This window comes from Castor canadensis, chromosome 7 (assembly GCF_047511655.1).
Source record: "Castor canadensis chromosome 7, mCasCan1.hap1v2, whole genome shotgun sequence".
In the NCBI taxonomy this organism is placed as follows: Eukaryota; Metazoa; Chordata; class Mammalia; order Rodentia; family Castoridae; genus Castor; species Castor canadensis.
Genome location: NC_133392.1, coordinates 149,622,967 through 149,765,132, shown reverse-complemented (window position 1 = coordinate 149,765,132; position 142,166 = coordinate 149,622,967). Strand labels below are relative to the sequence as shown.

The 142,166-nt window shown below is 51.6% G+C and overlaps 1 protein-coding gene across 2 annotated transcripts; it reads left to right on the top strand.

The window, feature by feature from the left end:
• The first annotated feature begins 34,005 nt into the window (after positions 1–34,005).
• On the top strand, positions 34,006–127,588 carry Pax7 (paired box 7). Of its 2 annotated transcripts, none has more exons than XM_020163467.2 (9): positions 34,006–34,145; positions 36,657–36,892; positions 37,473–37,602; positions 38,477–38,605; positions 85,454–85,653; positions 90,357–90,522; positions 92,241–92,443; positions 120,641–120,887; positions 127,234–127,588. In XM_020163467.2, the coding sequence occupies exons 1-9, from the start codon at positions 34,061–34,063 to the stop codon at positions 127,347–127,349; spliced, it is 1,512 nt and encodes a 503-aa protein (XP_020019056.1). In that variant the 5' UTR covers positions 34,006–34,060; the 3' UTR covers positions 127,350–127,588. The 2 variants fall into 2 exon arrangements, with proteins under 2 accessions (XP_020019056.1, XP_073934081.1); XM_074077980.1 differs by having other exon boundaries at positions 38,471–38,605.
• The last annotated feature ends 14,578 nt before the right edge of the window (positions 127,589–142,166 follow it).

Below are 142,166 nucleotides of genomic sequence, written 5' to 3'. Positions count from 1 at the left end.
TCCTAGGAAGCCTTCTGGGCATCTTTGTTACTGGATGACACTAATCCACACCTTAACAGCCACACCTTCCTTGTCCTCACCTTTCAATAAGCTCCTTTTCTGGCCATACTGAGTGCTTTTCAAATTTTCTGCCTCCACCTTTCACTCTCAATTCCCATGGTAAACTTGGCTAAAAGCAGCCAGCAACGCCCATGTCACAGCCTGAGGGCCAGGCTGCCTTGAAATGTCCTCCACCAGATTAATTAGTCATCACCCTTAAACGCAGCCTCACACAAAGTCTCAGTGCATGGACAAAGTGGAGACATGATTTTTGCCTCCATGCAGGTTGCGTGGCCTCCTGTCCAATTCCCAGTGGAGTCCTCATTCCTGTCTGAAATCTCATGGGCACAGCAATCACCGTCCCCATTCCTACCAGCGTTCTGGGGTTCTAAACTCCTGCCAGAGCCACCCACTGAGCTCGGCTTACAGCACACCAGGCTTTCTCTAGTTTGTATCTCCAAACTTCCAAATCCCTCCTGCAAACCACTTCTGAAGGCTTAAGAACCATAAATTGTCTGTTAGTCAGACTTTTGTTGCTGTGGAAAAACCTGAGAGAACGACTTAAAAGAAGGGAAGTTTTCGTCTAGCTCACAGCTGCAGACGGTTCAGGCCATGGTCAGCTGGCTCCGTTCGTTGCTTTGAGCCTGCAGTGACGGAGAACATTGTGGCCACGGGAGCATATGGCAGAGGCCACTTAGCTCATGGTGGGGGCAGAGAGAGAGAGAGAGAGAGAGAGAGAAGAAGAAGAAGAAGAAGAAGGGGGAGGGGAGGAGGAGAGGAAGGGGAGAGGGAGAGGGAGACAGAAACAAGCTGTATGCCACAAAGACACATACCCCAGGGACCTACTCCTCCAACCAGGGTCCACCTCCAAAAATTTCCATCCCTTCCCAATAATATGGTCAAACTATGACTCTGTCAATGAATGCATCTTCAGATTAGCTCAGAACCTTCAGGATCCAACCAGCTCTTAAACGGCTCCACCAGCAAGGAGCCCAGCCTTCAACCCATGAGCCTTTTGGGGGACACTGTCTAACCAAACAAAAATCTTAGAGTGGCTAAAATGAAAAAGATTGACCACACCAGTGTCGGCGAGAATGTGGAGGCCCTGGGATGTTCACAGGCAGCTCGGGGGGAGAATGCAAAATGGGTACAACCACTGCAGAGAAGTCTGTCAGCTTCTTAAAAAGCTAAACTCACGCTGGGCGCCATGGCTCACACTGTAATCCTAGCTACTCAGGAGGATTGTGGTTCGAAGCCAGCCCAGACAAATAATTCATGAGACCCTATCTCAAAAAAAACCTATCACAAAAAAGGGATGCTGGAGTGGCTCAAGGTGTAGGACCTGAGTTCAAGGCCCAGTACCGAAAAAAAAAAAGTTAAACTTAACACCTGTCACATGATCCAGGCCGTCCATTCCTAAATACACCACCAAGGGAAGCTCAGTCAACCTTCTCGATTCACTTGCTCCTGTTTGATGTAAAAATCACTAATTTTGGAGGTCACTCCCACTAGCTTTGCTGTAGACAACACCTCTGCAGTGTGGTTATGATAACAGTTGCCTGCATTACTTTTCAGGGACCTGAAAGCTTTTGCTGAAAACATTGACTCTTCACTTGGGCTGCAGACGCCCCATGAGTGAGTGGACCAGGAGGAAGGTGGTCGACATCTGTCTTCACATTGTGGCATCTCCTTTTGGGTCAGAGTCTGCTCAGCTCTGCACGTGGACAGGGTGGTCAACCAAAAATGTTTTATCCAGAGCTATAATACAGGATTCACTTGACCTAGACTTGCCTAGTCTGTCTTCCCCCTTCAAGACTAAAGATGCCTACCAACAGCCACGACTGGAAATGAGTCATCACAAAAGGAGCAAGAAGAGTGGCACCTGAGTTCCAGGAAGATCTCTGCCTATTCCCAGAAGAGACACAACTACTCCTCCCGTTAGCCTGTGCTTTCCTCGCCCGGGGAGCAGGTCACCAATTTTGGACAGTGCATGTACTGATATGTATCGATACTGTGCAGGCATCAATGTTCCCCATCTCTACAAGCCTGACTGCACCCTTTTCCCACCTTAATGTCCCCAAAAGCAGCCCCTATACAGTCCTCACAGATGTTCTTGGAGACCTTGTCTCTCTCCTGTGTGCGTCCCTTCTCCTCTACAGCAAAAATCCTTCATAAAAGCCTCGTCTGGGAATTTCCTTCTGGCCTCTGGGATTTCCATCTTTAAGAGAGCTAAAGAGCCTAAGGTCTACAACAGATACTTACCCAAGTCAGTGAGAGCAAACATATACACACACACGTGCACCTACAGTCACCGAGCATGGTGGTGCACACCTGTAATCCCAGCTATGTGGGAGGCTATAAGTAGGAGGATTGCCATCTGAGGCTGACTCTGAGCAAAAACATAAGACCCTACTTAAAAAATAGCTAAAGCAAAGTGGACTGGAGGTGCAGCTCAGGCAGTACAGAGCCTGTGAGGCCCTGAGTTCAAATATGCAAGACAACATAGATGAATTTCAAAATAAATGTGACAAGGACAAAGTGAAACAAAATGAGCTTGTGCTGTAAGATTTATACAAAACTCTAGAAAATGTGAACCAATCTAGAGTGACAGAATGCAAATCAGCAGTTGCGGGAGGGGGCAGCTGGGAGGCAGAGGGGCGACAGGCACACAAGACACTTCCATGTGAACAAGTAACATTTTTAACCTGGATTTTGGTGGTGTTTCAACAAGGTGTGCAGGTATCAAAACTTGTCAAATGCTGAACTTTATTTATTTATTTTTGAGGTACTGGAGTTTGAACTCAGGACCTACGCCTTGAGCCACTCCACCAGCCCTCTTTTGTGATGGGTTTTTTTTGAGATAGGGTCTCATGAATTATTTGTTCGGGCTGGCTTTGAACCTCACTGCTGCTGATCTCTGCCTCCTGAGTAGCTAGGATTACAGGCGTGAGCCACTACTGCCTGGAGATAAATTTTAAATATGAGCAGTTTATTGTGTGCCAATTATATCAAATAAATCTATTTAAAGAATACCTAGCCTGGTATTAAGACACCCAGAGTGGCCTGGAGGTGGTTGGGGAGGCACCTAGACAGCCCGAGTGGCTCTCCAGGATCCACATAACACCACCATCCACCTCAAAGCCTGGGATTTCTGAAGGAGGCCTGGAGGCTAATTAGTCCGGCTCCTTGTGGTGTATGAGGGAAACTAAGGCCTCAGCAGCATGGCTGTTTCCAGGCTTGGCGGGGTACAAAGCATGTACTAGGGAGCTCCTGGCCTAGCCCGGCCACAGCCACGGTCATTACTGGAGACATGGTCCACATTCAGGTCCTCTCAACGTGCTTGGCAGGTGGCCAACACCCAGACGCAGACACTTGGAGCAGGCCTGGGTTCCAGCTCCCACCCATCTCTGCCATAGCCGGGGCTTCGGTCCTTCATCTGTGAATGGGTGAAGACACCAGATGCTCCCATGGGATGCTTTCTGGCCCAGGAACAGGAAACCCAGCTCTGTCTGGTTAAACACAGAGGAATCCATTGACTCCAGGGCCATCCAGCCCAGCGTTAGGTCTGGCAGGTGAGCAGCGCAGGGTGGCCCGTGAGAAACTGCTGTCTTTCCTTCTTCACTCTCTGCTTTGTGAAGTGAGCGGGGAGGGTGAGGCCCCCACCCTCAAGCTGGCAGCCCAGGCTCCCAAGATGGCTACCAGCTGTCCAGGGTCATAGGTGTTGCTCACACCCTGCACAAGTGGAATGGCCTCTATCCGGGCATCCCCAGAACATCTAGTTAATATGTTAGTACCCCCCAGTGGGCCTCCATCACCCAGCTAGGTGTGGACATGAGGCGTCAGAAGCTCATGGGGACTAAAGGTGGGGTCTGGGAATGGGGACAGGAGGGAAAGAGGTGAGGTAGGCCCAAGGAATGGAGAGAGAAACAAGACCAAGCAGGAACCATCATGGATCCTGGCCAGATCTGTGGTTAATCCAAGATGGCGCTTAGGAATGAAATGGTGATTCCCAGTCTGTGAAGAGGAGGGGCCAAGACAGAAAGCACTGCCAAGGTTTAGAATTGGGTTTTTTTTTTCCTTTTCAGTTCTAGGGTTTGAACTCAGGGCTTCACACTTGCTAGGCAGGTACTCTACCACTTGAGCCACTCCACCAGCCCTTTTTTTTGTGATGGGTTTTTTCTAGATAGGGTCTCACAACCTATTTGCCTGGGCTGGCCTCAAACTGCCAACATCCTGATCTCAGCCTCCTGGTAGCTAGGATTACAGTGTGAGCCACTGGCACCCAGCTAAGGTTTAGAATTTAAACTGTGTTGGAGAGGGTGTGTTCTAGCGTGGAGACTAGTGCATCCTTGGACAATTTTGTTTTCAATTTTATTTCATTTTAAGTTTTGAATAGCTAATATATTCACATACTTCAAAAACCAAAAGACAAGCTGGGAGTAGTGGTGCACACCTGTAATCCCAGCACTCAGGAGGCTGAGGCAGGAGATCCAGAGTTTGAGATCAGCCTGAGCTGCATGAGGACACCCTGTCTCAAAAACAACCAAAGAAAAAACAAAAACAAACAGACAAAAAAGACATAAAGGTACACGTGGTGACATTCTCCCTTGGCCTCTGTTATGACCGGGCTCCACCTTTTGGTGTTCTGGGAACTTGGTCCCTGGCTGGTGACACTATTTTGGGAGGTTCTAGGAACTTTGGGAGGTGGGACCTGGCTGGAAGAAGTAGGTCACTGTGGGTGTCTTGTTCCCAACCAATTCTCTCTCTCTCTCTCTCTCTCTCTCTCTCTCTCTCTCTCTCTCTCTCTCTCTCTCTCTCTCTCCCTCCTGTCCACCGTAGAAATCCTTCCTTCCTTAACTTTTCAGTCAAGTATTCAGTCACATCATCAAGAAAGCCTCTAATGCATCTGGCCTGCTTCTCATCACTGCCCCCTCGAGGTGACCACTGTTCACAGCTTATACATCTTTCAGGCATTTCTTCTACATATTCATGCAAATAAAAACAGAGTCTGCCAGGTGTGGTGGTTCACGCCTGTAATCCTAACTACTTGGGAGGCTGAGATCAAGGCCAAACCAGGCAAATAGTTCACAAGATCCCATCTCCAAAATATCCAGAGCAAAATGGACTGAAGGTGTGGCTCAAACAGTAGAGTGACCCTGAGTTTAAATCCCTGTCCCACTAAAAAAAAAAAAAAAAAAAGTTCTGGGTCATCCCCCTTTTGACTCAAAATGCCAGACAGAAAATGCCCCGTGTTTCTCTTTAATTTGTCCTCTTTACCATTTCAGGGATGGACTATAACTTATGTCACCAGTCCCATTTACTCTAGTAAACAATAACCTCGTATACACTTGTCATTTCATGCGTGCACGGGTATCTCTGGCGGGTAAGTTCCTGCAGGGCAATTGCCAGGACAAAGGGAACACACACTTGAAATACTGATGGATGTTGACGAGCTGCCCGCCACCGCACTGGTGCCCTGAGACATCGTCTCACCTGCAAAACAGGACAAAGAGAATTCCACAGGAGGTGTCGCCTGGAGTTGGGATTTTCGCCAGCCTGGTGAAGGACAATGACGGCTGCGCTTTTCCGTGGGTCTCGATCGCACGCTGAGCGATGGGGCTTCTTCCCGGGTCTGCGCCCTTGTACTGGTCGTGCGCTTTTCTGTTTGATTTTCTCATCAATCCTCAGGGCGTCCTTGGGAGGGAGATGACGCCTCCCCACCGTTCCCCAACTTGCCATTTGTTTTTTGACTTTGATTGCAATGGGATTTTTTTGTTCAGCACATGGAATATTTTTTTACTTTATAGAAGTATATTTATCAATCTTTTTAATGGGAGCTTCTAGATTTTGCATCACAAGTAGATAAACCTCTTCTAAAAAGCAGGAGTCCCCATGTGTCCTTCTGAGGCGTTTATGGTTTTATTCTCACACTTCCATCTTTGGTTCCTTTGAAATTTATTTCCGATATAGAATAAGAGTCCAGGGTTGTTCCCTTCTGACTGTTCTGTTGTCACAGCACCATGAGTTGAATAATTCAGTTGCTTGCACATCTGAACTTGGGTCTATCTCTGGGGGTTTTGTTTGTTTAATTTTGTTGTCCACTTGAAAATTCATGGCTCAAAATCACATTGGTGTTTATTTGTTTGCGGTGCTGGGGATGGAACCCAGGGCCTGGTGCTTGCTAGGCAAGAGCTCTGCCACTGAGCCACATGCCCAGCCACCAAACCACATGCTACTTGTTCCCTTCTTCCCCTCAGCGCTCTGTCCAGTGTTTTCTTTGCTATGCTTACTGATTAATTTTTCCTAGGAGCTTTGAACATAAATCATTCAATAAACACAATTGCTGTTTTTATCAGAATCAAAGTATATTTATCAATTAGCTTAGAGAGAATTAAGATTTCACGGGGTTGAAGCTCCTTTCCGGAATGCGATGTGCCTTTCCTCTTGCTCACATCTCTGTCTTCTGGTCGTTTTGTTAATTAAAATACTTATTGAAACAGAACATATCTACAGAAAAGTCCCCAGTCGTTAGGGTACAGCTGGATGAATGTTCCCAAAGTGCACACCCCATGAAACGGCCACCCACACCGAGAACGTGGGCACGAGCAGCAGCCGGAACCCAGAGGAGCCCACCTCCCACTCCCCCCATGTGAGCATGGTCTGGTTTTGAACGTTACCATGTAAATCAAGTGGACGTGCCCCTGGTGTGGGTGGATACTGCTCAAGTCCGGGTAGGACCCATGCGTCTGTTACAGTTACTGTTGGATGACTCCTTCAGCGTGTCTTTCTTCTGGTGGGTGCTTGGGCTATCAGGAGTGGTGTCACAGTATTGGGATGATGATAATACGCAACAGGAACGAGAATGATAAACAATACATAACAGTACTGGGAATAGAACATCCTGGTCCATGGCTTTTGGTACAGGTGTGTGCTCACGCCCTCCTGGCTGGGTCATAAGATTTGTGCTGTTACCAAATTGTTTTCTTCTTTTTCTTTTTCTCAGTCCTGGGGATCGAACCCAGGGCCTGGAGCATGCTAGGCAAATGCTCTACCATTTGAGCTATGGTAAATCGTCTTCTAAAGGACTGGTGTTCGTGGTCACTCACCCAGTTGTCTGCTCACATTTGCTGTTGCTGGGCACACGTGAGACTACATTTCCCAGAATCCCTTGCAGTTCGATGGGGCCAAGTGAGGCTTCGTCCTCAACAGTGGGCCATTAATGGAAGTCCAGGTGCCCCTTCCACCCTCCACAGTAGGTCCCTGGAACCAAGCAGCCCAGCATCAAACAAGGCGGGACCTGAGGGGAGGCTAGAGACACACAGATGGGACTCTTGTCTCCTGAAGACCTCTTTGAAACTAAGCAGTGGCTTCAAACTCTCTGCAGGTGACAGTGAGACTTCTGTTCATCGAGCCAGGCTGTTTTGGCATGCTTTTGATACAAGAGTTAGATTTTTTCATATGTTCTCCCTCATATGTGGACATTAGATCAAGGGCAAACACAACAATGCGATTGAACTTTGAGCACATGATAAAAGCGAGAGCACACAGGGAGGGGTGAGGATAGGTAAGACACCTAAAAAACTAGCTAGCATTTGTTGCCCTTAACGCAGAGAAACTAAAGCAGATACCTTAAAAGCAACTGAGGCCAATAGGAAAAGGGGAACAGGTACTAGAGAAAAGGTTAGATCAAAAAGAATTAACCTAGATGGTAACACACATGCACAGGAAATTAATGTGAGTCAATTCCCTGTATAGCTATCCTTATCTCAACCAGCAAAAACCCTTGTTCCTTCCTATTATTGCTTATACTCTCTCTACAACAAAATTAGAGATAAGGACAAAATAGTTTCTACTGGGTATTGAGGGTGTGGGGGGGAGAGAGAGGGGGCGGAGTGGGTGGTAAGGGAGGGGATGGGGGCAGGAGGGAGAAATGACTCAAGCCTTGTATGCACATATGAATAATAAAAGAAAAAAAAAAAGAGTTTAGATTTTTGAATCCTCAATAAGGCAGGAACTTCAGAGGTTTCTTCCTCCTGTAGAGGGCAGAGTGGAATGTGGCTTTCTAGCCCAATCTGAATTTTTTCTTTTTCCAGGCAAATTAAACCGTTTACATTACTGCCATTTCTATCGTCTATGTTCTTGGTATTTTTCACAATGTCTTCCTGTCGTAAGGGTTTTTAAAATGTCTTTTACTGTGTGATTTGTATTCTTTTTCTGTAATTCTGCTATGCAAATGTTTGGATCTTCAGTGTCACTGAAAGGTCCATGTGGCAAAGTCTTGGTCCTCACAGTGCTGTCATTGGGGCTGACTTTAAGAGGTGGGGGGTCTTTAGATCAGTGGGGGTGTGCCCTTGAAGGATCCCAGTCTCGTCCTCTCTCTTTCACTTCCCAGAGGCCTCACCACGGGCCCAAAACAACAGGCCAATTGTGGGTAGGAACCTCCAAAATAAACCTTTTTTCTTTATAAGCTGATTCTCTGGTCTTCTGTTACAAGTCACAGAAAGCTGACTAGCACACACTATGTAAGGAGTTTTATGGTTTTTATTATTTTAAAATGAAAGCATTATGGGGATGTTTTTCTTCTTGTCCATCCCCCTTGTTTTCCTCCAACACCCTGATGAGGCATTCAGTTCTCCTTTCTTAGTGAGTCCCTGTGTTCTGTTTTCTTTTGTTGTTGTTCTTTTGGTTTTTAAATGATGGAATCTTACTATGTTGCCCAGGCTGGCCTTGAACTCCTGGATTCAAGTGATCCTCTTGCCTCAGCCTCCTGAGTAAAGATGGGACCATGATATGTGTCGTATCTTTTTCTTGATTTGTCAGCATGGAGTGGAGCTCTCTAACTCCTAGCTTCTACAAACACTCTCTGCCTTCCTGATCTTTTCTCTCTCCTCCCATACCCACTTTTTTCAGTACTGGCAACTGAGCCCAGGGCTTGGCACCTACTAAGCAAGGGCTCTATCTCTCAGCTATGCTCTGAGACCTTTTTTTTGAAGCCAGGTCTCATTATGCAACCCATGCTGCCCTCGAACTCTAATCCTCCTGCCTCCACATCCTGGGTGCTGGGATTACAGGCATGCACCACCATGCCCTACTCACTGCATCTCTTGATTACATAAGAGGCCAGGATACGTGATGGACCTGTGTCATCTTGGCTTGTAGACACATTTCTCAGAAAACATCCCCATCCGTAAGCGGCACACGGCAGAATTCTCTTCCAATGACAGTACACAGAAGCCTTCACTACGGGGAGTGGAGTACGGTTTGTGTAGGGAGCACTGGAGACAATTCTCCAGTGCAGGAAGCCAGGGTCAGCCCTGGCTGCAGACAAGCCTGCAGGATGACCACTAGGTGGCAGCATTGCTCTACAGAGAGGGCAGCGCTGGCTTCAGCGAGCTGGGTGAATCCATGGCCCAAAAAGAAGGCACTTTCTTCCCAGGAAGACCCCAGCCTTTCTGGTCCCCTTCACCCTCACAGTGAGGACTGCAGTGACGAATATGGTGGTGACTCCAGGGGGGTCCAAGACAACACTGTTCACATGACCCTTTCAGCAAATTCCACAAAGCCCCAGTGGAACCTGCAGTCCATTTTACATGTGGAAACAGGGACCCTAAACCCTCCCTTCCCCCAGTGGCAGAGCCCAGGGCTTCTGTCTTATCTTTGTACCCTTTCCAGAATCAGAAACGGGCAGGGTGGCAGTGGGTGTGGAGGGCTGGGGAGGTCACCTGTCCCTGTGCCTGGATATGGGCCCAGGTGAGGAGTTCTCTGAAGACCATCAGGTCATAGAGGGTCACACGTCTTGGACTAGGATTCAGTGAACCTAGTTTCCACTCCATTCAGCTCCAAACTCACTGTGGCACTGGCTTCCACGGGGTGTCTGCATCTGGAGGAGTGTGGAGCAGCAGTCCCCAAAAAAGAATCCCCCATAATCTCATAACCCTCCTGACACACCCCCGGGCATGCTGGAAGAAAGCCCAAGCAGGGTACAAGAAGGGAACCGACCCTGGTTGGAGAGTATGGAACCCTTCTCTCCAGAGACTTATCTCTGACCTCACGTGTCAGGTTCACTGGCTATAATGTGGCCATGCCTGTCACCCACCACTGCGTGAGCTTCCTATACCCTGAAGGGTGGGTTCTGTGATGGCTCCCATTATACAGATGAGGAAACTGGACACAGTGGTTTCCTAACAGTGACTGAACTCAGAAGTAGCAAAGCCAGGAGTCAGGAGTAGGTAAATCTGCTGGGTGTACCCCAGCACCCTCCTGCTGTATCCAAGGACAAGGGCTGAACAGAGATGTGAAGAAACTCTCTCTCTCTCTCTCTCTCTCTTTCTCTCTCTCTCTCGCTCTCATTCTGGGGTCTGAACTCAGAGCTTTGCACTTGCTGCTAAGCAGGAACTCTACACTTGAGCCATGTCCCCAGCCCTTTTTGCTTTACTTATTTTTCAGGTTCTGTCTCTTGCTTTTTCCCTTGGCCAACCAGGACCGAGATCCTCCTACCTCTGCCTCCCAAGTAACTGGAACTAGGGGTGTGCACTACCATACCTGGCTTGGTTGCTCAATCTGTACCTTTTGCTTGCTTGTTCTGGTTAGTTGTTTTTGTTTAAGACAGGGTCTCCTTATGTAGCCCAAGATGACCTTAAACTCAAGATCCTCCCACCTCAGCCTCCCCAGTGCTGGGATTATGGTCAGCACTTTATCCACTAAACCTGGCTGCCCCCTGTGAGACATGCCCCAAGTCCAGTTCCCACCGTCCTTCAGGATTAGCAGATGGGGTGACAGGAGCCAAGTCTGTGTCTCTCCTTTCCCTACCTGAGCTGTGCTCGCCTGGAACCCTGGGCCCTGCCATGAACACACATTTGAGCAAAAACTTGGGAAACAAGGGTCTGGAGCTGGACTTGGTGGTAGAGCACTTACCTCACATGTGCAAGGTCATGGTCCCATCTCCAGCACAGCCAAAAAAAACTCCAAAAACCTTGGGAAAGGATTATTTCCCACAAAGTGCCAGAACCCAGCCTTAGCCCTGTGTAATGCACACCCAGCTCTTGGGATCCTCCAAGGAAGCCCCGTGTTGGGGCAGTCTGCAGCCCTTGGAATCCAGTAGGAGCCTGACCCTGTGACCTTGAGCAAGTCCTGTCGCCTGGGTCTCAGTTTCCACATCTGTGAAGTGGAAACAGTCCTGGCCCGGGATACTCTGAGAACACATACCAAGCCCCGCCTGAGGGCTCCTTGTGGGCTATCTAGTATGACCAGCCACCTCACGCCTCCTTGGTCATTGCCGTCCCTAGCATGTTGGTTTCAACCCCACAGGTCACACGACCCCAAGGTCCATGACCCTGTCTACTGTGCTCAGTGGCACATCCCCAGGGGGCCAGACAGGCCAGGCACACAGTAGGCGTTTGCATCTTGTCACGGAGAAGGTGGAGATAGCTCTATAAACCAGTGCTGTTATTGTCCTTTTACAGCTGAGGAAACTGAGGCTCAGAGAGATGGAGTCAGAGGCCCAAGTTCACATGGTGGGTATATTGAGCCCCGATAACCTGACGTTACCGTTAATGGGCTCAGCTTTGAGCCCATTAACTATGCCCGACCCCAAAACCAATCAAGGATAAAGGAATGCAGGAATAAGTGAACCCTCCCCTTTCTGTCTCTCACCCCGCTTCCCCGGGGCCTAGATTTCTACCATAGCAAAGGGCAAAGTGACCCTTACGAATCTGAGGATGAGCAGCAAACTCAAGACCTGGACCCTGGGCACCACTAATGGGGTCCACAGTATGCTGGTCATGCCAGCTGTCCCACAGGTCCCTGATGCTCTGCCCCACTCTGAGACCACCGCGTGTGTGGGGAACAGCCGCTGGGGTTCCATTCCGGGCTGGATCCTTTCTGGCTGGGTGACCTCAGGTGAGCCCCGTGCCTCTCTGTGTCACCCCATCATAAAAGGGGACCACTGCTACCCAGCACCCATGGCTCTTCTGGACTTTTGAGTGCTGAAATTGGGGACCAGGTCCCTGGAGAACAAGGCCGGGTTCAGTCAACACCTCCTCTTCTCCCTGCTCCTTGGCCAGTGCCACCCACAAGGTGAACTGGGACCGACAAACCTTGGATCCCACCTGGCAACTCTGCATCTCAATCTGAATCCCAGGGAAACAATCAAAGCTAATTCCTCAGGCTGGCACATCCATCCCCACCCCTCCTCCCCATAGGCAGGAGAAAGTTAATGGCAGTGTTGTCATGGAAAGGGCTTGGGGATCCTTAGAGAGAGAGCCTAGGCCAGGGACAGGGACTACTAAACGGGAGGTACGATGGCATTAGCACCTCTTATTCAGGGTGATTGCTCTGGCTCCCGGCAGCCAACTGCACACCACATCCTTCCAGCAATGCTTCTGCTTCCGCTTAAGGACCAGGCTGGGTGTCCTTGGCTCAGGCCTGAGTCCTTTCAGCTTGCTGTGTAGCTCTAGGAAACTCATGCCCCTCTCTAGGTACTTATCTCATTAAAGGAGCTCGCCCCACCCCACGTGGCCCTCCAGCTGTACCCAAAGGGGACACTCAGAGAGGAACCAAGGGTCCCAGCTCCAGCCCAGGTTCCCTCTCCACCCCTCATCTTAGCCTGTGTGCCCACTGAGGCCTTTGACACAGAGGCAAATGGCTATTAAAATCTTTGATAAGATCTGGCTCACTGCAGTTCCGAGAACCTTCTGCAGTCAATTAATCTATAAAGCAGCTACCACGATTCCCAACCCACGAGTGAGGAAAACGAGCAAAGCTTTTTGTGGGTACCTACTCCATGCCAGGCTCTGTTCTGAGCACCGCCTCACTCTCCCACCAGGGGACCACAGTGTTTGCACTTATTTTACAGGTGAAGAACTGAGGCCCAGGGGAAAGGATTTGCCAAGTTCTCTTAGCTGAACTGTGGCCACTCTGCTGTCTACAGCACCTCTGATTTCATCCTCTCTAGAACCCACCTTGCTCTCTTTGTTCAACTCTCCTTGCATCTGTGGCCAAGAATGTGTTTGTTTCAGTTTGCTCTGACTTCGCAGTCTTACCTGGTTCACCCTCTTTAATGCTGGGTCCCCCCCCACCCCCGCCACCATCCCCAGTGCCTGGAACAGGCACATAACCAGTGCTGGGGTTTGAACTCAGGGCCTCACACATGCTAGCCAGGTGCTCTACCACTTGAGCCATGCCTCCAGCCCTTTCTGCTTTAGCTATTATTCAGGTGGGGTCTTGCATTTTTGTCTCAGACCTCCATCCATCTACCTACAGCCTCTCACATGGCTAGAATAACAGGCTTGTGTCACCACCCCCAGCTTGTGTGTTAAGATGGAGTCTCACTAACTTTATGCCTGAGTTGACCTCTAACTGCTATCCTCCTGATCTCAGCCTTCAACGTTTACAAGTCAGGGTTGGAAGGAAGTGTTTCATGGACTACAGAGTCCTCCTCACAGGGTTGGGGACCCCACACTCTGCACCCTGAGATGGGACATGAGGCCAGGTCAGAGTGGAGGAAGAATCGGCAAAGGCATCAAGCCAGGCTTCATGCAACCCAAAGTCCAAAGCATACAATGTCTTGGCCTCGCCACCTACAACAATTGGCACCCAGTAGGAGAACTCCAGCCTTGGCTCTCAGGCAGCTGGGTGTCTCTGGGGTCCCTCTGGATTGCCAAGCCCATGCTGCCAGCCACTGGGCTGCCTGTCCCTCCCTGGGTGCTGCTGCCCACCTCCCTTCCCAGTGGGAACAGCACAAGCCTTCTGGATCCCTCTGTGGCCTCTGCCTCCATTCTTGGAGGCCTCAGCATCCTCCTCATTGCTGCCCGGACCCTACCTCTGCTCCCTACCCCTCCTTGCCCGCACATCTCCACGCTGCCTCCTCTGCCCATCTAAAGTTAATTCCTTGGAAACTTTCCTTGGGAACAATTTTCACTTCTTATTATGCCCGCTGCGCCAGCCCGGCTCAGTGCTATCTGGCTCCTTACAGCAGGGACGACAGTGTGACACTTGCCTGGAATAGCAGAGGTGACGAGGCGGAGGAGGAGGGTGGCTCCTGGGATTACGATAGGGGCTGGCAGGCCTCTTGGTATGCCAGCCCTGGCCCTTGCGCCTTCCCTTCCGTATTGGGGAGATAGGGGCAATTTTCCATGCTGGCCCCTATCTCCTATCGAGAGCAAACATTCAAATGCAGCTCTGCGTGTCCGACTCTGCACCACCCTGCAAGAGCCCACCCCTCCATAGGAAATGCAGCCTGACGATTTGAAAGGGGGAAAAAATTAATTGAAGTAGCCAGGTCATTCCCTCCCTATCGATTCCCGGATTTAATGAAAAACTGGAGTCCATTTTGAAGGTAGGTGTGCTTATGGGGTGCACTGAGAGGGGAACAGGGGTGGGGAGGTGCCAGAATGTGCTCAGTGGCCTGGAGGAGGCGCCCCGTGAGCTATCAGCAGAGACATGCACACAGGCACTGGTCTCAACCTCATGGATTGCTTTGACCTCAAAGTTGTAAAAGCCAAACAAGGCAGAGGGCCCTGACCCAAAAAGAGAGAGGCTCTGGGGTGGAAGGGGCAGGGGGGCCTGTGGGGGGAACAGGTGAGGGACTTCGCTTCCCATCACCTCAAAATTTTACCAAAGAAGAAGGAGGCTTCTGGATGGCGTGGCTTCTTTCGTTACTGTCGTTGCTCTTATTGTCTGAGGGTTTGGGGGTTCTTTCATGGGTTCGGAGACTGTCAGCAGAATATTTATTGTACTGTATGGTGCATTAGTGACAAAATTGTCTTCCCTCTCCACAGCCGACTGCAAACCCTGTCTATCTGGAAGGAGATGTAGTAAGTCAGAGGATTTCTTTTTGCAGGAGTCAGCAGCGATGGCAGAGACACCCAGAACTCCTCTGTCGTGGCATTGCCCAGAGACCTCGGGCAGGGAGCGGGACGGCTGGGCTTTTGGGCTCTGTGCCCTGACTGGGCCTGGCACTGCTACTCCTTGTTCCTCTATCTGCGATCCACCCTCACACCCCCTGCCTGGCACCTCCTGAACTCCACAATGGCCACCGTGAGCTCCCTGTGCAGGAGGAGGCTGGACATCTCCCCTCACCCCCACCCCCAGCAGGGGACCACACCCTATTACAATGGGCCTCCACCAGCCACAGATTACAGCCTAGACAACCAGGGATTACACTGGCCTGCAGGGAAGGGCTGGGGGACCAGGATGGGAGGCACTGCCCACCCCTCCTGCAGGAGAAAGGGGCCAGAGCAGAAAGGCCATGCCCAGCCCAGTCTAGCCCAGGCCCTGCCCACAGCAGCTTCCCATACAGGTTTGGCAGGTCTGCCCCGAGGCTGGGGCTGGAACCCTGGCCGCAAGCCATTCATTATAGATTGGTTCAGGGAGAAGGAGTTTCCACGCCCCCCCATCCTTGGGGCTCCCACAGCAGCAAGCACAGGGCTGAGTGGGCTTCAACTTCCGGGGATGGTATAGACCCCCTGCCCCTTTTCTGGGCCTGGCCTTCCCCACTCTGTCATCCAAGGAATGAGGTTAGATCATCTCTTCCTTCTGACAGTAACAATGGCGAAGTGAGAGCTGTCACACACATTGTCTTAGCAACAACACTGTGAGGTGAGTACTGTTATCCTCCCCGGGCAGACAAGAGGACAGGAGAAGGCGAAGCCAAGCGGGCTGGCCCTGGGGCTGGAGTAGGACTTGTCCTCTGGCAGGTGACCATGGTGGTCTGAGTCCTGCCTGACTCCAAATCCCTTCTCATGATCGCACGTGACAGTTCTGCAAGTCTAGGATTAGACACTTATCTTCCAACTTCTCCTCAACCTAAAATAAATAAAGACATGTGCCTAGAATCTTAAACCTGCTGTAGCAGTCCTTCCTACGCCCATGCAGATATCTGCCCAATTATGGGGAAACCCAGGCCCTGCCTTTATTCTGTCTAGGAGCTGAACAGGGAGTGGAGAAGGTTGCCAAGCCTAGCAAGGACTTTGGAGACACCATATGACTCTATTTTCTGTTGCTATAACAAAATATCAGATGCTGGGTGTTTTATGAAGAAAAGAGGTTTATTTGACTCACATTCTGGAGATTTAAGAGCCTGGCATGAGCATCTGTCAGCCTTGGTGAGGCCTCCTGGCATAAGGCAGGTGGTGTCATGGTGGGAGCCATGTGTGAGGGCGAGATTCCACGGTGAGAAAGGAAGCCAGAGAGATTCAGGGGCCCTGCTCATTCTTTTCTAACAACACACTCTTAGAGGAGCTACACAGTGTATGGATAAACATTAGTGTCTTTGAGGGTGGAGCCTCCAATGACCTGACCACTTTCCACAGCTCCACTTCTTAAAGGTCCCATCACCTCTCAAAGGCATGTGCCAAGAATCTTAAACCTGGTTTAAGGTGGCCATTTGGGGACCAAGCTTCCACACCCTATAATCAGATCCAAACCTTCTGCTCCCCAACTCTCCCTGGGGGGCTGTCCTGTCCAGTGTAGGGTGCTGAGTGGATTCCCTACCCTTTACTCACCAGGAGCCCACAGCATCCCACCCCCACTTGTGACAAATATGTCCAGGCTGTGCCAAGTGCTCTCTGAGAGCCACTGCCACAGGCAGTCCCTGATCCCCAGGCCCCCCTGCAGTTTAGTGTGGCTTTGGCAAGCTGCCAAACCTCTCTAAAACTCAGGCTCCTTGCCTGTCACCCTGGGGAGGGGTGTCATTGGGACACACAAGACATGCCCCAAGGGTCCATGGGATAAGCCAGCTGCACATGAGGTACTCAGTCCAGTACCTGACAACTGTGCCCAGTCAAAGCAAATGGCTGCAGAACGGCAGGAGCAAACAGCGTCACTCAGAGAAGACTGGCTCCAATGACAGAAGTCACCAGAGCTGGGTCTGATGTCTTCATGGGTAGGACTCAGTGTGGTTTGGAAACTCATCTGCATACTTTGACACCCTGACCCGTAAAGGCCCTGGTGGTCGTGTGCCCCATCTTTTATCAAAGACTCCTCGAAATCAAGGGCAGTAATCACCCACAGGGGACATTTGACAATGTCACAGCTGGGAGGGGAGTAAGGGAGTCACTTTAGTGTCTAATGGCTGCTAAACCACTCACATGACAGCTCCACAACCAGACTGTCCAGCCTAGCATGTCAACAGTGCCTTGGTTGAGAGATCCTGCATCAGAGTGATTCAGCCTCACTTTCTTTCCCCTTTTTGCCTTGACCACTAGGAAACTCGGGGCACAGTTTTAGACTCCACTGCCATAGCTTTTTATCAGCTTAGGTTTCCGATTCAAAGCTTTCTCTCTCCGACTTCCTTCTTTAATTATTCTATATGTTCTTCTTGTATTCTTTTGATAGGCCCTCAGGAGTTTTGTTTTGTTTTAATGATACTTTATTTGCCTGAGGGAGAAGATTACATAAACCCAAACTAACCCCTGCTATGTTTCTAAAGATGATACTTCCAGCTCCTTTTTTAAAAATATGGTTTGCAGTTTCTTTTGTATGTTATTTCATGCTCTCAATAGCCACATAAAGTAGACAGGTAAGGAATCTGAGACCCAGTCAGGTGATTTTGTGAGTAAATAATGAAGCAGGAGCTGGGCGCCGCTCACACCTGCAATCCTAGCTACTCAGGAGGCAAAGATAAGGAGGATGGTGGTTCAAGGCCAGCCCAGACAAATACTGCAAGACCCTATCTTGAAAAAACCTATCACAGAAAAGGGCTGGCAGAGTGGCTCATGTGGTAGAGCACCTGCCTAGCAAATGTGAGGCCCTGAGTTAAAACTCTAGGCCACCAAAAAAAAAAAAAAATGAAGCTAGGACCTACACATGGTTCAGATGAAAAGCCAGAGACTAAATGAACCCTATTGATCAGCAATAATAACATAGTATTAATTCCTAATGTATTCACCTAAATTAATCAGTTAATCCCCACAGTGACCTTTCACACTGATTCCTCTCCAGAGACAAGGAGGCCGGCACCCACCACTTATGTGAATGACCAAATTACATCACCTCATCCCAAACCCAACACCCCTAATTCTGTGGCCCACACAGGGTAAGACCCCAGATGGCTGACACATTTGATGCTGGATGGTCATTTTCAGCCAGCCTCGTGGCCACAGTGTCCCCTCTCATCTCACCCATCAGGCTGCCTGATGGACCCCCAACTCAGAAGGCAGAAGCAGCTGTAGCCATACGGTGGAATATTACTCAGCCATGAAAGAGAGCAAAATAGCCATTCATGCCACCACAGAAAACATGTTGAATGAAAGAAGCCAGTCACAAGGACACAGACGGCTCCTTTGTCTTGATAGGAAACATCCAGAACAAGCAAATCTGCAGGGGCAGAAAGTGAATCAGGGGACACCGAGGGCTAGGTCAGGAGGAGGAATGGAGAGTGACATATTCGGGGGTTTGTTGAAAGCGTGCCAGAAGAAGGTAGTGATGGTTTCCGAGCATTATGAACGTTCCAGATGCTCCGGCTGTGAGGCTCGGAGTGGCTAACATGGTAGAGTTACTGTTATGTGAATTTTACCACAAAAAAAACATAGAAAAGAAGGAGAAAAAGAAGAGGAAGAAGGAGGAGAGGAGGGAGAAGAGGAAAGAGGAGGAGGAGAAGAGGAAGGAGGAGGAGGAAGACTCTCTCTCACTCCTGGGGGCCAGGAGAAGTGAGCCTCATTTTCTGTCTTTTTGTTCCATCTCTGTAATAGTGGAATATTGTTTGCACAACAATCAAACCCAAACCAGCAAGATGGGGTGGTGGGTGGAAGGCACTGGAGCAGCTGAGGCCTGGCCAGCAAGATGGACAAGGGTCAGGTCACAAAGATTCTCCGAAGTCCTGTCCTAGGGACATTTTGTCTACGCGATGCTGCACAGCTGGTTCGAAGTTTGGGTTCTTGTTTTCTTTTCCCTCGCTCCAAATGGCTGCTTTAATTTGGTGGGTAAGCAATTTGAGAATGATTGGAGAAAAATATTTTTACTCCAGCCCAGTGTTCCAAATTGCCCAATTAATGGGAGAGGGGTGCGTCCCCTCAGGCATGCAGAGCCACAGAGAGTTTTGGTCCCACTCCAAACCATGGAGAAATGACACAACAGGAGGCCCAGGGGCTCTGCTCCTCCCAGGGGCCGGGGGCCGAGAGGGAGGGGTCTTACTTAACAGGTGTACAGGGGGCTCATTGTAGAAGTCTTGGCTGGGATGGCTGATGAAACCCCTTCATCCCTACAGCAGGACACCATGCAGCTATTACATATGCTGTCTGCAAAAAAAAGGAAAAGAAAAAAAACTTAAGGACACAAAGAAATATTTTCATACAGATCTGAGTTTAAAAAAATCCCTTGAACCTGAGGGAGATCGCAAACGCAGGTACAGGAGTTGGGGATGCTAGCGTATGGAAATTTGAGGGCTGCAGGTTGCAGGCAGCCTTTCTTTCATTCCTCGGCCTTTGCAAAGAGACAGTGTCGCTTTTTATAAACTGAAAGCATTTTCTCAACTCTTTCCAGGGAATGTCAAAGACCAGATTTCCCCTTGAAATAGCTTCCACTTGCAAATGGCCTAAACTCTCTCCTCTCTCTCTGCCTGTGACAGCAACCACAGTGGGGGAATTCAGAGGGACCGCAAGCTGCTCTGCACCTCCCAGTGAAACTGATTCTGTAGAAATTGGGCAAGAGAGACTCTGGGGGGTCATCCATCTATGTTAGCCAGTTGTCCTGATTTTTCTTGCAATACTGGGGATCAAACCCACAGCATCTGTGCATGCTGGGTCAGTGCTTTGCTCTTGGACCACCCCACAGCTTCCTACCACATGCCACCCACTCCTGTTCTGTCACTTAACTGGCTGTGTGTCCTTGGCAAGTCATCTGAGCCAGGGGGCAGTAGAAGAACCAGCCGTCCATTGAGGTTCCATTCCAAGTCCATAAGCCATCATTCAGGCTGCTGGCCTGACAGTGCACTTCCCTGGGTATGAGGCAGATGGTGGAGGAAACACAGGCTCAGGGAGTCCATGCCTCTAAATCATACAGCTGGGCAGGATTTGAACCCAGATCCCCAATCAAGGAGCTCAAGCTCTTTCAAACTGCTTCTCATTTTTGTGTCTGTACTGTCACGTGCTGCTACACGGCAGCTTGGGGATCCACACCATGTTCAGTTCAAGAAATATTTGTGAAGAGCCTATAACATAATAGTATTTATTATTTAACTACTAAGTCCAGCCACTGTATAAGTGCTTGTCACTCGTGACCCCCCCTTAATCCTTTCAGTGGTCCTTGAAGAAGGCATTGTGATTATCCTCAATTTATACACGAGCAGATGAAGACACAGAGAGGTAAACCGTTCACCCGATATCACACAGTCATTAGATCAGCGGGATCTGAACCCAAGGCTGTCGGATGTGTTGAAGATTAAGATGCATGGCTCTGTGGCTTCAGAGTGCAGTGCATCTCTAAGGGACTAGCATTCTAAACTGACTGTTTGCTCTGGATCATTTCAACCACAAGGGCCACTGAAACTTTGAGTCCTGACCCCTGCTGAGAGCTGGGTGGCCATGCTGAGCCCAGAATACCTAGCTTCTTTACGAGGTGGAGCGTGTGGGAGCCAGAGCGGTTCATGGTGGTGGGCTGGTGGATATGGTAGCTTGGCCACAAGAGGCAGGTGAGATGGTCTTTTTCCCACTGTCCATGGATGGATCCCACTGAGAAAGCCCAGGTGTCTTCTTCCCTACCTTCTACTCCTCCTGGCACACATAGAAACTCTGTCATTTGGGACAGACAAGATCCTGCATCCGGAGGCAGCTGGCTCAGCCACCACTCCATCACACACAAACACACACCCCTCCACCTCAGGTTCAAGGAATCCCAATCTTGGCACAGGGTGTGGGAGACTGGATATGGGAGCGTCCTCCCCATCCCACTTCTAGGACTTCCTCGGAGTGGCTTTTAGAGGCTCCCAGATTGAGAAAGCTCAAGTTCATGTGAATTTAGAATTTTTATCTCATGTCACTGGCGTCCATGGGTAGATGACAAAATGTTGACTTTCCCACGAATACATCTGAATTGCCCATATTTTGCAATTTGTAGCAACCCAGGATCGGTCAACACTTTTTGTTAATCTATCTTTCATAGCTTTCAAAGAAAGCTGGAATAGACTTTCTGTCTGTATCAACCCTTTCTTTCTATGGACTTGAACCCACATCAGCTTTTTAGGGCACACAGGTACACACATAAACACCCCACACTTACAAACAATCTCTTTACAACTCCCTCCCTGGCTTTCTTCCCTAGAATTGTCAATTTGTGAAGCATATGCTTCATAAATAGTTCAGAAAGTTAGCGGAATTTTTTTTTTTTTTGCAGTACTGGGGTTTGAACTCATGTCCTTCTGCTCGATAAGCAGGCGCTCTACCATGTGAGCCACGCCCCCCAGCCACCATGTTTCAAGTCATGGACAGCTGGCTTGGGGACTATCTGATGCCATTATTAACCAGAGGAGCGCACAGAAAGGAAATGACTTGCCCAAGGTCATTCCGTGAATCTACTGGTACCCAAGGGAGTACTGAGGCCAGCACTGCCCAGAAAGGCACAGAAATAGAGGACAATGTCTCAACTGCAAAGAGATAGACGACTTCTCTATCCCGGAGGAGAGCAAGGGGGAGAATCTTCGCAGACACAGAAAGTTTTCAAAGACTTTTTGGCGTAATATATGTACGGAAATCTTTGGAGAGTCCTTCTCATTAATCAGCTGTCAGCAGTGTTCAGGGGCGGGGGTTGGGAGAAGGCTAACTCATTTCCCAGAGCCCGTCTTCCAGATTTCAAAAATGAGTTTAGCAGAGCCAGCCACTTTGGGGGCATCTGAGAAAATGAGAAATGCCCATGTTATCCCCACATAGTCTAAACTTGCATGATGATCTGTCTGAGTTGGTGACTTGCACACACTAGCTTGCGTTAGAATCTCCGGAAAGCTTGTTAAAACACAGCTCGCTGCCCCCACCGCTCAGAGCATTGATTCAGAAGGTCTAGCATACGGCCTGGAAGATGCCTCTTTAAGCAGTTCCCAGGGGAAGTCCATGCTGCTGGTCCCTAGCCCACACTTTGAGAATCACCCTTGTAGGCTACTGAGGCCATCTGGATGGTTCAGACAAAAGAGAGAAAAAACAACTTTACTGACCTGAGAGCAGAGTATATCTCTAGAAGCCGCCTTTGTTGTTAGTGGAGACAGATCACTGCAGTGCCTCCAGCTTCCTAAGAGGAAAGGAACAGAGAGGTGGCACAGGGGTCTAAGAGGACACCTAGAGTGGCCTTTCTTACTTCTTTGCCTTGACATTGGGGTAGGGACAATTACGTGCTGACCCGTAAACATGGGCGTGAAATCATCACAATGATCTTCAAAACATGATGAGTGTTCTTATTTTGAAAAGAGATAATAATTCTCATTATAGAAAATTTAGAAAATGTTCAGAGCCAAAAAGAAGAAAATAAGTAAACCCCACAAGCTTATCCCTTCCTGGCACTTCCTCATCGGGAGAACACGTTCTTCCGGCACTATTTTTCTAGTGTCAAGCTGTTCAGAAAGTTGACTTCTTTCATTCCATGTTTCATAAATATTTTGCCAAGCCACTAAAACTCTGAGAGTTTGCAGAGTTTAGCTAAGAACTCAGACAGACCCTAATGACTGGAGTTGTAGCTCAGTGGGAGAGCACTTGCCTAGTTTATGCAAGGCCCTGGGTTCCATCCCTTGCACCAGAAAAAGAGAAAAAGAAACAAGAGCACAGACCCTGAAACCAGACTTCCTGAACTGATGATGGTCAAGAACTCAAACAAGGACGGCTACCGGTGGCTCACGCCTGTAATCCTAGCTGCTCAGGAGACAGAGATCAGGAGGATCAAGGTGCAAAGCCAGTCCGGGCAAATAGTTCAAGAGACCCAATCTCAAAAAACCCTTCACAAAAAAGGAACTCAGGCAAGCTACTTATCCTCTACTCAGTGCCTCTCCCTGCGCCAATGTGGTCAGAATAATAACATCAGTACTGACCTCAGCAGTTGTGAGGATGAAGCCAGCCAATCTGTGTAAAGCATCCAAGATGGCTGCTAGCCCCCAGAGGATCAGAAAGAACCTGACACAATTGCCCATCTTCTGTGTGTCCTCATGGTGTTCCAAGGTATCCATTATGTGCATGCTTCTTGACACATTTGTCCAAATAGAAATTAATGTTGCTGCAAATTTTTATTGTACCCAGTTTTCCTGATTATGGAAGTATTTCAATATACCTTTGCACATATGCATGACAGATTCCTAGACACAAAAAGTGATATGCCAAGGGTGGTTTTAAACAGCTCACAGCTTTCAAAACATACTTTGAAATTGCACTTCAGAAGGCTGGGACCAATTTACTCTGCCACAATCAGTATACCAGCATCGATGTTTCAGAACCCTCAGCCGTTCTGAGAGGATCCTTTCCCCTGTAACCGACACAGTGACGGGTAAGCATGACATCTCATTGTTTTAATGTGCTTTTCTCAGATGTTTGATATGACCAACAATTTCTCATATGTCTCTGTCCCTCAAGTGTGTCTTTTGTAAATTGCTCATCCATGTTCTTGGCTCAGAAGTTTCTCATGGACCATCCTTATTGATTTGCAAAAACTCTTTACATAGTAAGGATGTCAGCTGCTGTTTTATCTTGGGTAGGTTATTCCCCACCTCCAGCCCTGCCCCTCACCTCCGTGTGTCACTCTGTTCTTCTCAGATCTGCTTGGTAACCAGGCAGGGGAGCCCTCTCCCCCATCAGCAACTTCCCTGCCCAGCCCCACCACACTACCCTGGGGCAGTCTCTTTGATTTACTGCCCCTACAGAACGAAAAGTCCCAGATTGGGAAGTGGTCTGTTGGGTCTCTCTAGAAATCCAAAATGACCTACCACCACCCCCAATCCACTGGGCTCCTATCCCTGCTGACAGCTTCCTGTGTCACAGGTCACAGGTCATCATGCCCCAGTGATCCCCCAGAAGGGATGACTCCAGCCCCCTGGTGATGACAGTTGATGCTAGTCAACTGGTTTGGCTGCTTGCTTCTCTAAATTTTCCTGATAAGTGTGGGTGGAATGTGGGTTGTGGCCCAGGATGCAAGAGGAAAAGTTATATCCAATTGAAGCTAAGCAGAAGAGCCACTGCTTACAGACTGGGAAGGGCCGGTCACTGTTCATGTGTTACCTCTCCAGCAATCCCACAAGCTAAGTGCTACTGTGCTCACTTCTTAAAAGAGGAAATGGGAGTTCAGAAAGGTTAAGTAACTTGTCCCCTTGTCCCAAGGGGAGGGCTGAGAGCAGGGTATTGAAACCAAGCTTAAAATTCAGATGTCTGGGTTCAAAGCCTGGTTTTTCTCACTGAGCCCCCACTCATTGGGTTTAACCCTTGCCTTTGCCATGACTTACTCTATGACACCTGAGAACCACTGTGCCACTCCAACCCCCAGCTTTCCTTCCGTTGGGGCTGATTATAGAGACCTCCACACAACAGGATGTTGAGGCAAATATCAAGTTTTTAACAAATGGACAAAGAAAACTTAATAAACTGTTACATGTTTGATAACAGTGCAAACGACACCTTCTTGGGTGAATTCACAGTGCTCACCACCACCTTCCGCGTGTGCAAGTCCTGCAGAACCAGGTGGGTCCACCTGCCCCCCAGCCTCACACTCACTCGTTCATTCTCTCAACACATAGCACTGTATTCAAGTCCTAGGGGATACAGAACTGTGTCTGTGACCTCAAGGAACTCACACACTCATCACACCCATTGCACATGCACACACATTGTACACATGTGAACACAAAACACACATGCACACATTGTGTGCACACACACCGCACAACACACATCACATCCATAAATGCATCAAGTACACACATCCCACACATGCACAAAGGCTTGCGTCTCACACGCACACACATTCTCACCTCCACTTGGGTTTTCCTCTTGAGTATTTCTCTTCCCTGGCTTGAAGCCCCTTGGATTCCAAGGTCTCAGAGACACAGAATCCTGAGTTCATGTGAAACCAGGTCCCCAAGGAGCCCAGCCTTCCTGACACATAGCAAATCCATGCCACCCAAGTCCCTGAAGGCATGGCAAGTGGCTCTGCCCTTTCACAGCATGGTGGCCAGCACTGTCTCCTCATCAACCCCACAACGTTCTGCAGGGGCACGATCGATGCCATTTGAAACCCAACTTTATCTGCCTTTCTCTCTTTAAACCACCCTGCAGCTAAGATGAACCTTGAAAGCATTCTATTGAGAACAAGCAAGTTTCAGAAAGACACCTACAGAACACCATTGTCCACACTGTAAGCAATGTGTATGTCTTGTACACATGCAGCAAAGTGTGTCCGCTTCCCATGGCTGCTATAACAAGTCACCAATTTGGTGACTTAAGACACCAGGGCATATTTGCATACTGTTCTGGACATCTGAAGTCCTAAATTGCTACTGCTGGGCCAAAACCAAGGCAGAGGCTCCAGGGGAGAATCCTTCTCTCCCAACTCCTGGTGGCCACCAGTTCCTGGCTCTAGTCTCTGCCTCTGCCCTCTTTCCTCCTCTGATAAGGGCACTTCTGATGGCATTAAGGCCAGCCAGCTGACCTGGGACAACCCCCCTATCCTGACATCCACACTTTATCCCCCTCTGCAAAGGCCCCTTCTCATTATAAGGTGACAGCCTCAGGTTCCAGAGATTAAAACCTGGTATTTTGGGGGGCGTTATCGAGCCACACACATACACACACACACATACACAGAGAAATGATGGAGGCCACCTTAGCGATCACAGTGACTTCTGGGGAGAGAAGAAAGAGATCACTCCAGGGGGATGGTGTCCACCGTCTTAGTAGGTAGTTAATACATTTTTTAAATTATTGAAATAAATAACTTTCGGGGTACTGAGGATTAAACCCAGGGGCCTCACGCATACTCAGCACACACTGACCTCTGAGCTACATCCTCAGCCCTTACTTTTCTAAAGCCCTGTGGCCTCCCAGCTGCCCTCTCTGGGCAATTTATTTCCCAGGAAGAAATAAATGGTGCCTTTACCTCCTGGTGCCTATATTCGGAAGCTCTGCCTACTTGATGGGTCTGCTGGAAGATCAAACAAGGGAACATCCTAAAGTGCCTTGCTGTCACTCTGACCCACTGTTCCTATTGTTACTGTCCTTGTTGCCTTCTGCAAAGTGAGGAGCATTTTCTATGACACACCCGTGTGTGCCCACGTGCATGCATTGGTGCACACACACACACACACACACACACACACACAAAAGAGAGCTAAGTTTTCCACCCCAAGTCCTGGTTTCTGGTACTCAGCCACCATGGTGGGGGCGGGGTGCCAGGCAAACTGCCAGTGACAATGGTGGGGGGGCCCGCAAGGGTGCTTTTTGATCTGCTCCAAATGCCACTATAGAATTAGATGGAATTCATTCTTATGATGAAGGAATTAATGGGTTATGGAGAGAATCGGGTTCAGGTGGAAGACTTGAATCCAAAGAAGGGAATAAAGGCTTGAAATTCAAATGAAAAATTACTATATAAGCATAAAGGAAACCTATTTTACACCTGTAAGACTGAATGTATGAATATGAACCAACGGCTCCCTCTGGGAAACGGGGATTGTGCTTTTAATTCACCTAGACAAATATGCAGTGCCTTCTGCCTGCCACCTATACATTTCAATGAAGACTGGGCACTGCCAGGGCTCTCGAGTGCCCTGGATTGGCCACCTCCTTCTCTGGCTAGGCACCTGCTGACCAGGCAAAAGTCCTTTCTGGTGTCTTCAGAACCCTCAAAGAATAGGGAGGCTCCTTGGACAAGGTCATCTCAAAGACTTTCTCCCAGAATGAACATGCTCTAGTGCCAGATCACCCACCCACCCCCTAGTCCTCCCGAAGCAAGATAAAAAAATCCTACAGTCAGAATATTTCAGCTTCGTTCACTCACTCAACAGCACTTCAGAGCACCTACATTTTCCAGTCTCTGTGCTTGGTGTGGGGGATCAGAACCAAAAGGAAGAAAGAGAGCAGGCTTTGGACCTTGGGTCAGCCCGAGCCTCACTTCTTTTTCTGCAAAGCAGAAGCGCCAATGTCCACCATGCACCAGCTCTGAGTTAACAGGTTTGCTATGAAGTGCCCACTGCAGAGGGAGCATTCCAAAAGCTCCAAGGTCAGCCCAGCCGGGCAGGTGCTGGAGGCTCAAGCCTCCAGCTACTCAGGAGCCAGAGATCAGGAGGCTTGCAGTTCTAAGCCAGCCCAGGCAAATAGTTCACCAGACCATATCTTGAAAAACCCTTCACAAAAAAATGGCTGGTGGAGTGGCTCAAGGCATAGGTGCTGAGTTCAAGTCCCATTACCGAAAAAAAAAAAAACAAGAATATCATGATTGACGGGTGCTAGTGGCTCACACCTGTAATACTAGATACTGGAAGGCTGAGACTAGGAGAATTGAGGTTCAAAGCCAGCTGTAGCAAATAGTTCATGAGATCCACATCTCCAAAATAACCAGAGCAAAAAAAGGACTGAAGGAATGGCACAAATGATAGAGTACCTGCTTTGCAAGTGTGAATGAAGTCCTGAGTAGTTCAAACCCCAGTCTCACCAAAAAAGAAAGAAAGAAAAAATACCATAGGGCTTCAACTTAGCCCTTTATTGAGCATCCTTTGTTCTTCCAGTATATATACAAATGGACCCCAGAGGAAATGCGAAGCAAGGAAACCAGCACGCATTAAGTGCCACCTGCAGACCAGGCTCCAAGCTGGGTGTTTTCACTGAAGCCCATACTGATGGGCCAGGTTTTGAATTCTGTTTGAACAGAGTTCACCATGCATAGATGGCCATGTGCATTCCCGATATTCCATGAGGTTACTCTGTAGCATGGTCCTCAGAGGACACACAAAGGTTCAATGTCAACAGCCAATAGCTGGCTTCACAGATAGAAGCCTAAGTCTTCCAGCTTCTTCCCAGGTCCTGACATCTTCTTTATGCTAGATTGTTCATTAGCTCTCATTCATTCACCAGGAACTATTTATTTAACATCAGAAATGACACCTAGGCCTAGAAGACAGCAATGAATTCACAGAACAAGTCCCCTCCCCCTTGTGCTGTTTCCACAAGTTTCCACCAAGTCCTTTGTTTCTGCACCCAGGAAAGACCTCTCCTTACCGAGTGAACCATGATGGGAGTGGGGTCCCAAGAAGAGGAGGAAGCAGGAGCCCCCAGGACCTATCAGCTCCCCTTTAGCAAGGAGCCAATCTGACACAGAGAACAGGAAAAGGTTGATCTTTTTATCCTCATTCCCTCCTACCCCACACCCCAAAAAGCCTGGAGGCCTGAGGGAAAGTTCGTCTGGGCTTGTGGACTTCCCTGGAACTTGCTCACAGACCTGAGCTGCAGGCCAGCTGGGCGCTGTTCCCCACTTTTGATTTGTTTAATGAAAATGCTTTGCCTGTTCCATAGATGCTCAGCCATGATAAGGTAATTGTCCAAGGGCAAAGTCTAAACCCATTAACGCTGGACTCAGTGCAAGTTGAACTTGGAGAAGTGATCTAAGGGGCCTGAGAGCAGTGTGCGTTCTTTCTGACACTTGGTCCTTTGTTCAGGCTGCTGGGAGCCTGGGAGGAGGCCACTCTCCCTAGGCTTTCAAAAGGTGCCAAGAAAGAAATTCCCAGTGCACACATGCCACTTCCTATCTGCACACACACGTGCATATGGGCACACGTGTGCGTGCAAGGCACACTCACAGGCTCTCACTCACACACATACCCTCAGCCTCACACTTGTGAACATGACAGTTCTCATCCACACAGTTACCTCCTCTGTCCCACTCCATCCCCTTTAGGTCACTGGGATCAGATGGGAGCTCCTCCTAGTCCCAGGAAGGCCCTTTTCCCACTCCAGAAGTGGGGAGGAAGGAGAGATTACTAGGCACAGGCAGAGGGCAGGGAAGATATTGAGGATATCCTTAAAGACAGCCTTGACCAAATCTCTGACAGCCAGTGGAAAGGAGTTATGGGGAGAGGAAAAGCCAGATATGAGAAGGAAGAAGGGACCAGGAGAATCAATGTCAAGGTGAGACATTGAACCATCACCTCCTGCCCTCCTCAAGCTTCATCCTCTTTATTTCCAGAACCTCAAAAGGTAAAAGCTCCCAGGACAAGACTGAGAAGAAGGAAGATGAAGAAACAGAGGGGAAGAAAGAGAAGAAGATGGAGAGAAGAGGAGAAGAGGGGAAGGAGAAAACAAAAAAAGAGGAGGGAGAAGGAAGTAGAAAGAGGGCAAGAGAAGAGAGAAGGAGAGAGAAGAGGAGGAAGTAGAAGAGGAAGAAGTGGGGGGAGAGGAAAAGAAAGGAGGGGAGGCAAAGAAGGAGGACCAGGAAAAAGGACAGGAGGAGCCCTGAGATCCTACTCAGCAGTAGGCTGGGAGAAGTCTGGTTATTGTTGTTGTTCTGTACCTTGAACACTGGAATCTGATGCAAATCATTTCAGTTTTTTCCTGGGGAAAATAAAAATGTCAAGTAAGCAAACAATTCACTTTCTTGATTCTATTCAGGTTTAGGCAGGTGCTTGGGGTCACTCTTAGAAGAGCACTACTTCCTAAAAGAAAAATAAAATAATGGTAAAGATCTGGGGAACAGGCAAAGGTGGTCTTTTTCCAAAGGAGCCTCTTCAAATACAGCACCAGGAGTTCCACAGAGGAGCCTCGAAAGGTGGTCCTTTGTTTGCGGATACTCCATTCCTATCCCCAACCCACAGCCACCTGCCTCTCTCATTATCAAACATGTGAAGCATCCATTTTGCTAGTGTCTCCAGCCCCTCCCAGCAGTGCAGAGTCTGCTGGAGCCTCAGAAAATGCTAAGGCTGAAATCAAGTCCCCTGGTATCAAGGTAGCTTTATTACCCTCTAAGACTTATGAATAACCCTTTGCAAAAGAGCTCAGTGCTGAGGGTCTGAAATAAAGAGTGTCCTCTTGGGCAAGGGGGAGAGGCCAAGGCACTTGGGGACAAGGAGAAGGGAGCCCCAGTTTGGCTGCATGTCTCCCTCCCATCACTCTGTGTGGGCCAGATGCCACCTCCCCTCAGCTGCTCTCAACCTGAGCTCTTGCTGCTCTACCTTGGATCGGTTTCTTTCTCTTCCTTTGGATTTTGGAGGGCTCAATTTGGAAATTGGGGGGAAGAATTTCTATTAGCATTGTTGTTGCCCTTAAAAAAAAGGAGGTGGGGGGCCACTGGTGGAGTGGTTCAAGTTGAGAGAGAGAAGGTTTGTGTACAGAGATTTTAGACTAGGCAGGAAGAAGTGGGTGTAAGCAATAACTGTCCAAGCCAGAGAGCACCAAAAAGGGAGTGAGGGGTGGGGGGACTAGGTGGGGTCTGGAGGTTAGACCCAGAGGAGGAGAAAGGGGAAAGGAGGATGAGGGGTTGGGGGAGGCAGGGAAGAGAAGGAGGCAGAGGAGGAGAGGGCAAAGAGGACCCCTTCCCCAAGTGCTTCCCCCAATCCCATTTGGACTAAAGGATTGTCCCAAGGATTCAGGTCCGAGTTCCAGCCCAGAGAGCAGTGGAGGCCGCACATACCTCAGGAAACCATGGAAATGAGGGAGGAGGGTGGATGCATCACAGAGTAGAGAGAAAACCTGCTGGGAAGTCAAAAAGGCAAGGGAGGAAAGAAAGAGGAACCCTACACACACCAAATAAAAAGAAACCCAGAGGAGACCTAAGTCAGGTTGTGGGGAGCAAAGAGAGGCAAGACAGAAGAGTGTGTGGGAGTGAGACCAGTAGACAGAGAGGGAGGGAGGAAGAAAGAGGAGGAAGAGGCCGAGAGGCAGGATGGAAGCTAAAGGAAAATCTGACCAAGCAAGTCCAGTCCCACGCACACACTTGGGGCAGGAGCCCCTCAGAGCTTCACAGAGGTGAAATTTGGTCTTGGGAGTTGATTGATGACTGTAGGGGAGTGATTTTGGGCAAGGGGGCTAGTAAGGGGGGGATGAGCCAAGGGGGAGAGCTTCTCCCCCACCCCAGCTGCAGCCGCCCGGATCCCCAGGTGAACCCCCCTTTCCCCTGCTGGATGTGAAATCGCCATTTCACCCCGCCACACTTCTTAATTGTTGCAAAAATCATTTGTGAAATTGGTCTCCAACAGGCGAGCACGGCCACGCTCATTCCAACAGACAACCCCGCTTCCTCCCCCTGCGCCTGCCCTGCCGGGACCATGGAATCCCCAGCTGCTGAAATGCTGGCTTGACGCAGCCAGGGTGAGACTGCGGGAGCCTGCAGGTGACCCCCGACGGTAGAGGATAGGGGATCACCCCTTAGGGTGCATGGCCCCAGCAGGAGCATTACCAGGGTCCCAGAGGTTCCGGCCCTATTCCCCCTACACCACAGTGACCGTCTGTGTGCTTGCTCTACCCAGGAGAGTTTGGGGGGTGGGGGGGGTTGGGCACTACTGCAGAGACCCAGAGCCTTCCAGCCCTGCTCTGCAAAGGTCCTCTTTTGCTGGAGGTGCTGACCAAAGCACACCTTCCTGACCTCCCTTAGAGCCACACTAAGGCAGCATGGATATGCTAGAACATACACACAGACACTTTCTCCTAGATGTCCACAGACCCCAGCAGAAGGCATACTCATCCACAATACAGAGGAGAAGGGTCTAAAAACCTGCCACACCAGGGGTGGGGATAGGAGGATGGAAGGATGAATATACAATATGTATCATATATGTGTATTGTATCTGCATACAGATGCACACACACACACACACACATATAAACATGTCTACCTCTGGAGGTCAAGGCAAGCTAGGCCCCAGCAAGTTCCCATCTTCCCTGGCCCATCTCTTTTGTGAGGAGGGCATCTCTCAGGCAGCCTGACAGACAAGGCACCTGATATCCCCCTTTCTAATACTAAAAGACTTGGCCTGTCCCCATTCAATTCTGGGAGCTTGAGTTTAACAAACCTTTAGCAGGACTCTCATTCCCAGAAAGTCCCCCAAAAGTCTGATGAGCCCCAGGTGGTAGGAGAGAGGGTCTGTTACATACTAAAAGGGGCAAAGGTCACAGGTGAGGAGAAGCAGAGAGGAGGGGAGACGGTTGGGCTAGCCTGCAGAGAGCCCCCACAGGCCAAGGCAGCTCTGACCCCTCTGCCAGAAAAGGGTGGGCAGGGGGTGAGTTTGAAGCTGAGTTTATTTTATTGTATTTTGCCTCCAGCACTGTGCCAGAGATGCTCTTTCCTGGGGGAGACAAAAGGCCTGCAGTTGTGGTGTCCTGCCCTGCTGGGAGGGCGTTTCACCCCCAGGAATCCCGGTCCTGAGGCTGGATTCACTGGTTGGTCTGGTCTAGGAGACTGCAGAATTGTGGCACCGCTGATCGTCACCCCCTCCTGACCATCTAATTGGGGACGCCCCACAACCCACCAGTGGAGGAGTTCATTCAGAGTCAGTAGCAAGTTCTGACTGCTTTCTCCCACCTCTCTGGACCCCTAGATCCTCAGCCTTGCTGTACAGCACCAGACACCCAGCTACTTTCTGGAATGGGGTCTCAGTTGTGGAATGGTTGTGGTATGGAGAAACCTAAGGAGGAAAAAGAGGCTCACACTGGGTGGCTGAAGATGGGATAAGGGTAGGGGCAGGGAGAAGAGAAAGAGAAAAGTCCCTAACCCTTGGCAGACCCAACTTTGCAAGCACAAGACCCAGATACAGTCACTGGGCTCCTGAGCCCAGGGAAGACAGACAAGAACTGGACACAGGGCTCTGACATAATTTCACAGAGAAAGTCATAATCCCTTCCTAGGCTGTTTCCTAGTGAATCCTACTCAAGGAAATTTCAGAGTGTGTGAGTAAGAAGAGAGAGAGAGAAGACACTGAAATACAAGGGACTCTAGCCTGGGAGGCCCACGGGAAGCCCCCAACAGGAGGCAGGCATTCCATGAGCCAGGACTGCGGAAAGCAGCCGTGGGCGCCCAGGCTGGGGACCCGCGGATAAGTCCATTCATCAAAGGAAGACACTTGGACAAAGTTGCCCACCCCCCTTTCCATCCTCCCCCAGCCCCAGCTCCAGCTCCCGGGCCTCCGCTCCCTCTGTTCTCATGGGCAGTTCAAATTCTGCCCCCAAAACGGGGTCAACCCAGGAATTAGAAAAGAGGAAAAAAATATTTGTTGGTGATTTCTTGTCGTTATTGGTCCTCCTCTCCCTTTCGTCCTGGCCCCCTTCCCTTCTCATGAATAAAAGAAGAGTCCTAACCTATCAGATCTCGTAGGCTGCCGCCTCCTCCTCCTCCTCCTCCTTCTCCTCCTCCTCCTCCTCCCCCAGTTGAGCACTTTTGCACAACTTACCCAGCTGATCATTCGCGCCCCCTCGCTTTTCCTCTTCTCTTACCCAACCCCGTGATTCCCTGTCGCCTCCCCTCCAGCCCCGAAACCCGAGCAGGCGCGCGTCCCTCCGCAAGTCTTCTCGGGGCCGGGGCCGGGTGTGAGAGAGGGCTGGAGTGGAGAGCAGAAAGAGGCGTGGAGAGGAGGGAGGAGGAGGGAGTCCGACCGCGAGCGAGAGAATAAATATATAAATAAAGACCAAAAAGAAATCCACTCCTTAGCCTCTCAGCTCAGGAACTTTGGCCCCGAGCGCGACAGCCAGTGGCTAGCCAGTCGGCTCTGGGGGCCCGGATCCCGCCGCGTCCCAGCCCGGCCTGGTCGCCCAGTTCTGCTCGGCGCGTCATCCCGCACAACTTCTAGTCGAGCCCGGCCGGCGGAGGCGGACTTGGGGTTGGAGTGTTTGTTTGTTTGAACTTCCTTGTCGCCACCTTCCCTCCCCGCCAGCCTCCGCCCCCCACCTCACCCCCCTCCCTAGCTTCTGGACGGGAACCACTGCAGCCGGGTGGGGTGGGGTGGGGGGGTTAGGGAGTGTGCGTGGAGGGAGGGGGAAGAGGTTAAGGGGGGGAAAAAAAGAAGAAGGAAAGAAAGATCGCAGCAGGGGTAAAGGGAGCGGACGAGAAGCGATTTTTGCCGACTCTGGATTCGTCCCTGGCGTGCGCAAGAATGGCGGCCCTTCCCGGCGCGGTACCGAGAATGATGCGGCCGGCTCCGGGGCAGAACTATCCCCGCACGGGATTTCCTTTGGAAGGTAAGAGCGCCCAGGCTGGCCTCGCCTCACTCCTGCGCCCGGAGCTCCAGGTCTTTAGAAGTGGCCATCCCCTTCCAGGGGGTGGTGGTGGAGCCGCCAGGAGCCGTGGATTCCCTTCTCTTCGGGGTCCAATCTGGGCGTGGGACCCAGGAAGTTTTGGGGGCCGACACTTGTCCATTTCTGCGTGGGTTTCACTGACCCGCGGCCTCTGCTTCACAGGTCACAGGCAGCTGCCTTTACCCACAGGGTGGAAATCCTGGTAGATTTGGCTGCTAGGAAATTTCAGGTCCTTGAAAATTTCAGCTCTTTCCACTATTTTCTAACGCTTCTTTACTGCTAGTTTCCCTGATGGCCGGGCAACCAGCTTTCTGCTTTGGTTGCTTTGGTATTGAATTGTTCTTTCACCCACCCCAACCCGGATGGTCTTCAATCCCTTTTATTTCGAAATACCAACAGTGTGCGATACTTCATAAGCTAAAACGACTATCAGCTTGTTCTAAAGCAACTCTGAAACACTCCTGCTTGTCGGCGGGGGAACAAACTAGCAAACAAATAATACATAGTAATGATACTTTCTCCTTCAAAACTTTTCGCTGGGGCTTCCGAACTCTACAAATCTCCTGGGAGAGAACCTCGAGACAGCAAGAGAGTAGGGCAATGTCTACACCATGGGAAAGGGGTGGTTTTGTAACGTGTTCTTCCTGACTTTCCAGTGCCCAGGGAGAGCGGACGGTTCCCGGCTGGAGAAAGAGCTGGGAGCGCACGGCCGGCCGCGGCCCTCTGCTGCGTTTTTGTTCTCTCTTTAAACTCATGGAAGGCCGTCAGCCTGTCATTGAGGCATCATCGGGCTTCTGGGGATAGGTGTCCTAGAGATGGAGTTAGAAATGTGTGCGACGTTTAATTTTTTAGTTGCTCTTCTTGCAAATGCATGAGCCCCTTGTGCGTGTGGAAGGGGAGAGAAGGCGGGGAGGGGGTGGGTGGGCAGGCAGCCTGCGATCTGGGGAGGGGGGCCCCTCGGGCAGAGAGACGGCGTCGGGTCCCTGAATTAGACAGAGGCGAAGAGAGAGGCTCCGTGATCAAGTGCGCGCGAGTAACCACGCAGGCGGGAGAGCGCAGCAGCCGGGGGATTTGCGGGAGCCTCTCCTGTAGCGAATGCAAGTAAAACAGGCGGCCGAGGACGCGCGGCGGATTAGAACAATATTTGCCCAACATGACGCAGAATACTGAGGAGAGCCGAGTGCCGGTCGCTAAAGAGGCTCTTGAATATAAAGTTGGGTGCTCGAGAGCTCTCCAGCTCTAATGGCATATCCCGCCACGGAGACCGAGTGACTCTGACTTGGCGACGCACGATTTCTGATTAAATCCGAGGGTGGCTTCAGACACCTACTTTTACAAAGAGAGGTGGGGGAATCGGGAGAGCGAGGAGGGGGCGGTAGGAACAGTTCAGCAGCCAGAGCCACTTCTCGCCTCCTCCCTTCCAATTATACTGTCAGTTTCCTCCACTCGGGCGGCTGTGAAATCGTTCTAATCTTCCAGTTCTTTGCAGCCGCCAGTCCCCAAATTGGGGGGATGGAGGCTGGATTAGTGCACCGGGTGTCCCCCAACCTTCTGTGAGGAAATTGTGTAGATTTTGCATTAAGGCGTTCTAGCCAGCTCTCCTCCTCAGCACCCACCAGGGGTGCCTGTCTTCCTGGTTCCCAAAGTCACCCCCATCCTGGGATTCTGGCTCATCTGTGTTTGAGCAGAGGCTACAGAGATAATTCATGGATTGCTAAGACCAACTAGAGTATTTTGGAGCTTTCTGACAGAGCAGTGTGTCCCCAAATTGTCCCAAAACGAAATTAGAACTTTGAAAGTGGTTGGAAGCAGAGGGAGTCTCTGAGGGACAGCCAGGTGCTCCAGGAGAGAGCACCAAACTGTTGTCACAGGTCCTTGGGTTGTGCCTGGGTTGTTCAGCCCTGTTGAGCAAGCTGTGCTGCTCAAGCCATAGCTGTAAATAGGGGAGCCAGGCAGCCTTTTCTAGCTACCAATAAAAAGGATCGGTCATGACTGCCAGAGACGTGGAGCTCATCAGATGGCCATGTTGCACTGGTTAGTGGCTTGTGCCCCACGCTGCAGCCTGGAGGACAGAGAGCCACTGCTCCTGAAATCTCTAGGCAACAGTGGGCCCATCATTCCTTCCCTTCTGGGCCTCTCTCCCTCCCCTTCTCGGGGTCGTTCAATCTCCTCCAGGCTAGTCCTTATTCCCTGCAGGGTGGCAGGAACTGGGGGACACGGGAGGATCCTGAAATAATGACCCCTTTCTCCGTCCCTGCAAGACCTTCCTAGGGCCTCACAACAGTTGTTTTTCTGAATTGCCCAAGTTCCTCTAGCTCTTCCGAATGTGAGGACCTTGGAGATTTGCTATCAGGGGTCTTGGGGCTCAAACAACACAGAATCAGGGGGTGCAGTGTCTCCTCCCCATTCTCACCCTGTCCCTCTCCACTGTCTCATCTCTCCTCCCTTCTCCAGTGTCCACTCCACTTGGCCAAGGCCGGGTCAATCAGCTTGGCGGAGTCTTCATCAACGGGCGACCCCTGCCAAATCACATCCGCCACAAGATAGTGGAGATGGCCCACCATGGTATCAGGCCCTGTGTCATCTCCCGCCAGCTGCGTGTCTCCCATGGCTGTGTCTCCAAGATTCTCTGCCGCTACCAGGAGACCGGGTCCATCCGGCCTGGGGCCATTGGCGGCAGCAAGCCCAGAGTGAGTGTCTTTACCAAGGAGGCTGTCTGCAGGCCTTCCCTGGTCCAGGGGACCCTAGCTGCCACCCCTCTCACTACCCTGGGTCATCCAGTAGCACTGGGGTGTCCAGATGCTTCCTGTGGAAAGTACAGTGGGAGCGCATCCCCCACTCCCAGATATGCCCAGGTTATTTTTCCCGTGATTTGAAATTTTTTAGGGATGGGTAACTGAGGTCTAGGTTCCAAGACTTTGAAGCCAGTGAGCCATCTCTGCAATGTCCCCACATCTGCCCCAACCTGGTTCTGCAACTCCAGGCCAGGGGAAACCTCTCAGTCTTGCCTGAGATAATGAGGGCAGACTCTGATGGTCCTAATTAGGGTTGTTATCATTATTAATGTCTCTCCCTGTCTCTTCCCCTATCCCCTGTTGCCATCCTGGGAGACGGAAATGGATTTCTTGAAAGAATAGAGCCAATCTTGGAAAAGGGACATTGTGACCAGAGCCACCAGCCTAGGCTGGGGTTCTTGGGAAGTTGATATTGAAAGTATTTCCCTTCCCCATCCATCTTTCTGCTCCTGCTCTCCCACCTCCACCTCTGAAGCAGGTGGCGACCCCGGACGTGGAGAAAAAAATCGAGGAGTACAAGAGGGAGAACCCGGGTATGTTCAGCTGGGAGATCCGTGACCGCCTGCTGAAGGATGGCCACTGTGACCGCAGTACGGTACCCTCAGGTGAGAAGGCAGCTGAGCCAGTGGCCCGCTGGGAGGGGTGGGGAGGGTCCAGACTAGGTTCCCTCCATTGTGTAGGGATGAGGGGAAGAGAGAGATGGGGAGGTGGTGGTTGACAGGACCTTGGAGAAAAGTTGGGAAGAAAAGGGAGCAAAAGGCAAAGAGTTAGAGCAAAGGAGTGAATCAGGAGAGAAAGGAAGGTGGAAAGAGAGAGGACAGAAAGTTAGGGAAGGAGAGAGGAGAGAAGGAATAGAGCAAGGGAGGAGGAAGGGAAGGAGGAAAGCATGCAGGGAGGAATGAAGAGAGGTAAAAGTTAACGCCCCCCTCCATGGATGTGGGTGATGAGAAGAGCTCCCTGAAGCTTTCTGGGACAAGTGGCCTAGAGAAGGACCTGCCCTAGGAGGGTTGATGTCCCTGGACCAGCTTCTCTAAGCCATCTTTTCTATTTTGTTGCTACCACCAGCCCTCGGTGGGTCTCCAATCCCAATGCCCCAAGTCATGCTGCCTTTGAGATGTACACGTGCATTCAGGCACTTAGAGCCAGGACGACACACCTGAGTGTGGGCACTCCAAGGGTGCTCACTCCTGGGAGACCCTGGGGCAGTGGGCGTGTGAGTGCACCTAGGGTGTGTGATAGGGCACACGCGAGCGCAAGGGTATGTAAGGTGGAGTGCTTCTGCTGCAGTCTTACCCCACATCAATGCCCAGGTGTGAGCAAGCTTTCTCAAGTGCAAGTGATTAAATGTCTTCGCAGAAGAGGGGGTGAGTGGCGTGTAGGGGGTAAGGGGTTGACTTCCTCCCAGGTGCCCAGGCAGCCACGCTCCTTGGCTCCTACAACTTATACTCGCTCTTTTGCCTTTGAATTTCTGAGGTTTAGTGAGTTCGATTAGCCGCGTGCTAAGAATCAAGTTCGGGAAGAAAGAGGAGGACGACGAAGGGGACAAGAAGGAGGACGATGGCGAGAAGAAGGCCAAGCACAGCATCGACGGCATACTGGGCGACAAAGGTAGGGAACTGCCGCGCCCCCGCGATGCTCCAGTCCTCGTTTTCCCACGCTCCAAGTGCGGGCCTCTGGCTCGCGCCTGTCGCAGCCGCCACAACTCGAGCAGAAAAACTCGCAGGCCGCGGTCAGCCCGGAGTTCTCTGGGTTTGGCGCCCCGGACCAGGGCAGGGTGCGGAACCCGCGTCTCCATTGCGCAACGGGGCGGAGGCGCGGACGGCAGCTGTGTGCATTGGGAGCGGTTCTGCGGAGTAACGAGTCTTGGGCGATGCAGTTCCGACGCGCGTCTGGTCTACCCTGGTGTGTGTGTCCTTCGCCACTGGTGTTTTGGCTTCAAGTTCTCGGTGTCGATCAATTATTTATAGGAAACTTGGGCATGGGGGCGGGGAGGGGGCGAGGAAGGAGGAGCCGATCCGAGGCTCCCTAAATGAATTTGTTAACCAGACCCGCACACGCTCTCTAAACGGTCCCTTGAAACCCCGCCTGACAGTTGACTGACCTCTGCAATCAATAAAAATTAGCAAGGGCCGCGCCTGACTCAGCCCCACGTCGCCAGGGCGAAGTGGGAACACTGAAGGGTACTTTCCTCTTGGCGTTCGCCTGTGGGACTGGGGTCTGAGGCCAAGTTTCCAGATGCTGGGGGTCTGAGGATGGGAGAGGGAGAGATCCAGACCCAATAGCTTCTCCACAGTCTTAGCAAGGCTTCCGCGCGGGCTGGACTCCTCCCAGCGCCGACTTTTCCTCCTCCCGCTCTGCTAAGAAAGGCGGTTATTTTACGAGCGCCCCACGAACGCCCGGGAAGCGCATTGTGCTTTTGTTTTTGACGGAAGTTTCAGAGAAGGAAGGGAAAAGTCTTTCCTCCTTACCCGCCCCCCTCGAAGTTCTCTTTGAGACTTGGTAAGTGTGCCTGAAGCGGGATCCTGGGGAGAGGTGGAAATGCAAGGCCCAGAGCCTTGACCCGGGAGAAAAAGCGACCCAAGCACACGCACAGAGAGGCGGCCGCATAGGGAATCGGGAATCTGCAAAAACCGTGACTTTGGAAAACAGTGGGGAGACTTTTGGTGGAGTCTCGTCAGAGGTTCCCTTCTCCCCGCCCGCCAGCACTCCGCGTCCAGGTGTCTCCTCTGTTCTTCGTAGTTCCTCCCAACCTTGAAGATGAACTTCACAGACAAAAGCCCGCCTGGAAAGACAACTCCCAGAGATGGTGGCCCAGCCCCCACCGGCCTAGGCCTAGCCCCCAGCGAGAGCAGTCCGGTGACGGGGAGAGGCGGGCAATTGACATTCAGGGCCCCTAGTGGAGCCGCAGTCCCGGCCGGGACAAAAGGGCTGGGAAAGAAAGGGATCGAGCTGTGCCTGGCACCCTGCTGTGTCGGGCCTGCAAGTGGGGCCTCGGATCTGTAGGTTTGGCAAGTCCGCCCAGAGCCCAGAGACCCCTTCCTGGGGACCCAGTCCTTATTTAAGAGTCTATTGGAGACTAGTCAGACTTTTTCGTGTGAGTGACAGAGTGCCCTTTCACAGACAAATGTTACACACCAGATTCCTCTTCTGACGACTATCCCAAGGAGAAGTGGAAGAGGTTTGGAGTTATTTGGAGAGCCTTCAGGTGTAGGGATGTGTCTGGATTTGTCCAGTTCACGGTGTGACAAAGTGCAAATAGGTAAATTTCCCTTGAGAAAGGGAAAGGAGAGGGGAAAGAGGAATGGGAAAGACAAGTGGTTTGGGGATTCCTTTAACACAAGGGAATTTGGGGCTTCCAGAGCTGGTCTAGGCTTTAAAACCCAGCAAACAGGAGACTTCGCTGGAGAGAGGTTTTCCCGCTGGAGGACCAGGAAGCTCCCAAGTCTTCAGGGGTTTGAGGCAGGAGTCAGGCATTTCCAGAGGGGGGAGGCTGGGAACACAGGTGCTGAGTCTGCAGAGAGTCACAGAATGAAATGACCTCATGCATCGGGCCTGGTGTTCAGACAGCCCCTTAGGTTTTGAGTCATAGGGGGGGCATAGGTCATTATCATGAGGTCCTGGATTTCTCAGTGTGGCTATTCACCCGTGAGTCTTTGAATCCAAATGCTGCCGATCTTAAGTCTGTAGTCTTAAGAGGGCATTCTATGGTGGGTGTGCAATGGGGTGGTAGATGGGCGTGAATGGACCTAGGATGGCGCAGATGAGAAGGAGATGTCTATCCATCTGTGGACAAACTGTAGCCGTTTCCGATTTGAATGCTGGCCTGTCTTTGGGCATCCTGATGAACCCCTCCTCTTTCTCCCAGCCCCTAGACATCAGTTGCACGGCTAAGCTAAAGGTAGAAAGTCCTTGCAACCTCTACTCCAGTGGTGCAGGTCAGAAGAGGCAGCCATGCCCCCTGGGCAGAGCAGCGGGAGGGGTACACACCCACAACTTTGTTTTGGCTTCTTGCTCTTGACAAATGCTTTCTCCAGGGGTTGCCCCTCTCGTGGCGGGGAGCCGCCAAAGAAGGGGTTTAAGAGCTCTCTTCTTTAAGCACTAAAGAGAGATCCCTCCCTGAGTCCGTTTTCTCCTATCGTCCGCTTGGCATTTAATAATGTTAAGACTTATTAGAGCTGGTAATGAAAACTGGGGCTGCTGAATAGGAAACTGTGTTGGAGAGGGGTGTAATAGCTTCCAGGCATGGTAAGAAACTATTTATCCGCAATCAGTCCTCACTCTCAGAGTTTGAAGCACAACGTTAAGTTGAAGGGTTTTAAAGCAGATTAAATTGAGCTTTTATTTCTGTGCACTTTCATCTCTCAACAGCTCACTCCTGCTCCCCTTGGGCTGATATTCATGAGACTGTTCGTGGTTTTTCCCCCCCTGTTATCCTTGTTAAGACTGAGTTATTAGGATTGTTGGTTGTGAGAATTCTCAGACCACTGCCGATAGGGGCTCCGGCCAAGCTCTGCTCACCTGAAGAGGGGAAGTGGACAGTTCTGTGTCCCCATCCTTTAGGAGTCTCTCCTCTTCATCCCCTTCTCTAAGGATCAGGGGATAGAAGGGTCAAGGAGCCAACAGCAGGAGGATCTGAGACAGGAAAGAGAAAGGAAAATTCCCCTTCCCCCGAATCTGAGCCCAGAGACTCTTATGAGGAAATTGATAGGGGCTTTGCAAAGTGTCAAACCATTCCTCTGTAGGAAAGCAAAGAAATAAGCAGTAAGGTAAATACGAATGGCAACAGTAACAGCAGGCATCTAGCTGTGCTGCAGTTGAAGCCACAGCTGACCATGTCAGAGGTGGGGTTGGTAGCTAGGGTAGAAAGCTCAGTGGGGTTGCAATTAATGGGAAATACTGAAAAAAGTTATAAGAGGAGAAGGGGGAGGAGGAGCTATTGTCCCCTGTTCCAGGAAAACCTATGGGTCAGAGTGCAGCAGAATTTGCAGATTTTCTGGGTCCAAAAGATCATTGGCTGGGGGGGGGGCATGAGGCAGATTTAGTTATTTATTTTTTGCCGTTTAGGGACTCGAACCTAGAGCCTCACACGTGGTAGGCAAGCACTTCAACCACAGAGCTACACTCCTAGCCTAGGTTTGTTTTTCTTTGCATTTTTCCTAAATTTCTTTTTAAGGCAGTAAACTTACAGGTGTGGAGTGGGAAATGACCGGGAAGGATCGGAAAGGAGGGAGAGCACGAAGTGTCGGTTTTAGACACTTGTAAAAGGAGGTGGGAAACAATTTAATTTGGCAGCGGCGATGGCTGCTAATGCGGTTTTCGGTCGTTTGCTACACCGGAGGAAGCTGTTTTGATTGTGTGTACAAGGACCTGCCAAATTTAATTAGGCTCCGGGGGAGCGAATGAATAGGGGAAGGGGGGCAAGGCTCCCCTCTGCCCACACTGTTCCCCCCTTCACACCTGGAAGGGACATTGTTTATCCGATAGGTGAGAACAGGGGAAAGGGAGGGGCGGGGGGGGGGGGCTTGGAAAAGTGGATGAGGGAGGGGGATAAAGATGGTCCATTTATCAAAAAACAATCTGCATTGATTTAAACCAACAAGTTCCCTCGTCTGTAAATGTGTGTTTAGAGAAAGGTAATTGACACTCCACCAAATCAAAGGATTACCCCGGGTTGGCAATCCAATCAAACAGAGTCCAGGCGGGATTTGAGGCTGTTCAGAGTGGGCTCAGCTTCGCATAATGGGGGCTCGGAGGAAGATGGGAGGGTGTCAGGCAATTCCCTGGCTTTAGGCAGCGCTCGGCGGTGGATATTCAGAGAGACTAGAGGGAGAGAGGGAGGGGGCCCGAGAGGCTTCGCGGGCCTCTGGTGGGGGATGGGACGGGCGGAGGGGGTGTGGAGCTGGGAAGATCCCAGAGGAGGGGGCTCCCGGCGAGGGGGCGAGCGCACACTGGGCTGACAAGACTCCCCCCTTTTCCCGCCATCCTCCCAACCCGAGAGGAGAAGAGGAGGGGGAGCGGAGACTAAGAAAGAACGACAATAAGGAGATAACTATTACAAAGGCAGACACTGGCGCTCGCGCGCGCGCAGCCCCAGAACCCGCGGTAAATAAACAAAGTCGGCAAACTGTTTGCCAGATAAACTCGTGCCTAAATCGAGTGTGACGGGCCAGGACAGAAGAGACAGAAGGAGATAAGGTTGGAGGGAGAATGAACGAGCATAATCTAATAGAAGACATTTAGAAAACAAACTTTAAACAAGGAAAAACAGGCGAGCGAGGCGTAATTATCCGCCCCGGAAAGCGGGGCAAGCCGTCGGAGGCCTGCGCGGGGTGTGTGGGGGGGTGCCGTGGGTTCCATGGAGAGCCAGGAGAGGGTCCCGGGGCGCTCAAAGGAAAGGACTGGGCTCTGGGATTGAGGTTCTGGCGCGGCCCCAGCCTCGGGACCTCAGGCTGGTCGAGAGCTAGTGGGATCCCCCGCTGCGAGGGCGCGCGGGATTGTGTTCACCTCGGGGCACGCACCGCCACGCACCGGCTGTTTCAAGGCGTTTGTACCTAAAAGACTCGTGTGCACGGCGCAGCAGTTAAAGGAATTAGATATTTACCAGTTTGAAATAAGCCTGGCTAAGAAGAAGGGAGAAGAGCGAGAGGGGGACATTGAAAAGATGGGGCTGGGGGAGACTTCAAACGAATTCATCATTTGGAATGGTGGAGGGGAGATTTACCAGGCAGTATTGGGAAGTTATGTAGATATTAATAACACATTTTCCTGAGGCGCGACCACGCCAGCCATCTGCGCTGCTCTCAAGCTATTTGGCTGGGTAAAATATGGGCGTCTCAAATGTTGGGAAGAGATAAGGCAATCAGGCCAACCCTGGTCCTGAGACTGCATCACAGCGTTAAACCCGGATTAACCTCCCCCACCCTGCGCCCCCTCCCCTTTCACAGCTTTCCAAATTTTCAGTGGAATTTACATGGAAGGATTTAAAAGCACATATAACAGTAGCCTTAAAGCAGTAAGGTGATTGTTTTTAAGGAACGTCTTTTTGAGAATGATAGCTGTCACACACTACATTATATATAAATAATATTACGTAAAGCATTATATTTTTATAGAGAAGGGGCTGAGCAAATGAGATTTCCTTCCATGTTACCTTTTTGGAGTTCCTATTTTCCATTATTTTATCACCATGAGGAGACTTCATTCTGGTAAGGACCCCTAATGACACACACGTGATATGTACAAGGTCCTGGTCCAAAGCCAGACAGAACTTACTCCCCAGAAAAGACAGTGCCTGGCCGGGAGGGTTTCTGTACAGAGAGACCCCAAAGGGAAGTTTCTCCAGAGGCTCTAGGGCCTTGAAGGCCAAGACTAAGGGAACACATTCCGGGAATTCCAGAAAAATAACTCTTCTTCCCGTCCCACTGCAGACTAATGGGGTAATTAGGAAACCCAGTGGAGGACGGGGATAAGAGGGGATTGGAAGTCTGGGTTGACCCCCTAAGTTTTTGCTGTCCAGCTTCTTCTCTCTTTTTTCCCCCTCCCCCCTACTCTGGCTGAAAGAGGAAAAGGTGGAAACGGGGTCAGCGCTTTTTGACCTGCTCTGGAAGGATTGGCCCCACTGGGGTCGGCTAGGGGGAGGGAGGCAGCTCGCCTTCCCAAATCGAATCAAGGCAGAACGGTGACCTAAGGGGGAAACTGCGCCATTAGTAGATAGCTCTCTCCAAACTTCAAACAAAGTGGGGTGGGGGCAAAGCGAAGCCGGGAAGGAGTCCGGAGAGAGAGCAGGGGGGACCCCTAGCCTGCGAAGGGGAGGGGCCTGAAGGAGGAAAAGAAAGGGTCGAGGGCAAAGGGGAGGCGGGGGCCAAAGGCAGGGGTGTGGGGAAAGGGATGAAAAGGCGGGGTCACTGCAGATGGAACTTATGTCCCTGGGGAGAAGAAAAGTGCCAATAGCCCCCGGGAAGGGCAAGGGGAATTTGTGTGCGCCCCAAGTCCAGCTCGGAAGCGCCCTGGGGACATTCCAGGGCACTCGAGTGCGTGTGCCCGGTCCACAGTGCGGCAGCTGAGCTGCGTGAGGGTTTATTGTAAGGGGTCGGGAGGCCGCCGCAGGCTCTGCAAGACTGCTGTCAGTGGGTCAGCTAAGGGACGGCTCTATTGCTAGGTCGCCCTGGCCCTGGCCCTGGCCCTGGCCCTGGCCCTGGCCCTGGCCCTGAAAGTGCGCTAGGCTTGAGTCCGGGTGCAGACCACAGGAGGGGTGGGAAGAGGCGGAGGACTCAGTGACCACCACAGAGGTGGGATGTGAAAGTCAGGAGAGCATCAGCAGAAAGCGCGCAAGCGAATTCCAAGCGAGAAGCGCGAGGCGCGGGAGAAGAGAGCGTGCGTGGAGTTTGAGGTCTCTGAGAAGCGCGAAGAGGCGAGGGAGGCGCAGAGCAGCAGGAAGGAAAACAAAGACACGCAGTCAGCGAAAGGCTGGCCCAGAGATGGGCAGATCCGGAGAGGCAGCGGGACTGGGAGCAGAGCCCACAGGAGAGCGCAAAGCCGGGCGGCGGCGGAGAGGGCGGGAGGTTGGCGAGCCACCGCCGCCCTTTTGATCCTCGCGGCTTCCCCTTATCAGAAGCGCTTTCGGTGACACTGGCACAAAGGCAGTTCATCACATTACAGCGCGGCCCGGCGGCTCGCTGCGATCCCGCCGTTTAATTAGAGGCGAGCGAGCCGAGCCGGCGGAGCGGGCGGGACGCGGGGGCCCAGGCCCTGCGCGCCGGGCCGGGCGGAGGCGGGCGTTGGAGAGAGGGGGCGTCCCTAAGTAAACACCCCGGCCGGGATTTACCGGGACAGCGGGGCTCGCGCCTTCCGCGGTCGCAGCCGCACTTCTAAATTGTGGGCTTTGAGAAGCGATGACGCTCAGGCCACCTCCCCACTCCTGGGTTTCGGGCGCAGCAGTCTGGAGGGCGAGTAAGGGTGAGGCTACGCCCGGGAGCGAGCTGAAGGCTTCGCGCTGCTGCATGTCCAGTTCCACCCACAGGTTCCCGCGGCTGAGTTCCATGCCCTCCTTCAGCCGCCTGCACTCCCGATCCGCTGCTGCTCCCGAGGGCCAGGCTGGAGATGCCGGGAGGGGCAAATGCATTGTGGTGAGGACTCCAGTGTCCTCCCGCTCCCAACTCACTAGACATACAATCTGGGGGAAACAACCACTGGGCCTGCCTGGCGCTCAGGTCTTCCCAAGAAGAGAGAATTAGACTAAGGCCAGAGTTCCATCTTTGGGGAGGGGTCCTGGACTCATTTGAGACTCAGGTAAAAACCTAAAAACAAAACAACAACAATAAACCTGGCCCCTCACACAAGTCCACACAGGCAGAATTTTGCATACAGTATAAAGGGGTCCCTGGGCTCCTTAAGGCCACGCCCTTTCAGAACCCCACCTCTGCATTTCTTGCTGTCTCTAGTATTCTCCAGGGGCTTCAAGTCCCAGAAGCTGAAGACCAGGATGAAGGGATGGGGTGGGGGCTCAGAAGCTGCTGAGGCCCTTTGCTGCTTTCCTCTTTCCCAAAGAGGCAGTGCTCTCCCCCCGCCCCCGTCCCGTCCCCCCTACTCCTGGTTGGAAGTGGCCTTTCTTAGTCATTTATAGGCACTCATAACACTAGATTCCGCTTCTGCCAGCACTACAAAAAAATGTTTCCTCTGGCGGGTAAATATGTGTGAATTTCTTCTTTCCTTCTATAAAAATTGTTGAGTGGTATTAGGCTCTAGGCGTGGTGTTGGGTGCCCAAGAACACCTGAGATGCCAAGAGGGACCCTTCCTGCTCTCATGAAATTGTAAACCAGGTGGCTGAGGTAGAAAATAAGCCCAAATAAGCAGACGCGTCTCAGGGAGTGTATTTGATGTGTTTATGTGCATGTCGGTGTGTGTTTGCCTCCTTTGAGGCTGTGTGTGTTTGTGTGTCTAGATGTTTATGAATAATGTGTGTATGTGTTCAGGTTCAGGTCGTGTGTGAGCACACAACAGGGTGTGTTTGGGGCTGGGGTTGAATTTGGTAAGGAGCCCCTAAGCTGACCTCTGGAGTGGCAGGGCAGCAGGCCAGGCCTCCCTGCGCTGCAGGTTCGAGGCGGAGGGAGGAGCCGCTGGCCGCAGGGCCCGGAGCCTCTCGCCTTCACTGCGCTCTTTGTCTGACGCCACGAAAAGACCGGAGATCAAAGAGGCCCCGGCTGGGACAGAAAAAGGGGTGGGGCGGCGGGAGCAAGAAGTAGCTAGAAAAAGTCCCTGAACTTTTCTGGAGTCCTTTCGGTGGGAGCCAAACCCCAAGGAGCCCCAGGCGAGTGGGCATCCACCTTTCTGTCAGGCCCTCTCCAACGTCCCAAACTCCAGCGCTGGTGGCAGGTGGAGAGCGACCGCTCTGGTTGCGAGTTCGAATTCAGACCACAGGGTCTTTAGGTGTCTGGTGAAGGTGGGGAAAGCACAGCATTCAGGAGACGTGGTGCGGGGTTTGTGTGTGTTTGGGTGTGGAGACTTTCGTGTGGAGCTTGTGGGAGCTTGCTCCCCGGAAACTTGCCTTTTAAAAAAAGTCCCACATCGAATTTATCTGGCTCGAATAAAGACAGAAATCATATATAAGCTCAAGTTCTTTACTTCCTAGGAGACAGTTTTTGTAGGGGCCAGGACAAGTCTTGAGGAGGCTTCTAGAACCCTCTAGTTCCCAGTGGAAGCTTTTAGAAGCATCTCCTGTGCTCTCTGTGACCACAGGCGGATCTCTCCCCCTCCTCCCCCTGCGCTCCCCCACCCCCCCCAACCTGGCATTAAGGCTCCCTCTGTGCTCCTCATCCTTGCAGCTTGCCTCCTCGCCTGGACTTCCTGAGCTCGGATTTAACCTTGCAAGGGTCCAAAAATCCGATAGAAAAAATAAATTCCAATGGGGGTGGGGTGGCAGGCGGGAGGAAGGGGCGCAGCTGGAAGAAACCTTTTTCTTCTGCTTTTGGACCTCTCCCCACCCCCACCGTTCCGTGCCTCTTCCTGAAATTCTCCCTTCTAGCTACCCCCAAATGACCAAATTCAAACTGACTCCCCTCTTGCTTTGGTGAAGGGAGTAGATTGTGAATTGTTGCAGAATCAGGGCATGTGTGGAATTTGTTAGAGGTGCTTGGAGAGAACCCTAAGAGAAGAGACTGTGGAACTATTTTTTTTCCTTTTTTCTTTTTGGTGGTACTGGAATTTGAACTCAGGGCCTCACCTTGCTAGGCAGGCACTCTACTACTTGAGCCACTCCTTCAGCTAGAACTTTCTTTTTTAAATGGGGCAGGAACTTCCCTTACTGAAAGTCTCTGTTTGCCTTCCAGTTGGATTCCATGACCCATTTAGAGGACACCGAGAGGTCCACAGGGCCCCAAATGGCCTTTCGAGTCTTCCCCAATGACCCCCTTTTTTTTTTCCTCCCTTTGGAGGGTGGGTTTGAATCCGGGAGCTTCATCCCCTAGCGCAGAAGCCTTTGGTAGTAATCAAGCCTCAGTTTCCCTAGCTGATCCGTGGGGATGGAGGCCCTCTGGCCCGGGGCAGGCGGACAGGAGGGCCGGGAAGGCGGCTTGGAGCCGGGTCTGCGGGGCCCGGGCGAGGCGAGGAGGCCCCGGAGCGGGCGCAGGCAGTCCCCGCTCGCGCCTCAATGGCCACTTTAGAAATACAAACAACTTTAGAAATAAAGTAACCAAGCCCCCGAAAGGGGCTTTGAAGGGCGAATGCCTGGTGGCGCCTTACTATGGTGTGGGCCTGGCCCCGGCCTAATCCCGCTTTCATTTCCCCCGACGGCCGCGGGGGAAGCGCTCCCGGCCTCCCGGCCCCTCAGGACGCTGATTAGGCCACAAAGAGCCCCCATTATCCCGAGAAGAAAACCGGGGGGCGGCGCGGGGGGAGCGGCCCGCCCGCGCCCGGCTATTGACTTAGTGGATGAAGTCAAGAGCCCGCACGCCGGGGGCGGCCGAGGGGCGGGCGCCGGGACAAAACGGACGCACAAAACCCACCACAAGCCCCGCTCCGAGCCAGGGGCGCCGGCCGGGTGGAGGGCTCCCTCCTCGCTCCTCGAGCTGAGCTGGCCGCAGAGGGAGGGGCAGGGAGCTGGCCAGCAGCCCCGCTGCCCTTTGCTGGGGGACAACGAGGGGCGGGGGGTAGTGGCTTGGACACGGCGCTGCCTCTCTGGCTTTCCTTCCCTCCCTCTTTTGTGAGCCCAGGAAGTTGGTTACAGAGGTCACCCCAGCTGTGGCCTCCGTGGATCTGTGATCAGTGATGTCTGGCTGGGTAGAGGCCACTCTGAATGCTGTAGAGAAGCAGCCTGGAATGGGGAGAGGGACGGGGAGGGAGGAGGACGAGGAGGAGGACGAGGAGGAGGAGGAGGACCACGCTGGAACCCGCGAAGAGCTGGTAACCTTGATTGAAGTTCTGAGACTTTCAATGTCCCCTTCTGCAGAATGGGCCCGTGGATGACCAGCTCAAATTTTTCTAGAAAAGTGAAGGATGTAGTTACACAGAGCTCAGGGAAACTGAGGGAGGGGCTGGATAAATGTTACTCCCCAGTCAGTCCCCTCCTTTTCCTCCAAGGCCTCTTTTGAGGTAGAGGGCTCCAGTGACCTTGAAACACAGGGCTGTATATCTGTAAGCTGCCAGGTGAGGTGGGTGGGGCGGGGTCCTCAACCATTGCTCTGGCAAGTGCAGGTGAATAGCACCCCCCCTACACACACACCCCCAACCCAAAGAGGGCCAAGGGAGGAACCAGAGACACATACAGCCAGTCCTTGGGGCCCGGCAGACCTTCCTCTCCAGGTAGCTATGTCCCCTCCTAGATAGAGGCTGAACTAGGTAGAGGCCAGCAGAGTGGGAAGGTGTAGTGATCACGATTTGGTGCTCAAAAACAGTGAAAGTACCCTCAGGTGTAAAAGAGGCAGGCAGGGCTCTGTGACCTAGACCCCCCAGACCACCTGACTGCCCCCACCATCATCTCATCTCCTCCCAACCCCAGCAGCCCCCTCACCCCAGCCATCCCACTTAAGATGGGGTAGGTGCAGCTCCACCAGAATGACTGGCAAGTGTTCTGCAGGTACCTGGCTCTCTGCCCACTCCCCCATACTGCTGTGCAGTCCTCCTTCAGGTGGGCTGTGCTGGGGAGGAGTCCCAGGAACCAAGTTGTAGGCTTATCAAAGGCAGAGCTAAGGGCTTAGGACTCATTCCTGGGGCAGTGGGGGGCCACAGAGGGATTTCAGAAAAGAATGCTCTGGAAGGTGTGCAGGTTGGTGCTGTGACCAGGGAGAGGTACAGAGGATGAGTGAAGACATGTAGGAGGGACCACCTTCACTTTCACACTCCTCTCTGCATGGGATGCCCAGGGATGCAGAGTCCATGACCAGCTGTTGGGACCATTTGAGGAACCTCGGCACCCCTCTGGAATCCTAGAAAATACAGTCAGAAGACTTAAACAGACCTTAGAACTCATCTGGCCATTTTACAGATGGAAAAGCTGAGGTCTAGAGAAAGTGGCCAGGGAGGAAGGCATGAGGTGAAATAAAGTTGGCTTTGTTTTTAATGTGGTACATGCTTTAAGGTTCCACTTCACAGAGGGGGAAACAGGCACAGGAGGCAGTTAGCCCAAGCAAGTAAAAGGGGGAGAATTCTCTCCTGAAAGGGTCTCTAGACCCCGATAACTTTACCCTACCGAGGCCTAAAAAGGGGACCAGCCCCTCTCCTCTGCTTGCTGGTCTGGATATTTGCAACCCAGCACCTCCCCAGCTCTTAGTAAACCCTGGATTCTCAGTTCCAGGGGAGACTATGGCTCCAGCTAGCACCCCAACTACCAACCACATGCAAGCACCCACAAACACCTTATGGGATACTGGATCTGATAGACACCTCAAATTTGACCCTCCAAAGGATCCATTCATCACTCTGGGAAAAGTCCTTGTAACAGCAAGTAGAAATGAAGCCCAGAGAAAATAGTCCCAGAGTGTGGCCAGAGGTGGAATTCAGACCCTTCTGTCCATAGCCCATGCAGGACCCCAGGCCTTAACACCCACCTGCTGTGTCATTCTGCATGAGTCTCTTCTCTCTCTGGTCTTTGGTCCCTTTGTCTGAACAGTGACCGGCAGGATTGCAACTGTGTTGAGTGGAGACCTGCCATTCTGAGCAGAAGCTTCAGGGCAAGTAGTCCTCAGAGCTCTGATGCTCTGAGCAGGGATGCATTAAAGGGGAAGAAGTACGAGCCAGCCTATCTCCCCATGGACAGAGGAAACTCCAGTGAGGCTGGGAGCTGTCCCGGGGAGGGACAACAAGGACAGCTGCTATTCAAGGCGACTCTGAAGGAGAGTGAGGGGCAGCTCTGTTTACATGGAGTCAAGCCTGGGGCTGTGGTTATTGGTCTTCAGAGATAAGGTGATATTGCTTATCTGTGAAAAGTGATTCCACTTTGCCTCCTAGTCCCCTGATTAGGGAACTTTCTCTCCTGACTGGGAACTCTCTTTGGAAGAACAGGGAGGGCTGGTCTCCAGGCACAGACCTGGCCTCTGAGTCTCTGCCCAGCTAGCTGTGTGACAGTGGGAGAAGGAGAGGGGCTGCCCTCTCTGTGCTTCACTGTGGGCCTGGTAGTATGGCTGGAGTGTAATGCTATCCTTGGATGGTGCTAGAAGGAGGATTCAACGCAGAATGTGAGAAACAGAAAGACCTGTGGGCCAGCAGGGCAAAGGGGTGTGCCCCGGATTTGCTGTAGCAAAACTCAAACCCCCAGCCACTTTCTGGATTGGGGACATCTGAGAATGGTGACATTTGGGTAATGTGCCCAGGTCACTTGAGGGCCACTCCTGTTGAGAGTGCTGGTCTAGTGCAACACCCTGTTTTGCAGAAGAAGAAACTGAGGACAACAGAAGAGAAATAATTTGTTGGTTGTTGCACAGCAAGTCCTAAGCAGTCAGAACAGGGATTCAGCCATCAGGCACCTTGAATAGAAAGTTCTTCCAAAGTCACTAGGTATCTTGCTCTTCTTTACTGTCAACTGACTCTTTTGAGGGTCTGATCTTCCAGGGGACCATGCTTAGAATGATAGGAGTGACAAGGCCAGACCTCTGAGCTGGCCTGCTGTCCCCAACTCTTGCCTGTAGCACAGGTGGTCTCCAGGCCCTCTCCTGCTCAAGCACCTCCCCTCCCTCTACCTCAGTTTCCCAACCCAGTCAATGGAGATATAGCTCACAAACGCAGCAAGTGAGCTACAACACAGAAAGGCGTCTGACATGTAGGAAGCACATGGTTAAAAGACCAGAGAACGACTTGTGTGGAGTGGATGGCCACAAAGGTTTACGAGGTGAGAATTTCCTAAGGAAACACACATTCCTTCACAAGGCTCTCTGAGATGCAGAAGCACAAATTTGTTCCTGTGCTTTTGAAAGGTCTGTTGCAAAAGTAATAAGTACTTGTAAAATTTCAAATAATTAAGTATATAAACTAGAATGTAGGGAACCATCTCTATCCTCAGCAATAACCTTATGGGCTCGAGTATAGCTGTCTAGGTGTGTATATCTTTATCTACTTCTGGGTTTATATGTGTCTGTCTGTCCATCTAGAACTGGATGCGTATCACATCAACTACCCTGGGATTATAGGGGCTTCAAGGGGTGGCCATGAACCCCAGAGCTGAATTCTCAGTCATGGTATTGTATGTGTGTGCTCCCTTAAGAGGGCCTTGCTTTCTTAGCTTTTTTTTTTTTTTCTTTCAGTGCTAGGGGTGGAACCAGGGCCTGGTGCATGCTAGGCAAGTGCTCTACCTCTGAGTGCCATTCTTAACTTTTACTGAGTCTCCCAGAGCTCAGGGTCCCCAGAAGGTTAAGCATCCCAAGTCAGATGATTTGCAGGTGTTTGTCCTCTCTGAGCCCCCTCACCCGCCCCCGACTCCATGCACCTGCCTGGGCTTCCGGCATCCTCTGCTTCAAAGCAGCAGGTTGGGCTTTACCTGCCCGCCCAGAGAAAAGCAGCCTGGTTTGAAAGGGGAAGTGGCACTTCAGGCACTTAATTAGACCCAGGACAAGAATGGAGGCTGGCTCTCAGGTCAGGCCCTGGGGAATTGTTTGGGATTAACACCCAGGTAAACCCATCAAGGCTCACCGGGCCTCCTGGCAGGCAGCCTGGCTGCCAGAAAATCCCAGGCAGTAGCAGAAAGGCTGGGCCTACTGGGCCAGCAGCCTCCAGCCACATTCCGGAGGGGTCTAAGGGGTGTGTGCTAGGAGGGCAGAGAGAAGGAGGAGAGGGCACCCCCCACCCCAATGGCCACCTCCACCTGTAACCTCAGTGGTCCCCCCTCCCCCACCCTGTTGACATAGAAAGGTAGAATTAGAACCATCATTTTATTTCTCCAGCAAATGTGTTAAGCACTTACCTTGTGTCCCCATCCAGGGCTGAGGGCATAGGTGTGAACAGGTGCAGCCCTGGCTGCATGGGCTGACACACTGGGGGAGACAGACAGAGAACCAGACCTCAGATAAGGAGAGACTGTCAGATGGAAGACAAGGGGCTCAAGAATATGAAGCAGAATCATGATTGGAAGTGATGAATGGGGGAGCCGTGTTTCTCAGGGAGGCCTGCCCGGAGGAGGTGGTATTTGACCTGAGACCTGGAAGTCAGGAAGGAGACAGCTACTTATTGAAAGCTTCTTGGGACAATAAGCATTTGAGAGCTGAGTGCAAGCTCAGCAGGAATAAATTCACCAAACCCTCTCGAGAATACCTTGAGGAGGGATTATTAAGTAACCCATTTAGACATACATAAACTGAGGCACAGAGAAGGCACAGTTTGGCAGAACCATCTCAATGGATATCCTTGCTCAACCTGATCCACGCCCCCTCACCACGACCTCCAGGTGACTAGTCTCACATAACTCCTCCCTTTGCAAATGAAAGTAGAGCTCAGAGATGTTCACACAGTTGCCTGGAGTCACAAAGCCAGCAACTCCAGATCCTCCTCTTCCTCCTCCTCCTTCTTCTTCTCTCTCTTTTGTGGTACTGGGGATTGAACCCAGGGCCCTGTCCTTGCTGGGCACTCAGGTGCTCTACCATTTGAGCCATGCACCTCTCCCCACCCCAGCCCTTTTGTTTTCATTTTGTTGTGGGGATTAGATCTCACCAACTTTGCCGGGACTGGCCTCAAACTCCAGATCCTCCTGCCCACTGGGACTGCAGGTGTGCCCTCCACGCTCAGTCTGTGTACACCTGTTTACTGCTGGGCCATAATTGGGGAGCCAGGAAGCAGGCATAGTTGGTTCCTGGTCAGACTGGGGACAGGAGTAGTCTGGTTGTTGGGTGTGTATGTGGTGTGTCCTTGTGACATGAAGTGTGCCGGAAAGAGAGAATGTAATGTGTTCAGGGGTGTTGGGTGTTGATGTGTGAGGGGCGAGTCTGGGTGTGTCACTGCAGAAGAAGGGATGTGTGCTGTACTCACATGATTGTGATTCCACTCAGTCCACGTGGGAATCACCTGAGGGTTTGAACATGGCTTTGAGAGTGCCTGCTCCCGTTTCACAGAGAATGAAGGCTTACAGCTGAGAGATATGTAGCTAGCTCCGAGCCAGGGAAACCTAGGCCGCCTTCGGAGTGCAGCAGCTTTTGCTGCTCCCCAGGGAAGGTTTAAGTGACAACAAAAGGTTTAAATGCCAGTGTGTGGTGCCGCCACTGTCCCACTGTCCTCACAGGGGCCTGGCGGACGTGTGCGATCATATGCACGCCCCCTCCTCATTCTGGCATCTCAGCCCTGCCCATTCCTGGGCCCCTGGCCCAGCCCTGTCACACGAGGGCCTTTCTTTCTCAGGATTGCAAACACGCCAAAGATTAACTCCGGCAGCTGGCTGCAGCCCCAAACAATGGCGAGACCTAGGAAGTGAAGAACTCACCAGAGAGGCACAGAACCCTGTCCAGAGAGGCGGGTCACAGTCTGCCTGCTTGACTCCCAGTGACCCGCCCTCCACCCCACACTCCGACCCCATGCTCCCTGCTGGAAGGATAAATAGTCTGTACTGAAATTCTCACTAGAAAGAACTCTAGAACTCTACCTAAGCACCGCCTTAGACTAGAGATTAGGGGAGAGTTAGTAAATAATTGTATGTGGGGGGAGGGATGGAGGGCTGGAATCCCAGCTGGGTGCTATGACCCGGCCTGGGGTGTGACAGCTCCAACTGTGTCCTCCACAAGGGAGGACAAAACATGACATAATTCCACCCTTGGGATGCTGAGGCAGGAGGACCCATACAGTGTTATTCTCCTTCCTATCTCTCACCCCCTTCCTTCTGTGAGGGCTACAGTGGCAGGTACCACCTGAGAGTGTCACCAGCCAGTAGAAGAAAGAAACCAAAGTAGAGATGGGCCGGAAGGCCACCTGTACTAATTTGTAAGGTTATAACAATGAGAGACAGGAGGTAGAGCACTTGCCTGGGATGCTCAATCCCCAGCACAAGAGCAGAGAGAGAGAGAGAGAGAGAGAGAGAGAGGGAGAGGGAGGTCCTCACTTCCAGCTCGGATCCATCCAGTCTCCATCCAAGGCAAAGTTGGCCTTGTACAGGTTTGCTGTGTGCCAGCCCCAATCCTGTCGCTCGTCACAGCCCTGCAAAGACGAGGTTTTACTGATCCCATCTTGCAGATGCAGGAACTGAGGCTCAGGAAATTAGTCACTTGGCCAAGATCACAGGGCGAGGAAGAGGTAGAAGAGGCAAAGGAACCTGGGCCTCCCAGCTTTGGAGAGGTCGCCCCTAGATGGCTCAGGACTGACCAACTGGGAGGAGAACTAATCTTACCTGGTGCCTGCCTACGTTGGCACAGTGATGTTAGCTCCTGGGCCAGTGCCACATCCATCTTTGTTTAATGTGTGTCTAATTATTAGTCATTTTAGCTCTGCTATTTCATCTGCAAACTCCTTCCCTGTTCCTCTCAGCACTCATGGCAAAAAATAAATAAATAAGACTGCTGTTCTGGTGGAAGATGACACACCACCCTTCTAGCAGCCAGATGCTGGTCTCCCCGGATTCCACTTTCCACGGTCCAGAAACAAGGGCTGTGACTGCAGAGCTTAGAAATGCAGGTGGCGAGTCCCCTCCGCAGATGAAGACACTTAATTACCACGCAATCAATATGCAAACAAGTGCCAAACTGGGTTTGAATCAAATTTCTCATTGGGGACTCAGTGGGGGAGGAGAGTCTGGCAGAAGGGGGGGTGTGGGCACCAGGGGTGGGCTGCAAGGAGGAGGCTGTGGGATGAAGAGAAGGCTTCAGCCAGGACCCAGGCACCTGAGGGCTGCTCCAGGCCTCTGGAGTCCCCAGTGTCTGGCATGGGGCCTGGCTCCCATTGAGGGGAGCCAGGGTCTGCGGCTCCAGGCCACAGTTGGCAGGGGTTTCCAGGCCTGTCAGCTGAAGTCTGGCGGCCTCCACTAATTCATTTGACTCGGAAAACTCAACTTGACCAGGTTCCCCCTCCCCTCTTTAAAACAAACTCATTAAACTTGTCAACACTCATTAGGCCTGTAAAACATTGAACGAGAGCCACTGGGGAGACTTGGAGAGGGTGTGTGTGCGCGTATGTGTGTGTCTGGAGCGCACACTCCAAAGCTGAATCAGGCCCTGGGAGACCTATCTCAGGTTTGGCAGGGCCAGAAGTCACATCCGTTTGTCCATCTACTTCTTTCCTTCTTAAGTCTGCCTTTTATCCAAGGCTGAACGATGTCAGGGGTGAGGCACCAGCTCCTGGCTGTTGGATGCTGCCCTCCTTATTCTTCTCTGGGTCTCAGTTGCCCTTTCTGTAATATGGGTATTATAATAACAGGGCCATATCACTAGGCAGGTGGAAAATAGTGGAAAGAAAACAGTTATAACAAATGCCTGGTACATTTTAAGAGCGTGCTACTGGAAGCTGTCATTACTGTTGTTGGGAGGGGTCGTTTAAAATGCAGCATAGTTTAGAACTTTGACGTTCAAATTTGCTAGAGCTAGAGTTTGAACTTCAGCCTCCTGCTAGGAGCCACTGGATCAGAGCCTATTTCTCTGGGTCTCAGTTTCCTCAAGTTCAATGAATAAAATAAAATGTGAGTTAAAAAGTAAGTTTGTGGCTGGGTGCCAGTGGCTTACGCCTGTAATCCTAGCTACTCAAGAGGCAGAGATTTCAAAGCCAGCCTGGGCAAATAGTTTGAGAGACCCTATCTTGGAAAAAAACCCATCACAAACAAAGAAAGAAAAAAGAGCTCACAGAATGGCAAGAAAAAAGAGCTAACAGAATGGCTCAAACTGGAGGCCCTGAGTTCAAACCCCAGTACTGAAAAAAAAAAAAAGTAAGTTTGTGTAGAGAAAAGTAAGTTTGTTGAGTTAATGCAGGGCTGGCTAGCCCAGTGTGGCATGTGATACTTTAGGAATATCCTTTCTTCTTTGTCCTTCCCCATTCAGTGCCCCCCCCACACATCCCTGGCCACTTTTCCATGTAGCATGGAATTCAGGAAGGGGGGTCAGGTCTAGATCCATTGCTTTGATAAGGAGCAGGGGTTGTTGGAGGGGACACCTTACAATCCCCGGCAAAGCTAGGGAGGGTGGAGGCTTCTAGGAGAGGGGTTAGGCATTGAGAGCCCACCACATTCTAAGAGTGGAGGGCCAGGGGTGGGGGGGTGTCCGCAAGTAGAAGCTCATTTAGAAAAGGGAAAACTGGGCTGGAGTATAGCTCAGCATTAGAGCTGTTGCCTGCCATGGCATGAGGTCTTAAGTTTGATCCCCATTACCCAAAAACAAAACAAAACAAATCCCTAGAAAAGGGGAAGTGCTTAGGAGAAAACAGACCACCCCCGCCCCCAGATGCCTTCAGTTTTTAAACCCTGCCTGATGCAGGGAAAAACCAAGGGACCCCAGATCTCCAAAGAGAAGCTGGAAGAAGGAAGGGCCTGCCTGCCTTGCTCTCTGGGCCTCACGTCCCTTCTCAGCATCTCCAGGGCCCAGGGACAAGTAAATGGAGGCAGAATCGAGCAGCTGATGAATAGCGGTTTTGTCTGGGTTCCCTTTTAGGATTTGTGGTGTGTTCTTTCTCCCTTTAAAGTGGGGTGTCTACAGGCTCTGGCTCTCTCTCTCTCCTCTCTTCCCTTCCCCCTCTTATTGAGAATGCCCCCTTAAAAAATAAAAAGGCGCCAGCCTTCTGCTATTTTTCTCCTCTCTCTGAAAATGAGAACATCAGGCACTGAAGTGGATTGATGAACTCTTCCCAAAAGTTTATTAAGCAAAGGTTAGACAAAGGCCCCAGGGCCCGCAGGCAACTGAGCAGTCAGTCTATATACTGGGCCCTTTTGTCCCCCCAGGGCCGATGCATGAATACCTCTCAATGGCCCTCTTCAGAATGACAAGATCAAGCCAGACAACGCTTGTTAAAAAGAACTGCGGCCGTTTCTCTTTCTCTAGTCCAAAGCTGCGTCCCCACTTTTTCTGCATTAATGTACATCTGCAGGCACAGGAATAATCGGCTGGAATTCTGTGGGTTTTTCTTTTTTCTTAAATACACCCTCCTCTTTCTCCTCCTCCTTTTCCTCTTCCCTGCCCCCACCTGCCTCTCCGCCCCCTGCCCTCCCCTCCCCCCACAACAGTTCTGGGGCCATATGTTGCTGAGTGCCCAGCATAGCCAGTCTTGGAGGGACCTGGGCTAGATATTTCTAGAGATGGAGACCTGTTCCTTCTGGTCTGTCCTCATGGTAATCTAGTCATCCCTGTTTCTGGAACTGTGTTCCAGGGGCAGGAGTAATCTTTGACATCAAGGTAGGGATCATGGGTCCCCAAGTTATGGATGGAAATTGAGGCAGAAGGCAGGAGTACCTTTTCCAGGAACCATCTGGATGGGCCCAGGGCTGTCCAGTTCCAGTCTTACTTTGCTTTTCAGCTGCTGCGTTCAGAACCAATGGAGATGAAGCCCCAGTGTTATGGTGGACTTCCATGGGGCTAGCAAGAGCTGATTAGGCAAAGAGGCTCGATTCTGCGGGACACCTGACCCCCCAGGACAATGATGGGCAAGGTTGTGGGGGCCCTGACCAGGGCTGATGTGAAGGGACGTGAAGTTGCCTACAGAGGAGAATCCTTTTTAATTATCAATACTAAGGGAGAAGGCAGGCGTTGTGGTGCAGGCAAGCCCAGTAAGGGAGGAATCCCAAACTCCTCTAGATGGAGCAGGGGAGTGTGTGTACGCGTTCGTGTGTGCATGCATGCATGTACATATGTGCATGTGTGCACACGTGCGTATGTGTGCATGTGTGTGTGTGTGTACTGCGGACTCAGTTGTAGTGGGTTTGGTTTGTGTTTCCATCTTTGAAGGCAAGGACACAGTTAACTGCATTTTATTCTGTTTTGATCCACCTTGTTTCAGCTCCGATACAATGTTAATGTGGAATGTAGAGGCTCAGAAAATGTTGCCTAGGCCCAAACCCATGAGTGGTGCAGGGGAGAGGGGCAGCCTCTCCTTCCATGTCTCTTCCTCCTTCTCTCTCTATCCCACCCACATCTGTGTGACTTCCAGTATGGTGGGGGGCGGGGGTGAAAAGAGAGCATCCCTAATGACCATAGACTGGAGAACTCATCCTGTGACAATGACCAATGATCTTCATCTTCTGAACGGCCCCTCCTGGTGATGCTAGGGAAGGTGGCTGCACTCATTTGGCAGTGGTGGTGGGGGTTCCTTCCTTCTAAGGAAAGGGAAAGGAAGGGGCCTTGCACATGCCTGAGACAGGACCCCTGCCTCTGACTCCTGGTACCCTTCTTGGTGGTTGACCCACTGCCCCTTGGTGCATGGCTTTCCTGGTTTCAGCATGAGAGTCCCATGTCCCAGAAAAGCCCTCATTTCTGTCAAGTGGAACTCCCTGGGGTTTGTAGCCGGGTACTCACGGCCTATGGAAGGGAGGTGTTGCTGCTCACATCCAACCACCCAGAACAAAGCAGGCCTCCAACTAACATCTTGTTCCCTGCCTTGTCTCTATTGTCACTCCAGACCCCTTCCTATTTTCTGTTTTAAGGAGGGAATTAGGAGGGAAGAAAATGGAAAATCCATATGCTGCATCCAGAGACCAAGGGGGAGATGAGGAAGCAGGTGTGGGGGCCAGGGAAAGGAGGTGATAGAACCTTCTCAATTTAAGACCCCTCCCCAGATAAGAGTTACTATTTCATGGATGATTCAAGCCAAACTTCCTAGAGGAAGGGCTGTGACCCCTGACCCCTGTAACCTGTATTTAGCACGTTCAAAAGCCCCTCCTAGCCCCAAGAGCTGACCTGAGCAGAGCCCAAGGCAACAGGGCTATAAACAAACCCAGCAACTTGGGCTCAGGAATCCTGAGCGAAAAAACAGAAGGGAGCTAGGAAGTGGACCCATCCTAGCCTGTGAGCAGGTGGCCAAAGCAGGGGATGGGTGGAGGAGGGGTTGAGAATGGGGCTCCTAGAAGAAAAACAGGAGGTAGACTTAAGGTAGCTGAGCCCCACATAAGAAGGTATTTCCTCTCCTTGACCTTTAGTTTGCTCATCTGTAAAATGAAGCCAAAATTCTCTCCTTGTAGGTATTTGTAATCAGTGAGTAATGTGATGAAGGAACCCCCATGGGTTGGGCTAGTAGTCAGGACTCAACAGAGCTAGAGAGCAAAGGTGAACAGAAAGTGTGTCCCCGGACAGAGGCAGAGAGGTTGTGGTCAAGCACTAACAATGGCAGACACAGAGTGAATTAGACATCAGTGCGGGCTCCTCCCTGCCCTCAGAGGGCCCCTCTTTTGGTGGCCACAAACAACAGGTAAACACACTCCCCCTACACAGGGTGATAGTCTGCCATGGAAGGTGAGGGGCAGAGTCAGGTTTTGGAGTCTCTGAGGTAGAACGAGTGTGTATTGATTTTTCTCAAATGTCATCTCCTGTGCACCTTTCCTGACTTCCTGATCTCTTTTCCTTCACCTCTGCCCCACCGTCCTGCTTCTAAAGGGCCACAGCTCTTGGATTGGATGTCAATTCTGTGGGAATGCAGAGGCTGAGAGAGGGTGATGGCCTGTCCCTGCTTTCCCTAAGCTCTGTCCGAAGCCTATAGCGGGCCAGGTTCCTGTCCCAACTCAGTCCTTTTTCTTGCTCTGCAACCACAGGCAAGAAACCACCTCTGTGACTGTCATCTACAACAGGGCTAAGGACAGCCACCTCCCAGTGGGGGTGGGTAATGGGAGGAATACGTGTGCCTGGTTCTGTGCCAGGTGCACAGTGGGTCCTCAGAGTGTGGCTGCTGGTGCTGGAGGAGGCCTGGGGCCCACGCCAGCCTTCTGGTTGCAAGAGCTGGGGCTCCCGCGGCCAGGCCAGCCTTTGAAGCTCTTAGTGCAGTCCCTTATTACCGCAATTAATTACGGGGACAATGGCACATGGCTCTGCCCTCTGCATGTGCAGTCAAGTGGCAGGGGCGGGCGGAGGCACCGGGAGGGGAGGTTAAACGGCTGCCTGTTTGTTTATGGGTGCAGGAAGCTTTATTGACTTTACACTCCAGCCTGTTTTGAAATCAAAGACCATTTCCATGGGTGTGGGGGGGAAGCCAGCAGCATGGAGCTGGGAGGACAGCTTTGTTTATTTTTGGGCCCCTGCCTGCACCAGTGTCCTTGGAGGTCTGCTCTGGGGCTGGGTGACAGCAGTGGGTACTTGGCTGGGGTAGGGTGCACTTTCAGGGACCAAGGAAGCCACCTCTCTTGGCAGACTGGAAAGGACAGAGAGCTTTGTCCCCCAGCTTGAGTCAAGCACTTCTAAAGTGTGTGATCTGAGCCGGACAGAGTCTCTCATTCTCTTTATGCTTTGGGAATCTTGTGTTTAACAGAGGCCTAAAATGACCCCTGTCCCAAGAATGCAATAGGGGACACTCAACTGGTGAAATCCCATTAGGAGTCTTTGAGAAGTTTTGGAGTTTGAAGTTGTGCCTTCCTTCTTTAGTTCATTCATCATCCATCCATCCATCATTCATTTGTTCATCATTCATCCATCCATCCGTCATTCATTCCTTCATCATTTGCTCTCTTACCCTGTGAAAGAGACTGTAATCTCAGGTCAGACTTCTTCTTGGAATTAAAAAAAAAAAAAAAAAAACCCACAGGGCTGGCGAGGGGCTCAAATGGTAGAGTGCCTCCTCCTTGAGTTCAAACCCCAAGACTGCCAAAAGAAAAAGAAAAAGAGAGAGAGAAAGAAAGAAATATGGTTTCTAAGACCCCAAAACATTTGATTAGTTCTTGCTATTGAAAGAGTTAGATGCTTATTATGGAAAAAATACAAACAGTCAAAGCAGACAGAAAGTACAGCTTGTCATCCCCTGTTCCTATACCCCCAGAATTAAAAGATAGCGAATACTGTGGGATCTGATCTTCTAGATGTTCCTCTACAGGGAAGTAAGTGTGCACAGGGTAGATGAGCCAATAGACTCTGTTCTAGCCTTAATCAGGTGCTCATGTATCCAGGATGCCATTTTCTGGAGGCTGGGACAAGGGGTTTCTTCCTGGACATTTGTCCAGTGCTGTGTTTTATCAGTTCTTTTAATGGCTGTTAGTCTGAGAGGTGAGACTTCTCATTTTTGCCTTTTAGTCAGTGAGCGCTTACTGTTCCTGTTTTATAGATGGTAAAACAGAGGGCCCAAGAAATAGCATGACTTCTTCAGTTCTCCCACTAGAAAGCACTGGAATTGAATAAGAACTTTCTGACTCCAAGTCCTCTGAAATATTCTGGTGGCAGGGGTAAGGATATTTGACCCCCTGCTGAATTCAGAGGAAGGACTCAGACCTGAGGATAGCACAGTATGGCTCTCTGGTGGGAGATCCCAGGCACTGGCCCTCCCCAGCAGACAGAGGTAGTTACATGACCTTAACCTGGGCTTGAAGGTCAGTCCAGCTGCCACCAGCCCAGAGAATATGGTTCCTGAAGGTCACAGTCTTCCTTTGCCCTGGAACAAGAGCAGTGAGAAATGAAGGAGGCCTGAAGAGCCTACTCCACCCGCTAGCATTAACAAAGTGGGCTCTCAGGCTGCAGGTTCCCTTCCCGCCTCAGCGTCTTAAACCTTACAGGCTCTACCACCCCCACCCTGGCCCGAGGGCTGGGGTCAGCCCTTCTCAGATGTCTGCTCTGGAAGCCTCCACAGATGGAGGGATCCTTTAGAGACCCCAGAAGGGTTAAGGGACTTGCTCCAGGTTACACAGCTCACTAGCAGCAGGGACATCCTGTCCTGCTGGGGAACCTCCCTCCTGGCCCCTTCATGGCCCACAGTCACACCTGAGATTTTCCTTCCCAGCTGTTGAATGTCTCCCAAACCTGGGGGAGGCAGGACACATAATAAAGGGAGAGCCTGTGACCTGGAAAAGAGGGGACAGAGCCCAGGGTGGGGATGAAGGTGAGGCAGCCATCTTGGCTGTCCAGCTATAACACTAACCCAGCCCTCTATGTGGCCAGCACCACGCACAATTTGCAAAGCTGCCTCCCTCACAGCTCTCTGCGAAGTACCTTTGTCTCCCTCTTGTACAAACAGGGAAACTGAGGCTCCAAGAGTGATATCAGTTGCTTGGATCACCAAGTAAGTGATAAAACATCAGTCTTGGGTGGGCTGGGGGCTTTGGGGTCCTCCAGTCCTGTTCCCCCATTTTACAAATGAAGAAGATTAGGTCCTAAGGAACTTCCTGACCTCGGGCCCCTTCTAGACAGATGGTTAACCCCAGACCCCAAGGGGAAAGGGATAATGTGTCACTTTTCCCAGGGAACATGCCAGCCCAGTGGGAACACCACCCCTTGTTTCACAATTCCAAATGTGGCAGTGTAGTACCTTCTAGGCTCTGGAACTAATCTGGATCCGAGTTCCAACCCTGACTCTGCTGTGTGTCCTTAGGAAAATGACATCATCTCTCTTTGTGAGTTTCCTCACCATGCACTAAGAGTTCCATTATGGGCTGGTTGAGAAGGGTGGAGGATGGCTACCATACACGTGTGCACACACACGACTCAGCAGAGATCCCACGCACAGCAAGGGCTCAACTCGTACTAGTCACTTACTTTTATTATCAGGCTGACTGGGAGGAATTGGGCGCTCTCTGTTTCGGAACCCTGAAACACACCCAAGGCATAAATCCTTTACAGGTCTCTGGCATCCCACAGAAGGAAAGGACCAAGATGGGCTTGTGCCTGGGCTAGAGAGATAGGGCCTGTGTGAGCTTGGTGGGCTTCCACTGTGAAAATGGTGATGTTTTCCTGAGAAGAGTGAAGGCAAGGAGATGGCTTATCTGTACCTTCTTCCCCAGGACAGTATCCATTCAACTCATCCCATCTCAAAATAGTCACTCAGCCATTTAAAATAGGTCTGCAGTCCAGGGCAAAGGTCAAGGCCAACTTGGGTCTGTCCCTCAAAGCCTCCACATGGTATCCAGCTGTAGTCTACGGAGACCAAGAGAAATTTGGTCTCCGTAGAGACCAAATGGGGGGAGTGGATTATACTCTGCCCTGAGCCCCAGAAACGCCGGCACAGGTGGACACACCTGGAGTGCTGTTTTCTCCGTAATATCTGCCCAGCAATGCCTGTGGCTGCACAGGGACTTAGCATGCTGCCCACTGAGCCCTCAGTGTGAGTCAAGGCCATGCCAGCTGTGACCGTGGGAAGGCCTGGTGACTATAGAAGGCATTGGCCAGTCACAGAGTCCAGGCACCTGCCCCGCCCCTGGCACAGTCTTCGGGTTCAACCCTTCACCCAGGTGGTATGTGGCACAATGTCTCAGCAAAGACAGGCTTTGAAAGTCAATTATGTGAAACGGAGGCAGCAGAGGCCTTGCAGGCCTCTCAGCACTCTCAGAGCAAACAAACTTTTGGCGAGTGCAGAGAAAAGGAAAACAGGATTGAATTTCCCCTCCAGCCCACCTGGGGAAGATTCAGACTGCCTGGTGTGGAGGGGGTGTCAGGGAACTTGGCTCCAAGATAGGCTTAGGGGGTGGGGACCCTTTGGTGTCATTGAGAAAGGCCCCTGAAACATTCCCCAACTTCACCATGGCAGCTGGTTTAGGGCTTGGGACTACCAAGGTTGGGACTTCATTTCTTCCTGCTGCAAATCAAAAAGATGCTGGACCCTGGTTTAGCAGCTGATTGAGGATTTGGGTTCAAGCCCTGACCCTCCTATTGTGTGTGTGCTCAGACAGGCTGCTTTACCTCTCTGTGCCTTTCCCCTTCTGTAAAATAGGGAAGAAAGACAATGCCCACCTCAGAGATTCTTGGTCAAACAGGAAGGGAGGGTTGGTGAGAAGTTTGATGGGTGGCTGGGCTTCACCTGCAATCCTTCAGAGAGCCACAGGGGAAGGAAGGATGCTTTGGGCTGCACCCACCCCTGACTTTGCATTGGCCCCATGCAGAGTCCTTTCCTCCTGGAAGCCAGAAAAGCATAAGGTGCAAGAACTCCTGCAGATGAGCTCTGGAGCCCGACGCTGGGGACTGACATAGACACAGGAAGATGTGTACTGTTAGTCTCTACAAGTCCTGGTGGGGAGGACTAGTTTGGGGAGGTGGGCAGAGTTGAGGACCTTTGGAAAGAACTCTACAACAGTGGCAGAAGTGGGGGATGGTAGAAATGAGTGACTTCTCCAGGTGGCAGTCCCCAGGCACTCTGGCCCACCTGTCCTCTTGGTCTGGGACCCTTGCCCCAGAACCACCCAAGCAGCAATGGGGGCTGGGGAAGGTCCAGTCTTTGCTCTTCTCTCCCCAGTCCAGGGGGCACATGGTCTCCCCAGCTCTCTTCCCTCTGAACCCTCCTGGTCCTCTATTCCCACCCTAACCTGCTAACCCCACTGCTCAGAGCTGCCCAGGAGACAAGGGAATTCTGTGCAAAAGTTGGGAGCCCCAGAGCATTCATCCTCCATCCCGGCTGCCAGGACATTCACTCAAGGGAGTCTAACAATCCCAGTGCCTGAGCTGCCCCCAGAACAATGGGCTAAAAATGAGGCAGGGTTTTAAAGATTCCAGTTGATTCCAATAAGTAACCCTTGCTGGGAGTCAGGCTGTGGGTGTTCCAGCCACAGGATGCCCTAGGCACACCTCAGCATCAGCCTCCTCACCTGCAGAAAACTGGGTCCTCAGAGCCATGCCACAGAACCCTAGGGCAGATTAGAAGGGAGGCCACTGTGAGAAAGTGGCTGACACCTACTAAGTGCTCATTAAATGCTCACTAAAGTAATAATGACTCCCATGTTTGGTGCCAAGTACTTTGCCTACATTTGCATACTCCTCTCTGGACCAAGTCATTCCTGGGATTGACACACCTTCTTCTAAGAAGCTGCCTGTGTCCTGGTTTGGGGCACAGGAGCGTCTGGAAGCCCTGGAGAGGGACCCTGGCTGGTTCTTGTTTGGACATATCTTAGGTAATCTTCAGCAAACAGTGACTCAGCTGCCTGGCTGGAGATGAGTCCTTTCTCTGGCCAGGCCCCACTTCCTCAGGTTTCTTCCTACAGCATGTCAGGGCCCACAGTGATGTGGCAAGCACCTGTGTCGATTTTCCCTGGGGGCCCTTGCGAGGAATCAGGGGGCTGAGAGATGGGGTCTCTCTTTTCTCACTGCTTCCTCAGACCCCTACTCTGCCTGTGCACACATCTGCAACCTAGATACCAAGCCCAGAGAGGCTAAGTGACAGGCCAAGGGCACCAGGATTGGGCCTCCAAACCAAGCAGAGGCTACCCAGCCTGGCTGGACACCTCCCCATTCCTGGCATTGGCTTTCTCCATTTCCCTTTTCCCCACTTCTAGGTCCAGAGCACACTCAGGTGGAGGGTGGTGTGACTTTCAGGGAAAATCAGGAGAGATCTGAGGCATAGCTGGCATCCTGAATCCATGGCTTTAGGACTTGGCAAAAAGTGTCTACAGGAGTGGCACCTTTAGCAGATCCCTGTCTGGTGAGACTTCCTGTCCATCCCCCTCCCAAACATGTCTGGGGGTCTTTGAGAATGGACAGGGGGATTGGGACCAGTTATAGCACTGACCTGCTGTGTGACTTCTGACAAGTCACATCCCTCTCTGAGCTCAGTTTTTTGGGCCCAGTTTTCTGGGCTCAGTAAGACAATGAGTAAAGACTAAGTTGGCTCCCAGTTTGAATGGGTTGACTGTTGATAAGGAAAGAAGGTCTCAGACATGGAGACCAACTCCCTCTGGGAAAGCCACCCAGTGGGAAGCTGGGATCCTACCCTAGCTCCAAGCTCAGCCCCATGCTCCGCCATGAAGATACTTTGCAACCTGGAAAGTGGCTTAGCCTCTCTGAGCCTTCTTATCTGTAAATGCTGTGACAATAATTGACATTGTTGCAATGTTTAAATGAGCTAATCTACAACAAGTCCCCACTGTGCCTGGAACACAGGGACTGCCTCCTGCTCACCACACCAGTCCCTGGGGAAAGGGGAGTTTCAGCGCCCTGGTGTCTAACGTGGGGAAAATAGACCTGCCTGCTTTGTAGACTAAATGAGACCATAAGTGCCCATGACTTGGTGCCTGGCAAGTGGCCCAGTCATTGTAAAATCCGAGACTGCCCCATAGTGAGAGCAGGGCAGGGGAGACCAGGAGTGGGGAGTGGAGGTGTGGGGTGCTGTGGCTTTTGATGGCACTGCTCAGGTGTCCACACATCTGAGTGCCCAGGCCCTGGGACCTGTCTGCATGCTGCCTACCCCATTCCCTCAGCCCATGGCTGTGTCTGTATCAGCTCCTGCCTGGTCTGCCTCTCCAGCCAGCACCCTCCACCCTTTAGGGACAGAGTGCTGCAGGCTCCAGGGCATTTTACTGTCTGTCTACCCACCATATACACCCATCACATGGGACACATCACTGTTCTGCCTGCAGGGCCCGAGGGCCAGTACCAGCTGCAAGGGCTGTGGGCTGTACAGACAACAACCCAGGCCAATAGGACACCATCCGCCTGGCTCCTTGTCCCATCAGGCGCCACTTAAGAGGATGTGCCCTTAAATGTGGAGGGCTGAGGCTGGGCTGGGGATGTCTTCAGAAATGGAAATAGGACCCATTTGTTTATAATTTACTCCCTGACACTTAACGGGAACCCGATGGACCCAGTTCCTACCTCAAAAGTGCTGGAGCCAGTCCAGTTCTCTGGAGGCAAAAGCATCTCAAAGTAGAACCGCCCGCTGCGCTCCCCTCCCTGGGGCCGCCGGGTCTTTCCACGCTGGGGACAGGCAAGAAGACAGGGGGCTGTGCTTCCGAGGTAGAGAAAGGTCAAGAGGTGACTTGGGAAAGGGCTAGAATATTCTGGGCACAAGGGAGGCAGAGAGGGGGCCAGGGATGGAAGAGAAATCTAGTTTTCCATTTTCCTCGAGAGAAAAATGAGTACAGGAGAGACAGAATAATTTTCCAGTGTGCCAGCCATAAGTAAAACCTCCTTGAGATATTGTGAGTTATTAACAAGGAGGAAAGAAAAGAAATTGTAAAATCAGCTCGCCCTTAGCAGACTGGTACAATGCACTTCTTTTTCCAGGGGAGTCTAATTAGAGGGCAGGGGAAGGGGGCAGTAGCCAGACTGGGAAGGGATGGAGACCCGGAGTTTGGTCTGGAAGGCCCCAATGGGCTGGGTGGTGGAAGAGCAGTGTGGGGTGAAGGGGAAACTTGGAGCAACATTTTCCCTCTCAGCACCATGGAGGGCTCAGGGTTCTGGGTGCGAATCCTATAACTTGCTAGAAATATAGCACAGAAAATAAACATCCCCTGAATTGTCACACACACACACACACACACACAGTAGACCCATGGCTGCCAGTTCATGTGAGTCCTACATTGGTCCCACCAAGCCCAGGACCCAACATCTTCCCACCATATACCTCTGTGTCCCCAGATGCTGTATGCATTCCCATCAAATGCAGCCACAGGCCAGAGGGCACTCTTGTCTTTGAATCAGCTGTCACAGAGCTATCTGGAAAATAACACACTGTGACATTGCAGGGGGAGAGGGGGAGGAGGTAAGGAGAGGAGAGGTAGCAGTAATGACACACGCATGTTCTATGATTTCCAAGACTCTTCTACTCCAACTTCATTAGGGAGAGGAAGTGCAAAGGGGTGTAGGTTCGAGTCCTCACATGGCCATGTGTAGCTGTGTGACCTTGGGTAAGTCACTGCCCACCAGCTCTGAGTGCCTCAGGATGACCTGGTTACGCATGCAGACCTAAGGACATGACACGAGATGGGAGCATCACAGATTCCCGGTCTCACTGCTTTGTCTCCATGCAGATGACACAGCCCAGTCCTTAAATGAGACTATTTTGTCCGGTTCCAAATTTCTAGAAGCATAATTTTTGCCCTCTGAGAGCCAGTGTGTTTTCAGATGCTACCTCCTCCTGGCAATTTTAATGTAGCTATCCTATGACTGACCACATTTTGGGAAAATAACATTATTTATTCTATCAAGATTCAGCAAATAGAGCTCAGAGCAATAATTGCCACAGGGTGTGAGAAACAGATTTTATTTTTATTGATCAAAAATATTTTTTTATCAAAAACACATCAAACTAGAAAAGGCGTAAGCAGCAGGGGCAAATTGGATTTTAACTCCTTTAAAAAGCTGCTCCCTCCAGCAGCCCGTTTCCAGAGATGTCTGGCTCTGTAGTGAGGGGCTCAGCATCCCGGGGTGCACCAGGCTTCCCTGGGTAGAGGAGGCTCATTGGCAGCCATCACGAGGACACCACATTTGCATTTGGGGAGCCTCTGAGTGGATCAAACATCTGGATGCAGATGGGGGAATGCGATGAGTGTCTGCATGTTGGTTTACAGAGCGTCAGTCCTCCAGACCTCTTGTAACTGTTCAGCTGGCTAGCTGGGGCTTCCAGCGCTGGGCCAGGCGGCTGGCGTTGCATAAATACATCTCTAATGAGATTATTGTGCAAGATGATCCTACCAGACTCACCAACAATCACGTTGGCTTGAGGAGCAAACTGTCGTAGGCGTCTGCTGGTGCATGGCAAGTTATTGCCCAGATCTGTGTGCATAGAAGGGGGCAATTCATTCATTCGTTTGTCTGTCCATTCGTTCATTCACTCATTCATTCAGCAAATGTGGCTGAGCACTCACCATAGGCTAGATCCTCTTCTGAACATCGGAGACAAAGCAATGAACAAAACAGAAACAAAACAAAACAAAACCCTTGTCCTCCTTGAGTGGATGCATGGCTCTTCCAGAAAATTTAAGCTAGAGCTTGCATGGAGATGGCTTGGATCGGGTGTTGTCCTGATTTCAGCCTTTTAAAGGCCACCCTCTTGATACTGTGACAGCTCCTTCCCCTTGCAAATACCAGTGACCCACTTGATTGCTGGGCATAAAAGAAAAGGAGAGGGGACTTAGGTAAGAGCCCTGGAGGAGAGAAGGGGTGACAAGAGGGGAGTCCAGAGTCCAGGGCAGGCTGGAGGCAGACAGGCCTCTGGTCAGGACTGCAAGCCTGCTGGGCTGGGTGGGGTCTGTCAAGAATTATACAATGCAAGCCAGGTGCCTGTGGCTCACACCTGTAATCCTAGCTACTCAAGGGGCAGAGATCAGGAGGATCACGGTTCGAAGCCAGCCGGGGCAAATAGTTCATGAGACCCTGTCTTGAAAAACTCAACATAAATAAGGGCTGGTGGAGTGGCTCAAGTAGTAGAGTACCTGCTTAGGAAGCATGAAGCCCTGAGTTGAAACCCTAGTGCTGCCAAAAAAAAAAAATTCATAAAATGCAGCCATAGCTACTAGAGCATGTGGTAGGAGCAAACCAAGAGAAGGAAGTTCACCCTTCAAGCCGCCCCCTGGCTGTGCCTACCTGGGGCTGAGCATCTTCAGCCCAGCCCCCAGCGGGAGAAAGATCCAGGACTTTTTCCATCCTGGTAGTAGGTGAGAAGACTCTGTCTTTTCCTGGGCTCTTGGTCCCTTTCCACAGAGCAGGTGGCTTTGTACTGAATCACTGATTGTACTGATCAGTGGTTCTCAGAGTGCATTGCCCCCCACCCCAGCAGCAGAGGCAGCCTGGGAAGTTGTTGGAAACAAACCTTTTAATTTGTTTGTAGTACTGGGAGTTGAACTCAGAACATCACACTTGCTAGGCAGGCACTCTACCACTTGAACAATGCAACTTCTAAAGCTCCATCTGCTGAGTCAGAAACTCCCAGAGCTGGGGAAGCCATGTATGTTTCAACACGCCCAGCAGGTGACTTGAATGCCCCCAAGCTTGAGAGCTGTGGGTGTAGGAGATGCTGGAGAGCGGCTGGCTGTGTTCACAGTGCGGTCATTGACTTTGCTGCCCTGCTTGTTCACCTGCTTTGAATGAGATCTTGCTGCTTGGCACCTGCCCAGGGCTCCACACCTTTCTGTATGCTTCCCAAGAGTCGTGGTCCCATACGTAAGGTGACTGAGGATTCTGTGAAGCTACATAGTGCACGGTGAGTTCCTGGCGCATAGCAGACCCTCAATAATCTGCAACCCCCTTCCACCCATGGCTGTGTTACAGACAGATGCCAACCATGAAAAGCAGCTGAGTTTCACCAGACACATGCCCGGCACCTTTGGAAGACAATCCCCACAAACTTGGAGAGAACAGAGTGCAGCAATTTGTAATTAGCTACAAAAAAAAGACCCTTTTTTACAGGAAGAGATCGAGGCCCAGGGAGGTATAGGTGCAGGTGACAGTGTGCCACAGCCATCTCCTTTTTGACCACATGGTGCCTCCTTCCACCTTTGTTCTGCCTTTCAGGGTCTTTGCTGAGACTTGCAGCCAGGCAGCTCCAAGTGAGTCTGTAGCTGCCTTTTGCAAATAATTTTGAAGCTGGGTCTCTAGACCATCTCTCAGTGAGCTGAGAACCTGCCTGTTCACCTGTTTAGCACCAGTGTCTGGAGTGGGTAGATGAATGAATATGTTGAAGACATGGCCCCAAGTTCAAGTCTTTCCTTCACTTCCTCTCATGGTAGTTACCCAGGGGCAGGCACCTAGGCAGGGGCAGACCCTGCTCTGGGCAGGTGACAGCTCTCCCATGTCTTTCCCAGCTGCCCACCAGCAGGACCTGGCTCCAAGCCGGTGTCTGCTCAAGACCAAGTATTCCAGGGCAGGGGCGTCCTCGTGACATAACACGTAACTGTAATTAAGAAATAAGCCGCCCTGTCCATCTTCACAGCAATCATTTGGCTAAGTAACTACCATGGTCCAGTGCCTCAAAAATCACCATTAGAGTACGCTCCTTAAGGCCATAAAATTTCTCGTTTTCTGCCTTTCATCAGCCTCCCCTGCCATCTTCGCCTTGCTTTATTTATACATTCGTCCTCAAACAATGGCAATAAACTCTTTCCCAGAGTGTTGCAAATCAGAAATTTGTCCACGTTTTTCCACCACCTTCCACTGTGGACCTGCTCTGCCTGGGAACGGCCCAGCCAGGCCAGCTGGAGAGGGCTGGGCTTCCTAGATTGATGGGGCCACGACAGGATGGGGCTGCTGGGGAGAGAGTGGGAGGGAGGGGACAGTACAGGGGAATGTGCCATGAAAGGCCTCTGCTGCCCAGCCAGATGCAAGGAGCCTAGGACTGCCTGGGGGAGGGGAAGAAAGAAGAGAGGAGAGAAAGAGAAAGGAGGGAGGAGCCTTCCCTACTCATTCTTCCTAATGGAGGGACAAATCAAGTCTTCCCCCCCTCCCCCCAGGAATCAGATGATCTCAGGGTGTCCTGTAGCCCACACTGCACTCCAATTTTGAATCCTAGTTCTAGTGCCTCACAACCTCCACAATCAGTCCTTTCTGGAGCAACAGGTATTTACTGAAAGTCAGTGCTACCGTGTGCCAGGCACTGTCCTGCACCCTGGAGTGCAGTAACAAACAAATCCATGCAGGGCACCTTCTCAGGTTGATCTTAGAGATCCAGGAGGACCCCTTTTGGGGGGGGATGGAGAAAAGGGCTCCAGGAGGGTTTAGAGCTGCAAGTTGGAGAAAAAGTCAGGGACAGACCTCAGGGTTCCCATCTGGGTCCTGCTCGTCTTTCCATCCAGGCCACAGGCTCCTTGGGGACCCTCGTCTGAGTAAGACTGCAGTCCTTTTACCTTGCCAGGGTATGGTTTAGGGGCATTTCTGCAGTGACTTTGTGTAGTTTTAAAATCACATTGTAGTTTTTAATTGACACACAGTAATTGCGCATGTTTGAGGAGTACCATGTGACATCTCAGTACAGGTCCAGGACATGCAATGACTAGATCGGGTAATTCACCTGTCCATCACCTCACACATGTATCATTTCTTATGTTGGGAATATCTGAAATCCTCTGTACCCGCTATTTTGAAATACTCAACTATTTGTTGTCAGCCATAGTTACTCACTGTGCTCTGGTACATCAGGAGGTACTCCTCCTGTTCGCTACTGGCACCCCTGTACCACAGGCCACTTCTCTCCAACCTCCATCCAGCAAATAGTTGGCTATTTGCTGTTGAATCTACAGCTCCCATATGTGGCCATAGGTGCAGAATGACCCAAGTTCATGTCTTTGACGTTGGTGTGTCCAGAGGGTGAAATCACTTCCAGCAGGTGGATGTCCCAGGTGAAACTCTCAGTGGAAGGAAGGAAGGACGATAAAGAAGGAAGGGAGGACCAGAAGGGAAGAAGGACTGAAAGGAAGGAAGGAAGGACAGACAAGAGGGAAGGAAGGAAGGACTGGAAGAAAGGAAGGAAGGACCAGAAGGAAGGGAGGAAGGAAAGAAGGGAGGGAGGAATGAAGGCAAGGAAGGAGGGAGGAAGGAAGGACCAGCAGCCGTTTGCCCCAGCTATGATGCAGCCATCCTGCCGCATTCGCTCCTCCTCGCACTCTGGAATAAGTATGGCACAGTCACCTTGAAGTCTTTCCTTCTCTCTGAGAATGGCAGGAAGCTGAGACTCCTGGTTCCGGGTGGGGGATATTCCTACTTTGGCATTTGTCCATGTAGGTCTGTGAGGCACCCAGTAGGGGCTGAGTTAACACCTGCCAGGCCTGGGCTTCTCAGTGTACTTCCACAGGCAGCAGAAGTTGGGCCCAGGGTTTCCCTGGAGTCCAGGGGAAGCTGGTAGTGGGGACAGCTGGGAAGGGCAGCTAGAACGGAAGAATGGATAGAAGTGGGCAGCAAGTCCTGCAGGAGAAGCTGCGACAGGGAGGCTGGAGTCAGCCTATGTCTGTGATGACTAAAGTCCCTGGTTTCTTTATTTAGCTGATGGCTGCAGTAGGGACTGTTGTTAAGAACATTACAGAATGACAGGATCCACAGAACTGTTCCCAGTCATCCCACCTGGTGTGGGGCGATAATAGAAGAAACACCCTGGTGCTCCAGGAATCCCAGGCAGAAAGCAGTGTCTACTCTGGGGGTCCCAAGTTTGACAGGAAGACCCAGATTCACACTTAAAAAGTTCAAATAAACCTCTGAAAGCTTGGTTATGAAGTGTTTGGGCAAACCAAACACATCCATGAGCCACAGGGCTTCAGCAGGTCTCTGGTACAGCAGTCATGGAGAGCTCCAGGGAGGAGGCAGGCTTCAAGTCCAGGCTTGGAGGATGGGGGAGTTAAGCAGCAGGAAGTGACGTGAGAGCATCATCTGGGCCACAAGCCAGAACCAGAGCCCATTGGGTCCATGCAGGGAGGACCTGAAGTGTCCTTAATGGTTAAGGGGGACACTGTGCCAGCTACCTGGGCTTACCTGTCACTCTGTCACTGAGCTACATGAGCCCATTGAGCCTCAGTTTCTGCACCTGTAAAGTGGGGTACATAGCAATGGTAACCTCTTACGCTGTAGTGAGATCACTCGACTGGCTCCAGGCAGGGCAAAGGGTAAGGCCAGGCCATCTGACTTCAGCCATGCTCTCTGTGGCCTTCAGGCTCCGCCTGTAGGAGGCTGCTGTGACCGCAGTCGAGTCTGCAGGGCACAGCACCCTCAGGCTTCCTCATGGCTGAGTGGAGAGGCCGGATGAGACATCCAGGGTGGGCAAGGGCCCAGGATCCTAAAGCCAGTGTCCATGTCATTTCCTCAGCTGGCTCTCCAGGCATCTTCAGCCTCTGCCCCCAGAGCTGAGCACTGAGTGTGGGGACAGGGAGAGGGAGGCTGCGGGCAGACCTGACTCCCCAGCATATGATCCTTTCTCAGTGCATGTGGGGTGTGTGCAGGGGTCCTGGCTGGCTTTTCTGTGCCAGGTGGGGCAACCTCATCTGAAGAGGGCACCCCAGCTTTGACTTCCTAAGCGTCTGTCCCCCTCCTTAGCCCCCGCCCAGTGCCTGCACATTTGGGCTGTGACTGCATCACTTACCTGTGACCCCACCCCACCACGCTCTGTAGATGTCTCTTACATTCTGGAAGGTTCCCCTGTGGAAGGGATGAGATGTGGAGTCTGTGGGCTTGGCTGGATCTGTGCAAAGCCTCCACCATAGGAGAATAGGAAGGGAGAACAAAGAAGGGTCCATTCATTTGCTCATCCATTTATTCACACACTGCTCTGTGTTTTGTGCCAGGCACAGGCACTTGCCTCTGGAGGACACAGAGATAAATTAAGTTCTCACTGTCCAGAGCCACCAATGATAACAGTAGCCACCATTGGACATTTACCGTGTACAGAACCCTTGTCTTGCAGAAATTCCCTCCATCTGCAGGTAAGACAACTCCGTGAGGTTATTCTGAGAAAATATTATTTTCCTAACTTAAAAGATGAGGAAACAGGCCCCGAGGGATGAAGTCACTTTCCTAAATTCTCCTGGGGCCAGCTACCACTTTGTGTTCCTTCAGGGTCCCATCCTTGCCCACCCTAGCACCCTGGGAGGAGACACATCCATCCCAGGGGATGGATGAGGAAATGGAAGTTCCAAGAGTTCAAATGATGTTCTCCAGGTCACACAGTGGGTCAGAACCTGAGCGGAAGGTGCCAGCTCCCATCTGCCAGGCTTCTGTTCTGCATGGGAGGAGAGACTGGGTCTGGGGGTGGCAGCTGGCTGGGCAGGTCACTCACAGGTCTAGGAACTCAGCTTCCACTCACAGTTCTCCACTCTTCCCCTCCTCCCTTCTCGCTCCTATCACTGCCCCATTTTAGAAATGACACAGTCAGAATCTGTGACTGGTGGGAGGCTGATGTGTCTGAGCCTGCAGGTCCTGTGCTTGCCATCTCTCCTCCAGGGCTAGCCATGGCTGCCCTGGCTATCCCCTCTCAGACAGGACCAGGGAGATGGACAGGACCTTTAGGGGCCAGGGTAGTGGGCTCTGCTCTACCTGCATTGCTCACTGCTCTCTCTGTTTGCTGAGTGACTTAGGCGAGCAAGTGATTGAAATAACCCAAGGAAGGAGTGAAGGAAAATTGATGATTATTTTCAAGTTGGTATAAAAGGAGATTTTTGAGCTGATCTTCTTTCAGAGTGGGCTTGCTCCTGTCTCCAAGGTGCCTGATTAAAATATCTCACCTTCAGACCCAATTTACAGCTGTTGCCACATTCCCAAACTCCACGTTAGCCAAACAGGACATCAACAGGTTGAAGGGACTGAGCTTCTGGAAGAACCCCAGGACATCTCCAGCTTTGCCTTAAGTCATATGAACCTTAGTTTTGAATTTGTCTTCTCTGAATAAATGCCCTGGACACCCTGTCTCTTCTCTCCCATCTGTGACTTGTGCTTTGTTCATAGCTCAGTGCAAAAGAGAGAGCTGTGAATCCATCATAAGAAGATACAGCTCTGAATTCTAGCCACACAACTACACAATACCATTTCAAGCAGCACTACTTCCTTCTTCCTAGATCAGCCCTTTCCTGCCAGGAATGTATACACAGCACCCTCTAGTGCCTGGGGACAATGCTGTTAGCATATGGCCATGGTCAGGAAGCACTCTACATGGGTCCCACATTTTGTGTTACAAATTATCTACCCAGGGCTCAGAATTTTAAAATGCAGTCTGATGGAGTTGGGTGGGGGCTGCCTGGAGAAGGAAGGGGTTTGTTGAGTTTAGATGTGAACAAGGTGAGAGTTCCAACTCCAGCTTTCCTAAAGATGTTCCCTCCCACCTCTTCTTGGGTTGGGAGGGTGAAATACCATAGGGTCAGACGAAATGTACCTGGGCTCCCATCTGGCCAGTGCTCCCCATCTCTGAGGAGGCCTTTTGGGAAGCAAGGGCTTTGCCAGCCTGGGGACTGGTTATGGGTCCCTCAGGATCTTCAGGTGCAACATGAAGGGTCTCACCCTTTGCCAGCCAGAACCTCCTTGCTTCTTGAGAAGAAGCAAGAGGCGCCCCCTGCTGGAGGCGCATTGGTTCACCCTGCCCTCCCAGGTACGTAGGTGGGCAAAGTGAACTGGTAGGAAGCACCTGAATAAGGTAGAGCTGCAGCTGCAGAAACCCTGGAGTCGAGTCTGAGCTCTGCCACCTTCTGGATGGTGGCCCTGGGCACGTCCCTGGGACTCTGCACTTCAGTTTCAGACTCTGCAATGTAGCCTTGGTCCAGGGGCTGGAGATGATGGACTCCCCAGATGCCCTTGACTGCAAGCCATCCCAGGGCCTGTGTGGAGAGGACAGGGGCTTTGGGGCCCCAGAAAGCTGCAGGGCCTGGGAGTTGATGAAGATCCCATGTGCCATCTGTTAAGGATGGGTCTCCAGGGGCGGGGTAGACCCTCCTCCTAGTCCTTGCTCACTCCCTCACTCACTCCCTTGTCTCCCTGGCTCCCACCTTGCTGCTGGGGCTTCTGACTGAAGCAAGGGACCTGGCTGGGTCCCTGTCACAGGACAGAGGAGTGTGTTGTGCATGTGTGTGTGCGCACGCGCACACGTGTGCAGTCCAGTACAGCCAGAAATGAGAACTGAGCTACCTGGTCAGCACCTCGCCTCCTCTCTACTCCCAGAGCAGAACAGGGCTGAGCCCATTTTACCTTTGAACCCCCAGGCACCTGGTGCAGAGCACAAGCCCAGAATATATCTGAAACGAATCAGGTGTGGACAGTGCTGTTCTGTGTCAGCAATGCAAACACAGGGGTGGGCACTTCACATCCAGGAAAGGAAGGCGGGCTTCTGGGAAGACTTCCATGTCCCCAGCTCTGTTTTATGTGCTTGGAGATTTGAACCTATATCATCATTCATTCGTGCATGCGGCAGGTATTCGAGTGCGCTCTAGGTGCTGAGCGGCGGAGACTCAGCAGTGAACAAGGAGCCAGATGAACTCACAGTCCACAGGGCTTGCAGAGGTGGTGGTAGGGATACTGAGGACAGAAAAATAAGTGTTCAGCGTGCCTGATGGCGGTATGTGCTATGAAAAGGTGGGGTCCCTAGGGTGATCCCATCTTACACAGGTGGATTCCACAGAAGCCAGGCACACCAGTCAGGAGCCTGTGCCCCTCGGTGGTCTCCAACCTTGAAGCTGGCCACGGGGAGGGTGCTCCAACGGAAAGACCTGTAGCTGTAAGCTGGAGTCCAGGGAGAGGAGGAGAGGACAGACTCAGGCAGGGCCTGGGCTGGGGGTGTAGGCTGAGTTGTGAATCTCAGGCTCTGGTGCTGAGCTTGGTGTGTGTGAGGTGTGAAGGAAGAGGGAAGGGTTGTAACAAGCACAGCTGGGTGGCAGTGCCCAGCACCGAGATGGACACTCAAGAGGAGTGCAGGCAGAAGAGGTGGGTGTCCCCCGGGGGGATTAACTTGGAGCAGAGGCCTGCCTCTTTGTGGATCTCCCTCATCCTGCCTTTGCATGGGTCTGGCTCCCGCAGACATGACCCAGACCCATCGCTGGTTACAGCTGAGCAGTTCGCAAAGAGGGCGCCTGCCATGGCTGGGCTGGCGGCCCCCAGCTGAGCTGTAAATGACTTTTCCATTTTCCGAGGCCTGCGCCTAGGCCTGTTTGGTATTCAGGGACACCCAGCCCACACTCGCCAGCTCTTGGCTCTGCCCGAATTACTTGATTAAAACGCATATCAACTATTATGTGATTCGTTTCTCTGCCGCAGCTCCACGCCAGGGCCTATGTTAAACTGTAATAAAGCCTGGGTTGGGAGATAGCAGGAGGTGGGGGGGGGGTGCAGGGGCAGGGCAAGGAGGTTGTCTATGATAGGGGACAAAGAGGAAGACCCCAAATTCACACCTACTGCTGGCTTCCAGGGGCTTGGGGAGGTGAGGCATTTGAAGGTGGGCAGTGCCCTCCTGCCTCTGTGAGGTGGAGAGAGTCAGAAATTTCTACCATCTTATTTCAAGACTTTTCCTCCAGCAAAAGAGAAGGGAGGCAAAGGTTGGGGATGGAGGAGAAGCCTCCTTGGTTTTTGGGATCTGACATGGGATTTTCCATTATCCAGAGAACTGGCCATAGCAAAGTTGTCTCAAACCAATTGGGCACCAGGTGCTCATGCCTATAATCCTAGCTGTTTGGGAGGCTGAGATTGAGACTATTGAGGTTCAAGACCAGCCTGGGAAAATAGACCCCATCTCCAAAATAACCAGAGCAAAAGGGGCTGGTGGTGTGGTTCAAGTGGTAGAGCGCCTGTTTGCAAATGTGAAACCCTGAGTTCAAACCCTAGTCCCATCAAAAAAAAAAAATCGCCTTAAACCAGGGTGAAGGTCCTGGGTCCTTGCTTTTCTCCATGACCTCACTGCCCTGGGACTCCACGTAACCTCTGTAAAATGGGTCTAATGATGCCTGCTTGACATTTTTACTCGCCAAGGTAATTGGAGAGACTGTTGCAAACTGTAGAGTGCTGGGCTTAGTGCAGGGTGATGACTATTGTAGGATGTGAGAGTTCAAAAGTTTCCTTGGGATTATTCTGTCAGGCTGTGATCATTGAGGAAGCCTATACTGAGCACCTGCTGTATGCTGAGTACTGCCCTGGCTGTGCTCAGAGATCTCCCTGCCCTCAAGGCCAAAAGACCCACACCAGGCACATTCAGCATTTCCTGATGCATGAGCTCTGTGCACCCGAGGATGGTGCTGAGAGCCACCTGGATGGGCCAAGGATGCTGAGTGAACAGGGCTCTGCCATGCATAGGAAGCTTATGATCAAAGCTGCCAAGGTGGGAGGCAGCTGGCTCCTTGCTTAACAAAGTCTTGAGTTGAACAGGGACCATGTGTACAGAATGACCAAGTGAGTTTGCACGTGGTCCTGTTGATGGTCGCCAGGCCTGCTGGTGTCCAGGGTGGCGGCTGTAGAGTTGGGCCCCAAAGGAGGCAGAAGCTGGGGGTACGATGAGAGCCAACCTCTGCAACCTTCCTCTGACCACCGTCAACTGGGCCTGGGCTACACTGTACCTGGAGCAGAACCTGCCCTGCCCTCTCTGAGGGCAGTGACTCTGTCATCCTCCTGTCCCTCGTTCTGTCCTCAGACTGCTCTGTGGCTTCTGCAAGTCACACAGCTGTCTGGATGTTTGCTGCCTGTGTAGCTCTACTGCTCCTCTGATCGCAGTGCTTCCCCCACTGGACTGGGAAGTCCCCAGGACAGGAGAGATGCCTCCTTCCTCAGACTGGGAGCTTCCTAAAACAGATGCTGTCCCCCCACCCCCAACACACACACAAGACTGGGGAGCCCCAAGGGAGGGGCTGTGCTTTGTACTTGCTCAGCATGGGCCTCTCATCCCCCAGAGCAGAGACAGGATCCAGAGAGAGACTGTCCCTTCATCTTCAGACCAACCCCTGCCCCTTGGGAGTGGTGTGTCTCAGGTTGTTGGAGGGCAGAAGGACAGGAGCCAGGGCTGCCTGGGAAGCTGTGCCTCGCATCCTTTACAAATGTAAAAGCTGTGCCTTTACAAATGCATTCCCATGTCCCTTGACCCTACTGTCCCCACTACCCATTCAGGCTCCCAGGCTTCATCCAGACCCATTCCCTGTCAGGAGGACCCAGCCCCAGCCACAGGGCCTTCTTGTGGCCAATCCTACACAACCACATGGACTAACTTAACTCTGAGGCTAAAGGGCTCCTAGGGGCAGGAGGCGGAAGGGCACCCCAAGAGAGTGGGAGTACCAGAAACAGCATTAGGACTGCCATAGGGATCTCTGTGTCCCTTCTCTGGAAGCTTCAGCCCTGTTCCCCCTCACCCCTTAAGTCATTATCATCACCCTTATCAACAATAACAATCTTCATGCGTGTGGTGTCAAATTACCCCCAGACTCTTTGTCTCCCTCCACTCCCAAAGCCACGAGAGGAGCACGCAAGCAAATATTTTTAATCCTCGTTTCTCCAGATAAGAAAACTAAAGCCCAGAGAGAGGAAGTGACTTGTCCAAGGCCACATAGAAAAGAGAGCCCAGGGCTGGGTGCTAGTGGCTCACACCTGTAATCCTAGCTACTCAGGAGGCAGAGATAAAGGAGGGTTGGGGTTCGAAGCCAACCTGGGTAAATAGTTCATGACTATGAACTATCTCTAAAAAGCCCATCACCAAAAAGTGCTTGTGGAGTGGCTCAAGGTGTAGGCCCCAAGTTCAAACCCCAGTACTGCAAAAAAAAAAAAAAAAGAGAGAGAGAGCCCAGGACCTAGTTCTCAGGTTCCCCCCAGAGCAGGACTAGACCAGAGCTGTCAAACTGTCTTCCAGTCAGATCCTTCCTTAACTCCTCTCCATGAAGAAAGCAGGGGCTTATACACTGTGTGCCCTCCTTTAAGTGTCTGAGCCTCTCTGAGCCTTGTTTTCCTTATTTGTAAATAAGCCAGTAGTCCCAGCTTCACAGACCTGTCATGAGGCTATAGAGAAGGTTCTCTGGGTTGGCCAGGGATTACTGGAAAATTTTTCAAGTGGCTGAAGTCACAAACAGACTTTAGTACTGTTCTCTTAGGTCTCTCGGATCTCTGTGGGAAGCAGGGCAGACTTGCTGTCTTCCTTAGCATCCTGAGTGTTGTTATGGCAACACCTCCATCCAAGAGGATGCTTCCAGATCATTTCCAACAACAGAAACCTGAGGGCTCTGCTTCTCCTTCTTCAGTCTGGCCTTCTGTCTGACGTCTCTCTAGATCCACAGAGGTCCCCAGATCCCAACTGAGTAAGAGGTGGGAGGGACAGAGAGCCAGGAAGGAACCTAATTTAGTGCCAAATGAGTGTCAGTGGGAGATAAGTATCCTGTCCTGTAAATAAAAGAGCCCATAAAGACAAATAGCATGAAAACCAGCACTGGTGCTAAGACCTGCCTAGAGACTGTTGCCCACTGGGAGCTCTGAGCGCCAGGCCTGTCCTCTCTGTCAAGAAGGGAGAAAGGCCATGTTGAAGAACATCCAGAAGCCGGGCACCAGTGGCTCACGCCTGTAATCCTAGCTACTCAGGAGGCAGAAATCAGGAGGATCATGGTTCAAAGCCAGCCCAGACAAAATAGTTCACAAGAACCTATCTCGAAAAAAAACCCATCACAAAAAAGGGCAGGAGGAGTGAGTGGCTCAGGGTGTAGGCCCTGAGTTCAAACCCCAGTACCACAAAAGAAAAGAAAAGAACATCCAGAACTGTGCTGTCCATTGTGGTAACTACCCACTATGTATGGTCCTGCAAATTTGAGTTAAAATTAAGTAAACTGAAAATCTCAGTTTCTAAGTTCTTGATACCACACACGGTCAACAGGACCCTATTGGGCCACGTGAATGGAGGTCATCTCCATCATCCACGAGGCTCTGTCTGGCAGTTCTAGAGCTAAACTGAGACTCCATTAACGGAAGTGTTCCTCCAGGGAGGCTGAGCCTCTCCATCAGACTAGGGGCTCCTCCCCCTAACCTCAGAGCTCTGAGTATAGTCTCTACCCATGGATTTTTACTCCCTATAACCCTGGCCCCAACCCACTCAGTTCCTGTCTGAGCTCAAGGGTACAGTCCCTGCCTTCTTGCCCACACCCACTTCCTCCTCCTCAGGCCTCTGAGGGCTTGCTGTCCTCAGCCCCATCAGAAATCAGAAGACAGGTTCTGCAGCGAGATTTTTTAGGAACGGGATCTTGGAATTTGTTGCATTTGGCTCTGAGCCCCAGATGTACTGGGGAGGGGGTCCCAGATACCAGCTGTGCCTACCCTGCTCTGCTGTCATTGATGGGAAGGGGACTGGGAAAGGGAAGGGGAAAACTTGTATCTGACCCTTGTGGACGATGGGCGAGGAACAAGGGAGGTCTCCCTTGTCATCAGTACGCTGGATGGGGGTGCTCGGCACTACAGTTGGGGACCACAGTCTGGCAGTGGTCACTAAAATGCAGGAATGACTTCCCAGAGGACCAGATAAAAGGACAGAGGGAAGGGAAGTGGGGCAGGGATGACCTTCTAGGTGAATGACCCCCACACTTACCTGGCTCCCGATGGTAGATGCGGCTCACTGATGAAACGACCACTGTGCTCTTAGACAGCCCTGGCATTTGAGCGTGCTCTTTCCTCTGCTAGGTACACCTTTCTCCCATCTCCATGGGTCAGTTTTGTTTTCACTGTTTTCAGAGTAAGGATGGAGGTTGTTCCTTGTGGGAGGGGCCTAGACCTCCATGGTCCCAACACCTAAGGCCAAGAGGAAGACTTTGTTGGTGGATGGGTTAAGGGAAGGGGAGCAGCGTCTGAATGCTGGTATGGATGTCTGCTTAAAGACTTGGGCCACTTCAACCTACCTTTCGGTGATTCAGTTTTTCCCGTCTGTAGGGTGAGCATGTACACAGTCTCTGAGGCTCTCCCAGCTTGTCTCAGATGAGGGACTGAGTACTCTGAGTACAGGGGTCAGGTCCCACCTTGTCTACCACTTACTTGACCTCTTCAGGCACAAGTGCTCAGTAAATGGTCTGGACAATGAATGAATGACCAAAAAAACCCTAGAAGTGCTTCCAGGAATTCCAAAGATGGAGAAGAAAAGGGAGAGACAAATGAAGGCAAAGAGAAGAGAGGAAGCAGGAGGAGAGGAAGGGAGCCAGTCCCTGGCTGGCAGTCTTCACTTTCCCTCCCTCTCCTTTCTGCTCCCTGTCTGCTTAGTGCCTGTGCTGCAGGACTTCAGAGCCCTGTTAGAATTCCCCTACTGGATTGTGCCCTGTTGGGGAAGAGATGGGCAAGAGCTACAGCTGAAATGCTTGATCAGCCCTCTCTGAAGCCTCTCAGCCTGCAGCTGAGGCAGGAGCAGATTTCTGGCCTGACTGCCCCTTCCAGAGGTAGGAAGCAGCTCCTCCGGTGTCTTGGGCTTTCTGCACAGGAAGCAAGAGGCCTTCACCCAACCCCAGGCTCTAGGATAGAAATCAGGGGTGGGGAGATGAAGTGGGGGAATGGCCTCAACCAAGGTCACCCAGGTGAGGCTACCTCCTCCAGCCTAGGAGGTCACTTAGAGATCTGAGAACATTCCAGGAAGGGCCTGTCTGTGCAAGTCATATGATCAAAACCCTTCAGGTTGCAAATGAGGAAATGAAGCCCAAGGAGGGACGGAGGCTTTCCTAGGGTCCTGAGCATTTGTGATCAGAGTTATCCCTGGCTCAGTGGTAGAGTGCTTGTCTAGCATGTGTGTGTTTGGGGGGGTCTTGGGTTCCATCCCCAGTACCAAGAGCAGAGTCAGTCCTGGAGTCCAGCTTCCTGGATACCAGCTCTGGTACGCACACATGGCCCTCCCTCCCTTCCTCCCTCCCTTCCTCCCTCCCTCCCTCCCTCCCTTCCTCCCTCCCTTCCTCCCTCCCTCCCTCCCTCCCTTCCTCCCTCCCTTCCTCCCTCCCTCCCTTCCTCCCTCCCTCCCTCCCTTTTCCTCCCTCCCTCCCTCCCTCCCTTCCTCCCTTTTCCTCCCTCCCTTCCTCCCTCCCTTCCTCCCTTCCTTCCTTCCTTCCTCCCTTCCTCCCTTCCTCCCTTTTCCTCCCTCCCTCCCTTCCTTCCTTCCTTCCTCCCTTTTCCTCCCTCCCTCCCTCCCTTCCTTCTCTCCTTCCTTCTTCTTCCTCACTCCCTCCCTCCTTCCTTCCTTCCTTCTTCTCTTTCTGTTTGCAATAGTTCCACAAAATGCATTGCATTCTTCATTTAATGATCACCATTTAAAAATACTTAAATACAAGCAAATACACAGAGGAAAGCCTGGTGTTGGCGTTTGTAAATGCCCTAAGCTGTCGGCTCCATGTTCATTGTGTGCTTTCCCCAAACATGGAATTGCCATTTACACACTGACTTGTACCTTGGCTTTTTCTTAAAGTCAGGTTTCTTGAGGACTAATTAATACACATGATCCCCTTTTTGGAGAATGTGAATTTTGACAAATATGTTTTGCTTTGAAACCATCCCCAGTCTTACATCATTGGTATCCTTCCATGTCAGCAGAAGTAATCTAACTGCCCAACTACAAGGGGATTGCTTTTCTTTAAAAAAAAAAAAAAAGATGGAATGATTTTTACCAATGGTTTAACCAGTCCCCTAGGGCTGGGGATGGAGGTTGCTTCCCATCCTTCATTCTGATAAACATTGCTGTGCTGAGCATCCTTCTTCTTTGTGCTTGGGAGGAACCTGGTCCTCAGTGCAGTGTTCGAAGGTGGGCACAAGTGTGACTCTGTGTTATCCTACCAAACCGCACATCCCCTATTTCACTGAGCCTCAGCCCTCTTTTTCTCTCTTGCATGGCTGCAGGGAACCGACTGGACGAGGGCTCAGACGTGGAATCAGAGCCTGACCTCCCGCTGAAGCGCAAGCAGCGTCGCAGTCGGACCACGTTCACAGCTGAGCAGCTGGAGGAGCTGGAAAAGGCCTTCGAGAGGACCCACTACCCCGACATCTACACACGCGAGGAGTTGGCGCAGAGGACCAAGCTGACTGAGGCACGCGTCCAGGTGAGGAGACGCCTGGGGTGTTGGCTGGTATTCCAGAGAATAGGACTGAGCAGGTGGGGTGGGCAAGGTCCTAAGTTTACTGTTCATCCCATATGCAACAGGTGGGAAGGAGAAGATGAGATGGCCAAGAACCCACTGGGGTTCCAGGCTTGCTTGGGGAGAGGAAAGGGCCAATGGTCCCACCTCCCTGGGCTGAGCCCTCACAATCTGAGAGGCACAGTTGTTCTGCAGCTCAGAACACGTGGCAGACACATCTCAGGGCCTGCTGGAAAGGGGAGGCAGGGACAGCAGGACAGGTCATGATGCATGGCTCTCTTGAGAGCCTGTTCCTGGGCTGTCTTCTCCACAGACTGGGGAGGTAGGACTGTAAAGGGGCTACCCAAACTGCCTACCAGGGGCATTTCCACCGAAGGGGAGCTGACCTCCCTCAGCACCAACTTGCCATTAGCTACAGTGCTCGGGTGTCTCTCACCTGCTGGAAACTCTGACTTCCTCCTTGGATCAGTACAGACACTACCCCACCCCCAAGCCACAGGTGCAGAAACTGGGGCTCAGAGAAGCGACCTGCCTGGGGCACAGGGCTGGGCCTGGCTGAGCTGAAGTCCCTTCCATGCAGAAAGGAAGAAGCTGACTCAGAACCTGGAATTTGAAAGCAATAGGGAAAGTCCTAGAAGCAAACTGGTCTTAAGCCTTCCAGGAACCAGTGTGCCCTCCCACCCCCACTCTCAGACTGGGGGGCCCTTGGTTGCCTTTGAGGGAGACCCAAGGGGCAGGGAAGGAGGGCAGCAGCAGCAGCCAGCTCATGTCATTCCCGCCTCTCCTCTCCTTGCAAGGGTGACACCCGAGCCAACCCAGCCTACCCCTCCCCCCATCCCTGCAGCTGTTGTCCTGGGCACATTCTTCCCAGCTTTCTCATTCTCTCCCTGGCGGCCTGCTGCTTCCCACCACCTTGAAGCCTGGCCGCTCCTTGTAAAATTTCCTGGCTGTCAGGCCAGAGATTTTATTGGCCCAGGGGACCTGGGAACAGGTGTCACTCAAGGTCCAAGGAGGGAGGGGGTCTGGGAATGGAGGAGGCCAAGCCTAGATAAACCTACAGAGAGAGGCTTAGACCAACTCCTGTTCTGACTGACTCCTGTCATCCACACGGCTCCCCCAGGCACACACTGGGCCTCTGTCCTTGGACTGAGACACCCCACCCCGGGTAGAGCAGGGGCTCCTCCACTCCATCGCCTGAGAGCTTTCTTAGCAGAGGAGAGAGCCTAAATGTACACAGGTGAACATTATGTCCGAGGGGCGTAGAGAATCTATTAAGAGAATGTGGCCTGTTCCTGCCCTCTGACTCCTTCCTACCCTGCTCCCCACAGGATCAGAGCCTCCCCAAAGCCTGCTGGGTGTTACACAGTGCCGGCAATGCCCTACACAGCTAGCAGAAAGCCGGAACCCCGGGAAGGGCAGGACATAGGGTGTCTGGTAGGAGAACTATGGCTCCTTTGGAGCCAGCTGGTGGCCTGGCCCCAACCTTACTTACATCTTCCTTGAAAATGATCAGGACTAAGTGAATATTCAACTCCTTGTCCTGCTCATAGTGTTGGATGTTGAGAGTCAGATGAGAACGAATGATTGGGGTTGGGGGTGTAGCTCAGTGGCAGAGTACCTGCTCAATGGTACAAGGGCCTAGGTTCAATCCTCAGCACTGTATGCACACAGAATGTAATAATAAAACCTAGCCACTGGTTTCAAAGAGCTCAACCCTGACCAGGGATTCTGGGTGAGGTGTCAGGACTCTCACTGCCCCGTTGGAACTTCCATTTCCTGTCTGGAAATGGGCAGTTGCCCAGAGTGGGAAAGACCTTTCCATCTCAGCAGAATAACAGTTAAAGATGGCTTATGCTTTTCTAGCCCCTTGCCTGTGTTAACTCACCTGAGGTCCACCACTGCTTCAGAGGCCTCTTTTTCTCTGTTATTAGCAGACACCCACAGAGATAATGGGTTGTCCCTATCTGAGCTAGGAGTTAGAGGCAAGCTTTGAACCCAGGCTCTTGACCATCATGCTACACTCTGTGAGCAGGGAAGGGCTTGGAGGCGTGGAGGCACCCTTGGGGAACAGAACCAGGAAGGAAGAAGACGTGAGAGAGTTGGTAGCAGGGGCAGGTCTTCTCCTCCAGGCAGCCTTTCTGTGTTCTGAAGGGCGAGGTTGGAAGCTTCTCCTCTGGCCTCCTTATGGTGCCTTGCGTGTTGCCTATCTGAGCTCACTGCACTGAAAAGCAGCCATTCCTTGGTTTGTCTGTACTGTGCCAGGCAGAGGCCACAGGACCAGGGCTGGGCCTTGTACATGTCTCCTCTCCAAAGCATCTTGCTCTGCACAAAGCAAAGTCCCTGTGAAGATACGGGATGAGAAGGAGGGAAGTAAAGAAGGAAGGAGGCGTGGGAAAAGAAAAGGGAGGTCAGAGAAGGGAAGGGAAGGGGGAAGATGCTTTCATCTTTGTTTAGCACCCTGAGGAAAAGGTGAGCCATACAGAAGGAACAGGGGCTCTACATCACAAACTAGAGCAGCGAACCCAGCCGTAACCATTCTCCCGCCAGCTCCAAGACTTTTGCTGTGTTCCCCGTATGAGCTATAGTATTGAATGAAATCAACATAGCATCTATCACTCCCATAAAGGGAAGCAATTGCTAAAAAATATATATATATATATCACATAGAAATTAAAAACTCATATATCATATAGAAAGAAAAAGCAAAGCATGGCTAAATTCTTGCAGGGCAGTGTCACCTGCAAAGTGTCCCCCCTCCCTTGCCCCCAGTGTTCCACAGGGACATTAGTGAGTATTAGCACCAAATGAGGCCTGCCCTTCCGCAAGCCCAGAAGCCTGGAGGAGATGGGGTAGAGCACGTCTCATTGCTGGGCCAGGTTTGGGTTATATAATATCCTTGTTGCTCACCACCTGACATGTGAGCTCTCACCTGGAGCAGAGGTCCCAGGTCCACCCTTTGGGAAGCACAACTCTGCCAGGAGTCTGGGAGCCTAAAGCCGATGCCCATGTCTGTCAGGGTGCAGAGCGGCTCAGCCTGGTGGGTGGGTCCCTCCCAGCCCAGGATGCCACCAGGGATGCCCTGGGGAGGTGGGGAGAAGCTGGTGCTTTGATTTTATTTGGGAGCCAGTTGGTTTCACTCCTAATTTGGCTGCTTTATTCAACCAGCTTGGAAAGCTGATCTGCTCCCCGCCACCAAGGACCACAAAAGATCAACACTGGGGGCTCACAAGCACCCTTCACCCAGCTGTGACTGTCCTCCCAAGTGCAGCAGACGTAGCCCTGAGGTTTTGGGGTCTTAGGTGACCTGTGCTGGGGAAGGTTGGAATCTTTGCCCCATCGGGAGGGACTCCAGTGGAGCCTTGCGGCCCCAGCTTCAGCAAAGACACATAAAAGTTTCCCAGCCTTCCTGTTCCTTCATTCACTCATTCATTCACTCATCACTCCTTCCTTCATTCACTCATTCATTCACTCATCACTCATTCCTTCATTGCAGGGCAGTGTCACCTGCAAAGTGTCCCCCCTCCCTTGCCCCCAGTGTTCCACAGGGACATTAGTGAGTATTAGCACCAAATGAGGCCTGCCTCATGATCCCATGGGTCCCAGAGCATGAGAGGAGCCAGGAAGCAGATGAATGGAGTGCCGGCTCACGTGGGGGAAGCACCACGCAAGAGGTCTCCTGGGAGAAGGCAGGGAGCCCACCTGCACCATCTCAGATGCAACACTGAGGACCTCGGACTAGGAAGGGTCTTTCTGTTCAGGAGAGAAGGAATGTCATGTGCGAAGCCCAGAGGTGGAAGAGACGCCCCCTCAGTGCAGCCCGTTCCACACCCTCATTCTCCTCCAGCAGGTCCCAGGAAACTTGCACACCTGGATGAGCAGGCCCTAGAAAGACAGACTGACTTACTTTGAACCTCAGATCCACCACAGCTAGCTCTATAGCCTTGGGCAAGCCATTTGACCTCTGGATTTCCCCTTCTGTAGAGTGGGGATAGGGGAACATGTCTCAGGGGTGCCTGTGCATGCAGACATGAGAACACAAGCACAGAGCTTGGAGGAAGGAGAGACTTAAGGATGCTGTATTATTTTTCCTAATGTTTAATAATTCCCGCGTGTTTCCTCTTTCCATGGGGCTCAGGCTGTGTAAGCAAGGCAGGTCAAAGTACTAAACTGAAAAGCTGGTCCGGGAGGCCAGTTTCATTCAGGAGGTTCCAGATGTGAGACCTCCTGGGGGAGGGCTTCCTGGAGGAGGTGGGGAGAAAGTGGGTGGTAGCAAGGATGGTCAGGCAGGGTACTGGCAACCCTGGGGCTGGAGCTGTTGCAGTAGGAGGAGCACTGGATTTAGAGTCAAACAGATTTATGTGGGCCTTGACTCCTTGCCCTGTGGCCAAGTTGTCCACCTTCTCTGGGTCTCAGTTTCCCCATCTGTAAAATGGAGGTAGTGATGAGAACCCCTCCTGGGTGAAGGTGGGGACCGAGAGGATCGTGCATAGGAAATCACTCTGCAGACTGTCCTGGGCTGCACAAGGATGGGATCTCCTTCCATGGAGGAGGATTCTGACTGGCTGGGAGGTTGATGGCGAGGGCGCTGATTCTAGCTGTGTTTCAGCTCTTGGCCAGAAGCCAGGCCTAGGCCAGGGCTCTCCATTCTCCATTCTTCATCCCCCCAGGTATGGTTCAGTAACCGCCGTGCCCGTTGGCGTAAGCAAGCAGGAGCCAACCAGCTGGCTGCATTCAACCACCTTCTACCAGGAGGCTTTCCTCCCACTGGCATGCCCCCGCTGCCCCCGTACCAGCTGCCGGATTCCACCTACCCCACCACCACCATCTCCCAGGGTGAGTGTCCAGTCTGTCCCCCCGCTCCCACTCATCCCTTCCTTTCTTATGATTGTTTGCCCACTTTCCTGTGGGCAGACGGTTAAGATAAAGATACTGTCCTGTGCTCCTGACCTTGAAAGAGGCCACAGAGCACCCAGGTGGGGCAGGCACCTTCTGTGTACCAATTTAGAACCAAATTTTTCAAACTATAGAGAACACAGGACCTCCTAGGGGTCTTACTGCAATGGCAGGGTGGGGTGGGGCCAGGGGTGCTGCATTTCTGACAGTCTCCCTGGTGACAGCCAAACTGTTGGCCACACCGAACATCAAGGATCCAGTCATCCAAAGTCCAAGACTTTGGGACTAAGTATAGCTGTAGTCTTTGATTTTTGGAAAGTGTGTGTGTTGGGAGAATATTGGGATACTTTTTTTTTTTTTTTAAGATTTTATTGGCCTCCAAACTATGCCAAATAAGAATTTACAAAGGGTCTTAAATTATTTTCTGGGACCCCATTTTCTTCCACCTCTCTCAAAAAAAGGCATCTTTAGAGGTGGAGTAAAGTCAAGGTCCTCCTTTGAGGGCCTCTTGCTCAGGGAAAGAGTCAGGTTCCTCCTCTCCTCCTCCCGCCCCCCACCAGGCTGCACAGAGTGGAGTGCAGTACTAAATTGAACTAAATTGAAAAGCCGGTCTGGGAGGCCAGTCTCATTCAGGAGGTTCCAGATGTGAGACCTCCAGGGGGAGGGCTTCCTGGAGGTGGGGAGAAAAAGGGTGGTAGCAAGGATGGTCAGGCAGGGTACTGGCAACCCTGGGGCTCTCCCTGCCATCTCAGGGAAGGAGGCATCCCTGGGGCCAGGGCTCAGTTTCCCCTGTGGCTTCAAGTATAAGATTCCATGCATCCTTAGCAAGGGTGCAGAGGGAAGAGGATGGGAGGTCCAAGGGGCCTTGGGAGTGATCCCAGAAGATATGACCATGTAAGGGGAGAAGGTTTCCCTTCCCAGCCTTCTGGCCCCTGCCTTATTCTGCACATACCGGGAGTTCCACTCTGAGAGCTGCCTCATGGGGCTTGCTTTCCAACGACAGGAAGATTGGCGTTCTGGAGGCAAGGAGAGAGTCAGGGACTCCCACTCACGAGTCTCATTGAGAAATGAAGCAAATGTTAGGGAAGATGGGGTCCCAACCCTGGAAGGCCATGGAGAGTGGGCCTGACAGAGCAGATCAACAGCCTGGTAGCTAGGAACAGAAATGGCTCAAGTTAGGTCATTCAGGGCCTAGTCCTCACCACTCACTGGCCTCGCGTCTTGCAGGAGTACTCCATCTTCCTGAGCCTCAGTTTTTCCATCCATAAAATGCCCTTAGACAGCATTTGTAGCACCTGGTAAGTGATCGATGCTCACAAATTCTAACAGGATAAGTCTAGGTGTATTAGAGTTTCCAGTGAGCTGTGACTTTCAGTCCAGCTAACATTAATCGACCACCTGCTATATGCCTAGCACCAAGCAGCAAGACCCAGGTGCAGTTGTCTAAAGGTTGTCTGGATATCAGTTGGGTGTCAGCCAAGACCTGGACCAGCTTGTCCCATCCTGAGTCACCTGAAAAGGTGGTCCTTTCCCTCCCAGGGACAAGACCGGTGGAGGAGGCACATGGCTGCCTCCTGCCCCCAGAGGTTCTTTCCTACCATCTGAGGCCAGGCTGAAGCCTCTAGAGTGCTCAGGACCTTTCGTGGGTCTCTCCACAGATGGGGGCAGCACTGTGCACCGGCCACAGCCCCTTCCACCGTCCACCATGCACCAGGGTGGACTGGCTGCGGCTGCTGCAGCTGCCGACACCAGCTCTGCGTATGGAGCCCGTCACAGCTTCTCCAGCTACTCCGACAGCTTCATGAATCCGGGGGCTCCCTCCAACCACATGAACCCAGTCAGCAATGGCCTGTCTCCTCAGGTAGGTGGCCTCCTGGCTCTGCCCAGGGTCCTCTGGCCAGACACTTGCTGACCTAATCAGTGGGTTCTGGGTGTGACCCTAGGTTGGCTCTGTCATGGGGAAAACAGGTGCCACGTAGGATTTACTCGTCTCCATGAAGCCACTGCTGTTGAGGACCTTGAGAGGCTTAAGTGGGAACAGGGTGCTCCTGCCTTCACTTGTCAACGTGTCTGTGTTAGTGGCCCTGGGTTGAACTTCCTCAAGCTGCAGACCCAGAGATGGAGAATGGGTTTCCATTTTTTTGCTCACTCTTGGCCTGGAAGCCACCAGAGCTTAATAAGCTGATCCTATCCATCTCACAGTGCTTAGTTCGTGAACGTCAGGTGGGAGAAGCCTTGCACCATTTCCTGTGAGAGCCTGGCTGCTCTCGGGTTTCATTCTAGAACCAGGAGTCCTTCCTGTTCTGTCCTGTTCTCCATCTCCTGCCTTTCCTAGGAGAATCCCATGAGTCGGGGGCAGGACCCTGTCCTACTGCAGATGAGGTTCTAGACTAGGAACTCCACTCTGATTGGGTCTTGAGAACTCGGTCACTTGCATGTGATTGGTTGCTGGTTAAGTCATTCAGTGCCTGATGGTATTATTAGAAGTCATGGAAGGTTCTGGATGAACAGGTTTGGAAGATAATACTGGGCTTTTGATGATTATTGGTGGCTTTGGTGATGCTAGAAGTCCCAGTGAACTTGAAGAACTGATAAGTTCGTTTTTGTAGCAACAACAGCTCCCAAAACCCCCGGGGCGGGGGGTGGGGGTGGGGAGAGGAAGGGTCAAAGCTGAGGCTGGTTTTATCCCCTCTCCCACATGCTGAGCAACCCTTTCCTCATGTCTGAAAGGATCTGCTTGCCACTGGACGCAAATGGACCTGAGCAGCTGTGGTACAGTGGAAAAGGTCAGGTGGTTAAAGCCCCACTCTGTTTCTCAGGGTGATCTGGGGGCCAGTGTACATCTGTGAGCCTCGGGTTGTCCCCATTAACAGGGACAACCCCCTAGCACGGTGTGCTTGCTGCATTCAATATGCTAGCAGACCAAAAGTACTCAGCACGGAGCCTGGCACAAAATAGGGGCTGAGTAAATAGTTCTCTTGCCCTCCTATTGCCTGGAGGAATAGATAACACGGGAAACCTGTTATCTGTAGGGGAGGAAATGTCAAAAGGGCTCAGGAAACTCCATCCTATAGGCTACTCCATCCAGCTACCTGTTTGTGTCAGTAAAGATTTCTTGGCACACACCCTTGTCCATTGCTTTCCAGCTGCTAACAACACCAGAGTTTCAAAGACACCATAGGGCCTGCAAAGCCTACCACACTATCTGACCTGTACAGGAAAAAATGCGAAGCCCTGGTCTAAAACAGTCCCCCAAATGCTGATTTCCTCCTTGTCTGATCCTTTCTTGTTCTGATGGTTAATTGCAGCTTAGCTCTATGGTTTACCTACGTGGAAGACCTAAAGCAGGGTCCTTCCCCTCTCTGTGCCTCGATTTTCTCAGCCATGAAATGGGAATAGTGTTTGTCCCCACCCTCTGGGAAAGTTGAGGGTTGAATGAGATGACCTACTCACATAGCGTAGGGCTGGCACGGAGTCACCCCTGGGAAAATGAATGCAGCAGCCATAGACCGAGCTGCTGGTGGTGATGCCCTCTTGGGGTCCACACAGAGGGGTGATTCCTCTGATTGGCTGAACTTGTCAGCCCATCAGGCGCTGGTCCTGATGGGGCCTCTCCACTTTCTTATTTGTATTTGTATTGTATTGCAACACAGCCTGTGGACCACAGTGTTTCCCCAGTGGAGCTAACTGGGGCTGGCCAATTTGGGGTTCAAGGTCATGACCTCTGTCACATGAGTGCAAAGGCTAACTGGCCAGGCCAACCTTTCAGAGCTGGAGCAGAAGACAGACACAATGGGGTCCTAGAGCCTGCTGGTTGAGGATGCTGCAGACACCCCAGGTGTCCATACCCCATTATGGGATCCAGACCTGGGTCTGTGGTGCAAATCAAGTTTGGAGGGGCCTCCTGAAAGCTGAGAGGGGACGCTGAGGTTATGTGGAGCAGCTTCTGACTTCAAGATGGATGGCTGGGCAGGGCCGAGGGTCAAGGGCTGCCGAGTCCCTAATCACTGCTTTCCCAGAGCAGGACATTTGTCACACAGCAGAGGAGAGACTAGCAGATGAGCTGTCCCTGGCCTCTGGAGTAGGGTTCAGGGGTGGGGTTACAGGTGAGGAGGGAGGGAAGAGGGAGAAACCAGCAACTGGTGCGAATAGCCAGATCAGGGGGAACCTCTCCCCTTGCCATCAGAAGCCTTGGGAGCTGACTGTTGTGTTTTCTGCCTGGAAGTTCCTGACTTGAGCTCTCATCCCTCTGCCCAGTGAGAGACTCAACCTTAAAGCAGGAGAGCCTGGGAGGCTTCCCGTCTGCTGGGTCCATCCGTCCTTAAGGCTGAGAGGCTACAAGGGCGTGATGGATTGGGTGGACCTCCGGGGCCTGACGGCAGGTTCCCACCAAAGGTGTGAAGACAGATGAAGGGTCTGACAGGGGCAGAGGGGAGTAGGAGGTGAACAGCTGCAGGGGGGAGGGGCGGTACTCAGAGCAACTGCAGAGTGAGTGTGTGGACACGGGTTCTCCCAGCTCATCCTGACTAGGCATGTGAGGGGTGAACAGAGGTCTGATCTCGGACAAAAGGCCCAGCATTTCAAAGTCCCTGCTCTGGGAGCATTCCCTCCTGTCTGAACAGGCAGAGGTGACTTCTCCACCCATCTCTGGGGTTTCAGGAGGGATTGGGCTAGGTTTTCCCCCAGGTAGGGATCTGTGTGGGAAGATGTTGGCTCCCCACCAGGAGGGTCTTCTTAGCAGCTCACCTGGGCAAAGGAGGGCAGGGTGGGCTTGCCTCCTGTGCTGGAGGGTCCCATAGTGTCACTGTTGTTATTCAGGATTGCACATCTCGCCTTGTCACCCAGATAGCTTTGTCCTTTGAAACCATTCTTGGAGCCTCTGGTCAGGCTGGGCACAGGCTAGCTCATCACACTGGTGGCCTGCTGCTCCCTGGAGAGAAGACATGCCACTCCCATGTGTCACCCTGGGTCCCTAATCTCTACCTAGCCTGGGAAGTGTGTGCTGTGGAGCCCCAGAGATCTGGAGCTATTGCTCCTCTCAGTTCTGCACCTGTGCCTGACTCTGAAGGGAGTAACTGAGAGGGCAAAGGTTGATGAGTGCCAACTCTGCGCCAGGCACTGTTCCTGGCACTTGGGACAAATGGGTGAACACAGGGAGGAAGATCTTGCCCTGTGGAGTGGCTAATATAGCAGGATGACACTGACCGAGTAAAGATCAGGTCATGCAGAGACCAGGTGACCAGGACAGCTACTGTCTAGAGTGATGCTCAAACCCTGTTCAGACTTCAGATATATTTTAACCAAAGGCGAGGGGGAGTCAGAATTTGCACTCACAGCTCTAGAGCCTGGGATCTTAACCACTCATTCTGTGAGGAGATCTCTCAGAGATCCCCCAGCCTGCTCAGCTAGGTGGAGGGAAGGGCTCACAAAACCTAGCGATGTATAGGAAAACTGAGGGTGAGGACCTTGGGTTAGGGGGCAGGGGCAGATCTGAGTCAGGTGGACAGACACCTTCCCCAAGCATTAGGTGGCATTGATGCTTGGCTCCCTCATAGTCCCTGCCTCAAACCCCATCTTTATAGGATTAGGTACTAAGTACTTGGCCCAGGATGTCTCTGGGTTTGTGCCCCAGATCCTTCTGAAAAGGTGTAGAGAAAAGGAGCCCTGCCCATGGGACTTCATTCTGACAACTCATCTGGAGCCTCTCTTCCCCTCCCTGTGCTCCAGGCTGAGGGTCAGTTACTTGGAAAAAAAAATGACTCTTAAAAATCAACTTAGAAGACTGGACATGGTGGTGCATTCCTGTAATCCCAGCTGCCCCAGAGATCGGGAGGATGACAGTTTGAGGACAGCCTGGGCAAAAAGTTAGTGACATCCCATCTCCACAAACAAGACAGCCATGGTGGTTCACACCTGTAATCCCAGCTATGAGAAGGCATTGATAGGAGGATCATGTCCCAGGCAGGTTCTGGTCAAAAATGTAAAACCTTATCCAAAAAATAGGGCTACCATTCTCCTGCCTCACAAGCTTGAAGCCCTGAGTTCAGACTTCGGTACCACTAAAAAATAAACAACTCAGAGTAGTTTGAGAAAAAGATGCCTTTGCAACATGAATCCTTTGAGTCCTTCAATGCTGACCAATGGATGGCTTCACAGTGGCCCTGTCTAGGAATGGCAAGCAGGACACACAGAGACAGGAAAGAGAACACCAGGCCTGCCGGAGGGATCCCAGTCAGATGGCAGAGACTGGGCCCTTGTCCTCAGGTGTCCAGTTCAATGTGGAACACAGCCCTCTCTTGCAGAGGCCCAAGGCTGATGGGGGCAGCAGATGTCAGAAAGTCCCTTGGAGCTGTAGCTTTTCTTCATCTAGAGCCCAAGCAAAGCCTCGGAGATACGATTCTGCCATTTCGAGAGTCCTGAGGACTGGAGGCCACAGGCAGGGGCTCCTCGGAGGCTGTGGCTAAAGCCTCCTCCTCCCCAACACTTTTTAGATGTGTCAGAGTTGGAAGTGGAAGCTGAGGCCTGGACAGGGCCTCAAAGATATGGACAGATATGGACAGTTCACCATAATTTGTCCAAAGACACCCTGCTGGGCTCCAAACTCTCAGTCAGGGTCCCTGCCACTGCATCCCAAGAGGGCGCACTTCTGAGACTACCATCACTGCTGGTGCTCCTCATCACGCCCCACACCCATCATCATCTTCTTTGTCCCTCTCTGGAGCTTAAAATGAAGGAGCTATAAAGGGATATACATAGCCACAGTTTCCAGCCATACTGAACTAATGAAAACTTCTGTAAGTGCGCCTCTAATGGCGCTACCGTGATCTCAGTGAGCCAAGCCTTTCTTTCCCTCCTTTCTCTCCTGTGCACTTAATAGTTATGGTGACAGGGCAGGGCTGGGGTGTAGCTCAGAGGTAGAACATTTGCTTAGCATGCACGAAACCCCAGGTTCAATTCCCAACAATTCAAACACAGGTAAATAAATAAAAATAAGTAATTACATTGATCACCAATGGTGGAGTATGGCTGAGCCAGACATAGGGAGGGTATAGTCTGGGTAACTATCTTTTGGCCTCATCTTACCGATGAGGAAAGTACCTTGTCCAGGGTTTCCTCTCCATCCATCTATCCACACATGCATCCATCCATCTGTCCACCCATGCATCCATCCATCTGTCCATGCATCCATCCAACCATCCATCCATTCATCTGTCCACCCATCCATCCATCCATCTGTCCACCCATCCATCCATCTCTCCACCCATCCATCCATCTACCCACCCATCCATCCATCCATCTATCCACCCATCCAGTCTGTCTATCCATCCATCCAATGAATATTTATTAACTATGCACCAGGCTCTGTGGTAAGATCTAGGAGCGACAGAGCTCGGATTTGAGCAGTCTGGCTCCACTGGGCTGAATCTTCTCTGGGAGGTTGTTCTGATGGTCCATATAAAGAAACTCAGGCCCAAGGTCACAGGGGCAATTAATGTCAGAGCCACATTCACAGTCTGCACCCCAATGCCAAGCCTCCCTGAGTCTACTAGGAACAAATCTCCTTGCTGTACTGTGTTTGAATGGGGTTTCCTAAACTCTTCTCAGTAACAGACACCCACTGCTGTGCTCCAGCACCACCTGAGGTCCCCAGGGAACCCAACCCAGCAAGGACAGACATGCCACCAACAGAATACTGGGTGCCACAGCCCACATAAGCACTTGGCCCGTTCAGCAAATGACACTTAGGGAGACACCATCAGAGAGGTTAAGTAACTTGCCGAAGGCCACGGAGCTGCTGAGCAGTTGGAGGCAGGATTTGATCTGAGCTTCCTTGGCCTTTAGCAGAACAAGAGCAAGACAACCACTTGCCCTAGGGAACTGAGCTCTGCCCAGCCAGGGTGGGCACTAGAGACTTGCTTTGCCTCTTTCTCCTCTCACTTCCTCTTTGTTCCTCGCCACTTTATTGGTGACATTGTGTTTATAATAAGCATTTAAAATGAGTCTTGCTGGACCAGGGATGAGGAAGGAGGAGGGAGCGAGAGATTTGTAGTCAGGAAGATGGGGAGGGGGATTGTGGGGTGTTAAATAGCCCAGAATTTTTTAAAAACTGATGCAAATCACTGGTAGGGAAGAAAATTACGTGCAATTACGTCCTGATATTGGAAGGTTTTGCCTAGCCAAGGCAACAAGATCTCATTAACAAGCAGAAAATAAGATTGAAATGGTGTGTAAAAGAGCTGAAAAATGAATTTGAATGCTGCGTTTGTCCACAATTACCCCCTCCTTCACACATATTTTATTGCAATTTTTTTATTATTCTTAATCTCTCCACTCCTCAAAGCAGATCGGGGACATCCTGGCATTACCGGGGCATCAGGAGGAAGTGCCGAGGATTTCCTGCCCCCCTGAAAGGAGACCCTTCTCCAGAACATTTCCCAAGGTTGGGTTTTGGAGGGATCAGAATTCATTTCTCCAGCTTAGCAGGTTGTTGGAACATGGGGGGCTTTAACACCAGCATCTGATCCTCTGTGCCCCACCCAGCCCTTCCCTCACCTCTCTTCCTTCTCTTTGTATCCTCAGGGTCTCTTTGGTGCTTTTCTTTCCTCAGGGGGCCTCTCTCTCAGGCCCCATGGAGGGAAGGAAGCCTGGGGCAAAAGAAAAATGTGAGGCCTTTGTCAACAAGAAGCCCCAAGTTGGATTTCTGGTTCTATGGCTTATGAAATTGCTGTGTGACCCTGGGGCAGCTCACTTAACCTCCCTGGGCTTCATTTTCCTCACCTGAAAGCAGGGATGATAATTCCTACATCTCAAGGGGCGCTGTGGGGACTAAAGGAGAAATTTGAGTAATGTGTGTGGCACACAATAGATGCTTAATAAATGGGCATGCTCCTTGCCCCTCCCCCAACTGTGTCCTAGCCTCCGATTCTGCCCAGCCTCTACCCCTTCCTCATCTCCCTTCTGTTCTCTCCTTTACCCTCTTCACTTGGCTGGGAGATGATGGGGTTGCTTCCCGTCCCATACAGTGTGGGAAGTTCCACTAACCCAGCCTGAGGAAAAGCAGTGACCTCCTGCTCCTGAGGAAGGAGGAGCCGGAGGAGGAGGGACTGCCTGATTCAGAGGACATGACCTTTGCATATTTTTTCCAGGATCAGGGAGAAGCTACTACCTGAGTCATCCTGTCATCCCCATTTCTCATCATGACCAGTGTTTCTAGTGGGGGGGTCAAGGGTCAGTTTGTGGACAGGGCCAGAAGTCTGCAGCTGGGTTTTCTAGGACCTGAAGTCAAGTGACATTTTTTTAGTGTCCACCTTCTCCAACAGGTTTTCAATGTACCCAGTAATAAGCCAGTTCCCGGCGATACCGCAGACCTCTCTGCCAGCCCCTGTCACTGCCTGATGGGGTAGCAACTTGGGAGGAACGTGCTACTGCCCACCCTGCTTCTCAGATGTCCTCATGCTCCCAGATCCTTCCCTTTGACTCCTGGCCAGGACAGCGGGCAGAGATGAACTGGTGACTGGGGAGGGTCAGATGACAGCCTTGATGGCAAGCTTTAGTCCTGGGGCCTGGGGAACCCCTAAGCCTCTAGCCCTGAGTGCTAGACCCTGCCAAGTTCCCGTTCTCACGGCCACTGTGCCTTTGTGGGGCTTGCCCACCTCACTGGAAAAGCTGAGCTATTTCCCACTGGCGGGCTTAGCTCAAGGAACACAGCCACCTGCTGGTGTCCATCAGAGGCCTGGCTCCAGCCCCCAGGGAGAGGCCAGGGCACAGAGCCTTTTGTGAAAACAGAGCTGTGTTTATGTCTCTGCCTTTCTCTCCCCTTTTCCTGGGTGGAGGGGTGAAGGGGCTGCAGAGAGAAGTCCCTGGCCTAACGCAGAATGGGGACTCTCCAGGCTGCTGGGGGAGGGAAGAAACTTGCTTTGGATGAGCTCAGCCAGGAATTGAGGGCCTGGCTTCCAGGAAAAGAGGAGAGCCCACTGGCCTGTTCTCCTTTCTTAGAGGGTGCTGCGTAGCTGGGGCTGAAAGGAGCTCAGCATGGAGGGTGACCCTCAGGGGCCCTCTGTCCCCACCTCTGAATGCCATCCCCTGAGAAAGTGTGGCAGGAGCTATGCTCTGTCCCTGTGCCCCATATCGGGAAGGAGAGATCGCCTGCTTCAGAGATCCACATGTCTTCACCCTGTGTGGACCCAGTGTGCCTCAGCACGTGACTCTCAGTGTCTGGCATGTTGTAGGTCACCAACTGTTGGTCAGCCCCAGGGATACTGCAGGCCTGACAAAGCACAGCCAAGGTCAGTTCCCAAGAGGAGTTTAAAGTAGCTGATCATTTTGTCTGCACTTGAATTTCATCTAAGTTCATTGGTCTAGTGCTCACAGCATACAGGGAGGCTCCGGGAAAAAAGGTGCCTGGCTGTCTACTCTGACAAGGTGCATTTTGGGACAGACAATACTTACCCCCACAAAGAGCCATTGGAGAATCAATTGTGGATAACTGATGGTGATTTCTGTTCAGACAGGAAGAGGAGAGGAGGTATGGAGGTGGGGCGGGGGGCATGGTTAGAGAATGCTCTCTGGAGGAGGGGTCCCAAGGAGAGGTAGAAGATTTGCTCAGAGGAAAATAAAGAAAGGGATAGGAAGCAGGTGCGGCCTGGGTGGCAGCCAGTAACATAATAAATACCACATCAGTCATCAATGCGGATGCCTCGTGGACACAGTGGAGTGCTCTGCAGGCCAGGGTTTGAATTCTAGTTCCTCTGTTATTTGCTGTGTGAGCACAGGCAAATGATGCGAGCTCTCTGAGCCTCACCCTGCATCTTTGATTTGTGACCCAGCGCTGTGCCTCGTGTAGAGTGAGGCCTTCGTAAGTGATCACTTTGCCCCTCTCCTTCCCCCACCCTGAACACCTGTTGAGGTCTTGCTAGGTTTCTCTGTCGTGCCCTTTTTCTCCTCTTTCTTTTTTCTGGGATGGGAAGTCCAGTGCAGTGCAGACTAAGCCTGGCCGCTGGTTGGAGAATCACACATTTGACTTCTTCCCTGGGCTTTGTCTCTGATGCATTATATGATCTTAGTCAATGCCTCTCCACTCTGGGCCTCAGTTTCCCCATTTGTGCAATGAAACAGGCAGGCCAGCTGCTAGCAAAGAGCCTTCCTGCTTGGAGTACGTGATTCTGTGGGTTGTCAGACCCGCCAATCACAGTCTCCCCAGCTGTAGGCCTTCCCAGTCCTATGTCCGTCTGTCTGTGCTTCCTCCCCACCCTGCCCTCCATGGTTGGGTTGCCGGGCTTCCCAGCAGTCTGGGGGCTTAACAGCTTGGTGGCAAGCACTGGATTTGGCCTTCTTCCTGATTAGCACGGGTGCTCAGGATGAGACAGTCCCAGCAGATAGAGAGAAAGAAAATGAGGGAGATTAGCAATTAATACTGTAGCAGACTCGGAGCCTCTCAGGCCCGTCCCTGGGGTCCCAGACATGAGGGATGCCAATATGGCCAGGTGACTGGATCTAGGAAGCCAGCAGGACCCCACGTAGGAGAGGCAAGGGTGACTTTGAAGGTCTCCAGAGGGCCAAGCTCTCCCTACCTCCAAGTCTCTTCTCCTACTGCTCCCTTGGCCTGGGATACCTCCTCTGCCACCCCAATGTCACCTCCAGCCCAGCTAAACTTGTTCTCTAAGACTTGGCCTCCTTCCCTGAAGCTTCCCCTCCCTTAGTGGGCTAGCTGTCCTTCCCCGCAGGCATTTGTCAGGTTTTAGCAGTATATGGAAAGTACCTGTATTACCAGACAGATGCTATTAAATACTACCAACAATGGCTAAACATTTTTGAGCACTCACCACAGGCCAGATTAAGCCTACTATTTAATCTTTATAACATCCCCTAGGGAGAGACCCCAGAATTATTCCTGCCTTAAAAATGGGGATTCAGAGGCACAGGTTCAATAATTTGTTTAGAAAAAGTTGCTGACAAGGGCAAGGCCTGTACTAGAAGCCAGCCTGCACGGCCCCAGAGCCAGCAGTCTTACCGGTACACAGGCACACTGACTGGTGAAACCTTTGAATGCCTAAATGTGACTGAGCTCAGCTAATCCCAGCGCCCTCCAGAGGCAGGAAGACAGAGGTCAGGACACAGGTGTCCCCATCTCCAGCACTGTCACTTCCTACCTGTGTCATTCAGTCGGGTTCTTCCCAGTCTCTCTTCCTGGAACCCTCTATAGTGTGGGACTAATAACCATTTACATCCCATAGACTAAGTATGGAAAGTAACATGTTCACATATGTATGCCTGTGAGCATGTAGACCTGGACAGTGTGAGCTAGCTATCTGCAGATGGGGGCCTCTGAAGCTCTGGTAGGGACCAGATGGGCCCAAGGTCACACTGAGTCAAGGCAGGGCCAGGCCCCAGACCTCCTGGTGTGGAATCACCTTCCCCAGCACCCTTGCAGCTGTCTGTCTCATTCCCATCCTCTTTTCCCACCTCCCTCTCCTGCTCTGTGGCCTCAGCCCTTTCTCTCTCCCATCCTCTCCCCAGCTGGGAACATTTCTCCAACACCTTCGCCAGTGGGAACAGGTGTTTGGCCACCCCAGGGAGTTCTGCTGACAGGGAGGTAATGGGAAGACAAGGCTGCTTGCTTGCCTGGGGCTTCTGAGAATACCAGGTGTGTGCCCATGTCCCCAGGCATGGTGGGAGACCCTTGGACAGGCAGGCCTGAGTGCCCCTCATTCCTGTGTATACTCCCCAACTCTGACCCTTCTTTAAGGGCAGTAAGAGCCAGCACTTTCTGGGAGAGTAGATAGCTCCACCCCAGTCCAGCCCAGCCATTCTTGCCTCCCTGTGCTGCCTGCCAGCCCAGAACTTTCTACTGGGCTCAGCTGATGGACAACGCACCTCTGATTTCTTTTTTGCTTGCTCCCCTGGCTGCCTATTCCCCTTCTCCTCCATCTTCTCCTGCACTCCTACTTCTGTCCACCCTATTTTCCTCAGCCCATCGGCCCCACCCCCTGGACACCAGCTTGTGGTCCCCACCTAACCTTCCCTGCATCTGCAGGCAGGATCCAGGATCCCCTTCCCCGCCCTCCATCCCTTCCCCCCTTCTTTCAGACCCTCTTCTTCTGTCCCTTCCCTCTGTCTTCCAATATCCACCAGCCTCCCATCCTCTTCCCCTAATCTCTCATTTCGGTTCTCTCCAGAACGCTTCTTTCTCCATCTTCAGCCTCTCCCCACCCCCTGCCATGTCTCCCAATCCTAGAATCCCTCCCGCCCCACCCCATGCTCATCAGCTCACTGATGGTGGGCTCTAGAGCCAGGCTGGGGCCCGGTGGAGCGGGGGCAGCGGCAGCGGGCAGGGGGACAAGGGACAGGAGGCGGAGTGGGCAGACTGCGAGGCCGCCCCTCCCTCTCCTCCGCGGCAGCCGCGCCTTTGATCCATGGCCCGAGGCCGCCTGACAGTGGAAAATGCGGGGAGACAAAACCACTCAGTCAAAGTGATTCCCAACAACTGTCTCCCCGAGATAAGGACGTGCTCGGCTCTGCGGCCTGCTTAATTCCGGGCCGCCCGGCCTGGGATCCGGGAGCAGCAGCTAGCTGGCTGCCGCTGGGCCGCTCCTCTCCACTTACTGGACCTCCATCTGTGGCCCTGGAGACCCAGGATGGGGAGGATGGCCTAGGGACAGGGTGGGGTGGGTGGCTCAAGGACCCAGAAGGGGAGATGGCTGCAACTGAGCAGGCGAGGGCTGGCAATGAGGGGCCAAGCTGCCCACTCTTGGCAGGGGTCAGGGAGAAGCTTCCTGGCATGGAGGGGGCTTCCTCCCCTCTCCATCCATTTGTTTGGACCCCTTCCTCCCAAGCACTTACCCATCTTCCCCTAGGCCATTCTCACCCTTGCCTCTCTTCACTTTTCCTATCCACTCTCTGACCTCAGCTTTTTCTGACCGCCCCCCCACCAACCATCCCACATCCCCCAGAATAGCAGTATGGCCTCTGAACTCTTAACTTTCTAGATGCTTCTTTCTCCCTCTAAAGCAAGGTCTAGGCTGCTATCTGTTGGCCTGTGTCCCCAGCACAAAACCCAGCACATAATAAGGGCCTGATACACAGTGTGGGGTGTGTGTTAGACTCTGCAATCTATTCCTGCCCAGCCCCGGGCACTGAGGACACCAGGGGGTCTTCATCTGGCCCCTGCCTTCAAGAACCCTCAGTTGGGCAAGAGCCAGCAAGCAGACATGAGCCAGAAGCCTCCAGAGAGAAGGGGATGTCCTGGCTCAGCTGGGGAGGGTCTGTACCTGCCCCCCTCACCAAGGGAAATTCTTTCCTCAGGGCCAGCTGATCAGGCCTCCTGGAGGTCAGGCTTTGCCCTCTGACTATTGTCCTTGGCAAGTGGGGTTCAATGTGCAGGACAGGAGGGACCAATCAGATTATGCAAGGCCAAGAGGGAGCTCTAATGATTCCCCCACCAAGATCCCTCAGGGCTGCTTGGATGGAGAGGGATGGAGCATGTTTGAGTGATGGCTGAGGCAGGGTCTCAGCAGACTGATTCTGCTCAGGAATTCTGAGGGCTGGGTGGTGAAAGCGCAGTCTAGATTATGCCTCGCAACGCTGTAGGAGAATGGGCCCTTCACAGGCAGGGCCCATCCATTCTAATCTGATTAGATGATCTAATGATCAGCCTGAGTAGTTCCCAAACTCATGCATCAGAAGGACCCCCGGGGTGCCTTTAAAAGTCTCAGCCTCAGAGCCACCGGAAGTCTGCAGTGGGAAGAGGACTCTGGGCTCCAAGGCCTGGCACCTCTGAAGCACTGGATTTCACCCAGGTAGAGCTACTGACCCCGTTGAAGGCCTCCCGAGCCTCAGTGTGCCTGAGGCCCCGGTGTCCTCCACCAGCATTGGCACACTGACCCCCTTTTCCTCAGAAAGTGACTCTGAGAAGCTTTGAGCTTCTTCCCTGGCGGTCTCAGAGTTGGGGTGACACCCTGGAAATAGCTCGCCCCATACTCATTTTACATTTTTCGTTGCCCGGAAGGACTCAGCAACATGGGGGTGACGGGGCTTGAACCTCCACCTCTGCCTTTGCTCCCTGGCTTGTGTAACGTCTGCTTTAACATAAATCCCTGGGAAATCAACAAACAGAGAGTCTCGTGGCGAAGCTGTACTGGCTGAGGGGACAGAAGACTCATCCTGCCGGCCCCATCCCTCCCTCCTGCTGGGCCATAAGAGAGAAAGAGGGCTCAGAGCTCAGCTCCCTAGACCCTGAGGACTGCTGGGAGCTGGCCCCCATCCAAATGAATGTGACCCTCTCCCCAGACTAAGGTGCTCTGACCAGCAGCATGGAGGATTGCGCCCAGGGAGGGCCCTGGCAAATGTCTTATCACAAAGGGAACATGTCCAGGCTGAAACTGATACATGGTGCCCGGGGCAGAGGTTCCTGAGCACGGCAACCCCCAGGAGCTCCCTTCCTGTCCTGGCCACAGACAATGCCTGCCCTCCCCAAGCAGCATCCTGGGCCTCCAAGATGTCAACTTCGATTCAACCAACTTCATTATCTTATCTAGGTCTCTGGGGTGAAGCCACTGTCCCCATGCAGCTACTGTCTTTACCCCCAAAGAAGTGGGGCTGCTAGTCCAGCATCATTGCTGTTAATAATGACAGCAGTGACACCCCAGTTGCTCAGAACCTGGGGGTTGACAAGGCACTTTTTCTTTCATTGGCTGTTTGATGCTCACTGAGCCCTGAGGACTTGTAGTCATCCTGTCTGTTTTGTAGACTCAAAGGAGAAATCCAAGGTCAGCAGTGAGGGACAAGGTCAGAATTTGAAACCCAGGTCTGCCCAAAGATTAGATGTCCTCTCCCATGCTGAGCTGTCAGAGCAGGAGGGGCCAGGCTGGACCCCTGCCATTCCAGGTCTAGTCTGCACTTTAGTAACATCCCCAGGGACACTGCTGTACTGAGGTTTGAGAACTGCTGGCCTCTGGCTGGGAGGCCTCTCCTGCCCTGCCCTCCTTCCAGCTCTCTGATGCCTTGGGAGCTCCCTACAGTGGCTCACAGGTAGACCACCCTGGGGAGGAGGAAGAAAGGAAGGAGGCTGGAGAGAACCCACAGTTCCCTGAGGTCGTCAGGAAAAGACTGGGGAGCAAGGGAGGTGGGCCATGAGCAGTTCCAGTCCTGCTGGGCCATGCTGACTACCAGCTGGGCCAGCCTGCAGGCCTGGCCCCTGGCATGACAGGCTCATCCCTGATGTACTCCGTTCCTGGGCTGATTTAGGAGGTGCCTTCTATAGGAGGCATGCAGGAGTGGTGGACAGAGGGGCCCAGGGGAGAGTGCACAGACTGGTCAGTAGAGAGCCAGGTTGTGAGATGCTGGTGGGAGAAAGTTTGGGTGAGAATGAGAGAGAGAGAGAGAGAGAGAGAAGGAAGGGAAGGGAAGAGAAGGGAAGAAGGGAGGGAAGACCAAGAGCAGAGGGATACAGACAGGGGTGGGAACAGGGAAAGCAGAGAGATACAGGGGAGGCAGGAATACAGGGGCAAGGTATAATGAGTGTCTGAGTCCAGTCCAGAGGGAGGTAGAGGCAGGGAGCCAAGGCAGGAGGGGCGGGGCCAGGTACAGAGAGAGGCTGGAGGGCTCCAAGAAGGAGGAGTGCACAGACAGACACAGCCCTGCAGCCAGCAGAGCCCAAATTGGAATTCCAGCTGTATGGCCTTGGACTGCCCTCTCCCCCAGGAGCAGCAATTCCCCGGTGTGGTGACCTGCCAAAGGCAGCTTCTCTGTGTACTCTCTGCAATGCTTCTCCCACCCATAAGTCCAGGTGTCTGTCCATGGCAGGCACCTTTTCCCTGGCTGTCCAAGCCTGAATCCCAGATGCTCTGACCTCTAAAAGTGCTCGTGGTTGGTTCCCGAGCCCCCAGCACCTGGGGTGAGAAGTCCTGCCCTTTTGTCAAGTGTTTCCCTTTAGTTCCAGATGCCACCCTGACAGGTGCTGTCCTGTGATTAATGTCCCCAACCCCTAGCCCAGGGACCAGCTCCTCCTCTCCAAGCTAGAGCTGGTTGGTGGGTGGCAGCACAGAGAACAGGACCTCCTCTGGCCACCTCAGCTGACTGGGGCTGAGTTTCCTCCCAGCCCGTCTTCCTGGCTGTGCTATGTGTTGCTAGTCCTGCTGATGTAGTCAGGAGTCTGTGTGGGACAAGTGCCCTTGGGGCAAAGCAGATAGGCTGCGAGGGCATCTGGGGTGGGGGGGTATCACACAGCCCCATAATGGGCCTGGAGTTCCTGCCAGTGATGCAGGGAGAGGAACCTGACTGTTGTCAGATCATACATGGAAGCATAAAGTCTTTGGCGACTTCAAAGTCCTGTGCAGAGTGACAAAGAAAGAAGAGACCCTGGACAGCTGGGAATAGAGTCAAGATTAAGAGCCTTGGTTGGTTTGGGGAACTGCTGTCAGAGGTGGGGACCATGGCTGGAGTTAGAATTGATCATGTTGATTTGGCGAGCTTTTGTTCAATTAGGAGTAATACCAGCTGTGTGTCTTGGACAAGTGACTTGACCTCTCTGTACCTCTGTTTCCTCATCTATAAAATATGGATGACAGCCATACCTACTTTCCGCAGTGGCAGAGAGGAGTAAGTAGGTTAACACGCTGAAATGCTTAGAACACTGTGAGGCACAGATCCGCATTAAAGGGATATTAACTAGGATTATGAGAAGTTGACCAGTCCCAGGGTCATGGAGTGGGATTGTGATCGGAACTGGGGTCCCATGTTGGAGTTAGGGGACATCAGCATAAGACAGAGTGAGGACTCCATTCTGAATCTTTCCACATCATCTTCAGCCTCTTCCCGTATAACCCAATAACCCACAGCATTGCCTTCGCAGCCTGGCACGCCAGCCAGTATCTCCTCCCGCATCTCTGCAGGCCCGGGGACCGAAACAGACAACATCTCTCCAAGCCGTCCCCAGCCTCTTGTTTGTTTGCTACGTCAGTGCCATGGGCACGTTTTTGCTAATTTTGTAGCTGCCTTTATCAAATGGGGATTCACAGGCGCTTTATCCTTGATAAGTGGATTAGTTGGGGAGCAAGACAAGAGGTATGGGCACATGTGGGGCTGCTCCATAGAGGAGACTTGTTTCTTGAAGAATGGAGCCTACGTTCCCTGCCCTGTGTGGGGGAGGCAGCCAGGGCATTGAAGTAGCTGGGAAGGACCATTACGCTCCTCCCAGGGTCTGGGAGCTGGAATTTTCTTCAGAACAAGCAGGGAGCAGGAGGGATCCTGGGTCCCTCAGCAGAGAGGAGGGAAACGGATTAAATCCAGGCACTTGGTACACGGGGGCTGGCTTTGGGTTGTATCACCTGCCTGGATTGCCCTTGCTCCTCACCTCTCCTCCCCACCTTTCCTCTCCTTCCTTCCTTTGTTTCCTTTCCTCTCTCAGCTCCTCCAAGGGCCTCCTGGTCAGCACCATAAACTCAGAGTTGGATAAGATGTGCTCTCTGTTTTTGTCTACTCCAGAGTCGAATTGAACAAAACCAAACCAATGAATGAGCAAGCCTCCAAGCATGTCAGATCTGGCACATCTGATTAGAGACCCTAGGATGCTCCCAGGTGCTTCCTCAAGCCTTGATGATCTCTAAGGAAAGGCCTGGCACACAGGGCTTCTCGAACTTCTCTTCCAGTCCCCCCTGATAATAGTTGAGGCCCTGGATGAGGGGTAGCATGGAGTTTCCTGTATTGTCTTTAAAATGCATGTGAGTTTTGCAGTCCTTTGTCACTTCAGAGCCATTGTGTAATAATGCAGTACTTTCCAGTGGCATCACACGTCAAGGTGATGCTTGGCCTCTCCAGGAAGTTGCGCCATGTTTAGCTTGTGATTTTTGCATGGCCCATGATGGTCAACCTGATGTTGGGACTGGAAGAGGAAGTGAAGATGACCGAGACATCTGGAGTGTTGGGTGACCATGATGGTCATAGACAGAAATGGAAAATGCAGGAGGAGGGCCTAGACCAGGGGTAGCTCTTTGGAGGTCAGGGCCAGCAGGACAGAAGTCAGGGCAGAGATGTGGATTTCTCTTTGCAGAGACCAGAGATGGAATAAGATGGACAGGGAGAGAAGGGAAAGAGGCTGGAAGGATGCTTGGTGCAGATGTTCTACCACAGCTGGTTAAGGAAGTGGGGTGGGACCCCCAATGTTCCCTTTTCTCTTCCCTTTTTAGTGTGAGTGGCCAGGATCTTGAGGTCACTGCCCTGGCTGCAGCAGGAATCTGGCAGAGTGGGCGAGGGGGCACAGAGGCTCTAAGAGGGAAAGAAAAGGACAGAGCAGAGCACTGCGGGTCCTCAGCTGGTCCTTAGCCGATCCTGTCCTCCCTGAGCTGCCTCCAGCTGAGTGTGATTTTGCTATTTATTTACATGTAATTATTGCTATGAGTGCAGATATTAACGCTGTCAAGAGCAATTTGCTCTGACATTTTTCACTCGCTCAGTGCCCCCCGCCACTCTTGATGGTGCTCAGGGCTCTCCCGGCTCAGCCGCTGCACACTCAGTGGCCCGACCGGGAACCACCCAGCCGGCAAGGAGTGGTGTCAGTGAGCTCACCCGCTCCTCTGCAAACTCATTAAGCTTTGAAATTGAATTTGGTCCTGGAGAGGGTGGCTGGGCCCCACTCTATCGGGCCAGGCTGGCTCAGGGCCTCCCTGCTCTACCTTCCACAGAGATAACTGGGCAAGGCTTGAGTTTGCTGGGGCTGAGGCTGGCAGAGGGCATTGGAGGCAGCTGGTGAAGACAGTGATTGAGGGGTGGGAGGCATGCACGCTCACAGGCATAGCCAAGACAACCACGGCACAAGTAGCCACATGGTGGCTCAAACTCTCGAATCCATCACCTGGTCAATGCTGGGAAAAGTAGGCAGCCCTAACTTTGAGGGACAGTTTGCAACTGACAGCTGTACCCGTTTAACAAAGGGACTTTCCTACGGAGCCGGTCAGGCATCTTAGTCACCCATGGAAAACCATACCACAGGGTAGGCCGTGGCTGGCCTCGTGGTGAATCCCTTAGGTAGATGTCAGAAATAAAATTGACTTTCCACGTACACCTTCTGAGCTCAAATCCCAGCCCCACCACTTACTTCCTGGGGCCTCAGTTTCCTGATCTTTAAAATGGAATGGCCATTTGTTATTATACCCATACTTCAATGGATGTAAGACAATGTAGCCTGGTCAGTTCTTGATTTTCTCAGAAGATGTCACCAGGAGCCTTAATGTAGCTGCCCTGCCACCTGGCCATTGCAAGGCAGTCAACTGACTGCAGGTGCATTTTGCCTTCAGAAAGATTAAAATGTACATCTTTTTTTTTTTAATTTTTATTTTTTTATTATTCATATGTGCATACAATGCTTGGGTCGTTTCTCCCCCCTGCCCCCACCCTCTCCCTCTCCCCCCCCACCCCCTCGATACCCAGCAGAAACTATTTTGCCCTTATTTCTAATTTTGTTGTAGAGAGAGTATAAGCAATAATAGGAAGGAACAAGGGTTTTTGCTGGTTGAGATAAGGATAGCTATACAGGGCATTGACTCACATTGATTTCCTGTGCATGTGTGTTACCTTCTAGGTTAATTCTTTTTGATCTCACCTTTTCTCTAGTTCCTGGTCCCCTTCTCCTATTGGCCTCAGTTGCTTTTAAGGTATCTGCTTTAGTTTCTCTGCGTTGAGAGCAACAAATGCTAGCTAATTTTTTAGGTGTCTTACCTATCCTCACCCCTCCCTTGTGTGCTCTCGCTTTTATCATGTGCTCAAAGTCCGATCCCCTTGTTGTGTTTGCCCTTGATCTAGTGTCCGCATATGAGGGAGAACATTACAATTTTTGTCTTTGGGGCCAGGCTAACCTCACTCAGAATGATGTTCTCCAATTCCATCCATAAAATGTACATCTTTAGACTGGTGCCCATCTGATACTGTAGGGAGAAATGGCTGGGTTGCTGTCGGCACACAGCAGATGCTTAAAAACTGCAGGCTGTGGCATGTTTCCATGTGAGCCTCTCAGTACCAGGGGCCATTTTCAGAAGAGGAAGCTGAGGCTGTTTCACCCATTCAGTCTACAGAAGGGCGGTGCTCCTTGGAGCGACTAGCAGGTCTGTGCCAGCGATCATGGCTGCGAGTCCCTAACGCACTGTGATATGTGCCAGCTTGTCTGCCCAGGTACTAACGAGGCCTCCCTGCCACCACTCAGTCCCTGCCACCGTCAATCTGCATCCTCATCTCTGGTAATTATGGAGGAGGACCTACCCCCACCAAATGCCGGGAGGGCTTGAGTGCCCAGGTCTCCTGTCCCCCTCCAGAGTCAAGGAGGCCCCCTTCTCTACCCTCTCCCTTCCCTCCTCCCCTCAGCTGAGCCAATTAGGCCCCTGACACCTGGAGCCGCTGACAAACTGTTTCTGTCACTTGCTCTCTGTCTTTCATTAGGGCTGCAAAGGAGGGGGAGAGGGAAAGGGAGGGGAGGGAGATGGGATCTTTCATGCTTAGTAAGGCCAGATACATTAATTACAAAACGGCCATTTGCCGCGTGAAAGTGTGCTAATTAAATTTATGCAATCATTATCTTTAAATAGTCATATCTTTCCCAGCGATCGGCCCCTTCCTTCCCCAACCCCGCCACTGCTCCCAGCAGAGCTGCTCTAATCCCCCAACCGTCATTTATCAGGCCATCAGAGATGGTCTCCAAATTCCATTGTGCCTCCCAGCGCAGATATGGACACCTCCAGACTCAGGCCAGTGTAAGCATCTGCCTGGGGAGGGGTGACCAAAGTCTCCATCTACTGTTTCCAGATAACTGGAGGGTGACATCTTGTCAACCAAACAACAGGGAATTTGTGTATGTGTGTGCGTGTGCGACAAGCAGGAAGTCATTCTTCTAACTGTTTACTCTGTCTTTAGCTGAAAGCCTCTATGGATACCTGAAGTGGGAAGGGGCTTTTTGAAATCCTTCAGGTTGAGGGGGGTTGTGAGCATACCACAAGACCTTTGGTTTATTTTTATCCAGTCAGTTCACTGCCAGGCCCTGTAACCGAGGTAAACAATATCAGTTCACTCATTGCTAACTCAGCAAATGTCTGCTGGGTACTTACCATGTGCCAGGCACTGGGAGTAAGACAGTGCTCTCGAGCATACCCGGCCAAATCCAGAGATGGCATGGCCCCAGGAGAACATGGAGTGTGTATGCATGGGTGTGTGCCTGTGAGTTTCAGATGTGTGCAGCAGTGCACAGAGTCAGGGTCAGCCAGTGCCCACGCCAAAGGTTGGACTGCAGGAGAGCTAAGGGTGCCTCTGGACCCCAGGGGGCTCACAGCTTCTGTGGACTGAACTTTCTGGTATCGCTTCCCCACACTAGTAGGTCCTGACCAAAGTTTTTCCTGGACCCCTTCAAAAATTATACCCCTTCAGCCCCCCCATCCTTCCTCTTACCTCCAGCAGAGCCTGCCTCAGGAGACTTCCTGAGTGTGGCAGGCTGAGCTGCACAGGTATGATGGGTGGCCCAGCAGGGCTGGTGAGAGGCAGCAGCAGTGGCCTGGGTTTACTCAGGAGCCCAGCTGCTGAATGCCTAGTCCCAGGCCTGCAGTCTTGGTGAAATTGTCCCTAGAGGGCAAACAGGACACGTGTCATCACATGTGCAATACCACAGGCACACTTACGTGCCGCCTTTACAGTGCACACACATATGTAATACTCCCATGCACACACAAATACATACACACACCATACACAAGTGCACATAGCTGCACATGTAACACTCAGACTCACAGCGCACACATATACTATATGTACACACATATGTACACGCATACATGTACATACATATGCAATATGTCCATGTGCACACCCAAGTACACACAAGAGTCCTGTGTGCACATACATGGCAGCACAATATTCACACACACATAGCAGACATGTGTGCACGCACTCAATACTCACAGGCATACACACACAGTCCTCCCACACCTGATGCTCACATGTGCGTGCCTATGCACACGTGCACTGAGGAGACCTCAGCCAAGTGCAGGCCACAAACATGGGGCAGGAAGCCAAGGGTCCTTATCTCAGTCCTGCCACTCCTCCCTTGAGTGATTCCAGGCAAGGCCTGAACCTCAGTTTCCTCATCAGCAAAGTGGACTAACTGCTTCATGGAGTAGATGCAAGGCTTGGAGGGAAAGTCTTTATAAACTGTAAGGTGCTGTGCTGTAGCAAGAAAATGTTCACAGCGGGGCTCAGAAAAGCCTTCAGCAGGTGACATAGGAGAGAAGGAGGGGTGGTTGGAGTGCGCACTGTGTGAGATGTGGGATGGGGATGGTAGAGGGGGGTGAGGGCCATAAGCAGAGATGGCTGGGGAAGGGGGGCTGGGACAGGGACCTTCAGGAAATCTTGTTTGGAAGCTCCAAGTCAGCACCCGAAGCCCATTACTGCTGTCCACAGGGGGCAAAGAGAGGGGAGGGACCAGATCCTCTTAACAGAGAACTGCGAGGCAGAGCGGGAAGCTGTGGCGGCTGGCTGCCTGGGTGGGTGATTTATCATTTGCACTAATCCCAGCGTGGAGCTGGGGACAGGGAGGGGACCAGCGGTGTGTGTGTTTACACGCACATAGCTGCGTCCAATGGGGACCAAAGGAAGGTGCATACAGAAACATAGTTTTGCATTAGTGAGCTGCCGACTGTGGAGGTGTGAGGCTGAGGTGTGCGGGTGTAAGTGTAGGTGTGTGGATGGTTTGTGGCTCGGCAGATCTTCATGCATACCATTCTTTGTGTGTCTGCGTTGGCCTGTCTGCACAATGCTGAATGTGTTCCTATGTGTGTTGTACACCCCACGTCTTTGCCCAAGTGGGTGTGGCTGTGTCGTGGGATCATGTGACAGCAATTGCAGCAATGATGTGGGAGCAGTGCCTCTCACACTTGGCAGTCTGTTAGAATCCCCAGGGGAGCTTTAAAAAAAAATCCTGATTCCCCAGGTCCCCAGGTGATTCCAATGGACCACCAGCCTAGGGGGAGGACAGGAATTAGGTGGAGTGGCACTGTCCCTCTTCCCTGCTGAATTGGACCTGGACACAGAGATGGACCCCAGGCCCCAGACCTTAGGAACCAAGACCCGTTGTGAGGTGTGCTAACCTGGTCACCCCCGGGCTGGGGACAGTTTCACTGCATTCCGTTCCTGGCAAGCTGTGACCTGCCAATGGGAACAGGCGTCTCTATTTATCCCCCCTCTCACTGCTTATGGAAGTCAAGGGGACAAATTAGCACGGATAGCAAACCAGGCCTGGAGCTGGATGGGAAGCTTGGAGGACACTGAGCCCTGTCTGCCAAGTCAGCAGGTCCTTTTGGAGCCAAAGAGGAGGACATGAGGGAGTGGCAGTGAGCCTGGGGGGTGGGGGCAGAGGAGGGCACAGAGGGCAGCCACAGCACCTGAGTTTTCTGTGAGTCTCACTCCTCTTGTTTGAGCACCTGCAGTAATCTCCAAGTTGCTTCCGGGTTTCCTGTGTGTTGAGGGGTTGCATGTTTGTACTCGTGTGCATGTGGGAGTGTAATTGATGAGTTTATCCAAAGTGGGTGTGCATGCCAAGGCCAGAGGAGGTGCAACTTACCCAAGGGACCAACACCTACTCCCTTTCCATGGCACACCCCAGCCTTCTGTTGTCCCTGGGCACAACCAAAAGAAGCTTCCGACTGTGTGTGTTGGCGGCAGGGTGGGGGGTAGATGGGGGGGGTGGGGAGGAGAGCTTGCCAGTCTGCTCTCCAGGGGTCATTTCCATCTCAGGTCCATCCCTGAGCTCCTTCCTCCCTTTTACCCAGGTGGTGAGGAAACCTGCAGGGAAGGGGAGAGTTTGGTGGGAATAAACCATGCAGCAGACTCTGTTTTGAGCAGTCTTACCCACTTACTCATTTCATCCTCACAATACCCTCCTCAGTAGCTGCAGTCATTCTCATTCCCATTGCACAGACAAGAAGACTGAGGCCCAGAAGGTAAGAGAAATTACCCGGAGTCAGTTAGCCAGCAGGGAACACCCATACTAAAGAAGATGTTCTGACTCCCAGGCTTCAGAAAGCTCCCACGCTCCTCCCCAGCACCAACTGGCCCTGGACCCTCAGCCAAACTGCTGTCCCTCTCCAGGCCTCAAGGTCACCCTCTGGCAGTATGGGCTGGGAGATCCAAGACCTCAGCTGATTCCAGGGGTCCTGGACATGATGTCACTGTGCCCCTCCAGTTCCACCATCCTGACCTCACCAGTCTCAGGCCCCTGCACCTCCCTCATCCTGCCCCCTGCTGCTCCCCCATCCACCACCCAAACCCTGCCACGGAGCCCCCACAATGGCGATGGTGCTGTGCTGGCCGTTCTAATTGCAGCCGTGCTCCCAAGCCACACGCGGTTATCACAGAGGGTGCAGACCTAGCAGCTCAGCCTCCTCGGTCCCAGGCCCTCAGGGCCAGCTCAGGAACGGAGGGAATTAATTACATTTTTCCATCCCCTTCTTTTAAAGTAGGGGAGCTCGCCTACTTTAGAAGGGGAGGGGGCAGTGAGCAGAGGCTGTGGAAGGGGGGGCCCACCCCCAAAAGCAGCAGGCCTCTCCCCAGGGGCGGAAGGGGGGTGAGGTTGGCCCCTTATTGATTTAGTCTGGTCCAGGCTGGGACTGATTTGGAGCAAGGAGAGGGCTGGGTAGTGGGGGAGGGGAGGGGAGGAAAGGAAGGTGGGGCTGTCAGTCAGCCTGACAGACAGCCCTGAGATTTGCCTTCAGATAAAACCTTACAGATGTGGAGGTCGGTATTGATTTTGAGTTAGTAACGGTACCGTACCAAGAAGTAATACATTAGTGAAAGCAAGGTCACCGGGAAAGAGTAAACCCCACCCTTAGAGAGGCCTCGGCATTCTTGAGGGGGTGGATTACTTGCGGCACCCGGCCAGGACTTCCTCAAGTTCAAAAGTTTGCAGGCCCCGGACCTTGGCTGGGCCTCTCACTGTGGGCAAAATGCTTCCTGCTTCTGTGGGCAAAGAGGGACTTCCAGAAGTCCCCGGACCAGCTGCAGGCTGGGAGAGGGAGGGGGTCCAGGGGGTTCTGCACAGCCCATCTTGGGTGGGGAAGGAGCATCACTAGGGGCTGGAAGCTTGGGTGCAGAGCAAGCCAAATGTCTGTGAGAGCTTGTGCAAATCTTGTCACTTCCCCATGCCTCAGTTTCTCCATCTGCAGAATGGGGTAATAGGAGCCCATTTGGTTGAGGAACCACTGAAGTGAGCCAGGTACAACTGGGGCCATGCTCTTCTCTCCACAGTGGCCCCTGCCCGCCTCTCCGTGAATGGGTCCTGCCCAGTTTGCTGGGAAGCTGCTCTGGCGTGGAGACAGGGGGTTGAATGAAATGGAAACCCTTTGATCCACAGGCCCGAGGGACTCAAGTGATGCCACACTGTCCCTCATTCACACTTACCCCAGATGTGGATTTGATTTGATGTTCCAGGCCAAATCCCATTGAGCAAATCCCATTACAAGAAAAGCTCCCTGTGCCAAGCTGTTTGTCATCTGTCTGTGAACAGGCAAGGTCCAGGGCTTTGGAGCCACCAGGCACCACACAAACCCCTCTGGCAAAGGACTGCAGGAGGCCTTACAGCACCCATGATTTCTCTTCTCCACACTGACCTTATTGCTGTTTCTTAAACCTGCTGGGTGTGTTCCCACCCCAGGGCCTTTGCACTTGCGGATTCCCCTGTCTGGAAAGCGCTTCTGACACATTTCCCCATGGCTGGTTCTTTTTGGACTTGCTAGCTGTCCCCTCTTTGGGGAGGTCTCTCCTGAGTCCCTCCCACCCCACCACAGCCTTCTGTTTTTTCCTCCATAGCATTTATTAGTATCAGAAATTATGTAATTTATCTGTTCACTTGTGTGTTGTCAGTTTCCTTTGTTAGGCTGACAGTTGCAGGAAGGCATGGAACAGGTTCATTTTTGTGGTCCCACTGCCCAGCTAAGTGTTAGCCTGTGATGCTCAATAAATATTGTTAAACAAATGCATGTGAACTTAACAGAGCTTTTCCGAATTCACAATGGAGAGGTGGGCTGCAGAGGCAGACGAAACAGTTCCAGCCGGCTTATCTAGAGCCTGGTACACTCTATGACGTGTTTGTTGAGTGAATAAATGAATGAATGAAAGTTATCTGTAGGAAACAACAGGAGGTAGGGAAGGGATTGGCACAGACAGGTAAAGGTCAGATCACAAGAAGGGGTTGGTGGGAGGTACTAAGGAGCCATTGACAGTTGTTGAGTGATGTGGTCAGGTTTAACAGCAGTTCTGTGAAGGTCTCTGTCTCACAGGATGAGTATGGGGTCTGTGCACAGCTCTTGGTCAGTCCCAAGCCCCACATCCTCTCCCTACCAACTCTTTCCATCCCTTCTCTGTCATCATCCTTTCTGGGGACATCTTAGAGAAGGGCAGAATGGAAGGATCAAACTGGATCCCTCCAGGAGTCCCTGCCACATGTTCTGAAGGAAGGGACTCTGTTCCTCCTGGGCCTCGAAGTCCATCTTAGGTCCCAGGCTCCTTGGAAGGGAAGCGGGGCCTGTATTTGTGTAGGTGGGGATGGGGTGGGTGACAGTTTATTAATTTAAGTGGAAAGTGGGATCTTAATGAGGCATCCAACAGACAACCTGAAAAAGAGGGGGGCCTCCCGGCCCTACCAGCCCCCACGGCAAATGCCTCAGGCTGGGGAGATCCCATCTTGAAGGTCAGAAAGCCACAGACATGGTCCAGTGCTCAACACTATGGTGGACCCACCATGGCAATGACCTCGGAAGCACTAAGCAGAGGGCAAGTGCAGGAGGCCTCAGCGCTCAGACTATGCAAAGCAGCTCCACCATGGCCCAGCCTCCTGCCTCCCTGGGAAAGCTTCCTCTCATCCTCCCACATCCCAGAGATGTGCACCATGTCTTTGCCATCTTGGAGGGGTTGACACGGTTCCATCCCACCTAAATCCCACCAGCTACCATGGGACAAGACCTGTTGGGGCTGGCAGCTCCAGTTGGACCACGCTCTTGGCTCTGACTCTGGGAGAGGCCGGAGGAAGGAAAGGGGAAAGGATGGGACCCCCTGCCAAGGCATTCTGTTCCCATGGGATCCAGCCTCAGGGGAGGAACCCCACCCCTCACCCCACCGGCTGCCCAGGAAACAAACTACTGCCACTACCTGGAGTAGACCTCTGAAGGGCTCAGATGCATCAATCTTGTCCGTAAGAGTCCATGGCAGGCGAGCTAGGACGGATCAACTCAGCCGTGGACTCCTTGCCCTTAGGTCTGCTGTAAGGTCTCAGGGAGCCACAGCCCTTGTGGACCTCAGTCTTTTCATTTGAGAAATGGATACCATAGCTCTGCCTACACACATGTCTGTAGATCTCTGGATTGGGAGAATCATGGGGGTTGATGGCTGAGAGGAGAGTGGAGACCCCCAGGAGGCTTGTGGAGCCAGACTCAGTTTCCCCAGTTCTCTCCCAGGCTGTGGGCAAAGCCACCCATGTACCGCTTCCCTCATTCTCCAGCCACCCTCTGAATTGTATACCGTCATCATCCCTTTCCCAGGACTAGAGACTGTCATGGAGGGTGAGGGGTCCCTGGAGGTTTCACAGCTAATAAGTGAGGAGTTTCGGGTCTCTCCCTGCCGAGGAACCCACATCTCTGATCTTGACCTGCTCTTGTGCTGCAGTGCCTATGGCAGGGATGGACGCAAATGACAAGGCAGATGTCTTCAGAAGGTGTCTGGTCAGCCCCTGCTCCACAACCCACAGTCTGCTTTCTCCACAGAGGCGAGAGAGAACTCAGAGCACACAGCCATTCTGTTCTGCTCAGAGTAGAGCCAATGCTTAGCAGAACTGTGCCTATCTGGCATCACCAGGAGGTCACCAGGGGCCCCACACACATACTGTGCCCCCTGCCTGGGGTTGGCGGGGTCACTCTTGCTCTCCAGGACTGCTACCTGTACTGCTTATCCCCATTCTCTCCCCTGGAACCTCCCCTAGAAGCTTCTCTAACATTCAGACAGGCTGGGTCCTCTCCACAGGCTTCTATAGCCTACCCTGCCTTCATCACCCTTCACTGGCAGCCTTTTCTTGTTGCCTCCCCAACCAGATTCAGAACTGCCCCCTCCTATTCCCCTCAGGACAGTGACCAGGACTTTTTCTCTTCTGAAGTCCCAGGGCCTTCAGCCTGAGGCCTGGGTCAGAGTTACCACCAATGCCTGTTTGTTGAATGAATAAGCAAGCATCAATGTTCTGACACCAGGTTCTTTATGCTGAGTTTCTGGAGACAAGCCTTCCCATGCCAGTCTGAGTGCCAGCACTGATGGGAAGGTCCCATGTACTGAACCAGGGTGAGTGTGTGTGTGTGTGGGGGGTGACAGTCACAGACATCAGAAGCTGGCACAGTCACAGAAGGGTGCCTGGAAAGCTGTTTAAAAGCATTGACCTTGGGCTTTGGTGTGGCTGGGGCAGGAGCTCAAAGTCCAGAGAAGTGAAGAGTAGAGCAAACCTAGCACAGGAAATGAGTGGGGGCGGGGGTTCCAGAAAGATCACAGTCTTGCTTTCACGTGTGTATGCGTATGTGTTGGAAGCTGGGCGTCCTAGGCTGATGGGGAGGCTCCGTTCCCTGACCTAGGAGGGCTCTCTGACTGATGCGAGGGACAGCTCTATCTAGTAAGCTCGCTCATGCACATACAGGCGTTCATTCATTTATTCATTCTTTCCGCAGATAGGCCCAGGGTGCCCTTAGCTAGTCCATTCATTCATTCATGCCTGCATTCGTTCCTTCACGCGCTCGTCCTTCAGCAGAAAGGCCCAGGGTGACCCCTTGAGCCAGGATCTATGGATGGAGAGGTAAAAGAGGGCTTGTCCTGCCCCCTAGAGCCCTCAGTGGACAGAGGCCCTGTGGGCTGGGACAGGAGAAACACTGAAGACTGGTAGCCTTCAAATGCCACAGAGACCTGAGGGCAGAGCTCTAGGAAGACCTGCCCTGGGCCAGCCAGGCGTGGTCTCCATGCACAGGCGCTGGGCCGCGCTCCAGCCGGGCACTGACCGTCTCTCTCACAGGTGATGGGCATCTTGAGTAACCCCAGTGCGGTGCCTCCGCAGCCGCAGGCCGACTTCTCCATCTCCCCGCTGCACGGCGGCCTCGACTCAGCCTCCTCCATCTCAGCCAGCTGCAGCCAGCGGGCAGACTCCATCAAGCCTGGTGACAGCCTGCCCACCTCCCAGTCCTACTGCCCGCCCACCTACAGCGCCACCGGCTACAGCGTGGACCCCGTGGCTGGCTACCAGTACGGCCAGTACAGCCAGAGTGAGTGCTCCGCCTCCTCCCTGCCCCCACACTGAGGCCCTCTGCTCATTTCTAGGGTGCCCCTTTCACAGATGGGGAAACCCATGTCCAGAAAGGAGGCGCAGCTGATGTAAGGTGATACCTGAGCTGCGCATCAAACCCAGGTCATCTGATCAGGTACCTGGGCTCCTATACAAATGTAACACAAACCACAAATGTCATTCCGGATTTTTCTAATGGCCACATTTTAAAACTTAAGAAGAAAGGGGTCACATTATTTTACTCTGTATTTTATTTATCACTACGGCATATAATCCATCTCAGATTACAAACGAGATAGTCAGCATCTCGCTCTCACGTTATCTTCTATATCCACTGTGTGTTTTACCCTTAGGGGCCGTTTTAATTCAGACACTAATTTTTTTTTTCATCCAAAATACTCCAACCGTATTTAAATTTCCTAGTTTTCAGTTGAGGGAGTTATTTACACAGCCAAGCTGTTCCAAGTAGACTTAGAAAATTTCCAACCATGAAACAGCTAAATCAAAGATCAGTTTTTACATTTCAATTAGAAAAAAGTAAATAAGCCTCTGAAACTCACTTCCCCATTTGCACTAAAGACAGTTCGAGTGCTCCCCAGCTGCCTGTGGTGATGGGGCAGCACAGTAGGAGACCTTGCAATTCCTGCCCCCTGCCTGGAGCGGGAGGTGGAGGGGTTGTATTTGGAGCTGTCCTCTATGCCTCAGCCTTGGTTTCCCCAAACTACAAGGGTTCCACATGCCTGCCAGTCACCATCCCCTTGGCACCTTGTCTGGAGGCTGAGACGGGATCCTCAGACCAAAGACTGGAAAGGTGGCTCTGGCTGCAGCCTCTGGCAACCAGCCTGACACGGGCCAGCAACAGGGCAGGCCTAGACGGGACAGGGAGCCAGAGGTCACCAGGCTCTGCTCCTGCCCCACCTGCTGGTGTCAAACTAATCAGAAGGCATGTTGAGGGAGAAGGGACCTCCAAGCCTGAGGGCGTCTTTCTCCTCCACCGCTGCCTGGCCAGCCATGCTGACCTTGGCTTGCCTTGGCCCCCAGCTCTCTAACTCCCATAGTCTTGGCTTCCACAGCTAAATGAGGGTCAGCTGTGCGGATCTCTACCTCCTGGGTGTCTGTGTACGCTCGCGTGTATGTAGTGCACACGTATAGATGGGTGAGTGCAGTGCAGGCATCACAGACGTGTGTGCAGATGTGTGTGCTCGTGCACGTGACGTGTTTGTGTGTTTCAGCATCTATGTAGTGTGCACGTCCTTGCAATAGGTGAGTTATGTGTACGTGTGTAATCAGGTGATGAGCACATGTGGCGTGTATACACATAACTACACGGGTGCACATGAAGGTCATGGTATGCATGTATATTTGTGTGTGGACACACGTGCACATATATGCAAGTATATGTGGCAGTAACACAGATGCTTAAATGTGCACTCGGTCGTGTAAGCTGGACTGGAGAGTGTACATGTGTGCTGTGTGCTTGGGATACAGTGCATGTCATGCTGTGGATGTGTATAAAAAGCACGTTTGCACACGCATAGATTATGAGTATGCAGATATGTGTGGCTGTATGTACATGTGTGTAGGTGTGTGTTGTACACGGTTACGACATGTGCACCTGTGTGTGTTCCTGTGGTGTGACTGTGTGTATGAATGCGTGTGCATGGGAGCACACATCTGTGTGTACATTTGAGAGCAGGGCGCACTTGCGAGGGGTCCTGGCGACCCCCTGACCCAGCGCGTGTTCCCAGCAAGGCACGGAATACACATGCTCTTGATAAAGATTGGAAAGCAGAGGCCGCAGCACAGCGGCCCGGGGCAGGCGTTAGTCACACCCGAGCCCTGTGCCCTGCTCCAGGGGCGCCTGCCCAATTCGGAAATAAAATTAACCCCAAAGTCAGCATGGGGGTGGTGGGGGAGGGGGATCAAAAGGGAAGGGGCCCAGGAGGCGAGAAAGGAGGGGCCTGGCCCCCTTCCCAGGGAGGGAAAGGGGAAGCAATTTCCCTCCCTGGCCAGGCCTCCCTTGCCCTCCCCCTCCCTTCTCTGCCCCTCCTCCTTCCCCTTCTCCTCCCACTTCCCCCAGCTCCACCCCCTTCCCTGGCTGCTCCAGGAGAGCTCAGGGTTCCTCTTGGGCCACCTTCTCCAGCCCCACCCAAAGGGAATCCCAGCACAGACCCCACCCTGCCAAGGCTCCAGGGTTGAACTGAAATCTGCACTTCTGCCACCAATTAGTGTGGATAAGTCACAGGCTTGCCTCTCTGAGCCTCAGTCTTCCCATCTGTGAAACAGGGTCAGGATTAGCTTCATCCTCGCAAAGATTTTTTTGTCATTTGATCTCCTTCGCCTTGGACATTCTGGGGCAGCCCAGGGACGCATCTTGTGCCCATGAACCACCTGCCTCATGAGCCTGGGTCACCGAATACACTTGTGGCTGTGCTCCCTGCTGTGCATGGAGAGTCACGTGTCCCAAACTTCCCCTATACATTTGCCCAGATCCACCAGTCACCTGCTTGCATCTGTCCTGTGCATGAGTTTAGCCCACAGGGCACGGGGTGATGTGTGTCCTTTATAGATGTAATTCTAAAAGCTAGTTATTTGCCGCTGCAAAAACTAGGTTCAGAGATGATGCTTACCTTTCCTTACACGGCATGGGAATAGTGGACCTAGAGCCTCAACTTCAAGTCACAGATGAAACCGCAGACTCATTCAAGACACTCAGTAATGATGCCAGGCATGTTCCCAGCTTCTCGTCCACCCACACGTGGGCAGAGGCACCCACAGAGAGAGGTGTGAGTGTCACTGATACAGCTCTACCAAATGACTGTGTACAGAGGAAGGAGAAATGACTGCTTATTGAGCACGCACTATGGGTTTGCCGCTCCACCCTCATGGCCACGCTGTGCAATGAGCATGCATATTCCCACTGCCCCACTAAGACAGTGGTATCCACAGAGGTCATTCATCTGAGGTCACCTAGCAGTGGATCTAGACTTGCCTGTAGCCCATCCTCAGAGGCCCATTTTCAGGCATGCATGGAGCGTACACATGGCCAGACACTCCTGCAGCAGAGTCGTCCTCTCCCGAGGCCTCTCACCTTCCAGGGACACCTTCACACCTTTTTCTGCTCCAGCCAGTGTCCATCCATCTGTCTGTCCCTCCCTGTCCCTGAAGGGGGTGGAAGCAGGGGGCCAGGGACGGGGCACATGGCAGATTAATACGGCCTTGGTGTTCCCAGAGGCCAGGGCCGTCCTAATGATGGGGCTGATAGAACTCAGGAGTGTGAAAAGAATTTTAATAGATCTGACAAGTCTAATAAGAATTTGTGTCTAGAAGGGCCCTCCTCTGGGGCTGTGGGCTGACGAGGCGCTGACGGGTGAGATTTGTTTACTGCCTGGCATCGCCGTCACATCTCCTGCCAACTCCTGATTAATCTAATTTGAGACGTTTAGAGCCCAGGCTCGGCACGAGGTAGAGGAGGGAGACATGGAGAGACAGAGGGACAGGGAAGGCCATTGACAGAAGCCCTAATGAGAAATGTCACGGCCCTGCCCCCACCAACCCTTGGCTCCACCCCAGGACGAGGCCAGCTCTGAGGCCCCATTGGTGCCCTTGGATTTGACTTGGTCACCAGTGAAGGTTAGCTTCCAGGTGGTTTCTTGGCCACCTCAAGCCCCTAGTGTGTGCTGGGCCATGGCTGGTAACTCGGGGAGGCAAAGGGGAGGCGACCCACAGAGTGGCTCAAGGCACAAGGGGTCCAATTCAGGCTCCTCCATGGCACGTGCTATACGTGCCCCAGTTTCCACATTTATGCAGTAGGAACAATTGTACCTAAACAACAGGCAGATGAAAGAATCAAATGGGATTACATCCACCCAGCACACAGTAAGTGCTCACCAAGCGAGGGCACTCCTTTGCGGTTCTCACTGTCACCTGGAGTCAGACCTCACAGCCCATCCATGGAAATAGCTGTCAAGTGGCAGCCAAGGTAGACTGCAGTCTTCTGTGACTCAGGAAAGGTCACCTGAGTTGCATGTGCTCTTGGACAAGTGTCTGAGATTACCTGGAAATAGGACCAAGGCAGGATGGATGGAGGCCTCCCACACCCTCGAGTGCTGTGCACACACAAGGGGTCATTCTGTAGGAGGCTGCTGGTGAAGTCTAGGGGGACTCTGAGCAGCGAGCACCAGACTGCCCCAGTTTGGAGACCACACATAGGAGCTATGTGACCTTGCAAGTTGTACAATCTCTCAGGACCTTGGTTCCAGCTCCTTCAAATGGGGACAGCCATACTCTCTGCTTCATGGAGCTGGTGTGAGGGTACAGGGCTGGGAGCAGGACTGGCACAGAGCCAGCTCTCTGCAGGTGTGAGCTCCTCCCCTTCCTGTTCCTTCACCACTTTGAGAGGGTGGCTTCCTAACGGGGAGCCCAGGTAGGAGAGATGGTGTGGCCATAGCGGCAGGGCTGAGATGGAAATTACATGAACTCTCCCAGGTCGTGTCAAGCCCCAAGGCTCAGGTTTTTTCTCATCACCTACCTTGGAGCTTGGCAAGCTAAGAACAGGATGCGGACACTCCAAAAAGACCCCAGGGCATTTGCACATCCTTTAGGATTCTAGGGGGCCTTGCCATGAGCCCTCAGTGACCAGCATCTCAAAGATCCTCGTCCCAGAACCCTCGTGCAGGCTGGACTTGGTTTTTCCCATTTTGTGGATGGGGAAAGAGGTTTAGAGATGAAGAGTGGTTGACTCAAAGCCACGTAAAGATGTGGCTGTGCCCATGCCCCCATCAAAAGTCATTTGCTTACTGAATCCCGGCCCTAAACCCCTGCTGCATTTAAGCCCACATATGTTATGCTCACACTCATCATTCACGTGGATTTTCTTCTCTAACTTCACCACAGCTCTTCAGCCTCAAGACCATTATCCCCATTTTACTGACAAGGAAAGTGAGGCTTGGGTGGGTGAGGTGGTATGTGCCCCAAATCACACACTAAAAGTTGACAGGCACAGGATTTGAGACGAATTCATTGGAACCCCTAAGCAATTTGACCTCTCGGTGCTCAATTATTGGTATTGCCACCTGGCCTCCCTAACCTCACCCTCAGGCCTTGTCCATCACCTCCTGGCTCCACCCACCTGCTCTAGGCAGAAGCTGCCACGCTGGGGAAAGCATGCAGAATGTTCCAAGTTGCCCTGGTGGGCAGGTGACAGAGCGGGCACTGATCAGCCTCGTGACTTCTCATGCAGAGCTCTGCATTTTCCTCTCCTCTCTAGATCCTGAAGGTCCCAGGGGGATGGATTGGCCACAGCCACCAAGCCCGGCTTGGAAGGCAGCATCTTCGCATCTCCTGAGGCTTTGGCCACATGTCAGTCAAGTCACTTGTTCAGGGAGACTGCAGCCTCAGTCAAGACAGAACACACATGCATGAAGCTAGCCAGTGGTCCTAGCTGCACAGGGACAGATGCATGTAGCTGGGTCAGGAGGAGCTCACCTATACATGGTACCTGTTCACACACAGGCACCCCCACTGTGCATCTGCTCACAAAGGGGCCCATGACTCCCACATGTGTGCACACGTGCCTGTGCAAGTATTGCTTGTGTGAACATTCATGTGCATGCTGATTACTGCTTCGAGGAGATTGTTTCCACTGCACACAGGATTCACACACACAAGTGTGCACACTCACATGCATACATGTTCTCAGACACTCATCTGTCTCTTCTGGGTGCCCAGAGCTGACAGGGCTGTAGGTCTCAGCTCCCCACTCCTCCTTCTCCATGGCCTCCTCAACTCATTCACAAAAGCTGCTTTGACTTTTGTGCAAGAGTCTTGCTTTGCTTCATCCACGAGCTGGGTTTATGGTCCAGAAGAGGCAGAATGGCTTGGCTATCCCCCATGACCGGGATATGTAGAGGGCTTGCTGGAAGGGAGGATCAATTCTTCACTCAGCACTGTGGATACCAATCTATACTTCCTACAGAACTGATGAGGGAACCGGGCAAATGTGAATGTTGAGTAAACATTTGCTAAATGATTGGAGGGGAAGTGAGAGACAGGACTTCACGATGAAGTGGAAGGATGGATGGAAGGAAAGAAGAAAAGGAAAGGAAAGACAGATGGTTAGATGGACAGAGGATGATGGATGGATGCATGGATGTATGAACAGATGGATGGATGGACAGAATGGATGGATAGATGGATGATGCATGGATGGATGGATACATGGATGTATGAACAGATGGATGGATGGATGGATGGATGGATGGAGGGTAAATGGAAAAATAGACAAAAAGAGCCCCAGTTTCTAGTAGTTTCTGTTTTTTTTCCAGCTGCTGTTGATTACCTGGCCAAAAATGTGAGCCTGTCCACACAACGTCGCATGAAGCTTGGGGAGCATTCCGCTGTGCTAGGACTCCTCCCTGTGGAAACCGGCCAGGCCTACTAGGGCCCCTGGGGCGACTTGCCCCAGCCCAACCCCTCCTGACCCCTGAAATTCCCTGCCTCAGTCCTCTCCATGCCCCAGGGTCACAGGAGGCCAGGAAAGAAGCCCACTCCCTTCTCACAAGCAGCTCCCTGGAGATGTGCAGTCAGTGTTGTCCTTCACCTGTGGCTAGACGCCCCAACTGGACCCTTGGAGCCTGCGTCTCCCTTTGTCCCCAGGAGGGCTCCTGGCCAGCCTGCAGTGCTCCCAACTCAAATCCACTGTGGCCTCAGTGCCAACTCACCCTGGAATCTGAGGCTCATCCCAAATGGCACACCTTGGCATCCAGATGGATGGGGCCTGAGATCAGGTCCTAGTGCCCTTTGCACCCAAATCCTTTGGTGCCCTGGCCAGAGGTACAGGTGGAGTCCCGAGGCTGCAAGATCTGTGAGCCCCCCCAATGTGGGTCTCTGGCTTACTGACAGAAACACAACCCCTTCCTCCTCTGGACACTGGGATTCCAGTCCCCCCTGGGGGATTGGCAGCAGGGCAGTCTCAGCTCTACCAAGAATCAGAAGGACTCAGGACTCCCCCCTACACCCCTGCTTGTGTCAGGAAACCTAGCTCTGGTAGGAGATGAGGGAGACCAGGAAGAGGCTCTGCCAGGGAGCGGGTAGGAACAGCGCGTGGGGCTTGTCAGCCATGGGCTGGTCCAGGGTACCAGTTCTCAGCTCAGGCACCGGGAGGTAGAGGGCTCTTAGGCTAAAGCCTGATTCTAAACTCACCCACTGCATCAGGGTCTGGGATGCAAGCAGAACCTTTTGGTTTCCTCGATGGAACAGAGGGGAAAGTCTTAAGGCCACTGAGTGAAGGCGCACAGGGCTGGTTCTGGGGGGCTTCCCTCTGCGTGGTCCTCTTGCCTGTGAGCTGCCAGCCCTTGAGCCGAAGGCCTTAGCTCTCAGCCTCCAAGTTCACAGCCCGAAAGTTGAGACTCTGCACTCTGCCTCCCAACGAGACCAGACCCCATCTTGCACATACATGTCCTCTAGGAGGGGACTTTGTCTTCCTGTGTGCCAGCTCCTTGGCCCTGTCTGAGTGCAGAGGGCTTCTTGTGGCACTTTCGACCAGGGAGGGCAGCCCATCCCCAAAGACTATCTATTCCCCTTGGCATTTTGGTGGGGGGCATGTCCCTGTTCCACCCAATCAAGTTGACTGGCTCCTGGGCCAAGAGGCTTCAGTCTCCCGATTGGATGCCTTGATCTGGGGCACATGCGGCCAGTTTTCAAGCCACCACCTCCTAGCAGAGGAAGACACCAAAAGGTCTAGAGGCAAGAGAAAGGGCACCTTCCTTGAGCCCTTGAGGGGCTCCCTCAAGCTCCATTCTCTTTAAGCGCTGGGATCTTTGGGGGATGGGTCAGGCCCCCAATTTTCCTCCCCAGAGCTCTTTACCTGTTGATCACACTTTTATTCATCTTCACCATGACCATCACTACAGTCTGCACTTGGATCTCCTTCTCCATGTGCTGCTGGGTATGGGGCACTTGTAATGGGAGGTACGGCATGGAACCCACCAACATTGGACCCAATTGCTTGTCTCCACCTGGACACATGAGGCCACTTGTATGCTCAGCCAGCAAGACATTCCTGGAGGGAAGGGCTGCTGCTTTGGGAGCTCATCTGAGTTTCTTCTTCCTGGGGGGCTGGGTTGACAAGATGCTGGGGCACTTATCTGCATGGACATTTCCTGTGTGACAAATGCTCACCTGTTTCTCATCTTCAGACCTGGTCATATCAAGCCTGTCCCAGGCTGTGACCCGGATGGCTTATGTCTATGGTTTAGAGGAACCTATTAAGAACTGAGGACAGACTCTTTGGTAGCAATGGGCACCAGATAGATGTGGCTTACCAAGTTCAGCCAAGGTTTCATTGGAGCATCCACTACAAAGACTTTGGGTTCTTCATGCTCTGACCAAAAGGGAAGAGCATATTGTTCCTGGGAAACCCAGTTCACATTTCTGTAGCTGTCGCAGCTAGAAAGCAGTCCTTTTGAAAGACCAACCGCATCTTCGTGCACATTCCTGGAGACATGGCTCAGAGTGTGTCTGAGTCTCTTTCTATCCTATGTGAGTCAGGAGCAGGGATCTTAAGCAGGTAACCTCAAAACTGCCAGCCCACCCTAAGAGTCAGCTTTCTAAGGCTAGGACCAACCCCAATTATCTACCCCTATGGCAAAATGGAACCAAGACCTGCTTGGAAGTAAACCAAATGTTTTCTCCTTATGTCCAACACCTCTGAAGTTCTCCCAAGCCACCATCTTGGCACAAATGGGACTTATTTTTTTGATGGGCCCTTGACCTCAGTAGATTTTTTTCCCCTAAAACCCCATGTATTCATAAGTAGCCAACTCAGTCTATGAAGTTCAGTTTGGGGCCAGTAGCTCTCAGCTTCAACAGAGAGCTGATGTGGGTTGGACAAGAAACACAAGGCCTCAATCTCTTTGGGGTTGACCACAGCCTAAAAGGCCTGAATTCCAGTGGCCAGGACAGCCCAGAAATAACCTCCCCATCCCTGTAAATAGAGCCCATAGCAAGATAAGAGATGTCTCCTCCAACTTATCCCTAGTAGCTACTGGTCCTACCCATGGGGCCCTTCTTCTGAGCTCATGTACATTAGTTGGAAATGTGGTGATGTGCTGTTTGTTTATAGGAAGTTGGCTTTTTACATATAAATATATATACTAAAAAAAGGAAAGAAACCCCCACAGTGTGTGTCGTGCTAGTGCCAGGGACCATCTGTAGGGCTATATCTGCATATTATGTGTTTCAAATTATACATTCCAGGCTCGATTGGCTTTTCATTTTTGTTGCTTTTTTGTTGCTTTTTCATTTGATATTTCTCTCTTGCTATGAAGAAAAAAGAAGTGATGTGTAAGAACCAAGGTATGCTTTTATACTCTTTATTTTTGACTTGCTTCACTTTTCCTGTTCTTTTGCCAGAGGAAACAGAGAAATAGGGGAGTAAGAGAGAAGGAGAGAAGAATGAGAAAAGGTTGGATTAGGAAGCAAATGAAAAGGTCAGACTTACAGTCTTGACAATGTCTGGAGAACAGGACAGGTCCTGGACTTTGAGCCCTCCACCAAAACCCAGTGTTGTTTTGGATGGAGCTGGTGAGACATTTTGAGATGTGGACCCTGGACCTGAGTGAGAAACTCTACAATTGCCAACTAAAAAGATTTTCCCTGGGATCCTATCTCGTCAGACTCCTGAACGTGTTTTTTCCCATTGGACACTTTTTAGGGTACACAAGTCTTCTCTCCTTCCTTCCTACAGAAGCACCAAGCCAAGACCAAAATGGGGGGTACTCAGGCCGCCATCTTTAAATGCTCCAAGACATCCAAGTATTTAATGTTTCTTCTGTCACCACTGACATGGTCAACCCCCTACTGGGAAATACCCACATAGTGCTCTAGAACATTCCTTCTTCCTAGTACCCACAACGTTGTTGCTTCAGTGTTTGACTCACAGCCATTATCCTCCATGCGGGAGTGAGTGTGTGTGAGGGGGTGAGTGGGGTGCGCATGAGGGCGCGTGTTTAAATATAATCGCACCATAATTTATTCAGCTATATGGAGTCGTAGACTAGAAGAGAAACTGGTATTTGCTTTAACTACCTGCTGCTTGTAAGCGCTGCCTCTGTAACTCAGGCGTAACTGTTATACATTAAAACAAATTAAAAACATTTTGAAGGTGCTGTGTCCTCAATCGACTGCCATAATGGGACTGGGGACTGGGGAGTGTCTCCCTAATTTAGAGGGTGAGAGTAGGAACTGTGTTTCTGTTGCACCCCACTGCATCCCCTGTGCCAGGCAGCTGTGGTACCTTGTCAATCTCAGAAGCATCTGATCAGTGTCATTGTCACTGCACCATCTCCTGAGCTCATGGAAGGAGCAGTGGCAGAGAATGAGGGGGACCGCACTAGAATAAGCATTTCCTGCCACTGAGCTGGGAGCCTTCAGTGGGTCTCTCCCACGCCACAGGCATGGGTCGGTGGGAGAGCGCTTGGACGCGTACGCATCGCCTTAGAAGCAAAGCCCAAAGTGGAGACTACTGGACAGGTGAATTATTGATGGAGAGCACTTAGGAGAGATCTGGAGGGAAGTAAAGGAAGCATGACGGGGTAGGGGAAGAAGCTAAGCAAAGAGGTGGCTTTAACTGGCGTCCAGCTTCAACCGGATATAACAGGAAGCTCTGGAGTGTGCACTGTAGCACCAGAGTTAGTTTCATCTTAAGCTCAGGGGTGTGCCCTTTTGTACCATAGCAGCCAGTCATTGGCTGCTGGCTGTCCCAGGGATGTGGATGGGTGGAAGGGTGGGGAGGGGGCTTATCTGCCCAGCATCTCTAGTTGAAATGACCCTTGTTGGCTGAGGGCACAGCTCTGAGCCTTAGCAACACATATTTCAGTTTGGGGCTCAGTAAAGGAACAGAGACCAGCAGTGGCCCCTCCACCCATGTTCCCTGGTCCTAAACCAGGGTACCCATGCCATTCCAGGATGAGCTTCTAAACAGGAAATGAATGGGATGGAGGCAAATGGGGAAGAATTGGTTATGTGTTCTGTTGTCCTGAGCCCACCCAGCCTGAGTTCTCCAGAGCAGGACCTAAAGGCAAGTTGGCTCTTCCCAAGGCCTGAGGCCAAAGGGAAGCTGCCCCCAGCCCCGCCTCCACACACAGTACCTGTAGTATGTCGTGACCCACACCAACCCCTGACGAAATCCAAGCAGCTTATGTCAGATTTGGTGCCCCCAGCCACAGTCCATCCCATGCTGGCCCCTTCCTCCCCACCCCATCAGACCATCTATGGTTCAGTGAGGAAGATGGAGGGAGAGTCAACAACTTTGAGTTCCCCCCTCAGCTCTGCATCAGATTCTCTGTGTGTCCCGCGGTGACACATTTCTCCCCTCTGGACTCTTGTCTCAGAATATTTTGAGAAAGAAAGCTAGATGATCACTAAGAATCTTTCAGGTGACCATGTGATCAGTTGAGTCAAGGGATGGGCTTATTTTATGCAGCCATGAAGAAGAACGAAATGTTATCATTTGCTGGAAAATGGATGGAATTGGAGAACATCATTCTGAGTGAGGTTAGCCTGGCCCAAAAGACTAAAAATCGTATGTTCTCCCTCATATGTGGACATTAGATCAAGGGCAAATACAACAAGGGGATTGGACTTTGAGCACATGATAAAAGCGAGAGCACACAAGGGAGAGATGAGGATAGGTAAGACACCTAAAAAATTAGCTAGCATTTGTTGCCCTCAACACAGAGAAACTAAAGCAGATACCTTAAAAGCAACTGAGGCCAATAGGAAAAGGGGACCAGGAACTAGAGAAAAGGTTAGATCAAAAAGAATTAACCTAGAAGGTAACACCCACGCACAGGAAATCAATGTGAGTCAATGCCCTGTATAGCTATCCTTGTCTCAACCAGCAAAAACCCTTGTTCCTTCCTATTATGGCTTATACTCTCTCTTCAACAAAATTAGAAATAAGGGCAAAATAGTTTCTGCCGGGTATCAAGGGGTTGGGGGGGAGAGGGAGGGGGCGGAGTGGGTGGTAAGGGAGGGGATGGGGGCAGGGGGAAGAAATGACCCAAGCATTGTATGCACATATGAATAACAAAACAATAAAAATTAAAAAAAAAAAAAAAGAGCTGGACTTAAAGGCATCTCTGAGCATTCCCGTATTGCTGGGAGCTGCCCATCCCCAGCGCTGGGAAACTAACACGGGGCACACTCCTGCTCAGGATAAAGACAGGTTTCCATACGTGAAAGAAACAGAAATGTGTGCACTGTCAGCTGTCGTCACAATGCTGCATAGCACAGCATTATTTCATTGGTCACGCTCCTCTTTTGGTGGATCGGTTTCCCCAGCCCTTCCTTGGGTGAAATTTACTAGTGAGGGGAAGAAGCTCCTGAGTCAGCAGACACATGATCCACTGATGTGGGAGGGACACACTGAAGAGAAACCAAGTTCAATTTCACCTGTAGTGAGGTAGGATCTAGAATATCTGGTCATCCTAAGAGTACAGCTCCTAGAACCCCATCCTTTCCCCTCCCCAGGCTGCCATGACTTACTCTGAACAGAGAATCACTGTTCTATTCCCTCTGAGATCAACAACTGCTGGCGAAGGGGGGCTCGTCTCCCAGAGGCTGCAGGAGGCTGCTCAGCTCATCACTACTTCCGTCTCCCTGGGAGACTCAGAATGTGCTCTTTCGGATCAAGCCCTTGATTCGAGGTCCCCTCTGTGTGACTCAGCTATCCCATCCTTCAAATGGAAACAAAGTCTGTCCCACTGTATAAGGACAGAATGCAAAAACTACCAAAACCACACTTGGTGGCCTGAGACACCAAAGACTTGTTTATTTCTTGTCCATATTCATTCATATCCACTACTTACTGTCTTAGTCTGATTTCCATTGCTATCACAAAATACCTGAGCCTGGGTAATTTATAAAGGATGGACAGTTATTTGACTCTTGCTTCCAGAGGCTGGGAAGTCCAAGAGCCTGGTGCTGGCATCTGGTGAGAGCCTCAGGCTGTATTGTAACATGGCAGAGGGGACAGATGAGGAGACAGAGCAAGCTGCTCACTGAGTTCTATCTTCCTCTTTTTATAAAGCCACAGGACCCATCATGGGGGCTTCACCCTCATGACATCATCTAATCCTAATGACTGCCTGATGGCCTTACCTCCTAATACCGTTGGCTTATGAATTTGGAGAGTAAGTTCCTAACACCTGAGTTTTGGGGAGGCATATTAACAGGCTAGCATTCATCACAGCATGATAGAGAATGGTATCAGTTCCAGGGTCTCGGCCACTGCTACCAGAAGGAAGGACAGAGAGATGGCTCTGAGACCCTCCACCCAAACCCAAGACACTGCTGCTCACACCCCATTGGCCAAAGCCAGTCATGTGACCACACTCATCCCAGAGGAAGCAGAGAGGTGTAATCTACCAGTTCCAGCTTAGCACTCAGCTTGACACCCCCACCTTGCCCCCCACAGAGGGTTTTCATGAGGATCAAATGTGGCCCTGGATGTGAGAAGGGACCTTTTCTGTGCTCCTCTCCTCGACAGATTCTGGAGGTGGGGGGCCACTGAAAAGAACAAATGTGGACACCTGTTCACTGTTTAGCAAGTGCCTGTGAAGGCCAGCGCAAAGCTTTCTGTCACAGCATCCGTACAGCACAGTTGTGAGGTGAGACTTTAATGCTTAATGTACAGGGAAGGAAATCAAGGGTCAGAAAATTTAAGTGACTTGCTCAACAAGCTCACACAACTAGTCAGTGAAGTCTGCGCTTCCCAAAGAAGGCGGCCATGTCACATTTTAATACTAACCAGCTAGAAAGAGGGAGCAGGGGTCTTGCCGCTGTCTAGAGAAAGCAGGCAGGCTGATTTCTCCTATCTGGCTCACACCAGTCTACCCAGGGCCGGGGAGTCTACCCTCCCTCTTCTGGTGGTGAGACCCTCACCAGGCAGCCCACAAGACAGGGACCCTCCCTGAATTCAGACCACATGTGTCCTCTGAAGAGGTGGGCATGTGGAGTAGAGCTAGGAGCTTGAGAGTGTCACATATGCTTATGTGACAGGTGCTGTGCATCCAAAGTCTGTTTACTCCTCCCCACATTCCCAATGAGGTGGTATTACAGGTGCCAGGACACAAATGAGGAAATGAACCCAGAATGAAGTAACTGTCTCCAGGCACCCAACTAGAGAGTGGAGAAGCAGAGATTCGAATCCAGATCCACACGGCACAGCTCAATGCCCCTCCGTTATATCAGGCTGCCTCCGAGCAGTGGAGATAGGGTGGTGCTTCCTGAAAACAAACGTAACCACCAGCAACTGTTACAATGACACTGTGATGAGAAACCACATCACACCTTAGTGACTACAACACGCACCAATTCTCCCTGTCACAGGCTTGCGGGGTGTCTGTGGCTTGACCAGTCTAAGCTGGGATGGTGTGATAGGCAGAACTCTGGATATCTGCTCCTAGCCCACACTCCCAGAATAGCTCCCCTCCCTTGAGTGTGGGCAGGGTCTGCTGGGCTGGTCATGACTGTGACGTGGTTATACTAGCTGGCAATGTTGATGGTTAAGTCACTCACTGTCGTGATTATGTTATGTTACATAAGACTCCATCATGGCGGACTGGAGTGAGGGTCCCTCACCTACCTTTAAAGTAAGGTTCCTGGGACCTTGTGCTGGGCATGCCTTCCTCACCCTACAGATCTCTCCCTCCATCATGAAGCCAGGCTGAGACCAGCACTTGAGCTGCCCATGCCATAAAGACGAGGATTCCTCAGTGCCAGGCACCTTCTATATAAGATTTGATTACAGTTTTAAGACACCAGGCTCTGAAGTCATTCAGCTTGTGTTCTAATCCTGAATCACCACTGGGAAACCTTGTGCAAAATGTTCCAAACTATAGATGAGGCGAACTCAACTTCTTCCCCATCTATAAAACTGGCTTAGTGAAGGCACCTGTCTCCAAGGTGGTTGGGAGGGTTAAACAAGGTCACAGAATTCAGAAACCTACTTAACTTTCTTTTTTCTCCTTCCTCCCTCCCATCCTCCCTTTCCTCCTCCCTCCCTCCCTCCCTTCATTCCTTCCTCCCTCCCTTCTTTCCTTCCTTCCTTCTTTTCCTCCTTCCTGTAGTGGGACTAGGGTTTGAACTCAGGGCTTCATACTTACAAAGCAGGCACTCGAGCACTTGAGCCCCACTTCCAGTACATTTTGCTCTGGTTATTTCAGAGATGGGGTTTTATGACTGGCCTTGAACCATAATCCCCCCAAGTAACTAGCATTATAGGCGTGAGCCACCAGTGCCTTTCTTTATCCCTGTGTTTCACACACTTATTTGATCATAGGATCTTTTATTGTAGGGAGGCTTATTAACCTGGCAAGGTGCCTGGAACTTCCTAGCACCCAATGGAAAATGGGAAACCTAAAGAGTTATACAAGTACCCATTTCAATGAGAAAACAAGAAACTTGCTAAGAGAAAGTTCTAATATTACAAGTAATTTCTTCCTGGTGTCTTTCTAAAGAGGACACTCTATGATATAATAAATGTCAACTCAAGGATAAACTTGTGAAGTATATGAAGATGTGTTGTGTGGATTTATTTCTCACAAAGGTCTTCCAGTGGCAGGTGAGGGAGGACAGGACAAGATGTAATCTAGACACAGTTTCTTGACTGCTTCACTTGATCTAAGGACCATCTAGGAAAGGAAAGTAATACTGTCAAGAAAGTAACACCAAGCATGACTTTTGGGGAAAAAAACTGTACTTTTGGTAAGTAGTAGATGGCAAACAGCTGGACAACATACACTCTGGGATTTTTCTATAGTATAATTATATAGATATTTAATAGGTTTCTTACAAATAGCATTGCCTGGCTCTGACAATCTTTGTCTTTTAAGGTCTGATTCTAGACCAGTTACAGTTAATGTAGTAAGTGATGTAATTGAATTTAGGTCTACCATTTTATCATTTTCTGTTTTTAATTTCCTTTTGTTTGTTTGTATTTCTGTTTCTTTTATGCTGCCTTCTTTTGAGTTTGGGTTTTTTTCTTTTGCAGTGTTGGGATCAAACCCAGGACCTGCATATGCTAGGCAAGGGCTTTGCCACTGAGCTACACCTCTAGTCTTTGGGTTGTTTTAATATATTTTAGCATTCCATATCAGTTAATTTATTGACTTTTTGACTATATCTTTTTGTATTCTTTCCTAACTAATAGAGATTTATATACATATATATACACATATATATGATTTAAATATATACAATATACGGATTATAATATACCTACCTAACTTTTCACAGTCTACTTATGGTTAACATTTTACCTATAAATAAAAAATTAGATGGGAGCCAGTGGGTTATGCCTGTAATCCTAGCTACTCAGAAGGCAGAGATCAGGAGGATCAAGGCTCAAGGCCAGCCCAGGCAAAATGAAAGCAAGACCCTATCTCAATAATACCCAACACAAAAAAGGGCTGGCCAAGTGGCTCAAGCAGTAGCAAGCATGAGGTCCTGCATTCAAAACCTGGTCCTGAAGTGAAAAAAAAAGGCATAGATACTTGTTAATGTATATACATTGATCATTCCCACATACTTTTATACATAAAAATCATATATTGTAAAGAATTTAAGAGGAGAACAATTGTCTGCTGTAGTTACCCAGATAGCTAACATTTCTATTGCCCTTTCATCATTCCTAAATTTCAACTTTCCTTTTGGTATCAATTTCCTTCAACTAGAAGAACTAAACTTGGCCTTTCTTTGGAATGTCTGCTGTTTAAAAATTCTCTTAGTTTGCCTTGATCCAAGAATAGTTTTTTTGGTTTTTGTTTGTTTGTTTGTTTGTTTTTTGCCTTCTTTTCTGGAGGATATTTTTGCCAAACATAGAATTCTGGACTTACAGCTCTTTCAGAAAAGATGTTCCAACGTCTTCCAGCCTCCATGGTTTCTGATAAAATATCTGCAGTTACATGAGTTATTGTCCTTTTTCAGGTAATGTGTGGGGTTTTTTTTGTTTTGTTTTGTTTGGGGGGAAGGGAGGGAGTTCCCTCTGACTGCTTTAAAGACTTCTTTTTGTCTTCAGTTTTCAGAAGTTTGATTCAGTTCTGTTTGTGCATGGTATTCTTAGGGTTTATCTTCTTTGGGACTCATCAAACCTCTTGAATCTGTACATTCATGCTTTTTCACTAAGGTGGAGAATTTTTCAGCCATTCTTCTTTTTAAATATCTTTCTGTATTTTTATCTCTTACTCTTTCTATTCAAAGGGTTCTATGACATAAATTTCTTATGGTCACACAGGTCTCTGAAGTTGTGTTTCTCTTTTTAAATCCTTTTTGCTCTGTTCTTCAGATTAGACAGTTTCTCTTGATCTGTCCTCAAATTTAATGACTCTTCCTGCTATCTCTAATCTGCTATTAAATCCATCCAGTAATTTTTATTTCAGAAACAATTCCGATACTGTGTGTTTCAATTATAAAATTTCCATCTGGTTCTTTTTCATGGCTTCTATTTCTACCTTGTCATTCATTTCAAGAATGTACACCTTTGCCTCATAGGGCATGGTTATAATAGCTACGTTAATTAAGGTCTTTGATAATCCACTATCTGGGTCATCTCAAGGTTAGCGTCTGTTGATTGTCTTTTCCCTGGAGGACTGATTTATGGTTTCCTAGTATTTAGGATGTTATGTCATTTTGGACTTTTTGCATAGTATGTTGTGAAACTCTGACTCTCGTTAAAAATGCTCTGGAGAGTGGTATTTTTGTTTGCTCATTTGCTTTGTCTTGTCACTGTTTTTATTTAGCAGGCCATCAATCTATTTGAATTCAGATTACAAGATCTGTCTGTTTGGGTCTGTCCCACTCATGGGCCACTCAGGTGTGGTCTGGGACTTCAGGAGTGATTTATATCATCATTCTTTCCTTTGTTATTACTGTTTTTGCTATTATTGCTATTGTTACAATGCTGGGTATCACACTCAGGACCTTGCACATTCTAGGCAAGTACTCTACACATGAACTACAACCCATCCCTACTATTATTATCATCATTTTTATGCAGTGTTGGGGTTTGAACCAGGACCTCATGATCACTAGGCACATACTAAACTACTTGAGCCATGCCTTTTTTTTTGCTTTAGTTATTTTCTCAGATAGGGTCTTGCATTTTTGTTCAGGGTCACCCTCAGCTGAGATTCTCATACCTATGCCTCCCACATAGCTGAAATGACAGGTGTGCACCACCACATCTGGGTTATTTTTTGAGATGGGTTTTGCTAACTTTTTGCCTGGGCTGGCCTCAAAGCATGATCCTCCCAATTTCTTTCACCAGACTAGCTGAGATTATAGGTATGAGCCACCATGCCTAGCCTGACCACCAGTTCTTGGTGGCACCACGATTCAGACTTGTTATGACTCTTGGAACTCTCTATAGTTCATCTGCCCACAGACCCCAGTCTCCTGTGCCTTCCTGGTCCTCTAGTTTTCCAGGAGTCATGATGCTTAGGCATCTAAAAATAATTTTTTTTCTGAGACAGGGTTTCACTGTATAGCCCAGGCTAGCTTCAAACTTGTACTCTTCCTGCTGCAGCTTCCTGAGTGTTGGAATTAGAGGTATGCATCACCAGACCAGGTCTAAGAATAATTTTCTAATGCTACATTTCGCATGTGCACTACCTCTCAGGACAGTGCATCTTATGATGAGTGTCCTGCTCTGGGTCTCTCAGCTAAGCAGTATTGGAGCCACACCCAGACCAAATATTCACAGACCCTGCTTTCATCACTGGGTTGAACCACCTCAGACCCACAGGCACCTGTTGGAGTAGTAAGATGACAAGCAAGGACAGTGGGTCCCAGTTGTTAAAGGCTTAAAAATAAAAAAGAGGGGGTTTTGCTCCTGTGGTAAGAGACTTAAAATCTATGTGGGAATTAGGACTTGAACCCAAGGAATGGTTGGATAAGAATATGATGGTTGTACCAGGCTTAATCAAATAGGAACACTATGTGTCTCTACTGTATGAACAATCCTGAGAGTCCAGCCTGTGCCTGGGTCTATGCAAGGTGGCTCAGAAGTGGCTTCATTAAAGAGGGACAAAGCAGGGAACCCCCACCCCAGGACTTCTCATCCCTGGGTTCAAACTGGGGAAACCTGTAAGGTTCACCCATGTGACCCCATCTCAGCAATTGGATCAGTACCTTTGGTGGAAGTAGGGTAATTTTTAAACTGTGCCAAGTGACTCTCAGCTGCTGTCAAGACAGAGAGCCATAACATCTGGGAAGAGGCATTGAGATTGACCCACTTGTGAATCTGGGCACATGGGGTGCAGAGAGCAGGCCAGAAGCCAGGGAAGTAAGATATAGAAAGCAGATGGAATTTCATGGAAATCAGCAAGGAGCCAGGGAGGGGGTGGCACCCACAAGACTACTGTCACTTCTAGTTGCAGAGTTTGGGGGTTCCTGAGGCTAGTCTCAAGATTAGTAAGTGCTGAAAGAACTCAGAGCATCACTGGAAGCTGTTTCCTTGGTTATGGTTTATTCCAGTGAAAGGACACAGATGAGTGTGAGCTCAGGGAAGACATGAAGAGGGTGGGACCCAGGAAGGGTCCAGACACAGAGCCGCCAGGTGTCTTTGGCTAGTGAAGTCACAGACAATGGCAGTTTCTCCAGGGATGACATGTGACACTGCACTCAGGGATGCTCACCTAAGCCTTGGGGGACCAGGGTAGATGGCTTTCTTGCTGTCCCTTATTCCCCAGACTCTCCAGGGGTGTAGCTGATATTCAAGATGGGATTTGCTGTATCAGCCCGGCTAGGCTTGGCTCTGCTGCTGAGGTGAATAACCCATGGATCTCAGTGGCTCCACATAAAAACTTATTTTCTCCATGATGTTCCTGCTCCCTTTAGAATGCCTGGCCTCTGAGGTCACTATCCAGGAGAGAAGGGAAGTACTCTTGGCCTGGAAGTTACACTTGTCATTTCCTCTCAAAGTCCATTGGCCAGAATTGGTCACATGGCTCCAACTTCCTGCTGAAAGGAAGTCTGGGAAATGCAGTGAATATTTGTTGGGTAGAGGCCCAGTTCCAAGAAGCCCTTCTCTGAGCATGAGACAATCCCATCCCTTCCCATTAGCCTGGGGGAAGTAGACAGGCACTGGGCAAAGAGAGATGTTTATCTGCCAAGTCCATCCATCCTGTACACAGCCAGAATTCCTGGAGGTCTTCCAACACTCCATACCAACTAAAACAATTCACCCAGCCCAGAGAGGGGATGAGAGAAAGGAGTCAGCCTCTAGAGTGTACAGGAAAAGCAAGATGGAGGGCCAAATGGGTGGGAGGGTCTCTTCCTCTGTGACTTTGGCAAGGACTTTACCAGTAATTCAGGAACCTGGAAATCCAGAGGAGGCCCCATTGCAGCTGGGGCTGAGAGGGGCAGGGTGTGTATCAGTTCAGAGTCCTTTATAGAGATCAGGAGCTTTGTCCTGACTCTGCTCTGCAGGTAACTCAGGGTTAGAGTCTCTCCAAGCCCACCACAAGGCTTAAGGCTTCCCTGGCCATCTGGGTTGGAGGTGGACCAAGGACAGCACTGAGATGAGGTACTGGGACCCAGCTAAGCCTTCCCTCTCCCCTTGGAGACAGAGAGGGCCTTGGCCAGGCCCGTGTCTGTAAAGATGCTGCCAGGTGCTTTCCTGGATTACCTCACTCAATCTCTACCACAGCCCTGAGAATTGGAAATGATTTTCCTGTCTACAGACGAGGAGGCCAAAGTCTGGAGAGGCAAAGAAATTTACCTGATTACACCTGGGTAATGACACAAGACTCAGTGTCTGCTCTTTTAAAAGCTTCACATAATGAAAAATTTCACAAGGTGAAGATGTAGCCATCACCCAACTTCAATGGTCAAAACCCCACCAATCTCATTCCATCTGTGCCACCACCCACCTCTGTCTCCCAGCCCACAGCCTGGGCTACTTCAGAGTAAGTCCCAGACCTCACACTATTTCATCCTCAAATATTTCAGCACATGTCTCTAAAAGATAAAGCACCATGAGCGTAACCACAGGGCCTGATGTATTTGTGGAACCGAGTAGGTGAACTTGTTAAACAGAAAGTACATCTGTGAGTCTCTGTAAGGAAGCCAACTGTGATGGGAAGGTAGCAGGCTTCATCATACCTTTGGGTTCAGACCCTGTCTCTGCCAGTTGCTACAGCCATGGGACACTGGGTGAACTCCAGAGGGACCATATAAGCCTCAGTCTCCTCTC

Bases quoted from the DNA above. Each gene is read 5' to 3' on its own strand.
- Pax7 (XM_074077980.1), top strand. From the start codon at position 34,061: ATGGCGGCCCTTCCCGGCGCGGTACCGAGAATGATGCGGCCGGCTCCG. The intron at 37,603-38,470 runs GTGAGAAGGCAG...TGAATTTCTGAG, and splicing joins CCGCAGTACGGTACCCTCAG to GTTTAGTGAGTTCGATTAGC. The intron at 85,654-90,356 runs GTGAGGAGACGC...TCATCCCCCCAG, and splicing joins TGACTGAGGCACGCGTCCAG to GTATGGTTCAGTAACCGCCG.